Here is a 143805-nt window from a genome sequence, read left to right as displayed (position 1 = left end):
ATTACTCTTGTCTTTTGCCATCTATATAAGATACTCCTTTATTCATCACGCAACAGGGAAATTCACAGAGTTACAGCAGCAAACAAGGAGATGTACTGTATGCTGTACTTGTCAAAGCACTTCAACAAGTTGTCCATAGGTAGACCTTAGAAAGGGATGACTGAAGGACTGAATCAGACGCAAACAATCTAGAATTGCTAATATACAGTATATGACTACAGTTTCACTGCTGTTGATGTGCAGAGTGAACACCCTGGATGTTGAGATAAAGGGAGGAGAGATTCTTCAGACTCATAACTTCAACTCTGAACGGTTGGAACTCAGTTTCTTTCTTTTCAATTACAGTGTACTGTTTCATTTGAGGTAGGCCAAGCTATCAAGTTTACTAAGGCTTCTATTCTTTAAGCTCCTGTAGGTAACTTTCTGTTTGTGACCATTTTTGGCCCTCCCTGTGGACAACTTGATACCTCTTATCTCTCTGCTGATTTTGTCCTGTATATGTGAGTGTTTGTGACAAAAAATGTCTCTTGAACAATCAACTGAATCATTCATCATAAATATTTGCTGTGGAAAAGTAAAATAAAGTTGTTACAGTCTGATGTTAGTCCTCTGGTCTGACACCTTCCCCCTCACAGCAGTTTCAAGCATTAAAAATAACAATATAGAGGGGCGCTGGTGGCCTAGAGGTCTAAGCGCCCCACATACAGAGGCTATAGTCCTCGTCGCAGGGGTTGCTGGTTCGATTCCCGGCCGGTCAACCATTTCTTGCATGTCATCCCCCACTCTCTGCTCCCCACATTTCCTGTCTCTCTTCAGCTGTCCTCTCAAATAAAGGCAAAAGGCCAAAAATATAACTTAAAAAAAAAAAAATAATAACAATATAGAAATTGTCACTTGTATTGCTGTTGGCCTTATTCGCTTTTGTAGGTCATAAGAAGCCATCACTCAAAATGTCAGTCTTTTCCATGGGCGGCTAAAGACTCCTCAAGTGGGATTTAATGTTTGATGTTAGCAAAACTTTTAAAAATCATTCTCACATAGCTCTATGCGCTTCAACAACCTTTATTTAAGGTATAACTTGCAGAGAGTTAGGGGACTAAAACCCTCACAGTTATTTTTTGAAATTAGCTGATCAACTGTTCAGTTCACTGATGCTTGCTGATTTAAACCCAATAGCAAGACAATGAGACACTTGAAGTAATGCTAAGAGAGCGTATTGAAAGTCTAAAGTCAGAATCTGGGCCCTACTGTTCAAAAGGTTTAATCGGGTAAAGAATGATCTGGATTGGAAATTCCCTTTTCTGTTTTTCAAAGAAAAACTGGATTGGATCAACCAGATCCAGATAAAGACCTTTAAGGATTACCAAATCTGGATTACCAGTGCTCAAAACAGGGCTTCATACTGCATGCTTTGTTCACAGTGGGCACCGAAACCCACACAAACTGAAAGTTCCTTACCTATGTTTTAAAGTCATTTTTCTTAATTTGATAGCAATGTTTATTCCAAAGTTATTTTGTGAGGACAAAATTTTATATTTCTTATAACCCAACGTCTTCTTTATATTCTGTGTCACAGTAGCAAAACAGCATTCAAGTAAAAATGTATTGAATATCTAAATTATCAATGTCATTGAAGAAATGTTTTTAACTCAATTAAAAATTGAATCCATTTTGGATTTGGATTACCTTTTTTCATCCATAATCCTCTTTTTTATCTTTTCCTTTTTGAACCAGTCGATTTAAATATATGATCCTATCCAATAGCTCATATTGATTTTGAAGAATGAGTTTCTAGAGATCGTAGAAGTGGAAGAGTAGATATGCAGACGACCTGAATGGTGAATGAGATGCAGGTGAAGAGATGGAAACCAGTTGGGTGAAATCAGTTGATTGTAGAACATGGGAAAGTAGCAGGGTCTAAAACAAAAGGAAAGTGACTGATAATGCATTAAAACAAAGCCAGATAAAAATTAACAAAAGGGTGGTGGACTTCATGACATAAACTATAAATCAGTTAAGCTTAAAATACGGGCGATGCAGAGGGAAACCATCATGGATATTTGAGTTCTTCAGACTCTGCATCTCAGGTCCTCCGTGGATCAGTTATCTACATTTTGGAATTCAGAAAAATACAACTGAATGCATCATGCACAGAGCCGCTACATAGCACATCTCAATAGGAAGCACGATTGGATAGAACATGGGTGTGAACCTGAAAGAGGGATACGTAATAGGATGAAAATATCATCAAGACGCAGAGATTTTTTTAGATTATTTCTATCTTCAGATTGCTCTTCTTTCCAACATTTTAAAAACAAACTTTATTGCAATTGGCAACAACATGTTGGGGGTTGAGAGGGAAACAAAAATAAAGAGAATAATAAAGTAAGTTAAACATATATGACTAAAATTTTAAGATCTGTAGTTTTAATCTTGGACAACATTGCACTGCAACTACCGCAGCATCTATTTGAAGTCCTGTCCAGTATACCCCTACCTGCTCTTTTTTCTACAGCTAAAGAGTCAAGCCTGATTTATACTTCTTTATCAAATCTATGCTTTAGTATATGCTTACATGCTTAGCCATGTACCTGCACAGAAGAATACACATGTTTGTGTACCTCCTCAATAATGCATACGTCGAAACAACGGTGTAGCTACAGCGGCGAGTCAACTTACATTTGGTTTAAGTATAAAACAGGCTTCATTGTGTCTGACTAGCTCTGGTTTGTTGTGTGTTCATCATGGTAGGCTGACCTGCAAGAGTTGTTAACTTAGCCGCCAAAATAGTAAACCCCCGACCACTCATGCTGTCACTTTCTTGGTAAACTTCACTTCACATACAGTAGTTGTGGTTGTTTCTGGTGCATGCTCATTAAACAAACCATTAATGGCAAGGTAAATTTAGGTGATGATTCCGACAGAAACCAGAGGTGAGAAAACATCTGCATCAAAAGCGTTTCCAAAAATACTGTTTATGTTAGCTTATATCTTTATAAAAAGATGACAAGTTGAAATTTACAGACTGTTCTATACAAGTGTGGATAGGACTTTTTCCAATAGAAATAAAGGCTAGAAATCAAAGGAAAGCACAAACACACACACATGCACGCCTGAACACATACACATATGGGCACATACTCTCACATAAATGCACAGCATAATCCTGTATCTTTTTATTTTAATCAGCCCCTCTAATTGTGACCCCCTGCATCTCGCCTGGTGTATTTACAGATAGCGTAACAAGGCCATTGGAGCCAATTATACAAAGAACGGTCTGCAAACCCATCGTCCGGGCGGAGGAATCACAGAAATATTTATCCTGTTTCAAAGTTTAGGAAGGAGAGAAAGGGCCTTGGCACTAAACCCTTTAGTGAGGCAAGGCGAATGAAAACCTCCAGTGTAAAAGGACCTATTAGTCTCAGGACATGGGCATTAGCATGATAGTAGACTTATCCTTGGGGCTGAAGGAGAGGGACGCTGTCTCTGCGCTTTCAGCTAGCAAGAGAAGGGGGGGGGGTCCTATACATATACACACACACACAAGCTCTCTGATAGGCAGGGAAATGCAAAGTGGGGCCCTATACAGAGCATGAGGCACACCAGCGACCCAGTAAATAAGAAGGAGGAGGAGGCGGGGAGGAGAGAGGGCGGGTCGGGGAGTGAAGGAGGGTGATGAAGAGAAGAGAGAATTAAACTTGCTCACAACAGACCAAGAAGAGAAGAACCATTAAAAGATGTGAGGAGCAATTTGTAAAACTGCAAGAGATTACAATGGTTTGCAAGCATGAAAAAGGAGTGTGTACCTTCTTTTTAGTATCTAGCAGTCATTCTCTCACAGCTGCAAACGTCATACTGTGCTCCAGTCTATACTGACAAGTGAGAAGGTAAATTACCGCACATTTCTGTGTAAAAGTATTAAGTGTATTCCCACTTGCACATTAAAGAAGGATGCAGAAGGATGCCTAGGCAAAAGATGCACTGGGGAGGCTCCAAAGGAAGGGAGGTGAAGAACAAGCTGAACAACACTTCATGCCTAGTTTCGCAAAAAGACCCCGTACAGGAAGCACCACAATTCCAAACACACCCACAAACAAACACCAAGTGTATGTACAAACACAAATACAAGAACATCATGTGTTGTTTGTGTGTGTGTGGGTGTGTGCGTGGGTTGCAGATGAAGGGATGAAGGGAGCAGCCTCAGTCTGGGGTCAGAGAGGGCAGTAATGTACAAAGCGTGTGTTGATATAGTGTAAAGATGGAGGACACACAAGCAACTCATGCAGGGAGAGGGCAACAAGTGGAGAGAATGAAGCTCATTGTATGTCCGTTAGGGAGATGCCAGAGGGGTGGTGTTGGTAGTTCTGGGGGTATTGGTAAGCGAGGGAGTTGCGGGTGGGGTGTCTAGTGCCAAACAATGAAACTGAAAGTGCGCTGACAGAACAATCAGTAGGCAGAGGAAGGCAAGAGGGTAGGTTACATAGAGGAGACACCTCCAGTGTGCCCCTGGAAATATGATAAATGGGCTGTTTAATGTTAGCATTCATCGTTCTGAGACGAGGCAAGACGTTGAGGGATTAGGCGGAAAGAGTCAATATTAGTGTTGGTGGCATTAGGAAAGCCCTGTCTGGTTAAACAGAGCAGAGAATAAAGCGTTTCCAGCTGATGTCAATGTTTGAACAATGATTCTAATCATTTGCACAGAGATGAGGTCTGCTTTGGTTTATCTAATAGATCAGGAGCTGGTGCTGGGCTGATAGAAAGACCGGCATAGTAAATGGAGGCAGAACTGTTTTCTGAATGGATTGTTTGAGGGTGGACACCGTATTATATTGCTCATGCCTAACTGAAAATCTGCTAAAGGGTGTTGTATTTTAGTGGCTCTATAAATATTAGAAATGTTGATCCGAGAATTGAAGACAATAACATAAACGGCTGCTTTAATTTACTGATCTATTAAAAGACAAAGCCGGCCCTGCTCTGTGAAATAAAGCTCCAATCCCCTGACTGTCTTTGAATCACTCACAATGGTATGCTCTTGATTTACACAGATTTTTCTGTAGTTGCAGCCTGGAGCACATACAGATTTCCCTGGTCTGCACTATTAGTTGATACAGAGAAATCTATGGCGTAATAATAATAATAATAATAATAATAATAATAATAATAATAATAATAATAACACATTTTATTTGAAGGCGTCTTTCAAGTCACCCAAGGTCACCTTACAGGGAATAAAAAAAAAAGCATTCATCATTAAAACAAACAGTTTCACTATGCCTGCTGGTGATTTGTTATACCTGTTTTGCATAGCAAAGTTTCCCCACATTTTTGGGTGAGCTGCATGTGTGAACCATAGACTGTATGAAATATGGATGTAGTATCCGTGACGTCAGCCATCTCTTCCTGAAAGCTGTTTGGAAGCCAATCGACGGCAGCAGCCATATTGGAAATGTGGAACTCACCAAGGCAGAGTGTGATGTAAAGGGGTGGAGTTTGAGCCTCCGAGCAAACAGCTACAGTATGTGTTCCCGACCGGGAGTCAAGTCAGTCATGTCCTTATTTGGGCAAAAACTCGTAATCTTAATATCTTCTGGACCGTCGCGTTAGAAAAAAATTCACCCCCCATACAGTGTGTTCCGATATAAGAATTAGCTTCCTAGAGCCAAGCCATTTTTTGAACCAGGCTGTAAACATGTTTAATAATGCTGCAAGGATCGTCTTTTTCCCATTCATGTCTATGTGGTTTCCGGTGTTTCTGCAGCCAGCCTCAAGCGGATTCTTGATGTACTGCAGTTTATAACACTTCCGCATGGGCTTCATCGTTTGAGACCAGAGGTTGCCGCTTAGTGTGAACACAAGCAGCCCCATTTTTAACCACATCCATACCCAGACTTTTACCTGCAAGCCATCTAGAAACATTTTGCAAAATGTCAGAGTTAATGAGCAAACACAGAGGAACTATTGCAGATAATTCAACACAAACAAGCTGGCAGTTGTGATGACTTTTACATCCTACAGCTGCTGCGTAACTGGTTCAAGCTTTGTGCACATAACGAAGCAGCTTATTACTCTCATTCGCCAACATGTTCTTTTAAAGGCAATTGTTGATGCTATGAATGTCTAATTAAACAGCGTAGATGTAAAGGAAAAAAAATGTCATCATAGTGTTGGACTGTGTTGCTTCCTCTGCCATCTTGGATATGTTGTTAATAATGTCATGTCTTGAGTTTTGGTCAGGGATACACACCACAGTAGAAAAAATTACTGGCCAGGATATCCCCTTCACTCCCAGCTTGTTTATTTTGGGTGACCCCTCTGCTCTGGGTGGTTTGGCTCCACCACTTGCAGACTGGACCCAGACTGTCCTCATGTTAGGCAGAAAAACCCTAGTTAAAGAATGGAAGGCCTCCTCAGCACCAGTTTTATCTTCATGGTACACCTCTCTTGGTCAGCTTGCTGCCCTGGAAAGATTATCATGCAGACTTCTAGATAGGGTGAAGGAGTACAACTTGAAGCGGGGGCATTATCACTCATTTTTATTGTCTGACTGAAGACGTTTCCAACTCAGAAGACAGGAGAATGATTTCCGTTAAACTACTTTAATGATGTAAGAAATTGTGGGTATACTGTGGTAGAACTCAATGAGAAGCGCTGTTATTTTTTTAAGCTGTCTGTGCATCCCTTTTTTTTTTTTTTTTTTGAGTGTGTATGTATTGGTTGTTGTTATGATTATTATTTGTATATGTGTATGTAATTTTATTGTTTTGTTTTTTTAGTTCTAGGTGGCCCTTGCCGTTCAGGGTGCCCCTGCTTGTTTGTGCTTGTTTACTGTGAAAATAACAATAAACTATGAATCATAAAAAAAATAATGTCATGTCTTGTCTCTCGAGATCCCCACACCTCCCCTTTGTCTGGTGAATCTCCTGCTGTTAGGCACGTGTGAAAGAGCAACTCAGGGATAGGCTGTATTGTAGTTTTTGAAAAATGTTCAGGGACATGTGTGAAGAGGGCTTAAGTGTTTTTGTACTGTACATTTGTAGTCTCAATGAATCCAACAAATGGGCATGATAGTGTACACATTGGGTCAGCCTCTCCTCAAAGACATTTATGCTGCAAACAGGAGCCTTAAATTGAGCCATGAGATGTCCCAGATCAGTGCTGTCCCCCAATATGGCAACAGCACTGTAAGGGAGGACACCCCACCAAATCTATGGGGACCAACAGTTAGGTAAATTATTTGTTACCTAGTCAATAGTCAAAATAATTGAGATTTGGGTCTAGGCCAAGAAAATGAGTTTATTTATAAGTCATTAATATAATCAGTAAATATTCTTGAACACTAATGGTCCATCTGTAAAAGTTTAGACAGAAGCATTCTGTTGTGTACTGGACAATGTGAACTTGAAAATGGAGCTTAATCCCAGATCAGGTTTACATTCTAGGGCCATGAATGCAACTTGTTGTGATAAAATGATATGTCAAATATAGCGATGCACACTATGAATTATTTTGAGCCGATACTGATAATTTATTATTACCTGCTACTGATGGCCAATACAGATAAGACGACATTTTTTCCACACTGCTGTATTTTTTAAACAAGTTAATTATGTATAGTTTATGCACACTTAGAAAGGCTGAGATATAGTTAGCAAAACTGAGAATACATACATTTTAAACCTACCAACTGAGGTTGCTATTGTGAAGGCAGGCAGGGACAACAGACAGTTTTTACAGTTTTAATTTCTGCACTTAGTAAAGTGTGTTCCAAACAGCCAAGGCTTTTAACACCACACTCCTTGGTTTGCCCATATTGTGTGCACTGTCTCTCAGTGCAATGTGCATCCTCTCCTTTGCAATGCTCCACTGACTGAGCATGATTTCAAAAGCAACACAGGTCACTGTTGCTGTATAATAACTGGAGCACTCCTGTGCATGCAGTAATGATATTTTCATGTTAAAGCTTCATCTAGCCACTGGCCTTTACTATCAACATACTCACTTGACTAAAATCAGTGGGTCCATATGTCCATGGTGAAATTTATGCCACTTACGTTGTTGTCGATCAGAATGTGAATGTGTGTGGAAACCACATCTAACAGAGCTGACAGGGATACGTCTGAGAAGTCTTTGGGCTTTTACCACAGAGAAAGATTGATCATTAGGTGCAGTAAATTCAGTGATTTTTGTCTTGAATCTCTTTTGCATTTGGACTGTCTCTGGCAAACTGTCTGCATCTTGTACAGGCATGACAGCACTCATCTTTTCCTTGGTTCTAATGCTAGCTGCAGCTATTGCTGCTTTGTATTCCTGAACAACATCTTTGTGGGGATGACAAGTTTCAGGTGACTTTTATGATTCATTGTGTTAAAACCAGAACACATTTTTCCTCCTTTGAGAATCCTGCGCCATATATTTAGCAATTTTCAATTGATTTATCATCCTCAGAAGGAGTTAAAAACTTCCAAACCGGTGACGTCGTAATGACTTTCCTTCATCTTGATCGGCTCAGTTCTTCTACTGCTCTGTGATCAATGGCAGACTGCTTACTGCCACCTACAGTGTTGGAAGGTGCAGGCTTGTAAACAAGTAGACAACCTCAATTTTCATTGGCTGAATTTAATCAGATCATATTTAGTATTTAGCATCAGAATTTTTATTTTTTTTTCTTAACTATTCACATTATCGGCAGATAATTTTTCAGACAGAGATATTGTGCATCCAAAGTCAAATATATGATGTTTAAAATAGAGAAGCTGTTTGTTTGAAGGCATAATTTCAGACTTGATATGACAATCATTAGGATTATTATAATCATCACCATCATCATCATCATCATCATCCTCACTGTTCCTTTTATTTTAAGCCAAATCCAATCAGGAGATACCGTGGACAGAAAAAGGTATTCAGCAGATTCAATCTGTGACTGTGGGTATCTGTTACCCACGGTGACAGATTTTTCCTCCTGTAGAGATCAAATGTGGAACACCAACAGTTCTGGGCACCAGCATCTGATCATCGTTTGAAACCACAGCTGTCTCTTCAGCTCACCTGTGTCAGTCTGCTGGTCTGAACTTCCATAGTTGTACCACGCCTTGGTAATATCTAAATCTTTGGGTCCTGTTGCCTTAAAGTTGTGCTGATTTGAAGATCAGGGGTTTGATCCCATGTCTTTGGTGTGCTTGTGTGAATATCCTTTGGTTAATATTCAGAGCCCCTGAAGGCTCTTGAAGGTGTATAAATAAATGGTTGAATGAGTGTGACTGACTTAGTTTAAACCCTGATGGACAGGTGGGTATAATGAACAGCAACCTCCACTATCAGTGTGTGAATGTGTGCTTAAAATACTAACTTTCAGTGGAAACTACCCAAATAGTAGGATGCTACATAAGTACAGTCCATTTAGAATAGCCTTGATTTAGTGACCATGACACTTTAAACATTCATCCACCCTCCCTCATGAGCAAGTAAGTCTAGAATCCCTCTCCTGGGCATCATTTCCAGCTCCCTCAGGGGCATCCTGATGCATTCCCAGTTATGAATCAGAATCAGAATCAGAATCAGCTTTATTGGCCAGGTATGCTTGAACACACAAGGAATTTGACTTAGGTAAACTGTCCTCTCTTTGTACAAGGCATAAGAATAAGACTTACAAATAAAAATAAAATAAAAATAATAACAATAACATCAGCTATAAATACAAAATAACAACAAATAGGCATGACTAATACGTACAGGCTAAAATAATATGATAAAGTGCAGTTATGTAATCCCTGCAGCATTTTCTTGCGTACCAGGGTCTCCTGCAGGTTGGAGGAAGTCAGTAAACCTACAAATCTACCCCCAGGCTCTGCCAGGGTCATGTTGCTTACACCTGAGCTTTTCTGCTAAATGTCTGCAGTATTCATACTTTTTTATAATCTGTATTGAATATCTTTTTAAGACCATAATGACTTCCCTGGATAAAACAAAATTGGCACTACTTTTTTTTGTGAGAGCCTTGTGCTCACAAATAATTACTCTAATAGCTTTTCAGGTTAGCTCTGGATAGTTAGGCCAATGATTCCAGAGAGGAGGCTAATAACTGAAAGCAATTAGATTTCCTCAATAAATCTTAACTTTAAAAGATGTAGAATTTATTGTACTTGTTTTTTTAAACATGGACCTAACAGGTATCAATTTTAAACTGTGACATGAAGAGAAAGTAAATGCCTCCAGTAACAGTGAAATCAAACAATCCAAACATAGCTGCAACCCTCTTTGTGAACATGAAAAAAGGAACCGCCTTGTTTTTCTGAGGGGATTTCACATCTCATGTTTCAACACTATGTTTTGATCCAGATGATTTACAAGTCTTTTGAGTTCAAGTGAAGCTCAAGGTTGTAACCCAGGATTCATAACGATCAAACACTAACTGGCAGACCAGTTCCTGCTACAGTCAGGTAAATATAGATAAGACACAGATAAGAGAGAGAACATGCAAATAAAGGGGTGGTGAAGATTTCACTGATGATAATGCATTAGGATTTCATAGAGTTTACTCTTCTGATTTACATAAATATTACATCAAATAACTGCTCTACATGTGTTTACACACAGCATTTAAGCAGAGGCTGAGTAGAAGCATACGGTTAGAGGTGGGGTTGCCGTGTGAGTGTGTGTGTAGAGGTATCCCTATAAGACAGGGGGGATATGCTTGGCCCGCCTACAGCTGTGATGAATGGGTCTGAGGCTTTGTCCCACAATGCCCCTCACTTCATTACTGTCACATGGAACAGATGGTGCCTTTCACCGTAGCATCACATGTACACACACACACACACACATCACACACACACATATATATATACGCTCAAACACTCTCACTTTCTGGGGATGCCGTTGTTCTGTGATGCTCACACACACACACACACACACGCAGGGGACGAGGTGGCTTAATGAATTCTACACCACATGTGGCTCCGGCACTCAGCTGAGACATTAATTTACAGATCTGAAGAGCAACCAAACAAAAAATTAGATCATGAGTACGAAATGTTAAACAAACCAAAGAGGGGGTAATTGAATGAAGCAGGGAATAAACAAAGACCTGTGTGCTTTCTTCCAAATGGAAAATTGTTTTGGTGCTTGGGAATGCTGATTTGCCAGCGCAGCAGCAGAAAATCCCAAGATGTTTGAGGAAAAACAATAATGTGTTTATGCGTGTGTGCCTCTGTGTGTGTGCATTGGTGCCTTGGGGGCAGCAGGTTTTTTACTCTTCTTTTCTCAGTGTATGACAAACACACACACAACGTGCAAAGATTGAGCAAGCACTTTTCTTTATTATGCATGCAAACAAATTTGCCAAATCAAACATAAGATATGCCAACAGTCACATTCAATATTGCTCTTGTTTTCAGATGCACAAAGATCTGCTGAGAATCTAAATCTCGCTCTCCCCTTACCCGTTTGTCTCTCTCTTCTAGATTAAGGCCCCAAAGCCCTGACCCTGTGGGTGTGTGTCACATTTGTGAGGGCCCACTGCTTCAGCAGCTTCCTGCTCCCTCCGGCCTCAAACCAAACTTCCCTTTAAAATCTGGCCGTTATTCCTCTGTCTTCCACAAGGGTCACACATTAACAAGTTCAGACTCGCTCAGCCGCTGGGAGAATCCCTAGAGTGCTCAAGTGTGGAGAGTATATGGAGCAGGAGCCAAGTGGGCTTAGATGTGGGGTGAATAAGTTTGAAAAGGCAGGGTGGTGGGGGGGTTAGGTCATCCCTGGAAAGATTGTTGGTACAGAAATGAGAAACGTTTAAACTCTACCTCGCCCGTCCAGAAAACAAGAAAAGGAAAGAAAAAAACTTTTCAACAAACACACATGGAATTTTAGGAGCAAAGTTCATCCACTTCTTTTAAGTTACACCTGCCAATAAGTGAGTGCTGTAAATGTTATCTTTAACACACGTTTTGGCCTCACTATCTAACTGAAAATCAGATACAGAGGCTAGACCACACGCCACACAGCACCCAGTTCAAGCTCTATCTCTGGATGGATCAAGCCCAGACTACGTTGTCCCTGTTTTATCTTATTGGTTTAACATTAAGCAAACTGTGGCAGCACACCAGACCAGCAGTTATTGGTTCTTCTTTGCTTTATCAGGCTTTTATTTACTCTTCTTTCTTTCTGCTGTCTTGAAGGTAGCAATCAAAGATGGATCATTCTTGTTTACAGGTGAGTCAAGACACAGGGAATGTGTGTTTGTTTCTGTGTGTTTAGGTACTTTTACTTTTATGAGGTCAGGACGAATGGAAGAGAAGGAGAAAATCTGGGTAATGAAAGGAGAGTTGTGTTTTGTCATGTCTTTAGCTCTGTTATGCTCATAGAAATATAGTAAAACGTCTGAGTATAGAGGACAGAAACTCTCTTTATTTTTCAACAACAAGATGTACATCTGTGAAAACATCACTTTACATCAATATTCAAACAATGTCTGAATAAATTGACTTTTTTTGGACTATTAGAACACCAACTGGTCCCAGTGGGCAGCAGATGCAGGACAACCTCCCCACCATGCAACAATAGCTCTCTGTCCATGCTGTCCATCCATCTGTATTTGTCCAATACAGTAAAGAATCCCTGCAGGAAAACCAACTGGCATTCTTCTCTTATCCATTGTGATGAAACTATCACAGGAATGGATCACTTGGAAGACAATCCAACCTAATTCTCAGATCCCAAACCAAAACAAGACGCCAAGAAAGGATTTTGATTGATCTGGGAACAAATGGAGCAGATTCTCCCTGCCGCCTTTCTCTGCATGGACTAGCATCTGAATAGATAACTTAGTTAATTTCCACAGCCTGTGGCTTCATCCCTGTCACAGACTGATGGAGTGGCTGGTTTCAGTAGGGGTTCACATACACTACCGCTGCTGCTGTAGGTCCTTGCTGCTGTCTCTGAGGTGACTGAATGTGGACCCCCCAGTAGAGGTGAAAGCACACCATGAATTCCTGTGTTTACAAGTAGATTACTTATCACTGCAGCGACACTGTAAACACATGTTAGCATCAACCCCTGCAGTGGTACACCTCTGTTATCAAATGACCTGATGCATTGATTTCCAGGCATTGTTTACAGAAGATGCAAGCATCCTTAGCAATCAAAACACAGTTGTAGAACAGGTCAAAATGTAATGCTTTGAATCATTGTATATACCACGTGATGCTACCAGCAGTATCTATAGTTTCATGACTTAGAACCTGTCAAAGCATGAGAAACAGTCAATGTGCTTCTGGGCAACTCTGGGGCTTTAAACTCTCTTAAACTCTGAGTTCTCACTGTCTTCACAAGTTTTATGAGCCAACCAGCCTTAAGACTCAAATATTTGAATTACACTGTCCTTTAACATTTTTACAGGCATAGAGAGGCAGCAGCTTTGGGTGTCTTCTGAACCAATTTGTGTTTATGAGGGGTATAAAAAAGTTTTACTCCAGGTACTTGAGTATTTCCACAAATAATTACAGAGTCCCATATAACCCTTCATCATATGTTATGATAGGTGTCTTACTTGTTGCACTTTCATGTCCTTAAAAAGAACATAGAATATGCTATTGCATTTAGTTAGCTTAATCTACTCAGTGCCCCTTTTATCACCATGTTTTCTATGTAGCTTATACACTAGCTCTGTTGTTGTTTCTAAGTGCAGTACCATGCTATTAAGCCTAAAGGCAAATTAATCAAATTGTCAGTTTTGGTGACATTACAAAGGGTTGGATGTATCAGGTTCTATTGTTTCCATATATCAAAGGTTGAGTGTATTTTTGGGGTAAGATTGCTGACATCATGCATCTAGAGCTCATTGATGTTATACAGTTCTAATTCAAAAAAGTTGGGGCATTGTGTAAGATGTTGATAGAGTTTGATGGTTTGCAAATAATTCAAAGCATATATTTAATTGAAATAAAAGCAAAATTTGATGCCAGCATCACATTTAAAAAAGTTGGGACAGAGATGAAAAAAAAATGATAAAGGTGTAATGCTAAAAAAAAACAACACCTGTATACAGCTAATTTGCAACAGGTTAGTTACATGACTAGGTATCAAAAAGACATTCAAGAGAAGCTGAGTCTTTTATAAGTAAAGATGGGAAGAGTTTCCAATAAGGCAACAGAAGTATGTGTGAGAACAAAAGCTTGTCAAGCACCAACAATCGCAATACTACCTAAAGGAAAGATCTTTGACAAATAGTAAGTAACTTCCAGATCTGTGTGATTTTAATGAGTGGACATTATCAAGTGGCCAAATTGTCAGTCATTCCACCAAGCCAAAGACAAGCTCACAAGACAACTATGACACCTGGGTCATAATAGAGCAGGGTTCTGAATTTCAGCAGTATATATGAATTATTTGCAGTCCAAACTTGAGCTGAGGTCAGATATATGCAGACATGTCAACATGTTTAAAGGCCTGCAGCCATAGACGCCGATGACTGCTCTTTAGCAATTTTGATGCCGTCAGTATTCTGTGTTGCTCCACCATTGGAGTCTTGATTCTGACAACCAACCATGCACCAACCAAATATTTTAATGTTGGTTACAGCTTTATCCAGTGTCAAAAGCTTGCTAACTCATTTTGATGAATGGAGCAAAATGTAAGTTCTGTTGCTGTGATGGGAACACAGTTTTGATGATGTCAGCTATAAGAGGGTCAATAGAAGCTTTAAAGATTGGTTTCGAGCCAGACATCTTTAAACTTAAAAAACTTAGTAATACTCTTCAATTATAACATCAACACCTTTGCATTTTTTTTTCTGTGTTGTGATAGAGTCAAACTCACTCAACTCACAGGATTTAGTGCACATTATTGGCTGCATACCCAATATTAACTTGGTAAAGAACTTCAAATGGGACATTGATGGGGAATGGTATAATGCTTATACATTTTGGGTTGGTGGGTTTTATGTAAAGTTTGCTGATTTATGTGCTCTCTGCTTCCCTGCAGGTTGGTAAAGCATCAACTTGAACTCTGCCCAGAGTAAAAGAATGAGGGGTAGAAGGAGGGGTGAAAGGAGGAAGGGATTTATCCTTTATTGCCCATTAAGACCCAGCAGTAGAGTCCCTGTTGAGCAGTAAAAAGAGCGCTCGACACCTGCCAGGATGTTGACTCAAAATCTTTATCACCAATATCTAATCGCTCACCTTCTCCCCCTGATAAATGGGCTCATGTTGGAATTTTCCCCCTCTAACTAAAGACATATCCAAGCACAGGTGTTGGTGTGTGTTTGACAGATAGAGAGAATATGTGAAGACCTGTGTGTTCATTCACTTAAAGCTGACGTGGTTAATACTTAAGCAGGAGTAGGTGTGGGTATTGATGACTGTGTATTTACCTGTTGATCTTCTTCATCTGAGAAGGCCGTGAACCTGGCCGGCACATAAAGAGAGAATGAGGTTGTTATCTAACAAACTATGATTAATGGTGAACAGGCCAGACCTGCTGCCACACGCCATCAAAATGTACTGAAAACCCCAACACAAAAATTCAAAGAGAGATGGGCTGTTTTTGCTTATTATAAGGGGGATAATTGAATTGAATGAATGTGGTGAGTCACTTCTTTCTTTCTTTGTAAGTTCCCAAGAAATGCCTTGACATTCCTCTGAATGACTAAAGAGCAGCAAAGAAAGTTGTGATGTTCAAAGCAAAAAGCAGGCTGACGGTTTCTTTAGATCAATAACAATGATAGCTCCTTTCTTGTGCGTTGTGTGAAGTGAGATACTAGGATCTTACACACTTCAAAGAGTTAGGATTATATTCTTTGCCTCTGTTAATCCCAGGAGTCAGATGACAAGAGCTGCCAGTCCTGTTTGTATGGGGCGTCACAGGCCAAAAACTGTAACCGCTGGCAATGAAAAAACAAGGGAGGGGCGAAAGCAAAGTGCAACCTACCTGGTTCTAAATACTGACTCAGAGGTCTGTCACTGGGTCCAGTTTTTCTTTACCACTATTCAGACAAGTACAAGATAATTCAGGATGAAAGTGCAACACCTCAAGGGAACCTATCCAATGGAACAAACCAGAAACTTTTAATCTAAAAAGCTAAACCTCATTTTTCACCGATGTACAAATATATAAGACCAAGCATCAGGTAGAAACTCTTCATGAATGCAAAGGACTATGTGAAGGTACAGAGGATAAACTGGTCAGTTTTGAGGAGTGACAGTAGTAGTGATGTGTTATGTCGGTACCACAGGGGCCTGGCAGCACAATGTGGTTCAAGGACTGCAGAATAACCTGAAGGTTTAGTATGTCACTGCACTGTCAGTAGAGCTAAAGTCTCGCCACACCCAGAGGTGCATGTTATAACGGTCCAAATACAATGTGAACAGACTAGCATAAACTCACACACACTTAACGACACATGCACAAAAAAAAGAGATGCATGGAGTGACGAGTGCCTAAACTGCAGAATCCAAACATAGAATACAAATTTATGCTAACCTCTCTGTTTTATGCCGTTTTAAGGCATGTGTATTCAACGCTGATAACTCTGAAAAACATGTTAAACACAGCGGTTACTCTCTAAGTACCCACATACAGTTGAAACCATGGCTAATGCTGGCATGCTAACGCTATCACCCTGTCATTAATTAATGGAATGGAAGCAAATGTTTTGATGTCTTTCCTTAAATAAAACTGGAACCTTAATGTCAGACCATAAGCTAATTCGTAGGCTATTATACTTGCCCACTGAGGTGAGGTGAGGTGAGGTGAGACAGTTGTATTAAACTAAACACAACAACTCGCCAACAATGAACTTCTGTCTGTAACAGGATTCAAGGACAGATGGTGATAATAAACCTTCTTCATATATTTGTTGTTTCTGTCAGAGATACTGGCAGGGGATACTTTAATAACAAGCTGCAAGATTCTGATCTTTTGAGCTTTCTGTCATCTTCTTTCCGCTCACTTGACTGTTTTTATGTAAACACATGGGCGTCATATTGTTGTTGCCTTGAGATCTATTGATACCAGGAAGAAAAATAACAGTTTTAAAATTGTCCAATCAAAAATCTTTATTCATTCGTAATCAATTTTCCCTTCCCTTACTATCCAACATTTCACAACACTTCCACCAAGTCTGATTACACAAAGGCATTTGGTGTTTGCTGATAAAGAGTACAACAGCGTTTAAATTAGTATTTGATGAAAGAGTGTCCTCTTATTTATTTGCTGATCTTCTCCTGAACATGTATAAGATGTAAAATTTAAATATGTTTTATTTTCCTTCACTTTGCTGTCAATTACCTCAACTGACACCAACCCCCTCACAGTGGTCACAGGCAAAATAGACATTGTAAACATTTTTGTTAATAGTCTTGTTTGCTTCTGCTGAAAACTCACTCTGATGCTGTTATACTTAATATCAGCACAACTGTCATTATTTTTTGCACCCTGCCTGTGGCCTTTTGTAGATGACCAAATCACAGCTGTGCTGATATTCAGTAAAACAGCATTTCCTCTGAAATCACTTTAGCATAAAAAGAAGTTAATTAGCTACATCTCCACATTGGTCAAAGGTAGTGATAATAAATCCATCAGTAACAATGATTTCATAATATTTTGACGTTTTTAAAAAATAAGACTTTGAATACAGAAATTCTACTTGAGATATGGTATTTATACATTGTGGTTTTTGCAATTTCTCTGATCTAAATACTTCTTGTCTGACTGTATGATTAATTCACTATCTCATATATATTTGTTTACTTTTGCACATCTTTAAAATGACCACTGATACCACTCAACACTTGATTTTATCACAGGTGGGCCTTGTGGTGAAATCTCACTTTCTTGGCATCATGTGACCCCGTTACCTTTCTAACTACATCAGAATGTGTTTGCTATCTTATCTGAAGTAGCAAAGATGAAAGTAAAATGTAAAAGTCATGAGGGGGCCCTCCTACAATGCAGGTGAGCACACAGAGAGAGAGAGAGAGAGAGAGAGAGAGAGAGAGAGAGAGAGAGAGAGAGAGAGAGAGAGATGGACATTAAACTGGTCAGCAGATAGAAGCTGTCACTGAACAATAGGAGCAGCGCTGAGGCCCAGCCAGCACTTAGTCTGCAGGGAGACATACTGATAGTGAGTGACCTGATAAAAAGAGGGAGAGGAGGAAGACCTCCTACCAGTAAGGCCACACAAGATCTCTACTTTTTTACAAATTCATCTGACCTCCAGTCAGCTTCTGTTTGTTCATTTGTTTGTTTGAGGAGGGCTGTAATGCATCTAACTGCCAGGAGTAGCAGTGAACTCACACACAGCTTTCTGTTAGAACTCTCTCTGGATTCATTTATTTGACACACTGGGCATCACTGAATAAAGTCAAAAGGGATTACACACTGACTAGTCTACCACCATTTTTTGTCTGTTTTGAGTCCTCTGGCTGGACTTGGTCCTTCTCTCGGGTCTATAGAGCTGCACTGATGAGCCTGACTGCTCTTAGAGCCAGTAATAATCTCTCTTTAGGAGGCTGAGAGGGTGAAGTGAGCCATAAGAACCCTCTCTGTCAGCTTTAACTGGGCAGCAGAAAGAAAAAGTCATAATTATAGTGCTCTCTCTGGCTGGATTTAAATAACGCTTCCTGGCTAGGCCCCTATAGACACACACTTTCCTGCTCACACTCACACAGAGACACACACGCACTTCAATAAAGAGGCACTAATCAATCAGGGGTTCCCCTGCCACGGCTTCATTGGAGCCCCTGTTTGAAAGAGGGACTGACAGCCCTCAACCTCCCCGTATTGTCAGACGAGACTGATTAGGCTTCTGACCGGCTACCTCAGCCACCAGCTAGAAAAGCTTGGAGGTTAAAGGGTCTCCATTTGAAATCGACGAGCACTGAAAAGTTCTGGACACCTGCTTTTTAAAGTGATGCTTGTCTGTGTAGCTCGATCCTCCTTTTTTTGTTATTTGCAATTTGATGGCAGCACAGAGGAGAGGGAGAGAGATGTTTGAGAGAGTTAAAAAAAAAAAAAAAAGGGGGTGAGTGGGGCACTGTGTGCATTTGTGTGTTTGTGTGTGTGTTTGTGTGTGTGGCTTAAGTTTTGAAGGGGGAGCTTGGCTGTGGGCCCAAGGCTGGAACAAAGAGGGGACACTCTTTACATGCATAGCCAGACAGAGTAAACTGGCCAGCAGTGCTGCCAGCAAATACAAGACACAAAAACAGACTTAGAGGGAAGGAAAGAAGGGAATAAACAGGAGTATCAGACTAACGCACCCATCAGCTCGCTCCACCCTCACCCTTCATGTTTGGTGACAATAAGAAATGCATTGGGAGGCATAGTTATGAGGCGTTAAATAGCACAAGCTGCTTCGATTTTATTGTGTTTGCATTCAATATGGAGCTGTGTGGTCACAGGTAAACCAAAGCTATCCCTTTGTAAACACCCACAGGATGAACAAATACGGACAATTAGTGCAAGCAGCAACAGAGAGAGACAGGTGGAGGAGAGAAGAGACCAAAGGAGACGAGAAGAGTAAAAACCTGATGATACTAAAATATAAATGTCCTGAAATCTATTTACCAGTAGTTCTACGCATTTTGGCATTTCTCAACAGGTATTATGAGCGATGGGGGCAAAAATGCTGCAAAGACCAAAAGCATTCTTAATTGTAGAGATGATCCAAGTTCAAAAACACATTATCAAATACAAATACAACAACCGAAAAATGCTGCAATGAATATTATCCTGCCGAAAGCAAAAAACAAAATATAAAAGCTGCAAATCCAGTCATTTAAGAAGAAGTGGTCTAGACCTGTAGGGAGGCACTTGTTTCTGTTTACAAAAATCTTTTGGGCCTTGTTCAACTACCTTAACTATCAGTTGAGTGTAAGCCCTCCTCAACTTTATCTCCAACCTTTAAACCTCTGTCACCCTATAAAAACTGAAAAATTCCAAAGTTCCACAACACTCAAGGGGAATTATTTCAAAAGACCTGCTTTTTTTTCATCCGTTATTTTCGGGAAGAGGTACAGAGTATGTCCTGTGTTGTATTCTCTCTTTTTCGACTGAAATCAGCTTAAAACCATGCAGTGATTTTGCCCTTTAATAAAGAAAGCCACTCCATCAATGAGGGACAATAGTATATTCTGACAAAACGTCTTAGGGCGTTACGCCACCCTGCCGTCACCAGGTTCCACTTCCATACAGCCACTGCTGGTGACTGGTAAATGCCACTTTCAATCTTTCTCCTTTCTCTCCTCCTTCCTTTTCACTCCTCCTTTTCCTCGCCCCTCAATGGGTGTGTTAAGTATTGTGCGTTCTGGGGGCGGTGAGTCAGTCAGGATCATTAAAAGCAGGCCGAGCCTTTGGCCAGATCAAAATAATTAACTGGAGAGGTCACAAGCTAATGAAATGAAATGTGGGCTGAAAGGAGCCAGTAAATGGTGCTCACTAATCCCCCCTTTACCTTGTTTTTAGGGAGGGGGCAGGCCTTTATAAGCCAGGGCACCTCCGCTGATAATAGGTTGTGGGGTGCAGGGGGACCTGGGACTATGGATTTGGTTGTGCATGTGTGTGTCCATGTGTGTATATATGGGAGAGAGAGAGAGAGAGAGAGAGAGAGAGAGAGAGAGAGAGAGAGAGAGAGAGAGGGAGAGAGAGAGAGAGAGAGAGAGAGAGAGAGAGAGAGAGAGAGAGAGAGAGAAGGAAGGAAGAAGCTGCAAAAAAAATTATTACGATCTTTTCAAGCACAATCGTTTTCCAAAGTGTAGGAGTTCTATCTATCTATCTATCTATCTATCTATCTATCTATCTATCTGTACTACATTTTTTAGTTTAGCTGGTTATGAAACAGACTGAAATTAATGTAAAGGTGTCCACATGACCTACACAGCAAATATTCACACTGAGTGGTAAAATGGACTGATAAAGACAGCAGAATGGGTTTTCCCATCAGAAAACACTACCTACATATGAACAGGATGTAATCAGCAAGAAGATTACCTGGCAGCTTTGACCACAGGGCCGCTGAAGTAAGATGAAAGTTCCCCTAGGGCCTTTAGGGGAAGTACTTACTGTTACCATGGTCTGTAAAAGGTACTTTGTTCACATCGAAAATAAAGTTATGAGTCATTGAAAAGTTATTGGTCAGAACCATAGACTGTATAAAATATGGACGTAGTATCCGTGACGTCACCCATCTGTTCCTGAGCGCTGTTTTGAAGTCAATCGACGGCGGCAGCCATATTGGAAATGCGGAACTCAACCAGGCATACTGTGACGTAAAGAGGCAGAATTTGAGCCTCCTCGCCAACAGCTATGTGTTTCCGTCCGGGAGTCAAGTCAGTCATGTCCTTATTTCGGCAAAAACTCATAATCTTAATATCTTCTGAACCGTCGCGTAAGAAAAAAATTCACCTCCCTTATAGTGTGTGCCAATAGAGGAATTAGCTACGTAGAGCCAAGCTGTTTTTTGAACCAGGCTGTAAACATGTTTATTAATGCTGCAAAGATCGTCTTTTTTGAATTGGTGTCTATGTGGTTTCCGGTGTTTCTGCAGCCTGCCTCAAGCAGATTCTCGATGAATTGCAGTTTATAACACTTCTGCATGGGCTTCATAGTTTGAGACCGGAGGTTGCTGCTTGGTCAAAACCCCGTAACATTGGCAATTCATTCTTTTATAGAAGGGGACAACCATTCACCATAACAAATCAATACGCGTAAAAGGGTCTTGCACACTTCAACCCTGCTTGTTGACACTGTGGCAAAAAAGTTGTAGTTTTTGTTTGAATTATAAACTGGTAAACATTGTATGTTTATTTAATCTCGTCTTATCTTCAGGCTGCTCTTGAGAGTCAAAAATAGAAAGTTACCGGGCACAGATGTGAGAGCAGCCTGAGGAGCTACTGGACCCCAACCATCTCTGATAGGGAGAAGTGGAATAAGATCCTGTCCTGCAATCCAGGAAATGGCAGCAGAGCTGGTTAGAGCATCTTTAAGTTGCCAATCTCTAAATAAGTAACGTTAACCATAAGTGGTTGTACAAAAAAAATGTTTCCATGTTTTGTGAAAATATTTTTTTCATGTTCATAAAATGTCATGTCATTGACCTTCGAGGCCACCGTAGAACAAGGGAAGACCGTATTAAATTAAACAAGTTATAATAAACCTGAAGAAAGTCACATCAGTACAGCAGGACACAAGATGTTCAAAACAACAGAGACTTTATTGACAAACAGTTTTTGGGACCATTCATTTTACTCCAGGACGATGACGGCAAAGTTGAATTCATGGTTGAGAAACTTAAAAAGAAAGAATATTTTTTGATCTAATTCAGACTGAGTTGTGAATTTGCCTCATTTATTTCTAAAGGTGTATCAACTGCAAAGCCCAAAAGAAGAAGGAGAGATGAATAATGAGAGATGTTAACACAAATATTCAAACTTTATCTTCAATTAAAAAGTTCAGTTTTAAGTGAATTATAGAAAATAAGCAGGCCAGAGTGTTTTTTATCTGATTTTAGACAAATAGTGATGTTGTGATTAACATATTAACCCATACATTTTACTTCATCAAGATAATGGGTTAGATAGATATTGAAATAATGGCCTCTAAATGTGTATTTATCCTGTTTTGTAAGATCCAACTTTGTTGCACTGCTTTCTGCAAACTGGATGTAAACTTAAAATCAATAACGTGTTTTTGGGAATCAACGGAGGAAAACTAACCATAATGTTAGAATACTCTAGTTTATGATCATTTTGTAACTCCCCCTTATGAATTATATTACCAAGATCTGTGTGTGAGTCAATAATTTAAATGTGTCCAGGCAAATCAAACAACACCTAACTAACATAACTGATCCACCTTTACCTTTTTCTATTCTTCTATTCTAATCCTGCATGTGCTGTCTTGTTTCCATTCATGGCTCTCACACACAAAGCTTTCATAATCACAAGCAAGTGTACACTAAGCTTTGATTCCATGAAGAAAGCTCTTTTATTGTGACATGCAGAGATATTCACAAGACTTAAAAAAGAAAATAACCAAGTGTCCCACTGTCTGTCTGCATCAAACAGTAGAGGAGTGAAGCATGTGATCTGAAGCTGAGGGCGATGCATGTCAGAGGCTGGCGAGGCCGTGTGGTGGTGTGTCACTATATGAACAGGTTCTTCAGGGGCAGGCTGCAACCTGCTGAGGACCTAAGGACATGACTCAATGTGTGTGTGTAAGTGTGTGTAGAGGGAGGGACAGAGCTTGTTTGAGTTAAAATAAAAGAGAGAGTAGAAAAGTGTTTTTCAAAGTTAGAGGTGTGACCTCTCATATGCAAACAACAACAGAGAATTTGCACTCACGCACACACAACCTTTTGAGACAGAACAACGTATTGTTGAGTGAAGGAATGCACCTGATCCGAACAGAAGCGAGGATTAAAGTTATTTAACACACACACATACACACACAGACAAAGACAAAACACACACACACACACACACAGCAAGCCCACACATAACATGTTTTCAGAGAGACAGTTAAACGAGGTTACCGTCTTTTCTCTTTGATGGCTGCACAACTCATGCCATCACTCACGAGGGAGGGCAGTCCAGGACAGTGTGCGAAGGCTTTTAATGATGTGACTGGCGTAATAAAAGCATCCCAGAGAGAAAGACTAATCATGGCATATTTTATTGACAGCACAGTGGAGTTGTATACCGAAATATATATAATAGAGTATAAATGGCTTAACCCCTGATGGCTGAGGCAAATGTGAGTGTGTCCAAAGATGCAGTTCCCACAAAGGCCACAAGATGCTGCCTTGGATTATATCAGTAAAAGAAAATTCACAAACTTCTTTCTACAAAGAAACATTTTTCTTAGCATCAAGTTTTTGCTTTCAATTTGAACAAACTCTTCTGTGAGTCTGAACTGCTGTTTTTGTATTATTTAAGTACTATCAAGTCTTCATGTTGTGTTGATTCTGTGTTTTCCAGGATGAAGACTGTATTACTCATGAGCACCGTCACCCACTGTTATAAATGTGGCTCTTGCCAACAAGTGCATTGTTGTGGAAGTGAATAAACAAAATAACAATCTTCTTTTTAACAGAATGATGAGCTAATGTATTCACTTGTTCTTGAGTAAGACTTGTAACTGTTATGTAATAAAGACAAAACTTTGTGAACTCTGATTTTCTATCAGTTAGCTCACAAAAAGTGGCAAGAAGTACCAGTTTGATGTTAACCGTCACAGCCCTGGTGTCATGATGTGTGTTCAAGTGTCCCAGTCAATGCCTGAGTAACATAAACATGCACACAGTTGAACTCTTTTGTCCTTAAAGAGCATTGAAACATTCTCCTGCCAGCATAAAGATTAAATCCTACAGAAGTGGATAAGGGCCAATACAAAAGTTTTTGAGTTCTGATCTTTTTCTCAGTATTTTACATTTAAATCACATCACTATGGTTAAGTCATAGGCTGAGTGTTGGAGACCATCACTGCATTGTAATATTAAGTACATCAACACCCTTTCTCATACCATATTCCTCTAATTTCTGCATGCAGCCTACAGTTTCTTAATTAAAAGTGATGTAACAGCCGAATGTGAGTTTTTATTTATTGATCATTAAATTTGCTCCACAACTAGTTCTGCATCTTGACTGGAAATGGACTGTTGCCAAGCAACCCAAACAGTCCTCTGAACTCCTGCACACTTGGTGTATATTTCTGTTTATCGTGCAGTCAGTAAAATAAGAGTCTGTTGACAGTTGCTTTGGTTGCCAGTGTGCTTTCACACCACCAGTTTCATTAATCAGACATACACTGTTTGCTGTAATGATAATCATATATTCAGAATACCTGCAGTGGAGCTTTACACAAATGTAATGGTCCCAGTGCTGTTGTATTTGATATCAGCACTCATGGACTTATTTTGCCCAATTTTTAATCAGAACCAACTGTTTTATAATTGTCTTTGTCTTTGTCACTAGCTTGGATCTCATGACTCAAGAACATGTTGGCTCCATCTGCATGTATTTGCATCGCTGTAGGTCTGTCCTGCACTTAAAGGCATCATTCTGTGGCACTCTTTCATTAACATTTACAAAATGGTCCCATTATTGTGTCCAAAATCCTCTTCCCTATACCTAACCTTGGACATCAGCTTTAACTCAGCCCACACACAAAAAGTATGTCTCCCTCTCAAACCCTCGAACTGTGGACACACTGCCCACTCCAGTCTGCAGGCTGCAGTCTTTCTGAACCATCATTACAGTCATTAGGCGAGAATAAGCTCTGTATCACAGGAGTCCACCAGCGTCCAGTTTAACCCAGCACAATTAGCACATCCGTTGGAGTAGAATTACCCTGTAAAATGAGAATACTCTGCACAAAAGAGGCAGGAGAGTTGGAGTTGAAAAAAGAGGGTAAGTGTGAGGGAGAGGGGGAGAGAGGAGGAGAGGAGGAATAGGGGAGGACAGGGAGAGATTAAAATTGTTTGAATTGAGTCCACACTCGCCCCATTCATTTGGTATTCTGCTCAAATCAGGCCTTTTGTTCAGCCTGGCGTAAAGTAGTGTCAATCATCTCGACCCGGTTTTGTAGAATGGGGAAATTTATTATGAATTTGCTCCTGCAAATAATGAGGACTACCCCCTGCCTGCTCTCCCCTCTGCCTCCTCCTCCTCCTCTCCTCTTTCCCCTTTGCCTCCACCCCCATATCAATGCTGCAGAATAGGCAATAGAGAGTGAAGTTAGCAATCTCAGGGCCACTCGCACTCTGGACCCACATCAAAGTGACAGAGACGTCCAATCAGATTTGTCTTACAGGCATTACATGATGAATATGGTGCGGCCGCAGCACAAAAGCGCCTTTGTGTCTCCTCCGAGCAGAGACTATTCACAGCCCGCCACAGCCAGCCAGAGTGGAAGTAAATGGCCAAAAGGGCCCAGGCCAAAAAAAAGCACCCAAACTTGTGCAGCACAATGGGCCATGCAAATCACAGCCCCCGCCGCCTCCACCCTTACCACACATCCACACCTCCTCCATCTCTCCACCCTTCAGGCCTGAGCTGGGTTCCTCCTCTGCTGGGTCGTCTTAAGTTTAGGGGCTATTCACTGACGTACAGAGGTGTCAGTTAAAAGTGCTGAGCTTTACACATTCAAACGTTCATCTGAAAAGAGAGGGGTTTCTTTTTCAGAGAGATAGAGGAAAAAACAAGAGCCGAATGACTGACTTTTTATGTCACTAAATAAGAGTGACTTGAAGGTTGTGAGCAAGTCTGTGATTTATAAGACTTTTGAGTCAGGGTAGAGGGTTTCCAGCACACTAAAGCGGCCTAAGATATAAAGAAAGAAGTGAAAAAAGATATGGGCCTCTTTGGCTGGGAAAAAGACTAACTGATAACAATATAACTCGAATATTAACTCACAAGCTACTTATCCAACTCTTTGAATAGAGAATCCTCATATTCAGTCTGGATTTGATTCCTAGCAACTAAGCTAATAAAATTTTCTGCTGAGTGGTTTATCGCATTAAATAAGATTTAAGCATCTGCACTGACTCAAGTCTCAGCTTCTGGTGTGCTCACAGGCCTGATAAGTCTGCCTGTCAGGAAAATCCTGCACTTAAAACTCTATAAAGAAGACGCTCATGTGAGAAAAAGGTTATGCAGCATTGAAATATGAGAGGAGTTGAGACTACAGCTTTAAATCCAGAAGGCCTGTGTTATCATGTGTCAGAACCAGTGTAACCTACAGTGACTGACTAAGCAAAAAAGGAGCAGCAGCAGTCATCAGTGCAAAATACTAGTGTGTCCATAGTGCTTGTACTACATAGGACCTCACTTAATCAGTAGCTCAGGGGTCAACAGATTTGTCTCTGAACCAGCTGCACAGACAAGTGTGTGTTTGCGTATGTGTGTGTGTAAATGAGTCTGCTCCAAATCAGTTCAGCATGTTTTCTGTCAGTGTTAAATATAAACATGTCTGTGCCTCTGCTTAAACATTAACACCTCTGTCAGCATTGCTCAAGGCTGTACACCACCTCTTCATCCAGTTACATCACTGATCTGTCTCCACTCATCCCTTCTCTGTGTGAAATGTATTATTGTGTCTGCATCTGTATCTGAACTGTTGAATGAAAAAAGTCAAGTTTTCCTTTTAATTAAAGGATTTATGTTGAGGAGATTGTGACTTACAGGTAGATTGACTGTTTTAAACAGGGTATTACAAGATTATTTATTTGTTTGAAAAGTGAGACATAGATAGGTTTGATTATAGTTAGAAGTAATGCTAGTGCAAATGCTGACTTTTTCCCCTGTCTGCAGTTCCTGGTGCACCTGTTACTCTGCAGGTGGACGAGGCTCTGAGCTTTTATGCACCCACTGAGTCAGTATCATCCAAGCACCACATCTAAGACTACAGCAACATGTTCCTGCAGCCGTCTTGGTGAGATATTTTTGTTTTCTTTCATTTCGACAAATCAAAAAGTGCAATTTAATTGATAAACCACATTTTTGTCACTTTCCAGGTGAGTCCACTTGCAATTTGTTGCCATAATAATGAAAACTGTTTGAACTTACAGTATGATCAAGATTTCAGATCTCAGGACTTCAAAGAAGTTAATACATTTCACATTTCCTAAGCTTTAATCATCAAAGTTTAAAGAGCGACATGATGATGACTGCTGTTTTTTACAGTATTTCTCCGTTGCTAAAACACTAGACCCTATTGTCTGAACCAAATTCTTTAGCGGCCTGAACCCATGTATTGAATCAGTCACTCTTTTGGCAAAACCATAAGCACTTTTCACCTGTTAGACACAACTTGCAAACACATTCTCACTCACTAAAACACATGTTGCACTGTGATGCTCTTGTGTTGCATAGTGGTAAGCAGGTAGCAAAGGTTCAACACATTTGAAGCACAGGTGTCAAAGCTTAAACACAACAACTCAAAACCGATCACACTAGTGGTTGATGATGTGTGGAAACCAATATAAGCCAGTTCAGAGAGCACTGGTTGTTAAAGGTTGTACAATGGACAGAAAGAATCTGAGAGGCAGAGAAAGAGTGAGTAAGAGGTGGTCGAGGAGGAAGAGGAGGGAAGCGAAATCGAGAAAGACAAAGAACAGTAACTTCTGATGAAATCCGAGCTACTGTGATAGACCATGTTCTTTTCATTCATATTTGTTTTTACTTTATTTTTACTGTATAAAGGTGCTAAATTCAAAGAGGATTTTTTTTTTTTTTTTTGCAAAATTAATTTAGCCTACTGTGAAAAATAAACATTATTTCTACAGCTTCATGTCCTGAGCATTGTGTTTTCAGTTTGTTGATGTAGTTTGTAATGACTGCTCAGTATTTTTTTTAATTTTGATTGACTCTGGGTATGATCTGACAACATTGTTTGGTTTTGCAGGAAGAGTCAGAGTTTTGGCGAATATAGTTTGAAAATTGGATTTTGTGCTTATAGTGCTGAGAAAAGCGTGGTGGATGTCAAGAAATGTGTTTAAGCAATTGAGAAACACTGTATTATCAGGCAGTGTTAAATGCTTGATTCTGATTGATCAAAACCCCATAACAACTCAACAGCAGAATCACAGCTATGGACAATCTAATCTCACGTATCATATCAAATCAATCAGCATATAGGAGTCCAACACATTTCACCTCTGCTTGTTGACACTGTGGCAAAATGTTAGTTTTGGAGAATGACTTTCATAGTACCTTTCATATTACCTTGATGCACATGTAACTTTAGATTTGTGGTGAGTGGCTTACCGGTCACCTGCAAAGAAGAGAAGAGAGGAGAGGAGAGGAGAGGAGAGGAGAGGAGAGGAGAGGAGAGGAGAGGAGAGGAGAGGAGAGGAGAGGAGAGGAGAGGAGAGGAGAGGAGAGGAGAGGAGAGGAGAGGAGAGGAGAGAATCTAAAAGAAACAGCAGGGGAGGTTACACCGGATATTGGCTTGGACAGTGTTGAAGGAGTGATTGAAAGAAGTGAAATGTCACTAGTCTTGGAAAGTAAAGAAGCAAAAGTCTTTAATCATGTGCTGTGGTCACTATGCATCAGTTCAAAATGTCAGCTGAAGAAGGCAAATGGTGGACTTTGTGAATGACAATGCAAAGTTTAATGTCAAAGAAGACTGAAAAGATAATAATTCAATAAAAAGAATATCATTGCCATGGAAGCGCTACAAACCAGGCAATCGAGGAGCTGTTTTTTTTAACTTGAAACTTGAAAAAAAACATTTTTAAATCAAGAAAATCCTAAAGTCAATACTAATAGTCAAGTTGTTTATTTCCTTCATTGGTTACCAGGTAATAAGCTGGATAATGCATGCTTCAAGCTGCAGTCTTGCTCACCCTGTTGAGATTCTAATTCACATCGCCACCCACTCACTTTATATTATCCCACTTAATGCATGCTCAATAGGTCATGTTTATTGTTTAGAACAAAAAAGCAACGTTGATGTAGGAGGTCTACAGTGTAGACCTCCTACATCAAGGTTGCTTTTTAGACTCTACACAAGCTTGTATCTGCACAGACAAGCTGGAAATGTAACAAATCAGGTCAGGTTTCAATCAAATCAGATCAACAAATTAAACAACTTAGATTTTAACATTGAACTGTTCATTTCATATTTATTTTTATTTTTCTGATGCCATCATTTGTTATGCCTTATTCTCTAATTAAATCACACAAAACTGCATACTTTACTTTCAAAGTAAAAGTTAGGCGTTACATAGCTGTGTTCTCATGGTAGATTTTTGTGATGTAAATATTGTCTGCTTTTATGTTCTAAATTCATGTTCTAAATTTATGTTCTGGGGCATAAACTGAAAAAAGTTTTTTGCCTCAGGGATCAAAACATAACATTAGTAACAGAAAATAGTTTTGTACGCATACACTGAAGGAATGGCTGGCCACCTGTCCCTGCAATATGAGCACTCTGTTGCATACAGAGCAACAGATGACCTCTGTGCACCCCCATTTTCCAATTATTCCATATATTGTAGTCCTGGTTTGTGCATATTTGGTGGCCCATGATTCATGCATACATCATGGCTGTGCGCACGAAAACTCATGCATAAATGGGCTGCATGTGATTGATTATTCAGCATTGGATTACGCCGAAATTAACATGGGTCTTATATATTGTCAAAGTGAAAATGACCCAGGGACAAGATGACATGAATAAATCTACGTGTGCCCCTGCACCTCCCTGTTTGGCCGAGGAGAGAATTGCAAATCCATCTTAGAGGACAAGGGACCAGCACTTATTTTCACTCTGCCTGGCCTCTGCCTGACACTGAAGGGCATCATAAACACCATTTCAGCCTTATAATAATGGAGCAGCGGGGTGTTCAGCGCCCTACATTGACTTGTCTTCTTGAGCCCCGGTGACGTTGGAGGTTATAAAGCAGAACGTAATTAATGTCATTTATCACTTGTTTGATTTTGTCACTGCCTTCACAGACAGGACTCACAAACGCGAGCCACTGACCAATAGGAGGGCTGGAGCCTTTGTCACTGAGCACAGGCACGTGGCTTACACCTGCAGGCTGCACTGTGTGTATGCGTGTGTGTGTGTGAGAGAGAGAGAGGGGGGAAGAAAAGAAAGGAATAATATAAAGGAGAGATTGCATACGAGTGTGACACACTTTTGGTGCACGTAAACAAACCAACATATCTGTTTTCCAGTTACTCTTTGTTTAGCTCGGATGGTGAATTCCACAGATGGAAGTTGTGCCACTATTTGTGCTTATTCTTATTGAAGTTGGATTAATTTTAATTGGTATAATGGCCATGCTTTGAAATATTTTTTAAAAACTCTCAGACGAGCTCCAATCAACCTCTCTTGTTTGCAATTTTCCCCTCCCGCAGAGAGCACCAGGTGAAATTAAACTCGTTATTTCTCGTTCTGCCTCGCTGAATTTGGCATCAGTGTTCAATTACAATGGAAGATCTTCCATAATTGGCATAATGAGGCGCAAAGGCGCACACAATAGCGCGCACAATGTGGTGTTGTGCTCCCTATTTCGCAGGAGATGGGCTTTTTGATTGGGCTGTGTGCGCCATGAAAAACACAGTCGGGGATACAACTAGTCTACAACCCCAGGTTTTATTTAGATTGATCTCAATCGGGCAATAAGAATTTTGACCCGTCTCATTGTGTTGCTGACTTTCCCCAGGCAGTATTTCAAAGTGTCTATACCCGTTTAGAGGAGTGAATTGCACCCCTCCTGCCCCCTCCCTCTCTCCCCCTCTGGGCTAAAGGCAGAGTGTGCAAAAGAAACAATGCAATGCATGAAACGTAATATTAATCTCCCCGTCCTGAATGAAGACAAAGCGCTGTAGAAGGTGCACGTCTATAATGGTTATTGAGTGCTCACCCAGCTGCGCAATTTTCCCCCGTGTGCCCAACCAAGTCGGAGAAAGGTCATGCAGGGCTTTGAAAAGAAAAGAAGCTCCCTGGTTTGCTCAATTACCGCCGACACTGCTAACACACACACACACACACACACACACACACACACACACACACACACACACACACACACACACACAAACACACACAAACACACACACACACACACACACAAACACACACACACACACACACACACACACACACACACACACACACACCTGACATAAAACTTCTGAAGAACCAAAGCACAACAAGAGCGTTTTATATAAATAGATTCGTCTTTATTTATAAAAGCTGTTTTACACAAAATATATCTGTTAAAATCAAATATTTACATTTTAGGCTACAGGGAAGGGAGAACAAGTGCATACATTAATTAAGGTCTCCTTACCACCTATTTAAAAATAACAAAACAACTACAATCTGTCACAGGTAGTAGCCATGATATTGCTGTCCAGTCACACAACTTAAACATGCAGACTCACTGTCTCACTGACAGCTGGTTCTAAAAAACACTGTTAGGAAAAGTGGCAGTGACATTGTTTGACTCAGTGTACAAAAATATGTCTTCATGATAAAACAAGTGTTTGTATTATACAGTTTTGTAGTAAAAAGGGGAAACTTCTACAACAAAAAGTCTGTTGATGCATCATCTTTGTCAAGTCTTCCAGCAGACGTGACAGATGAGAAAGGCAGTCCTGCTGTGATAAACTCATCATAGCTCTGCAGAGTCTGCTGTGTCACGTATTAATTGCACTTATTCGACCACACCATCAACAGTTCTTTCCTTCCACGCCTCAACGTGACCAGTGAGTCCAGCTCCCTCCCTGCTTCATGCAACAAGAGGCTCCCTCCCGCTCACTCACACTCTTTCTTCCCTTTCTCACTATTGCTTTGCCATGCAGAAGCAGCCCGGGTGAGGGAGGGAGGCGACAGATCACTTCCAAGCACGAAGAGCAACACTGATCTGTCGCCTTCAGCAAGTCTCTGTCAGCATTGTTGAAAGACGTAGCCGCTTTTACACACAGGCGCTTCTGTGTAATTTGGACACTGTGTGCCTCAGTACCTGTCGAACCATGTTGTAAAGTCCAACAACTCCTGTTCCTCGGAGCTCAGAGGCTCGTATCCACCTTCATCTGATGAGTAGGTGGAGTGAGGCGACTCTGGGTCAGCGGAGTAGCTGTTGGAAAGTGTCGGGGATGGCAACCCGCACTGGAAAGCAGCCGACACTGCGTCATGCTCGTCCAAAAGTTGCTGTAAAGCTCTGATGTACTCCACCGCGGACCTCAGGGTCTCCACTTTGCTCATCTTCTTGTTAGCGGCGCCGTTTGGCACATGCTGACGCAGCGTCTGGAAGCCCATGTTGACTTGTTTGACCCGGTTCCGCTCTCTTTCGTTCCGCCGGGCCACGGCCACCGGCTGCTGCTGAGGGATGGAGTAACCGAGGCCGTTGAAGCTCAGGCGCCGCTTGCAGCGCAGGAGCTCTGGCGAGTTAGAGCGCTGTCTCTTCAGCACCTTGGTTTTGCTTTGGAAGTCTTCTGCGGTGGTCGTGTTTGGGTGCACGGAGGGGACGGTGCAGTCCTGAGCCGGTGCGTGCAGGCTGATGGTGGCGCGTCTTTCAGTAAGTCCAAAGGTGAATGCAGTCTGCGTTGTGGTGATGGTTGTAGTTTCCATCTCGATGACAGTTGTTCAGGAGTGATGGATGCAGAGGATGAGTACAGCCTCAAACAGTGGGAGGACGAGCAGGAAGCGTTGGCAGTATACAGCTCTCGTGTCCTTCGCGTGGGGACCGTGTGGCTAACTCTTGTCCAAGTCTCTCTTGACTGCTTACTCCACGAGCCGATCTGACCCAAACTTTGGCAGCACTCCTCTTTTTCAACACGCGCCCCAACACACACCCCACCCACCCCTTTTTTTGGGAGACGCACGCTTCGTCGCGAGGCCCCGCCCCCGCTGTGTGATTCTTCTGCACGCCGACTCCCCCGGGCCAGGCGCGTGGCTCCGGGAGCTCAATAAACAATCCCGAGCTTTCACTGCGCCGGGAGCACGCGCTGGGCTCATTTACATTCCAATGTCTCTAACTTGAAGGCCCATTGGTCGATTCAAACGGCCTGGAAACCGTGCGCAAAGAAAGAAAGAAAGAAAGGAGGAAAAAAAAGACAGCGAAAGAAGAAAAAAGAAGAGAGAATAAAAAAAGTGAATGGTTTGCCTCTTTGAAATGCCTTTTGAATTTGACAATGTACCCCTGGCAAGTCTTCAAATTATCAGTCTTCCCCCCTCGGCAATCGTTCTCCTGCTCTTTACAATCACAAATACCAAGGACGCTCTCTGCTGTATCCAGGCTACAGCTTTACAGAGCCAAATAAACCGCAAGCGTGTCTCTCCGCACAATAATTGGCAATTAGAAAGCTGGCGCGGGGACGCGATTACTTTAAAGGTAAACATCGTGTTTATAACTCGCATTTGTGAAGCGCTCTCTGCTGTTCCCTCTTGAGTCAGTGATACGGAGGTCGAGTTTTTGCAGTTACTTTGCAGGTCGACACTAGTGTTTTGAAGAATTTAACACACATCTTTTACTCTTCTTTAAGTGTTCATGCTTATTTACTATGTGCACTATTTTTCGCTTGAATGCTTTCTGTAGCCTGATTCCAAACTCAACTCAGCATGCTTGCACGGACTCAGCATTTCAGCACCACGTCCGACTGGACAGTTAAACACAGCGGAATCGGCAACCTCTAAAATGTTCTCTCTCCGACAAAGGACGCACTATGTATTTGTTTATTCTCCTATAATGTCATTGGTGTTTATAATAAGACATTGGTACTTTGGTTTCTGTGAAAGTCTCTTTATCAGAAACTTCTTGCAGTGAGACAGACAAGGAGGGTTGAAACGTGACGGTCATCCTCCGTCAATAGTGGGACACATGCGACCTCTGGCGACAAAAAAAGGTAACTACCTCTTGCAACTCACGTCTGTGTGTTTGTTTAGGTTTTTTTTTTCCAGACAGAAGGGGGATTCCCTGACAGTTACAGGATAAACATTTTCGTCGGGGCTGAGAAAGATCTTTAGACCTTTAATGTACAACATAAAATTCTTAAATCAAAGCAGAAATCATTGATTACAGGATTAATCAGAGTAATTAAATATTATACAGTCTTTAATTTCAGACGTGGCAAAATAAAAAAAAATGGGAATTGTGTGAACACTATATAAAATACCGTTTTGACTCTGGTCATCTGAGTATTTCAGGGTTTCGTCAAACAATGTCATGTTACATATAAACTTTAAGGAACACAGAAAATGAAGAAAACCAGTTCCCCACCATGCAACTTCCGAGGGTTGACTTTTTGATAAGCAAGATGATTCAGGACAAAAGTATGGTTTGATGTTTACATAGCCTAATATTCCCTTAATTTAGGCTTTGGTGAGATATTCAGGAGCTATAATTACAGTTAACATAACTAAATAAATACTTTGGTTATGTATTACTCAATACTTTAGAATTCACTACCAAGCACCCCCATCCATTGTTTTGTTTTGGTACAATTGATTGAACTTTATTTTAAGGTCCAGTGACCTAGCATTGCCCTGGCCCTCCGGGATTTCTCAAATGTATCTGAACTTGACGTTTGTGTAATCCCCACTTTCAATTTGGTGGATTTCCCCTTTCACTCTAACATCTGCCTGACCTTCCACTTTAAAACAGCAGGGGGCGCGCTGGGGGGAAATTGAAGTTAAAACCTGATGCAAGCATGTGTATTCAGCAAATTTTGGGTCTAAGTTATACACACTGTATGCTACTGTTTTGTCTGAGTGTGGCAGTCATAATGAAAAATCTGAAACACATGACTCATAAAAGAATTTTAAGACTGGATGAAGCTTTTACTTTCAGTTGAGTATTTTGGAGCTTACAGTATACTTGGGTTTTGTCTTAGCACCTCCTCAAAATGGAATTACTCATCGGTAATACTTTAGTTACTGTGTTCCTCACATTTCACCTTTAATTCTTTTATTTTTCTACCCTTGTAAAGCACTTTATAACCCTGTTTTGAAAAGTGCTATATAAATTCAGTTCATTATTATTACTGTTGTTTAGCTTGGTGCAGTATGAGGCACATAACCCAGAGTAGGAAACTCTAGCGGAATAACAATCCAAAGATCTCCAAAAGTTTTTGCAGAAGCTTTTTTTTTTGCTGTGTGAGCAGTCTGTCAAAGGGTCAGCAAATATGTGTATGCCTGTCTTATAATGCTGTTAAATTATAAATTGAATTATGGCCAAGCTGTCGTCTCTGATGGACATTTATTTTTTTGTACTGTATTGTTACTTACAGTAGAGTCCTGAATATTCACACCACGTTGTTGCTACTGTGCCTCTTCTTTGAATAAAGCAAAGTGGGAGTGCCATAGTGTTGTTATGCTGTAAGTGCTGCTGGCACATTTATTTCTTGTACTGTACACCTTCTTGTTTGCTTCTGTAACTCCACGAATTTCCCCATTGTGTGATGAATAAAGGAGAATCTTATCTTATCATATCTTATCTTATCTTATCTTATCTTAAATCAGACTAATTGTCACTACATATTGTGGATGGGATGTATAGCACATGTACATTGATAGATATCAGATCAAACTCATGAAAAAACAATAACACTGATTTTGTTTCCTCTAAGTCATGCCACTATACAGAGGTATTAACACTCTCACACATCACACACACATCACACACACACACGCACACACACACACACACCCAAAAAGCAGCTGCAGCCTGCCACGGTCTGATACATAGGTAAGGGTGAGGCTGTTTATGAGAACAGGTAAGATTCAAAGAAACTCAAACATCCCAACACCCATGAGTCAACAGAGAGTCTTACATGACACAGGTCAAGATCATTGAGATTGTGTTTCTTTCTGCAAGTAAGCCAAAGGCTAATAATCATGCACATGTTTTGCAGATAAGCTAAGGGCCTTTTATGTTACTTGTATATCTTTCTCTGGCCACTTTGGCATCACACCAGGATACAGGAATGTTTTTCTCTGGAGAAAAACTCTTTAATTATCTTGCTATAAATTCTTCCAGATGAAAGGCTTCAAAATCCAACCAGTACCACTGATACTGTGATGAATATGAGTGTGAAATAGGATATGCACCTTCCGTCTGTTTTTTTAAAAACCACACCACATCCAACCTCATAGATGGAGCCTGTTATTTCTGCAGGGGGGACTGAGACAGCCCTTCCAGTGAGCCGGAAAAGAGAAGTGCTCCGTTAAAGTGTGTGTTGCTTCCCTTTTCCGCACATATGTGAACTGGAGTGAAATATATCACTCAAGCAGTGACAGACTATTGCATTCAAGTTATGGCGACTCTGGCAAGTTCTTTGTTGACACACTCTGCTGTCAGAACATGGTCAGACTACACTCACTACACATTCTCCTCAGAGGCTACAGTAAAGACATGTTTTAGTAGTGAACTTCAGCATGCATGGAAGCATCTGAACTTTTGTACTGTGATTGTCAACAAAAGGTTGGATAAGAAGGGGGAAGGGGAAAATAACATGTTGCAGTTATGTTTTCCTGTGGAGAGAAGTTAGAGAGCAGTGATGGCAAGAAAAAAGGATGTGAGCCTCTAATGATAAAGCTGAGATTACCTTTTTGTAGATGTTGTTACAATGCATGTTAGAAGGCAAGGATATCCCCGCCACACTTTCACCCACAGGTTATAAATGCTCGGTCTCATTCAAACACATGACAATACCACACAGCTGCAGGATCCTGACTCTAAAAGTCCCCTGAAAACACTTAAAGTCACGACACATTTAGCATAATCTGCAGTACCTCTATTTTACTTGTGTCTTGATTCAAAGGAACTGTGTGGTTTCATGGGATGCTATTTTAGTGAGCAATACTTTAGCAAAAGTGCATCATGTGAGAGCAGGTGGAGCTCCTTATCAAGAGCTAAATGCCTCTGAGCTGACCCACCAGTTGATATTTGAACTGACCTTATAATTATAATTTAAAAAACGTAGTGTTTGACATAATTCAAAATATTATGCATTATGGTAAAATAGACGGTCCTTACTGAGTTTTACTGAGTCTTCCTTCCACTTAAGTCACTTTACAGCACATATCATTGTTCATTCTCAGCCATTATTGTCATTCAAGTAAACTAATTGCTCACACTCTCATATACTGAAGACACTACCTTTTTCAAGCAGTTTGGGGCTCAGTGTCTTGCCCAATACTTAATCCCATTTTAAGTTGAGATTCCAATGCAGGGTGGTAACAAAACTCTGCTGTGTCTCTGTCATTGTGTTTTTGCTGGAAACTGGTGATGGTGTAATATTAGTGCCCCAGAGTGTTACCTAAACAAAGCACTGAAATTGAAACATCTCGCCTCTGTTACTACCTCCAATGTCAGCTCATTAGGCCTCCAGTTTTACACATTTCTGACAGGGGGGCACAACAGTTTAGTCTTGCACATACAATGTCCTAAGGGCCTTCGTGTACAGATGTAGAGGTACTGGGGACGAACAGTGATCCCTCAATTAGAGGACAACCCATTCTCCCTCTGTGCCACAGCCGCCCCAGATCTACAGCTGAATGTTTACAAGTAAATTTTAATGTCCATAATGTCACTAGCTTCATATAACAGAGATTTATCCTAAATATGCTTGCTTCAGTATAAAATAGCATCTATTTACATCTACAGCTGGTAAAGAAGGCCCGCTCTGTGGTTGGCCTAGAACTGGACAGTCTGGAGTCAGTGGCTGAGAGGAGGTTGATGGACAAACTGCGAGCCATCCTGGACAACCCCTCTCACCCTCTCCATGATGAGCTGTGGCTGATGGGGAGCTCGTTCAGTCAGCGCATCATTCCACCACGGTGCAAGACTGAACGCTTCAGGCGCTCCTTTGTGCCTACCGCCATCAGACTGTTAAAAAGTAACGGAGGCCACAGACTGCACCAGGCTGACCACTGACCCCACCATGAACAGATCCATACCATCCCTGCTCTGCCTGTCACACTCCATCATCTCATCCCGAACTCTTGACTGCTGCTGGCATTATAATGCATAATATACTGTATTATGATTATCTTGCCATATTATTATTATATTATGTTATATTACATTATTATTCTAACTACAACTCATGGTCATATTACATACCCATATTATTTTTATTTATTGCTTAATTTGTCATTACCAACCATAATCACACCATGTCAACCTGTCACTACTGAAATTTTTTAATACTGCCTGTAATTACTTATATTTAATTTAAATTCCATTTGTAACATTGTATATATATAAATTGTATTCTAGCTTTACTTATCTAGTTTTATTTTTACTTATTTTTACTTTATTTTATTTTATTTAAATGTATCTTATTTTTATTTTTACTTATTGAAACTTCTTTCTTGATTGTACTTATGTCTGGGTTGCTGTAACAACTGAATTTCCCCCCCGGGGGATTAATAAAGTATTATCTTATCTTATCTTATTTTGTGTTTTATGTAGGTTTATGCACCATTATATTACAAAAGTTTAGTGCATCATTAATGCTGTATTTAAATTATTCCATGTCACGTGGTCATGGCTATTTAACATTTAATATGATCTAATGTTTGCCAGCACTGGTGGAACGAGCTCAGTGGGTATGTAATAGTTTTAAAAGGAAAAACGTTTGGGCAACAGTAGGCTACAGGCTCAGCATCACCAACCACAGAAGTCAGTAAAGTAAAGTCAGAAATCATGACGTGTACGAGAAAAGTAAAATTATCTCAAAATGTCAGTAAATTCCAACAAGAAGGGCTTCACTTTACAGTGAAAGGTTGACAACAACCGCAGTAATCTACTCGTCAGAGGGAGTGGATGACGAAATGACGAGGACAGGATGATGCAAGATAATGATGCAACAGTAGAGGCCAAGCCTGCTTTCACTTTAAATTTACCGGAGAGAAAAAATTCCACTTTGCCAAATAACCATGCCCCCGCCTGCTTACAGTCCACAGAGGGTGCATTCGATCTATTCACCGTGAGCAGCTCAAATTACTCCAATGCTGTGTGTGACGCGATGACGGTATGATTATCCGTGAGTAAAACTCGCCCACTCGTGCGTCGGAAATGCTCATAGACTGTATGAAATAGGAAATGCCACAAGGAGCTGCGCCCTCCCACCGAGGGGGAGGATACATTAAGAGCTCACATGATGTCACGGGTGTTGGATGTTAAAATGTAGCCTGACACTTCACAGGACTCAGATCAGAGAATAACACCTCTGCAGAAACATGCAAAGGTAAGCTTTCCCACATCCTCATCATTTTCTCGTCCTTCTTTGTGTAAGAATATCTCGCTGTGTCATTGTCTGGACAAGCGTGGGATACACTAAGATTTAGTTCTTTGTGAAACTCCATGTAGCCTATTTAATTCGAAATCCTTCTGTTTAAAGTACTGAATAAGTTTCATAAAGTGTGCATTTTGCAGCATAGTTCAATTGATAATACTGCTACATATGACTTGCTTTGTTATCTGAATTATAGGAGAGAAAAACCCTGACCTTTGTAATCTGTAACTTTAGTTATTGTATCTCTTGTGTATGTGCGTGTGTGCGGTTCAGGTGCTAGTCTCTGCTTCCTCTCTCTATATGTATTACACGAGTGAATAACACTGATTTCTCACGTTACCACCCAGCCTTCCCAAGCCCCAGTTTGCCAGCTGGCTCATCGAGCAGGTGGAGACCGGCCAGTACACAGGACTGTGCTATGTGGAGCCCAACAAGTTCAGAGTCCCATGGAAGCACAACTCCAGGAGGGACTGCAACGACGAGGACGGTAAAATTTTCCGGGTAAGTCCAATGTCCTGCATCAAACTTGTGTTATCTGATAGCATGTGACAGGAAATAAAAATGTAGCATGTGATCACAGAGTATTGATTGTATTGACAATAATAATGTATTCTGTTTTTTAAAGAATGAAGGTAATAAGATTAGTGCTCCACAAAGAACATTGAGTCTACAAAGATATTTACACTGACCTCATCAGGGATCATTACTGTCAGTGATGATGTGTGTGCAGGTGCTGCCAGCAGCACTTAGAGCATAACAACACTATGGCACTCCCACTTTGCTTTATTCAAAGAAGAGGCACAGTAGCAACAACGTGGTGTGAATATTCAGGACTCTACTATAAGTAACAATGCAGGAACAAATCCTGAAGAACACAATGAAAGTAAATTGAACAGTTTGATTAACACATATGATGTACTGTTATTTTCTAAGCCATTCAAATAATTTATTAAAGGTTTACTCGTCAATTGAAGAGTGATGAAGGATTCACTGTATCCCTTTTGTTTGCATTTGGATTGCAGACAGTCCTAAAGTAAATGTGGTGTTTTGTTGTTGTGGTTAAAGCACATGAAGGTTAATAATAAAACACTCCTGAAATCCTGATTAGATAGCACTGTTTATGGACATCCATTTCAACCGGGACTAAGCCTTGATTAAAAATAATCTTAAATGATAAGACCTAATTTGGAAATTAAGTCATTACTAAGAAAGGATAAATAGATGGCATTTAATTTTTTAATTGTCATAAAAACATCTAAATGATGAGATAAAAAAAGGCAAATTATGAGGTACTATCTCACAATTTCAACTTTTCATAGTTTCACCTTTTTATGATGACTTCCCCCTCGTACTTTGGACGTTTTATCTCAAAATTAGGAGTTTTTATCTCAATAATACAACTACCTTCTTATAATTTTAACTTTTTAATCAATCATTTCCACTTTTTAGTTCATGATTTCGGTTAATTTCATAAGTATGACTTACTAGTTCATAATTCTGACTTTTAATCTCATAAACACGACTTATCTCATAATTATGACTGCCTTTCACAAAAATTGAAATTTTAACCTCATAATATTGACTTTTTATCTTATTATTATGGTTTACTATCTCATGCTAATGACAACTTTTTAAGTTCTTACTTGTTTAATCTTTTACTGGCAAAAGTGTGGTTCAATAGCTATTAGAATATTGTAGTGGAGGTAAATGGAACAGCATTTCTGTCTAAAATGTAAGGATATATGCAATGTAAGTCTCACAAAAGTGTAAAGAGTCATTACATTTAATCTTATCCATATTATTGACAGGCCTGGGCGGTTGCAAGTGGAAAAATCAACGAGTTCCCAAATGACAAGGCCAGATGGAAAACAAACTTCCGGTGTGCTCTTAACCAGCTCACTGTGCGCTTCAAGATGATCAAGGATAACTCCAAGAATTCAGATGACCCGCATAAAATCTATGAGATTATCAACACTGAGTGTAAGACAATGGTTATCATAGCCTCTAACATTGGAACTATTCCAGTTTGAATGCAACTTAATGAGGATCTGTTTTCCTTTTTGGTAGATAACTACGCAAGCTTGCTGGCACAGGACTCCCAAGAGGATTTGGACATGCCTGTGGATATCCAAAGCTCTCCTATAAAGTACCTTCCCTCAGGAAATGAGGTGCAGAAAGGCTTCCTCTGTGATGTTTTCTGTCCTTCAAATTTGACCAAATGCCTAACTGCTGTTTCCCTTTCCTCCAAACAGCTTAATCTGCTGAATGGTTTTGTTGCCTTGGACCTTGGGAACTGCCCAGCAGGTACAGAGTTTCGCACATAAAGGATGCTGCAAGTTAATTATGTTCTCTCCTGTTTATGATGTTACATGGTTTATAATCAAGGTTAGATTTAGTCTGATCTATTTTTATTGTCTCTAACAGTGGAGCAGCAGTGGGCAGAGAACTATGGCCAGCCCAATCCAGCTGTGGTGGAAAGCTTTCATGTAGCAGCTGACAACCTACAACAGCCTTTACCAGATCAGCCATCTTACTACGAGGGTACGTTCAGCCAGAGAAGTCCAAAAACCCTTCAATGAAGTGAAACTCTCATCTAAAAACAAAGGTTCCCACTGATTTTATGTAAAGAAAAATATATGTTTGTTTTTGTTCCCTACAGTAAATCTTCCATCAGCCCTCAGTCCACATGTGCAGCCGACTATCTACGACCTGGAGATATCCATTCACTACAGGAAAAAAGAAATGCTAAAGGTTACATTCAACACTGCCCGTCTCCAGCTCCACTACCACATGGTCCCTGAGCTCAACGCCCAACATCTCTGCTTCCCTTCTACAGAGGGTCTGCTGGACCAAAAACAGGTACTTCAGATCAACAAGAAAACATTGACCATCAGCTTCAGATAAACTGTTAAACTGTTAAAAATAGAACCAGCTGATGGTTAATGTGACTTCTCTCAGCCATTTCTGTATTGTTAAATCGGTTTCTAGCAGTCTGCCTCCACTGGCCTTTGCAAGCATAGTATTGCTATTATTGCCGCATTTTCTGGTTTAGTGGAAATTTTATCAAACATGCTAAGAACAATCACGTTACAAATGAGCACATGATATTTTAAGTCATCACACACTTTGGCTTTAGAAGATTTAGAAGAAAAAAATGATCTTTCACAAAGAGCTTTGATTAGTGTGAATTCAGATTTTTGGTTTTCTGTTACAACACTGGAAAGTAGCTTTCAAAAAGAAAGCCACAGCAGGAAGATAACTTTCTACTGACTTTTAGGCACCGTTAATTCTCTTTATCCATCTCTCTTTACATTGGTGGTCTGTGGCTGTATATCCTAAATGTGACAAAGCTCTTTATTCAGAAGCTTTTAATCACTATCTTCTTTGTGCCAGGTTGAGTACACCAACCGCATCCTCAACAGCATCCAGAGAGGTCTTCTCCTGGAGGTACGGGAAACTGGTATCTATGCCTACAGGCAGGACAGGTGCCATGTGTTTGCTAGCACCAGTGACCCAAGTGTGGCTCATCCAGACCCCAAAAAGCTGCCCCAGAACACCATGGTGGAGCTCCTCAGCTTTGAAAAATATGTGAATGGTGAGGGAGTGACTTTTGTATATGAAAAAATACAACTTTTTATTTCTACTTTTGTTACCTGTGACTCAAAGTCAGCATGAAGTACGAAATAAGTGGTTGTACCCGTTTCAGAACTGAAGCAGTTTAAAGAGAACAACAGCAGCTCTCCAGAATACACCATCAACATGTGCTTTGGGGAGAAGTTCCCAGACGGAAAACCTTTGGAGAAGAAGCTCATCGTAGTCAAGGTCATTTTTCATGTTTTGTTTTTCATATGAAGGGAAACTGTCCATGTTGAGCTAAAGGGGCATTAGCAAAGCACCATAATGCAAACCTGGAACACATACGTGATCTGATGTTTCAGCTTTAATATCTTTAAAAAGATATTTATCCCTCTCTTTGCTCTTGTAGGTGGTCCCTCTGATCTGTCGATACTTTCACGAGATGGCCCAGATGGATGGCGCCTCGTCTCTTCACAGCGCCAATGTCAGCCTGCAGATCTCCTACAACAGCCTCTTTGATCTCATTCAAGGGGTCTTTGGTGTGCCGATATCTGAAGATCCTGCACATGCAGTCACGCCTTTTCTACCTACAATCTGAAATTGATCTACTTGCATATTAAGTGAACAATTTAAGCTACCTATGGGACCACATGATGCACCAGTCTGCTCTTATCCTAACTTTGCTGAAAAACAAACAAACAGGTGCCTTATTGGAGGTATCTAAGTGTAAAAAATAAGAACAAACATTTATATATATCATTATTGTACATCTGTCACTCCACCCTCCTGCTTTACACAATCTCCTCTTCACATAAGTTCTCAATGCCTATGATTGTAATTACAAAGTTGTCAACTTTATCACTACAGGAGCAGAAATGGACTCCTCGGCTGTTACATTATGTCACTTGAACTGTTTTTGCCTTGACTTAGACTAAACTTTAAATGATTATTGTAAACTTCAAATCATCTTCTTGTGTAATGTGTAGTTTTTAAAACTGATTACATGTTTATGAGCTTGTAAAGTGAAAATTGAAGGTAGATAATGAGTTGTCTATGTAGCATACACCCAGTGTCTATGGTGAATTCTTCTGCACTTCCATAACTGTTATCATATTTTCTAACCTGCTGGTCATTTTACACTTGAAAAGTGTAAAATGAAATGAAAAAAATGTTGAGCTTTCTTAAAGTTTTGAATAAACTAACATTGAATGAGGTCTCGGTTCTCGATTTGTAAATGGTGGAGGATTTTATACCATATCCATGACTACTCCGAAAAGAAATAAAGACAAGCATTTTATTAAAATGAAAATGCAGTCCCTGAAAATTAAATAGAGAGGTCTTTGATTCCCATCTTTGGCGATCCAGTCCAAAGATTAAGAAGTAAAAGGCGACTTTCAGTAGAAAAATATCTCCAGATGCTACAACTGTGATCCATAAAACCCTTAAACTGAGATATGAGAACAAGACAGAATATGAGCAAGTGGTGATTTATTATCATTTGTGTTCCCTCTTAGAAACACCTGGCTTGTTTCATCAATAAAATGCAAAAAAAAAAAAAAAGAAAAAAAGAAATGCATTCAGATAAACATGAAGCACCGGTTTCCTCTTAGACTCTCTCCGACTGGTTCTGGGCTATGAAGCCCAATATACAGGACAAAAAGTACAAAGCAAGTTCAACCACTTACCTTACTAATGCCCACAACAGGCAGACTGAAAGGTATAGACAACAGTAAGATGATGCAGAATTAGCATTCATGAGTACATCTGTTAAATAAAGTTATGCAGATCAGTGAATGATTTCTTTCAGAGCGGTACCCATGGTAACTAAAAAGATTCTGTTCCCATCTTAAAACACGTTTATTTTCATCAAACCTACCTTGGAAAAAAGCATCAGCTCTGAAAGGGTTTCATCTTTTTTTTCCTTTTTTGACTTTATCTTTCAAAACCATCAAATAATGCCAGCTATATGAGCTCAATACTGAACATGAAATATAAAAAGAAAAATGTTAAAACGGTTGTGGACATTTGAGCACCAGATGTGACAGTGACAAAATCTTGACATCAACAAAAGATCATGGGATTGTGCAAGAATCCTTTAAGACAGTCTGTAGCAACTAAAATCTAAACTACATTCTGTGCTGTAGTATTGTAGTCTTCTTTGTTTAAAACTGAATGCCACAGAAAACATTATTAGCTTGTTTGGCACAAAAACAAATTGTTGTCTTGTTCTCTGAAACCGGTGTTGGGAAAAAAAAAAAAAGTTTCTGCAAAACTTTAAAAAAGTACGTTTGAAGAGAGGAGACCGTTACAGAAAACAGACTCGATTTATTGGGAACTGCTGAGCCACAATTCACCTGTAGCATGTTAAGACTACATGTAGCTCATGGACATGGATATTAGAAATGTGGAAAACGGATGACTAAGGCTTTTCAATACAAAAAACAAATTATTCTACTTGAACTAGAACCAATTATATCAGTAATTTGAAACAGCCAACACAGACAAAAAGGAACATGAGTGGGTATATCAAATCTATTATTTACAAACAAAGTCTAAAATTGTGTTATTACTCTGACCGTTTTCTACAAAATTGCATAACAGTGTTTTTCCTTAATATGATGAGTTTCAAATATGCACTCCCTGCATACTTTTACTCCACTTCTCTAGGGAGTTCAACCACTGATAAATACCCACTTCCCTCCCTTCCCATCATAGAAAACCTCCTGAGCAGGAAGCTACCGGATTTGCCACTCCATGGAAAGGTGTCGGAGATTTGCTTCTTTGAGACAAAACTTCAAAGTCTCCTTTTGGGTTTCTGAGCTACACCACACAAAAACAGACTCTCAGCAGGGACTGTCCCCAGACAACACACCAACAGGTGTTCAAGGATCCAACAAAGAGGGTTTGTCCTCAAACTTTAGATGAGATAGAAAGTTTAACATTGTAGAAAATGTTCCATCTTGAAGCTGTGAGCAAATCTTTGTTACCTGTTCAGACTGGGTGTATCAGTAAAAACAAAAACTAAAATATTCAAATGAATGTTTTCATGCCACTGGCTGTCCTTGTCTGTGGTTCATATCCTCTCAGGGGCTGTCAGAGGTTTTCATTACCTCAGTCTGAGCCTCCTGTGTCCTATCCGAGTCCTCTTCTTTCTTGTGTTTCCTGGCATGTTTGTATTTGTCCACATAGGCCTTGACTAAATTGCCCACCTTCACTGGGTTGATCTCCCCGCTCTTGCTGTGGCATACCTGATAAACAGCAACACAAAACAATAATTAATTGAAGCCAAACCTCAGAGAAGATAAAAAAAAGCTACAAGTTGGGTGGTGGTGAACCTTAAGGATCCTGAACCCACCTTCTGGACGGCTTTGCGTAGAATCTCTTTGTATTCATCCTTGTTTATATCTCTTCTCTGGTAGAAAGGCTTGATAGCTAATTTGACTTCCTCTATAGCTCTCTCCTGCATGTGCAGTTTCTTCAGGTACTGCTGCTGGGTGTACAACATCACAAATGTCATTAGACTCACTGCAAACATTCTCAAACAGGAGGTAGTTTGAGTGTGCATTGAAAAAACAAGGACTACACATTTCAGCATTCAAAGCCACATTCACCTTGTCTTTGCCTGATGCATCCCCTTCCTCTGTTTCTCCAGTGCTTGGTAAACCCTCAGGATGTGCACCATCAGATCTAGAGGAGCCAGTGAGTGAACCACCTGCACCCCTTCTGGAGGGGTCACTGATATTTCCAGTGTTGTCCTATGTAAACCAGAGGACATTGTATGGATGTAATGGGAAGAAAATAACTACAATTTCATGATGAAAGGACAAAACATGAGACGGACCAAGTATTTAAGGGCTCTTCTACATCTTATGTAGCACTGCATATAACAGATCTATGAAAGATAAAATAACTTTGCTTCAATGCTCACATTAAATGTGAAGTCTACAGTTTCATTTCCTCAGCATGGCTTCTACTTTCATTTAGTCTGAAATGCTTCAGTATCAGTTTTAGTTTCAGCCACGTGATTTTTACCCAGACAACATACAAGTCTTTTAGGAGAACACTGTCACCATGTGGCCATTTTGTGAAATGACATCTTGAATGCATTTCTGAGAGAGACTGACTGAAGAAATTCATTTAAAAGAATAAGTTCTCTCCTACCTGACTGGTCGTCTGGGATGTTGAAGAGGGTCTGCGAAGCCCTTCCTGCTTCAGCCTCAATTTATAAAGAGCCAGTTCTGTGTGGGGAAAGATTCAAAAACATTATTCAAGATTAAATCCAACAGAAACATGTGCAGAGGAACTGAACAGCACACTCACTGCTTGCAGATTTCTCTGGTTGCGGCCCCTCAGGCTCCTGTATATTCCACGTAACCCTCTTCACTTGGGTTTTTGATTTTAATCCCACTACCACAGACACCTGCTCCCCTTCATTTTTCCCCTCCTGTACATCCTTGTCTTTAGTTACAGAGGAAACACTTTTCTCTTTAGGCTCAGACTTCACATAGTCCAGGTTGTCTAGCATCACATCCACATTGAAGTCATCGTCATCGTCTGAGGGTTGCTGAACTTCTTGCTTCACAGAGATCGTCGACCCAACAGTGTTAGCTTGCTCAGCAGCTGCCACTGGGTGAGTCTGAGAAACTTTATCCTGGAGGCTCTCTGCTGACACAGGTGTGGTAGATGAAGGAAACGAGGTGACCGGGGTTAAGTGGCAGGGCTCTGGGGAACTTGGCTCAGATTTAATCATCAGGATTTCACATGTCTCAGTCTTAATGTGTTCTTCTTTACTCTCCTCCTCATGTATCCCTTTGACTTTCACCAATGTATGGATGTCGGCTGCTTCTTCTTTAATTCGTTTATCACAAGGAGAATCTCCAAACATATCTAGAGATGGTTGTTTTTCTTTCTTAATTTCTTTCACAGCCTTTATCTCTTTGGGCATTTCTGCTGGTTTGGCCTGACTGTCCATCCTGAGGTCTTCTTTTTTCTCTTTAGAGGCCGTGATGCAGAGAGGAGCCTCCTCTTTTTTCACTGAGGCAACTTTCTTCTCTTTGATGGAGCTTCTGTCGATATCCTTCTCCTTTTTTATGTACTGCGGTTTTATGTACTGAAATCCCGAAGTTGTCTGTGAACCCTTGGATGATGAACCTTTATCTTTCCTTCTCTCTCTGGAGCTGGATCTAGATCTGTGTCTCCTCTTTTCTTTTGAGTGTGACTCTGCTTTGTCTCGCGATGAAAGATGCGCTTGTTGCAGTCGTGTGTTATCTTTTCTCCTGTCCCTAGATCTAGATCTGGACCTTGACTTTGATCGTGATTTTGAGCGAGACCGGCCACGTTTACGGTCCTTCGATCTGGATCTGGATCTGGAACGTGATTTTGACATAGATTTCGAGCAAGATCGACCATGTCTCTTGTCCTTTGAAGCTTGTCTTTTCTCTGAGGTTTTCTCTCGGTCATCATTCCTCTCCTTGCTTATTTGTTTATGCTTCTTCCTCCTTGAGCGCTCTCTGCTGCTGGAGCTGGAGCCTGACCTAAAATGAAGAATGATAGAAGGAACCCTTAGTCAAGTTAACATATGTTATCACAGAGATGACGAGAGGAAAATTGTAAAGAGTGACTCATTTACCTTGATCGCCTCCTGTCTTTTGATCGTGACCGGGACCGTTGTCTCTTTCTGTGAGTTCTATCAGGGGAGTTGGACTGAGAGCTTTCTGAGGATGAGTGTGCCTTCCTCCTCTCTCTGGACCGGGATCGCCTGGAATTTCTATCTTGCTTTTTCTCTTTCTCCTTCTGCTGGCCTGCCTGGCTCGAGGCATGTTGCTCTCCTTTCTTACCTCTCTCTGTCTCTGAACTGCTTGAGGGCTGTTCCTTTGACACTTGGGAGGTTTTCCTCTTAGAACCTAAATCTCTTGAGGGGGACTTGGAAGAGGATTTGGAATCAGGTTTGATTTCTGTCTTGTGTTTCTTTGTGGGGAGAGAAGAACTGGATGCAGAAGAATTGTTAGAGGGAGTGCTATTTGACGTGCCAACACTCCCTTCATTCACTTCTTCTCTCTCAGTCTTTACATGAACTAGGCTGCGATGAACAGGCGGTGTGGTTTCAGTTGGCTCAGCACTCAAAAATATAGCACTGTTTCCAAACCTTTCAGTCTCCTGTGGATCATCTAATCCTGGCTCCTTTTTGATTTCAGTCTTAAGTTTTTCTTTTTGTTTCTCAGTGTCCGATCTTGTTTCTTTTTCAGTCTTAACAAATACCTCTGAGCATCTGACCTGCTGTGATATGTTTTCAAGAGCACTAGATCCCCTTGGTTCTTCATGCGAGACTTCAATGTCCTGTCTTTCAGTTTTCACACGAACCAGGTCCTGCTTGTTTTGCACTTTCCTGTCTTTGTTTCCTAAAGAAGCAGCTTCCCCCTCACGTGGAGCATTTTGGGAGCTCTCAGCTTCACTGTCTGAGTCCGACAAAGTGGGATTAAAGGGATCATAGATACTAGTACTGTCTTGTTCTTTTTTGACTGGGGTATGTGATGCCAGGAGCATCTGTTTATCCCGGTGCATCTGTCTCTTTTTTACTTCATCTTCTTTTTTGCTCCAGCGTTCCTGCTTGCTGCTTTCACCTGCAGAGGATGACGGCATGCTAAGGCGCCTTGATTGCCAGGAGTTCCCGCTGGAGTTAATGCGGAAACTCACAGATGATGAAGCCGAGGAAGATGAAGAAAAACGTGACTGGCTTGAGGAGAAACCAGTGGAGGAGGAAGAAGAGGAGAAGGAGTTTGAGAAGGCAGATGATGAGCCTGCTCCGTCAGGCCTCTGCCTCTGGGACGGACCTTCAGCTCTTCCCTTCTGCTGGTCTACACTTTGCTGTCTGCCCTTGTTCCCAGCCAGGCTGTTAGTGCCTGTGTCTGGCATGCCATAAACATGACTTGTGGGGGTAGAGTTACTAAAATTTTCCCTATTACTAGTTCTATTGCTCACAATGCTAGCACCTTGACCAGTTGCATTATTTGTCCCATCACTGCTCTCCCTTTTTAGTTTTGGTATCTTAGGAAGAACAGACACGTCCACCCACATGGGCTTTATAGACGCCTTTTTGGACTGGTCGCTCTTAGAGCCAGAGTCTGGGGTGGGGTGGATGGAAGAGGGTTGGGTGAGGTCTATGACTCCATTTGTTGCCCGATGACCAGGTGGATGGTTGGGTCTGTTTGGTCGAACTGGCTGCATACTTGGATGTCCTCGGTGTGGCAAATCAGAGTGGGTAGAGGGCTGGATGCGGCTGGCTGAGGGGGGCATGTAAGGGGGTACACAAGGGGTGCTTTGGGAGAAAGATCTGCTCATGGAGCTGTGAGTGGATCCTGGTAGGTCTCCATTGTAGTGGACGGGCAGAGATGCTTCTCCTTGGTTAGGTGACATCACCGAGTTGATGTTGGGGCTGGAATCTCCTGAGATGCTGCTTTTGCTGCAACCTGGCTTTGACACAGAGGGTGCCACTGTAAAAAAAAAAAAAAAAAAAAAACGCACAAATGACAAAACCAAAGAGGAAAAATACGCTCCTTTGTTTTGCTTGAAAGTTTAAATAACTTTCATAATGTACACTGCTCAAAGTAGTTAATTGGAGAAACATTTAAAGTGTTGGAAAGAAACAGAACATGGGAATTGTGACAGAAACTTCACCAGTTACCATCAGCTGAGAAAGACTGAAGAATAACCAACTGTCCCTGTGGGTAGGGACTGGCAGCATTGCAGGCCTTCTGAGCTGCCAGATGGCAGATCTTTTAAAGTTAGGTATTCACAAGCTGGAAGTAATTTGTAAGAGCTTGGAGAATCTGAAGTTGTGTGATATGCGGCAGTTAAGACTTGTTATGCTGTAATTCAGCCACATCAAATCATTTTATGACATATGAGATTAGGTCTGGTCTGTGTTCTCAACAACCAGATATGATAAAATCCCTTACTTTACAGCTACAACACCTGCAATCAAACTACTTGTTCAAACAAAATTACCTGACTTTGCAGCTTTAAGCGAACCATCACGATTAATAACGACATCAGAGCTGTCCATCAGGAGCATGCTCTGTCCTGTGAGGATGCTGCCCAGCAGGTCTGGAACAGGAGCCGCCTCCGCAACACCCACTGAATGGGGGACATCAGCAGCCCTCCTGATAAAGCATTATTAAAAATAAATGTTTTGTTGACTTATTTTCTTTCCTCCCATGCACATGCATGCAGTTTAAAACTGTTTGTAACTTCTGCAAACCAGCATTACATGATTTAGGGTCACAGAAACTGAAGACATTGTTTATGACATTACTGAAACCATGCTGCCGTAAATCTTTTATCTATTACCTTATTGATTAACAGAATCAATGTTTGCATGTGATTAGTTAGGAAAAGAAGACATTTACCTGGAAAGGCCTCCTGTGATTGGTCGAGCTACAGGCTGGTGCGATCGAAGAGCAGATCGAGAGATCCCTCTTCTCTTGGCCTCCAATAGCGATGTAACACGGACCCGATTATCATCCTCCTCACTGGTCAAGGTCAGTAAAATATGATGCAATTCGCTCAAATTTGAACAGTGCATGCATGCAAAGATTTTACACTATCAAATAATACCAGGAAATATGGGTTCACTGCAGGGGTTAGGGCAACACTGTCCTACTACACTAGGATGTTAATTGCACTGGTAACCATATGTTTGTAATTCTTAAATGGTCTAAAATAACTTCAGAAACATCAATGAACATTCGTAGTAAGTAAAAGGGTCTACTCACCGTTCCGTAAATGGATCCAGGTCAAATGGATCTCCATAGATGGAGAGGGATGCAGCACCTATGTCAGCACGCATATTACTGAGTGTGTGCTCTGCAGGCCGATACACCGTAGGCAGCGAAGAGCTCTTCTTATCCTTTACTATGCCCAGATTATTTGCAATACGACTTCGAGTAGAAGCTGACTTCAAAACCTAACAGGAAAAAATAATGCATTACTCATTGTTATTTAGTGTGAGACACATTCCACAAAATCAAATCTTCTAAATTTCAAGACTGATACTGATGTCACCAATTATATACTTACCAGCTTTTTTCTGGATTTAGTCCTCCTCACCTTCCTCCTTCTCCTTCTCTTAACTCCTGTACTCGCTACTTTTCCGTTTTTACCCCTGGCAGAAGATGTTTTCTTGACCCTTCTGCGCCTTCCTGTTTGATCAATCATAGAAGTTATCCCATTGTCTTACAATGTCCACAAACCATTTTGGCTTCAAGGCCAAAATACAACTCCATTCTAAAGAAATTTGGACACCATGTAAAATGTTGAAAAACTGAGTTTAATGGTTTGCAAATGATTTAAACCACATTATTGAATTAATTGTAGGGGCAAGACAAAATATCAAATGTTGAAAATGAAAAAATGTTACTGTTTAATGAAAAATGCTCTCTCTCTCTCTCTCTCTCTCTCTCTCTTTTGAGTTATTTTTTATCAATTAGCAAAGGGTCATGGCCAGAAGTCAAACTACTGACCACTGCAACTAGTGACCGCCGCAACAAGGACCACAGCCTCTGTACAAGGGGCGTGCGTTTAAACCAATAGGCCAACCAGTGTCACGAAAAATATGTTCCTTTTAAATTTGATGCTATCAACAAATTACAAAAAAGTTGGAACGGGAACAATACACTAAAAAACTTTGCAACAAGTAACATGATTGAAAGGGGGGGGGGGGGGGGGGGGGGGGGGGGGGCATTGCAGAGAGGCTGGGTCCCTCAGAAGTACAGATGAGAAGAGGTTCACCAGTCTGTGAGAGACTGCTTGAGCCTCTTCAGGGTAATGTTCCTTAGCATAAAATGCAAAGAATTTGGGGAATTCATTACTACAGTGCATAATATAATTAAAAGATTCAGAGAATCTGGAGAAATCTCTGTACAAAGTGGACAGGGATAGAAACAGTTGCTGGTTGGCCATCAGGTGGCACTGCATCAAAAACAGACATGAATCTGTAGTAGGAATCACTGCATGGGCTCAAAATCACTTCCAAAATAACTGTCTGTGAACAGTTAGTTGCTGCATCCACAAATGCAGGTTAAAAAATTGTATCATGTAAAGGGGAAACCCTACATTAATGATATCCAGAAACGCTGACGGCCTCTTTGGACCCAAGCCCATTTAAGTAAGACTGAGGAAAACTGTGCTGTGAATCAAAATTTGAAAGTCTTTTTAGGAATCATGGACCTCGTGTCCTCATCTCAAAAGAAGAGAAGGAGCACCTGGCTTGTTATCAGCATACAGTTCAAAAGCCAGCATCTGTGATGGTATTAGGATGCATAAGTGCCCATATCATGGGTAGGTAACACATCTAGATAGGCAGCATTTATGCTGAACCATGCTTACATTTTTTGGAGTAACATGTGCTGCCATCTAGACAATGCATCTTTCAGGTAAGACCTTGCATTTTTCAGACAAGACAATAACAAAACACATTCTGCACAAATTACAAGAGCAAGGCTCTTTAGTGCAGTCCTGATTTGTGACCTGTTTAAAACATTTGGCACATCATGAAATAAAAAATACAACAAAGCAGACCCCAGTCTTTGGAGCAGCTGAAATTCCAAATTTAAACGAGCACACATTTTTCATAAAACAATAACATTTACAATTTCAGCACTTGATATGATGTCTTTGTACTACTTTAAATTATATATAGGCTTTAAAAGATTTGCAAACCATCAAAGATGTTGTATCAACAGTTTTCACAGTACCCCAATTTTTTATGTTTTTTGCACGTGTGCTTACTAACCTGTTTTGCGTCTGCGGCTGGATGGGATGCGGGGGGTGAGGTTGCGTATGTAAACCGACGTGTTGAGCCCAGCCACCACAGCGTTAATAGTTTCATCCAGCCAGGTGGACTGTATCAGATATGTGGGAGCCAGCTAGGACAAGAAAATGCACATTACTCCACAGGTTTACGTTTAAAAACACATTGTTGTCTACACACAACTCCCAAACACATGCATTTCCCCTGAACACAGGCATTTAAATTGGGAATCAAATACAAGAAGTTACAAAAACACATGCGATCATCAGTGCTGTCAGTCACTTCAACAAATACACACCTAATTAACTCATAAACGTCATTAATTAATCTTTACTGCACAACTCCTACAAATGATGGTGAGTCGGGCACATATGCTGTTAAAATGAGTTAAAGATAAGCCAAGTCAGAAGCATCACGCCTCATGCCAAACCTGGGATGAGCGTGCCTGTGTGATGCGATGTCGGTTGACGTTTGCCCGAACCCTCTCACTCTGCTGAGTGCGAGCAATAGCTCTGGTGGGACCCACAGCACGGGACTGGTGGCGACTAGTGGTAGGACCAGCAGTAGATGGTAGGCTCTCAGTATCACTGATTTCCTCAACTGAAACCCCTGAGTCAAGAAGATTTCAACAAGTGGCTTTAGTTCAAACAATTCTTTCACTTCTTAATGTTTTTCCTTTTTTAATATAAAGGAAAAAAAATGTAAAGGATTACTTGAGTGACGGTTGTTAGCTTCACACTCGGGGCAGAACCATTCCTCAACAGGAACTGAGTCAATCGGTGGCGTGAGACACTCCATGTGATACCTAATGAAGAAAATGGCTTCATAAATATCTCTGATAAAAAGAAATATAACAGGTTTTAACATTTACTTCAACTCTGATACAGGGCTATTTAGTTGAGATATATATATATAAATATACATATGTATATATATATTCATCTCACCCAGCATCACAGCCATCACAAAGCAAGAGGCGGTCCTCTCTGTCACTGCCCCCACACACCTCGCAGTTGGTCTGTTCGAAATCCACATTTATGATTTCCTCCTGACCCTCCTTCACAGGTTTTTGTACTGTGATCTGAAAATCCCACATAAGAAATAAGGTCATCCAACATAAACGTACATGGAGTATACTGACATGTTAAATGTACTAGAAGTTAAAATAATAATAATAACTGGTATTTGTATAGCTGCTTTCAAGAAACCCAAGGTTGCTTCACAGGGTCAGGTAGGGGGTCCGAGGGGTAGGGGGGGATAACACTATCTAACGGGGAAAGGCCTTGAGGAAAAGGTGCGTTTTGACTGCTTTCTTAAAAGTGTCCAGGTTTGAGGCTCTGCGGATGTCGGGAGGGAGAGAGTTCCAACGAGTGGGGGCTGCCACACTGAAGGCTCTGTCTCCAAAAGTCCGCAGCTTAGTCGGGGGAATGGAGAGGAGACCCAGGTCCGACGACCATAAGTTCGCGATGGAGTGTGTTGGTGGACGAGGTCAGCCAGGTATTGGGGGGCAAGGACATGCAGGGATTTGTAGGTGAGGAGGAGGAGTTTATAGGAGATACGGTACTTAACAGGGAGCCAGTGGAGGTGAATGAGAGTGGGGGTGATGTGCTGCCAGGGCTTAGTGTGCGTGAGAACCCTGGCAGCTGAGTTTTGCTAAGTTTATGTGACTGAAAAACTGAACACACTCACCACTTTCTTCACTTTGCCTCCAAAACATTTCCTCAGGTAGATGCTGTTAAAAGCAATCCGGTCTACGGGACACGAGTTTGCGTTCTGAAAAGGAGGAAAATAAATCACTGGAATCGATCTACTGATAAAGATGCCTTGTCAATATAGAGCATACATTGATAAGAAACAGTGTGTTTCCAACAAATAGCTTTCTGGACATTAAGTCAGACCCACCTTGGCCCATTCGAGGATGCAGTCGAGACAGAAGTAGTGCTCACAGTTCTCTGGTGTAGCAACAGGCTGGCTGTTGAAGGAGTTAAGGCAGATGGGACATTTGTCTGCGTCCTCATCTGAGCTCATCTCTGCAAGATCAGCAGAGGTTCCTTCAAAAGCTCCACCCTCAGCCTTAGCATCTTCTTCCTCTTCATTATCTGACAAAATGGGTAGAGATCTTTCTTTATCTTGGTTGGTATTGCAGTTTAACAAAGGATAAAATGAAATAGATATGTCACACAGTAAGCGTCAGTAACAGACACTTATTTTCCTGTTCAACTACAGGAAATCTACGTTTGGTGAGGTGCAAATTTTTTAATGTTGTGCAGTTTAAATAAGAGCTGCTTCACAACAGCACACAACGATAAAATAACAACATGTATGTGAAAACATAAATGCATATTTAGTCACTCCTACCATTCTCCTCTTCATTGCCTTCTTCTTCATCATCATCATCCTCTTCCTCGTCCTCCTCATCCTCCTCTCCATCTAGGGGACCCTCTCCTTCCTCCTCGCTGCTATCAGATTCTCCCTCATCAGATTCTGCTCCATTGTCGTCGGAGTCATCTGGGAGGAAAAAATAATATGAAATTACAAACTACATGCATTACTTTTGTAGAGTTGCATGTTGTGTTTGATATTACACTCAAAAAGAGGTGCACTCGTACCTGAGATTGCCCACAAAGCAGCCCTCTTTCCTTTATTGTGGGATGTGCTGCGGTTGATCTGCTCATCTTGACTGTCATCTTCATCCATGGCTGACCATCAGAACAACAGGTGGACAATTTCTCTGACAGCTTCTTTTCCTCACATGAACCTAAGATGAAAGATCTCAATAATACTTGGTAACACTAAATAATATCTGGACTTTTCAGAGAGCACATTTAAATTAGGGACACTAAGACGTAAACAAAATCGCATCATGAATTCACAGTGGTGAATGAAGTACACAGCTTCTTTACCTAAGTCAAAGTATAGATCCTCCATCTCAAATATGACACCAACACTAGAAACCATTACTTGAAATCTCTAAAAACTATAACATGGAATAAAAACAGAAACTGAGTTACTCCAAGCACAGACAACTTAGTTTGAAATGTTCATCTGGAATGAAACAAATGTTACGTAGCTCAACACGCTTTCTCAGGTTGGACAGTGAATGTTTGTATATTTGGGCAGAATGGGAAACAGGGAGAACATTTCAAACGATACATATCATTCTTCATTTCAAAAACTTCTAACATGTGCTGAAGATATGACCATGGGTGCTCAGGTGGAGACTTATAGACATCATTACCACCTCTAAATGAACTGCCTGATCTGAGTGATGCTCTGTGTTTGCTCCACGTTCAACCCTGGAGACGCACGATATACAGGTATGGCTAAACCACTGAAACAAACAGAACTACACAAACACGTTTTGCTGTCTTAGGGATCAGATTTCAGAAAAGAGAAGGAAATTCATGAACTGACTTCAAAGCAAAAGTAGTGAGTAACTAGAGCACTGATAGAAATATAGGGGAGTAAAAAAGTACAATAATTGTCTTCTGAATGTAGTGGAGTAAAAGTAATAAGTACCCCAAAAATAACACTCAAGTAAAGTACAGATACTCAAAATCTGTACTCAAGTAAATTTACTCTGTTACTGTCCACCACTGAGTTACTCACGGCTGAAAGGACAGAGGTGGAGTCAACTCTGGGAAATGATAAGTCCTTGAGAATAAAGCCTGGGATCTTGATCTGTTGGATAGAGTTGCAATTAACGGAATAAGTTCGGCATGATCTACCGAACACCAAAAAATTGCATCTACATCACAGACAGCTAAATAAAACTATAATTTCGTTGTATGTGACATGAACTGGTAACCAGCAGGCTGCAGACAATGCTAAAGCTACATTTGTAAACAAAGAGGAAAACTCGAGAGCAAAAAGAATGCTTCCTCCGTGTTTTATACAAAATATACTTGTAACATCAGTGAAGATAAACATGCACTGACAAGAGCCTAGAACAAGCCGGTCACACAGTTCTTACTGAACAAATGGCGCTAGCTAGTAACATTAGCTTCAGTAGAGCGTGTTAGCTAACCTCCAGAATAGCAACATTCAGGCTTCTCAATACTACTAACACTCCGCGTGGGGCAATTGACATACAAGTTACCTCTTAGCCCTCCAAAGTGGAAATCTACCATAAGAGAGCTGAGTTGCATATACACATTTTAAACCTACCCCATTAAGTAATGTAAGTGTGATTTGAAGTCTCCACAGTTGTTGAGTGACACCACCGGCTGGCCATCGACGGAAAAGGCCGAGTGCACTCAGACAATCGAGACTCTTAAAGAGACAGTACCTGTTTTTAACAGATAACCAACCTTACCTATCTACCTAGTGAAAAAGACAAAAGGAAATGACACAAGTGTGAGATGCGTGCATGCTTCTTTAAATAACTGATTAGCAGTGTAGTTCAAAGTTCTGGATGAGCAAAGAACACATGTTGGATAACTCTTTACCTATAGTCTTTACCAGTGGTGGACAAAGTACACAGCTTCATTACTTAAGTCAAAGTATAGATCCTCCAGGTCAAATATCACTCAAATACAAGTGAAAGTTGCTCTGTCAAATTATTACTTGAGTTAAAGTCCTGGAGTACTTGCTTTTAAAAATATGTCAGTAGTCAAAGTACTTTTAAAAATATCTTAAAAGATTGTATTTACACAAAGCATGATGGCAGTCAAGAATACATAGGAGTACATTCTGTTACATTCTGTTTAGTTAGAAACCATTACTTGAAATCTCTAAAAAACTATACCATGGAATAAAAACAGCAACTAAATTACTCCAAGCACAGACAACTTAGTTTGAAATGTTGATCTTGGATGAAATAAATTTTTACGTAGCTCATCACGCTTTCTCAGGTTGGACAGTGAATGTTTGTATGTTTAGGCAGAGTGGGAAACAGGCTGAAGATATAAACATGGGTGCTCAGGTGGAGAATTATAGCCATCATTACCACCTCTACATGAACTGCTCTGTTTGCTCCACGTGGAGACGCACGATATACAGGTATGGTTAAACCACTGAGACAACAGAACTACACAAACCCGTTTTACTGTCTTAAGGATCAGATTTCAGAAAAGAGAAGGAAATTCATGAGCTGACGTCAAAGCAAAAGTTGTGAGTAACTAGAGCATTGATAGAAATATAGGGGAGTAAAAAGTACAATATTTGTCTTCTAAATGTAGTGGAGTAAAAGAAAAAAATCCCCCCCCCCAAAAAAAAAAAAAAATTATACTCAAGTAAAGTACAGATACTCCAACATGTACTTAAGCACAGTACTCAAGTAAATGTACTTTGTTACTGTTCACCACTGGTCTTTACACAAGGGGCAGGCCCAGGCCTTTTTTGACTGGGTTGGCAAAGCAGGGGCACTTTCCTTTCCTTTATTCAGATCCCCATTAGCTGCCACTAACACAGCAGCTACTCTTTCTGGGGTCCACATAAAACAAACATAACATACAAAATAAACATGAAATACAAAAACAGATAATAATAATGATAATCCTTAGGGTTTCAAGGGGGCCTTCACCGACCTTGTCGGTGCTTGGGCCCTAAAAATACTACAAACATGAAATACAAGAACAAAAAAAAGCTGCAAACATGAACAAAAAAAATGCACAACAGGAAATACAACAACTGAAAGTGCTACAAACATAAAGAAAAACTGTAAATGCTATATAGAAATAAAATAGAGAAACAGGAAAAGCTACAAACATAAAATGAAGTAGAAAAACAGAAAAAAACACTACCAACATAACATCACATCAAATTAAGACTTATCCTAAGTGTTCACTAAAATTCATTAATGTTAGGGTTATTGTTAAGGTGTTCCTTTAAGAGTCTTTTAAGACTGGCTTTACTGGGTGCTTCAATTATAGTAACTGGTAAATTATTCCACATTGTGATGGCTCTATACACAACAGATCTGCTCACCGCATCAATTCTGGGTCTTCGCTTAACTAAATGACCCTGAACAGCCTGCCGGGTACTGTGACTGTGTATGGTTGAATTTTGACCTAATTTATGAAAAGATACTCAGGTATAGCCATAAAAAGCCCAGCTATGTTTCACAGAGCACAGTATTTACAAAATATTTTGACCCTCTTACAAGTTCATTTATTTGTCTCTAAAACATTCAAAATTTTAGCTCATTTCCCCCATAGTCTGATCTTCTTGGTGTAAACTGGGCAACCAGAAGTAACAGGTTTAAAATGTATTTATCTTACTTTTGGACTATCGAAAGATGCCAATAATTATATTTTAATTTTGAGCACATTTTTGTTTGTTTTCTCTATCTGGAAGTAAAATATAAAGTAAATATACTCTTATTAAACATGTTCTGAGGAAAAGTATTGTTTCTTTTAACACTTACGCTGTCAACACTGTAGAACAATCACAGGGAAACCCCTCATGAGCAATCTAAATAAAACATGGAATTTTAAATGAAAGGAACCAACAAACAGAGCACTCACCTATCGCTTCTATTTTAGTGTGCAGATGTAAGCTGATGATTTTTAAGTATCCTTTAAATTGCATGTGATAATGATAAACTATTTTATTGCTAAAGGGAAACTTAACCATTCCTTGAGGAGGAGCAGGCACACAGTTATTTGTCAGCAGTCTAGACTGGCTGTCACCCCCTAGTGGTAGCTTTCACTTTGTTAAAATCAACTGTTACATAATACAATGTAATCCAGATTTGCTACTTTATGTCATGGGGTTATGTGTATCCTGGCTGTGAATAATCCGACTGGGCTTCGACTGTCAAAAACTGGTCAAAGGAAATAAAGATTAGACCCACCTAACCCAAAAAGGTTCTGTGATAATATACCAGAGACAAAGAGGGAACATCGTGTTCCAAAGTGAAACGGGTTGAGATTTTTGTGTTTTTTAAGAAAATAATCCATAATTTGTCACAGTTTTACTTCATTAAGATATTTGGTGTTAACAACACTGTAATAACTATGATAGCCCTTTACTTAATTTTAGGATTAAATGTCTTTATGAATGATAGTCTGCTTTAACCTCTTTGAACTTTAGTATATCATGTTGAAATTTAAATTGTACACTAATTTAAGATTAAATTATTTCTTCTAATTGATATGATGTAAGGCCGTTACAAACGCTCATTCTTTAAATAATTGAGTGAAGATGATGATGGTGATCATCATCATCATCATCACCACCCTCCTCCACCTCCTCCTCCTCCTGCTCCTACTCGTCATCATCAGATCAGACTGTCATGCTGCATCCTTGGTACGTGCACAGCCACACTCCGCTCATGGCAACACTGTACACAAGTAAGCCGAGTTCAACCACTTCACACAGTAGGGGTAGGGGCGTCCTTTGTCAAACCGTCTTCAAACTCTACATCACACCTCCAGCAGCAGCTGTCGCATCACATGGTGTCTATTTCAGGACAAACAAACCTGCGTCGCATTCATGTTTGCATAAATAATCGTCCAGGACAGGAAACTGTTAACACGATAATGGTTCATTCCTAATGTACGACGTGCAAAACTGAACGCGCCGCACCCCAACTACAACTCTACAAGTCAGCTGAACCTGCTGCCCTTATTAAACCAACCTCCCACAGATTTTCATTTGTCGATTATCGATGATGGGTGGGTCTTTCAACTTCATCACGGGTTCCCATTGGCTGTGCGCGCTGCCAGTTTCTTTCTAATTTGCATAACCAGGTCGGGTTGCAGATGCAGGGGAGTGGGCAGGGTAGGGGTAGTGCAAGTGAACTGAACTTGTGCGTCGGTGTAGGCTACACTATGTTCTTAAAATGCACCTAACTTTAAACATGCACTGTGATTTCTTTCAAGGAAAAAGTAAGCTGGATATTTAATAAGACAGTAGTGAGGATCCTTTCTGCGACACTGACAGAGTCTTTCTTTTAAAATTGATCCAAAAGAAAACTTGGGACTGGTAAGTAGCTCCTTTCATCTACCACTATTCTTAATTCCGTCTAGCCTATATATTGTGGATGAATTGGCCACATCCGTTTGATAAAATTCTTCTATTTATTTATCAGGAGTCTTAGACTTAAAAGTAAGTTATTTTCAAACTTTCAAAACAGATGAAACAGAAAGTACATCAGTATATTTCAGTAGCATAATGCATACATCGAGGACAGGGGGCCAGCTGTAATTTATACTTCAGTTGTACATTTTGTAACGGTGTTAGAACAAAAGAGGCTGTCAGATATTTGTCGATTTATTTCAATTTTATATATTCTTATGTACATTATTTTAAATATTAATTGAGTGAAATAAATCTCTATTCTTCATGTGGACTGTGTGTGATTTATTATATTGTATAGCTCAGCCTTTGTCTGTGTTACTCCACAGATTGCCCGTGTTTGTCCGTCTGAGCTCTAAAAGCAGGTAAGCCACTGACTAACGCACATTGTGCCAGTTGTCAGTTCCACTGTGCGTGTGACAGCGGCTAACCTGGTTTTGGGAATACCTCTCGTTTTATATATTGGGCTCGTGCAAGACCTGCCACAGCCGGACCAGACAGACACCATACCTCAAGCTCTCCCTGAGCATGTCTCGTGCACATTTCTGGAACAGGCCTGCTCACCATGAGTGTTCAGCCAGTGGTCCCCATGTGTAGACCACTTCCTCACATGTTCACATACTGTCCTCTTATTTAGGTCAAGTAGCTATTGCGCTGCCTCCTATAGAGGGGATTCCTCTAATGCCGTCTACTGTGAAGACTATTGGTGAGTGTTTTATTTCTGTATCTGTCTCATCTGACATGATAATCATAATTTTCCTGGCTGGATACAAATTTGAGGTCAGAGGCCCTCCAGGGGTTCTCATGGCCCCTTCAGCAAAAAAAAAGGAGCATTGCTAAGAGAAATACAACATGATTTTAGAACAAATTTACTACCATATTTTTGGTCAGCTGTTTTGGAGTTATTTTGTAAATAATGAAGCAGAAAATTTTTAAAAATAAATTAAAAATAATTATTACCAAGTAAAATAAATCAACTGTGTCCACATACGTTGTACTATGTTTGTTTGTAAAAAAGTATTCCCTAGTCCAGAAAGTAAAATGCTACTCAAAACAACTGTGGGATCATGTATTTTTTACTTTCTGTTTTACTGCGTGATATAATTCTTGGTATCAGGGAGGACGTTTCATTCCCATCGGTGCATAATGACTCATTGTGACACAGAGGAATAGATAAGTGCAGTATGTCAGACTCATTAACTTGTGGCCCCATTCATCATCGTAATGTGGACGTGCAGATGCTCACTCACATGAAGGCAGTCGCTTCTCAGACACACTGCTCTCTACTGTGCGTACTGATCAGTTTTTACCAGAAGAGGTCAGACGTACAGCTTTTACATTGATCCAACACCTTTCAAAAGCAGATTTGGATGGGGTTCATGGGGAGTGTCATGTATGAGTAAACTCCCTCAGGGTGCTGTCATGAAACATTCTCATAATCTGTTATTGTCTGTGTATGAGAGTGCATTCATTTTGGTTCAGAAATGTAGTGCATATGTATGAATGTATAAAAATTGTAACCTAGCTTAAGAATAGGGAAAATGAAGAATAAACTAACAGCACTGGCATGGGGTCATCTAAAAATAAAACATTACATCAGAAGATTTCACAAGTAATACAATGAAATGTGAAAAAACTGATCACATGGCCTACAACTGAATGATCCATTAAGTTCCACCTTATTTTCAATGTGACAGTTTCAGTTAGGAAATACAAAATTAAATACTTTCTCTTTGATGTCAAGTGTTTGTGCAGCATCATCTATGTCCACAGGTTGGCGCCAGCACTGCATCACCCTGCAGCTTGACCAGACAGTGGGAACTAAACAGGGATTTGGCGATTATCTAACCCCAGCCAAGCCAGACAGCTCTAAATCTTCTCAGCAAAATCCAATTCTGCATAATTAATCATAATATCTGAATTGGCATTCTGGTGTGTTTTCCTTTAACTCTCAACACGGGGTCAAAAGTTCATAACATCCACAAAAAGGCTGCATATTTTTGATGCTTTGTGAAAGTTGTTGATATCAATTCATCTATGCATTGGAAAGATTTGTTTCTTGGGATTTTTCTTGTAACTTGTCTACAGATGGGATTTTATAGAATCAACATGGTTTCAGTCAAGGGAACAAGGAAAGATCAAGTCACTCAGTGTGACAGCCAGCATATTTACTCTCCAGGGTAAACAAACAGGAAAGGGGTGGAGAACAAAAGTGTTGTACGGGAGCCTGTGGTTGTGCAACAGTGTTTACAGCACCATGTCAGGGTGATTTTTATCGTTTTTGATAAATGTCACAATACAATGGTTCATTTTGTGGTCAGTGTTATAAAAAGTAGACTTAGAGGTTCACAAGTTTCTACAAGCAGACGTGCTCCTAGGGTAAGATTCATAAATTAATTACAGCATGAAAAAACAAGGAGCTTGAAAACTGTAGAGAAGATACATTTACACCCAAGTAGATCACTACTCATGCTTCTCAAATGTTCACACTTCTGCACTGCCCTCATGCCTTTGTCGGTCACATGTCTTGTAGATCTACTGTGTTACATCATCCATAACAGCAGAAGCAGCTGTGATGCCAGGATGTCTGCTACATTTCCTTTTGCTCCCAAGGATGCACTCTTTGAACTTTCAATCAGCCACCTGTGAATACCGGCTCTAAAACGCTCAGATATGAATGGGCATCATCACACTCTTTGTACCATGAGTGCAGAGGAGAGCATGCATATTTCAGAGCCTATAATATATTCATTATGCATTTCACATAGGAGCTTCATGGCACGGCCATTTTTAGGAAGTACAACGGTGTGTTAAAAATTTACCACAGGGTACTTCAAATGAGCTGAACCTCCTCTCTAGCAAGGGTTATAATGATAACATGTGAGTCCATAAACAAGGTATTGAAAAAAAAACAACCACTCAAAAGATCATCTAAAACACAATACACAATTTTATTATCTTTAAATACATTGTAATAATTCCTCTAGGTAAAATGTTCTAAATTATTTTACATTTCATACAGATATTGCAGTGTTTACAGTAGCAAAACTCAGTAAATATATTTGTTTTATGTATATACAGTATGTATATCTTGGTGGATTAAATAATGAGTTACAAAGAAAGGGGTTAAATAAAAGTTGACGGTGACAGAACAGTGAACAAGTTTTCCCCTTGGCCCTGTGGTCCATGTTTTATCTCCATGATGAGTCGCGGGAAGTCAGGACTGCAAGACACACAAAAATAAGGGGGGATGATGATCCCTTTGTCTGGACAACATTTTCTCAGCTGAGACAGGAGAAACCCAAGTCATTCAAGAAACTAACGCAAGCACAAACCAATACTAAACCAAGTTATCCTTTACCCCTAGAGGACTATGACCAAAGTTTAATTTAGTCAGAGTAGCATTTAGAGACAGCAGTGGTTTTAAGCATGTTTGTTTTTTTAAATGTCCGCAGTTTCCATGGCAAGAGGCGGTTATGTAATCCCATAAAGAAAACACTGCACTGTAGGAGAGAGTACGCATTCAAACACACTTCACTTTGACCTGTCAGCTTGATAACGAGACAAAAGATAAAATGCTAAGTGCTATGATAATGTTAATATTGGTTTAGATGGTTTGGATGGTTGCTTAAGAATAAAAGAAATGAAATGTCCAAAACACTGAAACCAGCAGCATCCCTCATCCGCCTGCTGTTGTTTTTAGGACTTAATGTGAGTAAGCTCATCTTACACCTACAGTATGCTGAGGCACATTGCAAGTTATGACAGGTCAAATGTTAGGTGTGATGACTGCAAAAGAAAAAAACAACACCTCCATCCCAACAGAGGAAAAAGAAAAACTTAACAGACCATGGCCCTGTTTGTTGCACTTCTTTCAAAATGTATCTCTTACTTGTAGCAATTTACTTGACAAAATCATACTTTAAAGAAGCTTACCCTCCAAAAATGATAGTTGCAATCAGCTCAAGATACATTTCTCTGTAGGCAAACAAGGGCCATGGTTTCACACAGGAGGAGAATGGGACAGTGCAACACATTTTGCAGAGCCCTCCATGAAGGCTCTTGCTCTTTGGAAGTCAAGTGTTACCAAAGTACAAGGCATTGTATAGATACCCAACCCCCTCTTCACATATAAATAGTATCCATACATAAAAGGCAAACTGAAATGACATTGGTCACATATATTTCCATGTCACAGTTTAAAGAAGCACTACAGAATTAGAATGTCTGCTACAGTCATTCCCAGTGCGATCGATGTGTTACATGGAGATACGGTGAGAAGCAGCTGTTGGTATACGATTGTTGACTTGAGGGTGGGAAGGCCTCTCTGTGTTACAGAGGGGCGGGATCAAAAGTAAGTTCCCAGATGCGTTAAAGTATAAAGATAGCAGATAGTGTTAGTCCAGAAAGCGAACAGTGAGAGAGGAGGAAGGCGGGGAGGAGAGACACAAGAGAAGGATTCAGAGAATTAAAACAAACAGGTATATGAGAGAAAACAGAAGAAGGAATGTTAAAGTTTGATTGAATTTTAAAATGTTAGCAACAGGACTCAGGCTTAGGCGCAGAGGGGAAGTTTTTCAGCTTCTAAAAGAAGATGACAGGACCCTCCACCAATCAAATGCTTCGGCTACCCAACACCAAAAATCGGCAGCTGCAGCCTCAAACCCAATAAAGCTGGAGTAGAAAGTTTAGGAGAAAAGGGCTCTGGGACGAAGGGAGGAGAGGAGCATAGCGGGGTGGACTTGAAGAAGCGGCAGGGTCTCACACATACACACCCTCAGGGTTGAGACTGGACACTAGAGGGTTTTGCAGGTTGCGTGGATGTCCCAGGAACTGTTTGGCAGTGGGGCGTGGCGGAGACTCCATTTGTAGACTGTGACCTTTCGGGGAGAAGAGAAATAAATAAGCCTGTGTTAAAATGTGGACTTCTGGTTTGTGTCAACAACAGGTACAAAGAATCTAGTAATTGACACTTTACTTTGAATTAAATTAATGGCAAACGCATCACAGCAGTATCTTACCTTGTACCTGAAGGACACAAGTTTTATTATTTAATATTGCTTTCATACCTCCATTACTGTATCCTTCCTGTAGAAGATGTGCCAGCTCTAGCTGCTCCAGTTGCTCCTGGAGCTCTGTGCGTGAGTGTGTGTGTGCCGGCAGGACACCTGTCTGCTGAATAAACTGCTGCAGGTTACACTGCCTCAGTTCCTTATTCAGCTCCTCCAGCTCCTCCTGTTTGGCCTGAGAGGGAAAAGAACATGGATCAAAGAAGAAAGGTTAGACAACTGAGACTTTACATCAGTCACTGAACACTGACAATTTGTTTGCCTTTAAAAAGTAGGTGCAACATATAAAATAGAGCGAGTTAAACATGCCGGTCAATCAGCTGTTATAATAACAAAACACAAACAGCAGAATTTATCCCATTCCTTAGGTAAGGCTACTGTAATATCCCTCTAGATCACATTTCTAAAACCAAAGTAATAGTCATGTATGTCTTCAGCAGTAGGGGGCAGCAGAGTCTACAAGTCTAGATGCAAGTTATTGATGGGGACTACAACCCATCAGCCATCATAAAACCATTCAGCTACCATGAATCCTCAAAGTCAGTCATTAATTTTAGGCTTCATCACATTTCAGTAGCCTCAGATGTATATACATTTTATACATAACAATGTCTCTGCTGCATTTAATAGTTGTCCTAATTAACAAATGCCAGGGGAAGACATAATTACTAGTTTAAATTATGTTAAGGCAAATGTGAAGTTCAGAGATCCTCCATTGAGGCGGCAGTGGCATCAATCCTATGCCCACAGATTAGACTGTGATGCACACAAACAGGCCAGTCAATCAGTCTTAATCGACTACCTATTTGTGCTTAATCAATTGTGTCTGCATACAGGAAGCAGCAGCACCCCAGCGCTGGTGTGTGTGTGTGTGTGTGTGTGTGTGTGTGTGTGTGTGTGTGTGTATCCTGTAATTGATGTTGGACTGAAGCAGCCTGCTGAGGCAGTTCACACCTGCAAGTCTGCCTCCATTAGCCTAATGACAGGAACGCTGCGCTCTTCACCACCAACACTCAAACACTCAGCAAGCAGCCGGGACTGTTGACTGACACAGCCAGACTTTCACACCTCTCCATTACTATACAGTGAGCTGCATTATACTGTATCATGTTACTAGTGCCAACATGTTGTTTACTAGAAATAAGAGCTTCTTATGTCTTCTAGGAGACACCTGCCTGGGTGGCAAAATTCCTTTGTGGTTATCTTTAAATTGCAAATTCTTGCAGTACTGTTGGCAACATGTTATGACATGGTGGTATGCATCGTACCACTATGCATGAAAAAACATGAGCGGTTACATCTTCTCTGCAGCAAGATACTCTTTGTATATTTCCAAATTGATCACGACACAGTTGCTCTCTGTTCCATCAATCTGGCTCTAAGTCTGTAGAGTTCACCCCCAGAGTCAGACACTTCCCTGCAGGGAAGACTGACTGATGACTCCAATGAGCTTATTGTTATTGTTAATTAGTTTTGCAGCAAGTTTGCAATTTATTACATAGAGCCCAGATCGGGAGAGAGACACAATAGCCTCTCAGTCTGGATGAGCTCCGCTAATGAAGATGTGGAAACACTCTAATTCTTCCTTACAAAACATCTTCTACCATCCTACAATAAAAGAGGAATTTAATTTTCTTCACTCTCTTGCCTGGAAACTGGTACCCACTTCAATGAGCTCATTCACACTGAGTCTTGGGTAATGAGGAAGCTTGAGTTTCACTTAAAACTGTGTAAGGATTTTATTGGTATAGCCACCTCTATGACAACCATCCAATGTAAACAAACAATAACAGCATAAACTATGATAGGTTTAGGCTGAGTAGATCCAATAAAAGGGGCTTTTGTTCTACAAATCAATCTTCTTTAATCCTTTTTTTTTTTACATACACGGGATACAAGAATATGAAGATACTGATAGAAACACCATTGGTAACCATGTGCTCAGAACATGCATACAAGTAGACAGCTGCCAAACAAGTTCAGCCAGAACGTAAATATAAGACAATAACACTTTTTAATGAAAGGCAGGATATGGGTATGTGGCATGATGTTGTAATGTCTGGGATAATCATTTTGAAATCAAAATGTCATCATGTTTTTAATAAGTAGTCTTTCCCTTTAATGAGTGTCTTTGCACTAGTGGTTGTCTGCTGCAGTATGCAGGTAGGAGAGGGATACAGTTTCACAGTTTAGCTCAAAGTTTCACAGCACATGAACACTCATGGGCTGTGGATGTTGATTTAAAGCCCCTTCTCCAGAACCGTGACCTCTCTCCTTACCTGCAGCAGAGACTCTGCCTTCCCCAGGGCCTTGTCAGTCTCAGATAGATGCTCCTCCAGCTCTGTCCCATGACGTTCCTGGCTCTGAAGCTCTACCTTCATCACATCGAGGGACTCCTCTGGTCTGCTAGGTTTCCCTTCAGCCTGGCTCTCCCTCTGGATTTCTTGCTCCAGCTGAGCAGAGCGGACAGAGAACTCGTGAAGCCGCCGCCCACAGTCATCAAGCTGTGCGTGAAGCTCCCCGAGCTTCCTTCTCATTCCTCGCTCCCTCTCCACCTCTGCCTCAAGCTCCTCTTCCCAGTACTGCTCGTGAGCGAGCTCGGCCTGGTTCCTCCGCAGCGCTACTTCCAGAGCATCCACCTCTTCTTGCAAGCGAGTGTCAGAAACAGGTGAAGGACATGGAGATGGGTAGGGATGGTCCCGGGAATGTGACTCCCTCTCTAGGGATTCTAGCTGGGCCTCAAAAGCCCTCAGTCTTTCCTGTTGCTGCAGAACCTTCCTAAAGACCTCCTCTTTGGATGGGCCTATAGGTGGGGAGGGAGAGGGTGATGGCACATGAGAAGAAACAGGACTTGGAGAAGGAGAAGGGGAGGCTCTTTGTTCTGGAGAGTCCAGAGGAGATCTCTTAAACTGTTTGGCTTTGGTTCTAGGAGAGGTGGATGGCCCCAGGTTAAAGGTGAGTGCTTTCTTCGGCTGACTGCGTTTTGAAAGCTCTGGCTCAGGGTGCTTGGGCAAAGGGAGGGGAGTTGCTCTGTCTGGTTTGGAGCTGGGACTGTCGCTGCTGCTTGGGCCAGTACGACGCAGGAAGAACTGAACCTCACTGCCATGTTGGCCCAGCTTGGCGAGAGACTCCAGAGGCTTTTCTGTGGCCAGCAGTTGCCTCTCTGTGTCTCTGAGACGCTGGATCAGGACATACCGACCTGTCTGACCTGTGGATGAAGGGAAACAGAGAATGAGTACAAAGAAAATAGGCACAACACACCAAAACAACAGCTAAACTTGCACAAAATACATAGATATCACATAAAAGAAGCGTTACAAACTTTAAAGACCCTCTTTAACCTTCACTGTAGTTCAAGCAGTTAGTTTGACTCCTCCTTCTGCTTCTACACAAGTTATACTGAGTGAACAAATGGCATCAGACGCAGTACGATGATGCTGATACCTCTAAATCTCTTCCTCTGAGGAGAGGAATAAAAGGCTGCTGTGTAAGACTCGCACGACATGTTAAAAAATGTTCAAATAAACTCAAGTTTCCACAAGGACCTTGAAATTAGGACAAACCCTCCCTAATGACTTGGCAGGCAGCTCACTCATGGAAGGAGGATAGCACTAATTTTGGGTTTATGTTGTTCAATGCTGCTGCAGTGTATGGCTTGAATATAGCTGGAGGTGATAGTAACAAAGACACAGTTTAAATCCAGACTGACCCCTCTGACAATCCAGCATAGTTCTCGATTTGGGTCAGTGTAGATGAAAGGTGAGTGCAGAGCTGGATTTCTGAAGCCATGGCAAGTACAAGCACTGTTTGTTTTGATTCTCTCTGCAGACAGGGCTGTTGTCTAATCACTGAAAGACCCATTAGATAAACTCTGAAGCAAACAAACACTGTGAAAAGTAGCAACAGCTATGGAACAAGCAACATAACACCATGGTGGAATAATGTTTAAGGGACTCACCAATGGCCTGAGCCAGAGCAATGACTACATCCTGGCAGGACGTCTCCTCAGACAGGCCGCACACCACCCGCACCACTCCGTCCACCCACACTTTGAGCTCCATCTGGACCACGTAGGATGGAATGAAGGGTAAGATGGTCTTCAAGTCAGATCACTTCAGCTTTGCTTCAGTCAACTCAACACTGCATGGCACTGGCTCTGAAAGACAAAGAGAGGAGAGACATGTTAAAGGTGTTGATATCACTGTTTTCTGTCCTGCACAATCACTTGTGAGCTCTTGGGACTAACTACAAAAGACACCATACGTCTTTCTCCAGCCTCCACTGTGTTGTAGATCATGATGTAATCCTATCCCAACCTATGACACAATTTGTTGCAGCCCAAAATAAAAAACACTGGAGGCAGTCGTACACGTAGTACCATAACTTGTTCGCCACTTTGTTGAAATACCTGTCCCTACACTAAACAAGACAGACGTCACTGCTGTTCTGTGCTGAGTGAGAACATCACTGAACTGTACATTTCCAGTACAGCAGCCAAGAGGTAGAAGAGTGTAACATTTTCAGGTTCCTAGTGGTTAGTTAAGAGTCCCGGCAGTATCTTGTGGACCTGGGAGCATAAATGCCAATCTGTAACCCAATTAAACGCTCTGCTGCCCTCCTTCAAAGCCGTTATGATAGCTTACTGCCGAGGGGAACGGACAGGGGAAAGTGGAGCAGCTCGAGTGTGTCTGTGTTTTGGGAGAGGGTGTTTGTGCGGGTAGAAATACACGGAAACACGGCAGGAGAGCTTGAACAAGCTAGTGCGTGTGTGCATGTGTGTGTGTGCGTGTGTGTGTGTGTGTGTGTGTGTGTGTGTGTGTGTGTGTGTGTGTGTGTGTGTGTGTGTGTGTGTGTGTGTGTGTGTGTGTGTGTGTGTGTGTGTGTGTGCGTCCCTCAGTTTGATCCTCCTCAGCAGGACCAGAACTGGGTCTCATCAGACTTCAGAGAGCAGATCAGCAGGTAGGCTAACACGCGTCTGGGCAGCAGGTTTAACCTAAATGAATATCGTTATCCAGGCCCCCTTCTGCCAGGCTGTACTTTTACAGCCCAGCTTCAAAACAAGGTAATAAAATACCGCAGTGCTCATAAAATGTGAAATGCCCCTGGGCAGAGGCAGAATTATCTATAGAAGTTGGCACACTAAGTGAAACTTTGTAGCCTAGGTGGGTAAAAGACAACTCTTCACCCACAGTCAGACAGATGGTGTTCCCTTTCTCTCCGTCTCTCCGGTTCTCAATGGGAGGTGTTTAAAGCTGAGCCCCACCATTATCTTGCCCCTCATTCAGCTCCTGGCTCTGCTCCACTGGCTGCCTATAGGGAGCTGCTTTGGAGGAATGCACCGACTTCATCTGCTGGCCGGAAGAATTCCTGCTTTTCTTAACAAAGCCCTCACACCCCCCCTCCCTCCAACTCTACCCCCCTCTCTGCTGCTGACCTGGCTGCCCCGCGCCACCATTACTTCTCCGCTGTTTGGACGCCAAACACCGCCTCTGCTGGGGTGCAACAGCCTATCTGATGTGGCAACAACATCACACAGAACGGCTCGACATGACAGCGCAAACAGAGCTTGAACGAGATCACACGAAACAAGCGGGAGACAGAGGCAGATGATCACATGTGGTAGACATTCTTTTGAGCCGTGCGAGCGAGGTGATATCGTTTTTTGATATGAAAAGAGAGCGCTGTCAACATCAAACCCTGTAAAGTTTCAACACACCGGAGATGTCAATATTTCTCTTTGAGAGGGTACAGAGTGTGCTGTGTTGCAATACATAATTAAGCCTAACTGGTTGAGTCACAGAGTAAGTAGATAATCATTTACTTTAGCTCTGTTCCTCTAGGCTTTTTTTGAAACACGCAAAGAGGAACAGGAAGAAACATTTTGAAAACTTGAAACCTTGCGCAGTGGAATGCTAACTCACAGGCCTTAAAAACTTTCTCTGATGGAAATATCACACAGCTCAAAATGGTTTCACTTTTTAATTTTGTTTGAATGTACAGGTAAACTAGACCCTAGACCTGACAGGGGATTGCATATTTCACATGAGAACAAACCTGCAGACGGTACAACAGAGAAAGTCTTTTACATACATGTATTTCCAAGGTTTCTATGTACTGTAACAATCTCATTAAACACAAACATCTCCCAGCTAAGAATGTCACTCTCCCATGATGCTCAGTTCTCGTCCCTCCTGGCTGCTGAAATGTGATAATCTGCACTAACAGGAAACAAACAGGCCTGTGCGTCTCAGGTTGCTGTCTATTCTCTTTGTCACAGGCACAACAACACTGAGAAACAGACATCCGCCTGACCCCGCTCCTTTTCAGTGCACAGCTCCAGAGTCCTGTGTCACTCCTCGCCTGAAAAACAGGTGCAGGAGAGACACCTGTGAGTAGTCTCAGAATCATGAAACAGCAGCACAACAAAAGCTCCAAACAACGGGAAGTTCAGGCTGAAATATTGTAAGAAATATTCCAAAAGCCAAACAGGGCAGTCAATCAACACATTTGCTATCCAAAAAGGAGGGTGACTCTGAGTCAATATGCAAATACGGTCGACAAACACAGGCTGCAGAGAGATCTGCATGTGTTTGGAGTCGATGCACGCACACGCACACACACACACACACACACACACACACACACACACACACACACACACACACACACTCACTCATATCCAAGCTGCTGTAGTTATCCACAACTCATTTTATCCACACGACACACATCTTAAAACTTTACCTTTTAACCTCAAGTTGACCCCCACCTGTTCAAAAACAAGAACACATACAACTCTCTCTTTCACCTTCTTTACCCCCTCCCAGCCAAACAAACAACACAGTTTCAGTTGAAACTCTGAGCTCAGGTCTGTTATGGTTTCTCAGAGGAAAAAAATCAAGATAATGTAAAACCACTTCAGAGGTTATCAGCGAAGCAAGGCACTAAAACACTCCCACTCAAGGCTCTGACACAAAAACATCCATAAAAAAAGATATTTAATGATGTTAACTTTTATACAGAAAACAGACTAGTCAAACTGTATGATGAAAGGCAGAGAAAGAGAGACAGCAAGAGAGACAGACAGAGCAAATGAGAGAGAGAGAGAGAGAGAGAGAGAGAGAGAGAGAGAGAGAGAGAAAGACAGAGAGAGAGAGAGGGGATAAATGTGGGAAGAGACGTCTGACAGATAAAGAGTGGTAGAGAAAAGAGCAATGATTGGAGCCATGTGCCCTTCCCTCCCTGCTCTCTCATCATCACTCACCCGTCCAGCTAACCCGCTCTGCGTCTTTCATCAGCTTGTCTGTGCCTCTGTCTGTCTCTCCTCAATAACAGCCCGCGTTGAGTTAGGCTGGAGGCAGAAGTGGTTAGCAGCACAGCCCGGCAGACTCAGAGCATGAGTCGGCTCGTCTGTGTGACACGCTGCGTGAGCAACAGTGTCGGGCTGTCGATCGACGGGCCTTTTTTGGTCAAACTACAGCGGTCCATAAATTACACCACAGAAAGGGTGAGAATGGATATTTTCTCTTGTATCGGATTCCCACTTTAGATATGACTACACCGCTGAACAATTTAAAAAACACATCTAACATCTGCCTCTGATAGGACTCTTGTGGGAGACACCCACTCTCCACACAGGAGGATCAAAAAATCCAATACATGCACAAACAATTACACACACACACACACATGAGCACAAACGTACTGCAGAAGTATTCGTGCATTGCAACACCCTTACTCGAGATTTTCCTTTCAATATTTCAGATGATACATTTCTAAGCTGTAAGCAGCGTTAGGTAACATTTGGAGGAATAAAACTTAGTAGTGAAATTCCAATGCAGGCAATAAATGAACAGTAGTGTCTCAACACATAAACCCTGAGGCTACATGAAGAGTATGCTTGCTGGGTGTGTATCGCACAAGTATGTGTGTGTGCAAGAGAAGAAATGAAGTGGTCAAAGGTTGCTTTGCATGCGTTCATGTACAAGCTTGTATCAGTCAGTGTGTTTGCAGGCAGACATGCCATTCAGGCCTATCTTTATGAGAGGTTGGTTCAGCTCAGAGTGATAACTGTGCTATCTCCGCAGTGACAGGAGTCCAAGGAACAATGGCGGGAGTAAAGGACAGAGAGGACATGACATATTGCCTCTGACCTGAACCACTGACAAGTACACAAACACAGAAATACAACAAGTGTAGACAAATTGTTTTCTTGCTAACAAGAGAAAATAAGACCCCAGTCCAGGCTGGATCAAGTTTACATAATATGTGAGACACTGCTGTTGGAGGACAATGAACAGTGCTCTGAGAAGCTGTGTCCTCTGTGCCACTCTGGTCCAGGTTGGCAGACACACAAAAACCCTCAAAGAGCCTGTAACATGCTGGCACTGAGCAGCATGGTCTCATCTGTACTGCAGAGACACTATTGTTCTTCTGGTTCCACACTCAGCGGACAGTGTTGCCTCTTTTGTGGCCCCTGGCATCGCCGGGTCGCCTCGCCAGCTTTTTTAGTGCCGTTCTGCTGTATCCACATGTTACCACTGATAAAGCTAATAAAAGGGGGGGGGGAAAGGCGCTTTCTCTTGCCCTCCCTCGCCTTATGTTTTGCATTGTTAGTCCTCCTCCCCCGTCATTCAGCGTCTGCACAGTTTATGTGCATAAAGACCGATGAGACCATAAGCAAACACAAGTCTTTAACGGGCCTGTAGTTAAGAACAGCACAATAATTAATCATAATGGTAGAAAATTACAATTTTCCCCCGTGGAAGTAGAGCTGCTGGAAATCTTTTGATGAATCTCCAGAGTACTCTCAGTCACTTCTTCGCTCCACAGCAAGTGAAATGTCTTACTTACAGCTGCTTGTACACATGCTATAAAAGTGTGGTCCTTCAAAACCAACACACACACAAAGACTGGAATCACACTGTTAATTGAAGACAAAAACTAGCTGAAATATTTTCAATACACATGCAAATACTTATCCAGCTCCCTGGTTCACTCCTTATCTGTTTCACTATTTAAATGCTGGACAGAATTACCCAAGTGGTGCTGGAAGCAACCAGCTGGGTGTGGGAAAAACATCATTATCAATATTCATAATGAGCTAGGTGTTGCACTCACAGCCCCGGGCCTTTTAAAAAAACCCTACAAAGCTTTTTAATGAACGAGGATTCTTACAATTATCACTCTGTTACCTTTATAATTCCTTAAGCTTTTCTTCCACAGGCACTGAACCTTTTTTTTAATATCCTCAACTTTGAACACCTGCTTTTAAAATATCACAACCTCTTCCAGGAGTTGAAGCTGCTTCAATGATTGAACCGTGTTACATTAAACATCTGCACAAGTCAGCCTCAACTTAGTCCTCAGGCATAAAGATATTTTATTATCTGCTTTTGATTGTATCACTCACTGATCTTCATCCAGATCTGTCATAGAGTAAGTTATGCTTTCTAAATTCTACAAGAGCCAGCAGCGGCTCCAAAATCACCATAACTTCCATGTAGAAGCTATTATCAGCAGGGCTCCCGGGACTGTGGTCAGAGAGCAGGGAGTGGTCCACTTGGCACATGAGGAAGCAAGAATCAAGATCCGAGAGCTTCCATTGGATGACATTTAAACATTAGAACTTTTCAATGTAAACTCAGGCAGAAGAGCTTCTGCTTTTATAGTATGTGACAAGGCGGTAAAATGTAGGGCGATAATAGAGCTGCTGCTGGATGGTTTAGAGTGTCTGGGAGGTGTTAACAAAACATCAAACAGCAGCCTATTCACTTTGTAGTGCGTGGAAAACTTCTGAAGCTCTACTTTTACAAAGAAAACTGGGTTATGTGTGTTTTTGTTTGCACTGCCAAGATAAAATGGAGTTTGTTATGCGGGCATTAGTGCATACATATGTCATAAACTGTTTATTTTACTCTTGACAGTGACTGTGCTGCTCCTTCTTCCTCAAAGCAGAAGGCCAGGCCGCTGCAGGCTTTTCAGACTCACTGCTTGTTAATTAGACTGAACGGTTGCCTGGTTCCCCGCTAACGCTGCTTCACTGAAGCTTCAGCACACCTGATGAATAATGCATTTTTCACAGCACATTAATTTGGCAATTTTTTTTTCTCAGAACAAAATCCAAATGCTTGTGACCGTCCAGCTCTTTGAAAATGTCCCCCGTCCGCCTGTGTCTCTTCTCTATTGACATGCTAATGACTCAGCGCAGAGGAATCAGAAACAGCACTAATAAGCTTTAGTCGTCATACTGGCATACAGGGATCTGACGCTGCAGCCCTTCTCAGTTATAATGATTGGCTCGTCCAAGTGTGAAATACCAATAAGAGGGGATCAGAGGTTCATTAATACAGGGGACACCTTTGCCTCTGAGTCAAGGGCGAATATGAGCAGTGATACCTCATATGTAGAGGTGCAGACATGCTATTAAAAGATTGCCAATGTAATCCACATCAGCTGGACAAATGGGCTCATTTACACCAACCATTTCATGTCCATTCACTAAACATACGAGCTGTGTAATCGCTGTGCATGTAATAGATGACTAAAGGGGGTTCAAAGGTTCACGTGGATTACGACAGTAGATCTGAAAAAGATCTTGACATGGTCATTCACAGTCTGCCCATCACCTGTGGCTGTCACTACCACTACAGTCCCACTGTGTAAAACAGCACTAAGTGTGAAATCCCAGTCATCATGAATCATTGGCAGCACCCTACTCACAGATGGTAACCTTTGCCTGAACCACTAGAGAGAAGGCAAGCGGAGAAGGTGTGAAAGATGTAACATTTGTTTCATTTCAATACGAAAAAATGCTTCGAAAGTAGGTTATGTTTGTGTTATTCAACTTTGGAATTTGGAGAACCCTGACACACTTTTGAATGCCTTTGAAAGTAATGACACTCCCGTGAGCACAATAGTTTACACAGCCTCAATAAAACAACACTACATTATTCATCTCACTGGTTGACTTACTCATACCTGGTTTGTCATTAACTTGTTCACTCCAGCCCCGGAAACCGAGCGAAGGCGAGTACATTAGAGACCAGGAATTTGTTCGCTGACTCATGGGTCCGCCCACAGAGCCGTCAGCCAGTGGCCAGAATGATAATGCAGGATTGCACATAGTCACTGTAAAGCCGGACAGAGCTGGTCGTCGCTGAGAGCTCAGCTCAGCTCAGGATGAGTGGTTTGGCTGCAGGCTGAGCCCAGCAAGCACAGGAGTTTATATTGTTGGGTGAGCCAAGGAAGAAGGGTCTAAGACTGCTGATAGGCACCCACGTGTAATTATATACTGCCTGGCCTGACTCAGCAATGCTCGCCAGGGAAGAAGGACATCACTCTGTTCCCAGCCAGACTCACACACAACATAAAACATACATGGATGTATAGATTGTGCAATAAGTACAAAAACACTATCAGTTATCTCATTGTCAAATCATATAGTATGTCTACCAGAATAACAGACGGCAGACAGGCTGTCTCAAACTTAATGATGATGCTTTATTTAAGTGAAAGCAACATGCAAAGTGAACCCGCTCATTTAAAGGATGCAATTCACATGGTTCTAAAGTGGAAATTAGTGGCTTTAAATTTTCCAGCACGTGCTATTTTAAGTTGCAGGTGCATGTGAGGGTGCTCGGCTCTTGCTTCCTGCTTGCGTGCATGCATGTGTCATTGAGGAGTCAGCAGTGCCACGGCCTCCAGTGTCACACGAATGAAGCAGAACTCATTAGTAATTTAAAGGGCGCTTCCATGTCTGCTCATATCAATTATTCACCCAGAGTTTTTTTTAGGTTCTTTGACTTCTTATATTCTCGAAGCACAATCAAAAGTAAGGCCTCAAATCGTGGCAAGAAAGCATCAAGAAAAGCACTTCAATCCAAGCAACTTCATGTAATTTAATTCATAGTTAAAACTCCTCTGAACTGTAGAGGCTACTTTCTCAGTGACTGGAATGGTGTTGCTGTTTCATCACATTTTAATCCCATGCGATAATTGATGCAACACACACTTGCAGTCCTTATCTAAGGCTTAAGGGAATATTGCCCCTAGCATGCCCAAGGAAACATATACCAAATTTTTTGCTGCAAAGAAAGAGGCAAACAAGGAAGTCCGGGGACAAAGATTACTCAATTTCTCACAGGTAGCTTAGTCTTGGGTGAGGCAGCTATCAATCCATGTCTGACCAGGTGCACATTCTTGTGCAGCGTTGTAGAGATGATATTACAACGAAAACATATCACTCCAACATAAAGAAAGTTGGCTTTACCAGCTGTATGCATGTTTTCCTAGATGAAAGTGAAGAGTTCCACCCAGTTTCCTGTGAAAACATCAATCTGAGGTCACAGACATTTCACGGGCGGTTCAAGAAGTACAAGTGTGGCTAATAGAGTCCATTCACTCCTGGTTTCTATTAGATTCACCTTTGAAACTGAAACTGAGTTCCTGGCTGTGACATTCCTTGAAAGACTGTGAGGAATTTTTGAGAGAAAGCCACAGGTTGTTCAGATTAGCGTGTTACTCTTCTGCTAAGGTCGCTCTAAAACATCCCTACTCACACCCACCTAGTATTTACAAAGGGAGTTCCAACATACAAGGTGATTCAGCTGTGCATGTGAGTGTGTGTTTGTAGACCTTCAGGTAACCTATTGCAGCAACATGATAAAAAAAAAATCCAGCAACAGGCAGATGAGATGTTGTCTTTTCGTATCCATGGAAGAGATTCATCCCACAAAAATGCTGTTGTGTACTCTGCGATAAGATCCACACTGAGGGGGTTCAAACAGACAAGCACTATGGAATGTACGGTACGTCATCAAACTAGGAACAATGTTTTGACTCTAGTTAATAATAAAGCCTTTGTACTGCAAACACACTTCCCTTTCAAATCACTCTGCTTGCCTCTGGGTGAAGTTTTATAGTCATATTCTGAATAAACAACTTCTTAAAACATGTGGGACATTATTAGAACAGAGACTGGAGCTGGACTTACAGGCTGGTTGTTGCAAAAATAGAAAAACACTTGGATGCGAGGAAGACAAAGAAAAGTAAAAAGATATCATAAGTGAACATGTATAAAGAGGAACAAAGGGAGTACTCACAAAGGTGGTCAGGCAGAGTGCAGCTTGTCCCCACAGGCATCACTGAGATATTTTAGAGTATGTTTTTTTTATAAAAGCACAAAGGTGTGGGGGTTTCAGCGCCAAGAACTGAAACTTCTTCACTATTAGGGTGTGTTTGATGAGCTGTGAAGGGGACACAGTCGTGAGGAATGGTCTTTAACTCTATGAACAGATTTTGCATATAAATACAAGATCTCTGAGTATGTGACAATCTGGTATCTGCTCGTGATCTGTGTAGTTTTGCCCACTTATGCTGCTATATAACAATCCATGCAGAGACAAAAGGGATGCAAAACACTATAATGCAATCCTCGCTCTCATTGTTGACCATCTGACAAAGATTCAGTTTTAAATTGATCTCTAAAGACACACATCTGCACATGTAACAAACAACCCACTCTGAGACAGTGGCTATCAACTCCAACACCATCTGCACTTCTCTCTAATATCTATGGCTGGATGTTTATTTTCCACACTTATACCAGTAACAAATCCAAACAGAATTTGACTTTTAGTGATGTTCAGGGTGGAATAAAATATCCCTGCTGATTTTAATCATGATAGACAAGGAAAATTGTAGTTAGTGTGCTAGCCTTGGTAAGGAATATGTAACATTAAGCTACTTGTTATATTGTTAAAGCTTCGTTAAGATATCGTTATGTTGGATTTGACTATCTGAGTTTTCTATAAGCATCGTACGATGGAGTATCAGGGTGATCTTCTAGAGAAAAAAATTCAGATTTCGAGATAAGAGTCGTCCATTTTATTCTATGTTTAACCTTTAAGTTATTTTAAAGGCACATACCATAACAGCAGCATGCAGCCACCTGAACTAAAATAGGGAAAATGTAGCATCTTGTGAAATTATACTTTAGTATAGGTTTGATAAATAACTCAATACCCAAAGCACATAAGCACTCCAGGATCAGGATTCTGAATCAACTGTGCAAGATACTGTCTGTTTTGAAGTGGGGCAGGCTATTAGGCAGCCTGTGCACGCTTCTGCAACTGCTGTTTGTCCTCAGCTGTTGAGTACTTCACAAGATCCACATTCTTCATTTTAATGCAGACAGCCTGCTGCTGTTTTAATATCAACCTAAATGCTGCTTAAGCCCACAGATCGATTAACAAGGCATGTCATTCCAAATTAATTCTCAAAACTACAACATTATTGTCCCAAGATTACAACTTTATTCTCATAAATTCTATAATTTTTATCGTATATTTCCAACTTAATTCTTGAAACCTTAAAAAAATGTCGTACTTAATCAGGCTCTTATTCTCTGTCATAGTATCAAGATTAAACAATGGTTTTTATAGTGCTTTTGGCCACAGAAACGTGAGGGGTAGAAATCTGAAATTGTGACAGCCCTACTGTTATTTATCAATGATCACAGAATCTCTGTATCGTGATATTGTCATTGTGGACAAGGTATTGGGTATTGTATCATATGGTTGCATGAGTTGCATTACAATTCTTACCCCGAGAGATAAATAAAGGACTATTTTAGGTGTCTTCCTTCTGATAATAAACATGACATTTTGTACTCTTCTCACCAGCTTTTTAGAAACAATAAGTCAAAGAGTGATTAGCCGCTAATTAAAAATTTCATCCAAATAAAACTTAAATCATGTTCAGAGGCAGAAAAAAACTACCAAGTACAAAACTGCCAAGACATATGACACTGGCCTTAACAGCTACAGTTGGTACCTATAAAGCGTTTAAGGTTGATACTCAGCCTTTAATGCACCCATTAGAAACACACAAAAAGGGTGGCAACAGTTTGTTTGTGTTGCATGTGGATCACAAAGCTTAGGGTGGGCCTCTCAATACGCCTGATTTATAGTTTGACGGGGAGGTGTCACACACAACTCTTTCTCCCTGTCATTACTCTGAGGAGGAGCAGAGATCACTCCCAACGGAGCAGCAGGGAAGGATGTGTTGACAGTCAAGATGAGTAAGGAAAAAGGTAGGAGGGCAGGGTCCAGATTTATGGCTGATTCCCAGTATCCCAGTACCACCTTTGGGAGTTAGACGGTACATCTAACCAAGCTGCCCCTTCCTTTCCACAAAGCTGCCTTTCACCCCTCTGACTTCAGATCACCGGGGTGATATTTGGCATGGATACACATGCATAAACACACAGCTTACAACTGACAAGGCCTCTGAGTTTACACATAAGAGATAAGTCGGCTACCCCTCAGGAGGAACAAAGAGAACGGAGAGAGGGGAGTGATGAAGGGGAGGCTGGAGGAGACAACACAAAAACGAGTGTTTGTTGAAGAGGGATATTCAGACAGCAGGCAGACGGACATGAAACAACATGTCTGTGATCTGTCAGAGTAAATGTGATGATTAGTCGGTTTTGTCGATATTAAAGGAGAGATCTGCTCCTGAGACTAAGTTTACCACATTATCTTGATAACTTTGCCCCCATTTAACCTGGAGCAGTCAGCGCTCCACATCCGAATAGGATGCAGGTTTTTACTCTGCCAAGACACACAAGCAACCCAGTAAGTTTGCATCTTGGCACAATTCCAGGGTCTGAGTCAAACTTTGCTCCTTAAACTGTAGACAGGAGGGTAACCTGAGTCTGAGACTATGGCTTATCTATTCATCTCTATGCATGAGAAAAGAGTCCGCTTTGGTCTCTTTGCATCACCTTTTGTGGTGAAACATGGTGGTCTAAAACAAACAGTAAAACGTGCACAGTAAGACGGACGGACACACACACAAACACACACCTGTGCAACCTGTGCAACCTGTGCCGTATGTGCCTTGTTACTAACAGAGAACTTGGGAGTCAGGCTCACTGAATTTTGCCAATCTTGAGTTATGAAGAGCTTTCCTGGGGAGCTTTTCTTACCTTTTAAAGAAGTATATTCTAATAATGGAACTATATTGTCCAAAGAACACAATAATTCATTCAATTTAAATGTTTCCCTGCTTTATATGTGCGTCTCTGCTCCATAAAGTTCATGTTCCAGTTGCTGCCTTCAACTCATGAGCTACATTTGCTTGTTTTGCTCCCAACCTGCTTGATCAAACACATCTACATCCCATGACAGCTCCAACGTCAAATCTCTCAGCGTGAGGGACGAGTCTGTCACATCCACCTGCCTCTCCCCTCTCCTCGCTGTTGATTTACTATCTCCACGGCCTGAGACAGACATTTTCTCTTTCTTGCTGGCGTCTTGACCCCCCTCCTGGCCCTGTCCGGGGCCCTCGGCTGAGGCACCACGTTATTTACTGCCCAGGGAGCTCTGTGTGCAGAGAGTCAACACTGCATGGCTGGTTGAGCAAGGGAGCAACCTGCTGCTCACCCTCTCTCTCTCTCAAACACACAAACACACACGAATGTAGAGATGCACACGAAAAACACACTCACAAAGTCACATGACAGTCCCAGGGGGCTGGCAGAGATGTTTACCGCGGCACAATCATCTACACAGTAAAACTGAGAGACAAACAGACAGAGACATCCATAACTCCAGCAACTATAACCTGCCAGTAGTTTCAAACTGCTACAACAGAACAGTAAATGTGAAGCTTTAAGTTTGATGATGTGACAAAGCAAACAGCCATGAAGGCTGCAGGAAGTTTAGTCTGACAGGACATGACAGCTTTCACCCAGGTGATCTTCACAGTCAGCTGGACTCAGTTGGGAATACGTCCTTAGGTGGACTTAGCCCTGTTAGACATTCTGGAAGTGGATGGCTTAAGCTTGCGTCTGACCTGCGCATGTTGGATGAAATAAGAGAGATTGAGACAAAGGAATTGAATGACCGAAAACCTTCGAAACATTCCCTTTAAAGGTTAACTAAAGACAAAAACAAGGTCTTCAGTTGTCATAAATTATTCCTCATGTATTTCTTAAAACTCCACTTGAGATCAAAAGACTTCGGGTAAGCTGTCAAACACAAAAATATGCATTCAGGTCTTCCTGAAATGTTTTAAGATCCAAAAGCAGAACTGCAGTGAAATTCTTCTCCACATCCCTTCCTTCCTCTCAGTAATTATAGCATCCCAGCTGACAAACTACAGGTCCTGTTGTGTTTATCTTTGCCTCCTTGGATACAACAGGTGACACACAGGCCTGGATACACTGGGCGACACGCCAGTCTCTTACTGGTTCTGCTGGCCAAGTACATGTTGGCCTTCCTGCTAGAAGAAAAACACCTGGGGAGTGAAGGAGCAACAGACCTAGATTTTAAAGAAGGTAGTGTCCAGGTACTTTGCAACGAGGAAGAGAGATATTCTCATTGCATCAGTGAGAACTTGTTCTCTTGTACAACAGGCTGAGTAAAACATCCTGCACAAGAAAAAACAGAACATTCCTCCTGGTGAAATCTTAAGGGAAAAGTTTGCCATCGTAAACTTGGTGAGGATGATTTATTTAGACGAGCACAGACGGTTTAATAAATTGAAAAGTGGGTTGACTTTGGATTGGAAATAAGAGTGTGTGAGGGAGGATAAGGAAGCTGGTGTGTGTGTGTCTGTGTGTGTGTGAGAGAGGGATGTGAATGTGTTGCAAGGAAGGACTGGATCAATCTTTTATCACTGCAGTGTGCTTTCATCCCTAATGGATCCGACATGAGCAGAGCGCAGCACTACCTTCCGTCACATTGCACAGGCGAGGGAGGAAGGACGCACGGAAAGAACAAGAGCGAGCAGGAGAGGTAGACAGAGCAACACATGGAAAAGAAAAAGAGAGAGACAGAGAGAGAGAGGGACACAAAAAAAAACACCTTCCCAAAAATAATCACTACCTGAAACATGCAAACATTTGACTCCGCCAACATATTTTCAGAGCGTTTCCAATTACTTCTGGCCCTGAGTGCATCTGCAGGAGTTTGGAAATAGACCTGATAAGGATGGTGGGAAATTAAGTCACTTCACAGCGTGAGGAGGGACTTTGAATATTTCCATCAAGACTCCCAGGAGATGTTCGGGTGTGCAGGGATGGACTTGGTTTCCCTGCCATGCCAGCTGAGTGACAGACTGACAAGAGACAGAGATAGACTGACGGATAATTCCAGAGGAAGAGGGGAGTCCATCTGTGTATTCAAGCAGTGAAAGAGCAGTAAAAATAACATCTCAGAGAACAAGGCAGGATGACTCTCAGAGGAGGCTCAGCTCTCTCTGTGCTGAACAGACTCATTCATGTGATAGAAAAGAGGAACTATCAAGACAGCCAGAGAGATGCAAAGAGAAGGCGGGAGAGGAGAGGAGCTAACTCAACAATGTTCAGAAGAAAGTTTAAAAGTTTGTAATGTCATGTGTTCAGACTGCTAGTTACCACATCAGTATATTTTGGAGCTTCAACAAGAGAAGACATTTAGCAGCACAATAAATGATCATCTCTATACTTCAAGTACCTTAAACAAACATCATCAACATTTCACTTGGTGCTGTTTCCAGGTAAGAAATTAATTACTGAGGATCCCACAGAGATTGTAGTTTGCAGAGTTAGGATCAGCACCTCCTGAGAGGAGCTCAACACAAACTTTTAGAAGTGGTTGCCAAGCTGACCACAGGCATCAGGTCTAAGCTGTCAGAAACAAAAATGTGGTTGTCACTTTTACTCAGCTTGAAATGACTTTGAAAGATTATTTTCAGAGCCTACAAAGATTTTTCTCTTAATTGAATCTTAGCCTGTTCAACTTTTGTCCGATTCCTTTTTAACAACATGAAGATATTCTGGTGTTCCTGGATTAACCGCAAATTAATCAAAAATAAAAAAGAGCAACTTGTTGGTTACTTATTTACGAGTGTTCACTTCCATTCAACTAAAACCAAACATTTTAAATATATATATATATATATATATATATATATATATATATATATATATATATATATATATATATATATATATATATATTTATTGTCGTTGTTTTTTTTTGAGGGGGGGGGGGGTTGTGTTCTTATGCTATGTCTTATTGTTTAAAAAGTTGCCATCAGTCGAGGCACTGGTGGCCTAGCGGTCCAAGCGCCCCACAAACAGAGGCTATAGTCCTCGTTGCAGGGGTCGCCGGTTCAACTCCCGGCCGCAACCATCTCCTGCATGTCTTCCCCCACTCTCTACTGCCACATTTCCTGTCTCTCTTCAGCTGTCCCATCAAATAAAGGCAAAAAGGCCCAAAAACATAACTTAAAAAAAAAATAAAAATAAAAGTTGCCATTGGTTGTCAATTTCTTAAATGGTTGCCCATGGCAGCATCATAATTGTTACTATCAAGCACTGAACAGTCAGATGGCAAAAGTTAACAGGGGCTAAGATGCTTGAAGCAGCATTATCTAGTGCAGGTAAATATTACTTTCAAAAGGTAACATTACATTGACTAACAGGAGCTAAAAGATATAAATAAATGAATGACAGTCATGTTAATGACTATGATGTACGTTTGAGTCATAATTATCAAATTTGTTCTTCCACCTCCAACCATCTGTTACATTATCTCTGTGAAACCCAGTTCACACTGTGGAACACGTAAACACAGATAACACATGAGGTATTACAGTGCAACTCCCACAGTCAGTCAGGAAAAAAATAATCAGCTCCCAAGGGTGACGGGTTGGAGGGGTTCCCAATCGATGGACCTGATGGGATAACAAAGTCAGCCTGCTAATGAGCTTCAAGTCCCACTATCTAACACAATCCATGCTGGGAAATGTTAAATAAGATGCTAGCCGTGCATAGTGATGAGTCAATGTTTAAATAGGCTTAAGAGTGGTTTTGCTGCATTAGACTTGCACAGTGTTGGGATTTGAGACGTGCACGTTAACGGTTAAATGTTGTAGAAACATGCAGAGAGTGAGCTGAACTCTGTTCATGATTTCCATGAAGTAACCTTTAATCCTACAGCAGTGTGTGACAGATCTGCACTTTTGTCATAGTTCACCTTAGGTGCTAAAAACATCCACAAAAAAGAAAAGTCTGTTGATTATAAAGCTAGGAGGTACTACACTCACGCTTTTAAAAAACGCACACAAAAAGTGAAAAGAAAAAAAAACGGAGTGAAGTTTCACCCAAACAGGTTTGGGTCCTTTTGTTTCATACAGGAGAATACTCGGGTGGCGGGTCTTGTGTCAACAGGTACATGTGAAGACACAGCTCAGCTCCCCAAAGACACAACACGAGATTGCTTCTCTGCCCCTCACAAAAATATACACACACAAGCTCACACTTATTAATAAAAGGCTAATAGATGTCTTCATGTGCAAGCTGAAACACAGCAAAGCCACAGCCAGATAGACACACTTCAGAGAAACTTCCCCACTCTGTCATTCAAACCGGCAAGGACACATTCAAACGATCTCTGAAAGACACTCTTCCACTCACCCAGAGAGAGGATTTATCCTTTTCTTCAGTGGTTTTAATTCTCTCCGTCTCCTCTCTACACTCAGGGGGGAAATCCTTCACTTTTGTCAGAGTAGCAGAGCCGGTTGTGCGGCCGGTGTGCCTGTTAGGCAGTGAATGAGAAAGTGAGAGAGAGTGTGTGAGGAACGTGCGGGTCCAGCAGAGGTCAGAGGCAGTCGGACGTGGTCAGCAGAGAAAATTAAAAGGATGTCGTGACGTCTCCGCTCTATTTCGCTGTCCTCTCCTCGCTTGCTGCCTCAGGAATGCACTTCTTCTGGGTGTCCTCTCCACAGCTAAGATCTGAAAGACTGCTGAAGTCCTCTCTCTCTGCCTGTCTCAATCCCTCCTCCTTCTCTCTCTGTCTCTCACCCACACAGAAACACACCCTCCCAGTCACTCCTCTCTCTCTCTCTCTCTCTCTCTCTCTCTCTCTCTCTCTCTCTCTCTCTCTCTCTCTCTCTCTCTCTCTCTCTCTCTCTCTCTCTCTCTCTCTCTCTCTCTCTCTCTCTCTCTCTCTCTCTCTCTCTCTCTCTCTCTCTCCTCTCTCTCTCTCTCTCTCTCTCTCTCCTCTCTCTCTCTTCTCTCTCTTCTCTCTCTCTCTCTCTCTCTCTCTCTCTCCCCACCCTGCCTTGCTGTGCTGACAGATCAGGTACCTCCCCCTTTTCAGGTAGTTGAAAGCGTGTTTTTTTCAGCTTTGTCACTCTCTCTCTGAATCAATTTCCTCTGTTATTATCTCTGTATCCTACGATCACCGAAGGCACAAAGGACCATCTGTAATAAAACTCAGAGATAAGAAGAGATAAACTTGAAACTCTTTGCATGCACGTGTATTTACATACGAGGCTCTTCTGTTTGTACGAGCTATAACCTGAGGCATTAGACATCCACCCTCTGGCCTCCGGTCACATGAACAGCTGATTACACAAATAAGTCTGTCAGGTGATTTTCTCTTCCTTTTTCCTGGAATGAGGTCATAGTCCTGCCGACCAGGTGCGATCGGAGAGACTGCGCTCGTGTGTCTGTGTTTGAGTTGGACAACGCCCTGTGGGAAAATGACAGAACCAAGCTATCCAAATCTGACCACTCTGTTCCAGAGAGAAACACATGTACAAAACAAAAGCCTGATCAAGCAGTAGAAGTGCTCCACATTCATTAAAGGAGCAATGTCACGGTTCTGAAATGTGCTTCTTTCTCCACAGCCCCCCACACACAAACACAGAGCTAAGACATGCGTGACCAATGGGTCAGGCATTACATGTGGGAGCCCCTCATGTGTGAGACAAGCCCCTTCTTTTCACACCTCTCTTTTCTCTGTCATGTTATCCATATAAAAACTCTCATCTGAATCACTAGCAGCCCATTTCACTTTTCTTTTCCCTTTAACTTGTCCCAAAACTGAAACCAAAGACAGAAACTTTACCAACTAGAAAACTTCTTGATATATTAAATTCTGTATTAGCCTGCTGTCCATTTAGATAGATGATTGATAAAACTGCACCAATAAGCAAACTCTTAAAGGTACAGTGGGTAGTTTGTAGTGGCATTTAGCAGAACAGACTTGGTAGATATGGAATATGAGTCAGTATATTTTGTAAAGTTACATCTTTTGGGGTATCTGGAGAGGATAGGAGAGTGGATAGAGCAGTAAACCAGGAGAGAGAAAGGGGGAAAACAGGCTAAATTCGCACCCAATATATGTCAGTATATTTTTAATCCGTGTATAATCACCTGAATACAGAAATAACTTTGTTTTTGTTAAATTACAACAAGTCTTTAAAAAACCTACATTAGGGGACGGTCCCCTTCCGCCATCTTAAACCACCATGTTCCTACTGTAGCACAGAACAGACAAACAATGAATGGCTGCTTGCATTTTTTGTTATTAGTGAGTGACTGCCGAAAATGCACCAGTTGAAAGACAAAGAGGAAGAAGAAGAGAGTCATTCTTGCTGTGTGCACAATCGTTTGGACAGTAAAAACTTGAGAAATGGAGGATCAAACTTGAAGCGGCCCAGATTGAAAGGTGCCGCAGAGACTAAATGGGGCCGTGCTTGTGACGCGTCTTGCCATAAATCAAAATCAATGTTCAAAGTAAGTTTTCTATTTATTAACAAAACACTCAAAATAAATCAATACCAAAAGAGATCAAAATAGACGATGACATTGGCGGTCAACAAAAAATACTCAACCCCACTCACCCTCTATGTATACCTCCCGCCCCCAACTGAACAGGTACTTAAAAGGTTAACCACACCCATGAACCCAAAACCAGAAATGAAGCAATAAAAAAGGAAATAATCATGATTAACGAATAGGACAGAAAATCAACATTATGGCCCCATACAAAACTAATCATGCATCAGAGGAGCTTTTTGTCCTGAAAGGCCACCGTCATTTCCGGAATTACACCACTGAGGGGGCTGAGCAAGAGCATTTCAACTTAGAACCTGACTGCTATATCGCTAAATACTTCATTTCTACACACTGTGCCTTTAAGTGAATGCCTGTTGGCAGCTATAACTGAATATGTTGCGTCCCCCAGGCGGTGGGAGAGTAAATTAAAGCACCTGCGTGTATATTGTTCACTAAAACCCAACCAATACTTCAATGCTCAAGGCAATAAGTCAGCATTTCAGACTTTCAATATCTGATGACAGTGTATTCTTGGATCTTTATTTTCTTACATAATGTCTAACATTAGACAGGTTTTGGAAAAGGTTGCCCTATTTTATAAAGAAACTGGTGACCCAGATATGTTCTGAGCATAACGTTTTTACAGCAAAAAAATAAGTGGTAATAGGTGCAGACAGTGATATCATGTCTCAGCTCTATCCCTGATATCCCTGTATTGCTTTTTCTTGTTACTTCTCAGCTGACATTTGTGCCCATGCTGATACATCTGTGACAAGATGACAGCAGCTATTAGATCAGTGGGGTCAGCTGGGTGCCTATCTTAACCTGGGTTCTACACATCTATCTGATCTATGTACTATATTTGAACATCTAAATGTAGCTTTCACTTTCTTGCTTAAACCTTGTTTACCAAAGATATGAAATACGAAACACAGAGACGAATTGTGTTGTATTTTTAAATATTTAAAAAACAGTCCGAAGAAAGTGGGAGTAAAACTTGATGTCATTTAAACGAACATTTAACAGCAACCACGATAAATATTTAATTAAAAAGGGACTTTGTACTTCCCACTGCACAAAGCCATTGTAGTTACAGAACAGTTTCTGTTTCATCTGCATCAGACCATCATCAATACCTTCTTCATCCCTGTGTTTACTTTTCCGTTATTGTCTAAACAGACTAATGAGGACAAGCAGTCACAGGGCCTAATAACCAGCGTGCACATTGTATAAAGCAGATGCTCCAAAAATAAATGTCTTGCGTTAATTGCGTTAATTTGATGAATTGAATCATGCAAACAAAAGACCACAGTGAAGAATGCCGTAGCTTTTAGCCAGGCTGAGTCACAGAGGCCCGCAGAGAGTCACGGCACATCTCTGTGAGCTGCCTCACTGTTCTGTCCATGAAGCAAAGCTTTTGGCACATCTAAAAGCTGTGTTTGTCTGACAAATCACTTAAAACACGCTCAGTGGGGAGGGAGCCTCCGGAGGCAGTGCTTAGGTACTAAAGGCCACAGTGAGAAAAGGCTGAGGTGCTGAGGAGGAGTGACATTTTAAAAGCACCAGTGAAGTAAGTACACTCTATGGCTTCTGACAGGCTAATACCCTTCAGTGGATCATGTGCTTGTCCATCGTCAGACCTAAACCAGGTTCATTTAAGGGCTATTTCTTGCAGACATGACGAAGGAATGGTTGACATGAGGTGAGCCCTACTTATTGGTCTGAGGGTCTGAGGATAGAAAGAGAACAGAGCTGAAATCAGAGTGGTGGGTGGGGGTATTGTGATGTGCTGTGGAGGATTATCAGTCCAAAGCCTTCCAGACTTCTCTGACACCTTCCAGGCATTCCTCAGGGCACCTCCCATTGCTGCGCCGCCCTGATCCCACCCTCCCCTGTCAAACCCCACATATCATCCCTCTTTTTCTGCGTGACTCAAGCATTCTTGTCCCCCCCTCCTCCTCCTCCTCCTCCTACAACACTCCCTCTGCTTTCAGCAAAGGAGCTAAAGAAGACAAAGACACGCCTAAAACCTGTGCTTAAAGTGGAAATCCTTCAAGGTTTTGTACTCCTTTTTCCATTTATCCCTATTGCAAATAGGCTGAAAATGCACTCAACTCAACTCTGCACACTATGTCGCGATCTTACTACTTTCAGTCAACACCGAGCAGAGTTAATACCTCAACAAGTGATAGTAGGTGTAAATTTGTCCAAAGAGCAGAGAGTCAGCCATAACTCAGCTCAGAGGAGACAGGAAGATGGCTCTAAGGCGGAGAAATGGACTGGTGAGGTCTGGCAGCAGCTCAATAGGTTCTGTGGAGGGGAGAAGAGTGAGGGGAATACATGCTGATAGTGTCTTTGTTGGCCATTATTCACACAGAATGAATAGCATTAAGTTGCTGCTACGGCTCACCCCTTCCCGTCTTCTCTCTGGAAAACCCCCACCCCTTCGTCTCTCAGTATTTATTCAGCCTTTCACTAAACCCAGCCTTCAACAGGTGGACAACAGGTCAGACAAGACTGAATCAAGCAAATGAAATGACATCAGACTATTTTCACAAACAAGTTACAAAACCCTAAACTTTTGTTGACATCAGTTTCCAGACTCATGGCAAGATAGTAATGCCGTTTGTGCCAAACACGCCTAAGTATAGCCCTGCTGTCTCATTATGGTCAGGCCAGTGCTGTTGCTCCAGAAGTGCAGCTACATCTTGTGTATCATTATGACAGTGGAGATGGCTTTCCCCAGTGAAGGTAATTGCACTGTTGAGATGTAAACACAGAACATCCAGTACCAAAGCAGACAAGGGCTTTTGTTTTCTTCCCAGAAAACTGGCTCACATCATGATTCATGTTTTGGAAGCAAATGAAAGACCCTATATCATCAATATTCAAATAACAACAGTTGTATTGAAACTATAACAACAAGGTGAACCTGAGGACAAGGAGATAACAGGGGAGTGCAAAGTGAAAACGAGAGGTAGAGAGATAAACACAGTTGGTACACAAACAAAGAAACAAACTTTGCGTTCTTCCAAACACAGGATAGAAAAGAAGATGTTTAAAAAATAAAGAAAAGGAAAGACATGCAGCCTGTCTTTCCCACTATCTTCTCCTATTCAGCGCATACGAGCATCTCTGTTGGCTTTTAGCAGCTTCCAAGTTGTCAGAAGTTTGGCTGCACTTTGGCACCCTCTTCCCCATCGTCTCTTTTTCTCTCTTGTTATTCAGTAGCAGCCCAGACTGGCTCAGGAACTAAACTGAAAAAAAAGCTTCTACCTCCCACATGGCATCACATTGCCTTTTTAAAGGACAATAAAAGCTATTTTTAGAGGTGAAACAAATCTTGAGGAAAATTATAAGTTGAAGCATTATTCTTCAGTGTTTTAGCTACGTGTCTAGAGCCTTGACCTTTTTCATCCTTTTCGTTCAGTCCCTTCATCTTAGCCAACTTGATTTCATGCTACTTTAGATACTTCTAGATAGGCAGCCCCTGTCCCTTCAGATAAAGTGGTATCATTGGAGTCACACTGTGCTGCTCCTATTGGTAGATAGGCTACAGTCAGCTCAGCTCTGTTGGTAATGGAGGAAAGTTAAAATGGTTACAATGTCTTGAACCCTTAACTTAAACACAGAGTGGGATGGGATGTTGAAATAGGGCCTTGAAACCACCATCCCTTTTTCCTTTTCTTCAAACTTTACCCATACCTTACTAGATATGTGACAGCACCTTATGACACAATTGAAAATCAGTGTCAAGTAAAATCAAATCACTTTTTTGGAAGTGCGATTTGATGTTTAAATACTTCCATAATTTTGCGATTTATCAGAAGTACCCATCTTCTAATATAAAAGCATAGTTCTTATCAAAACAGGAAATAAAGTGACCTCTGCATAAGGCAGTAAAAAGGCACAATAAAATCATAAATAATAGTTTTATGAGGCATTATCTTCTCAAACGCTTAAGCATAAACTGGGTTACATGAACCACCAGAACAATCATGAACCAAGCATTGCAAATGATATATCATGAATTGAATGTATTGTCTCATCCCTACCCTCTATACATGTCACAGGTCTTAGCTTGGATTTCATAAGGAGCAAGCAATGTGTGTAAGATCAGGAAACTAAAATCAAAAGTAGGCAAAGAGAGAAGTTGACCTGTGTAGAGGTTTGAATTGCTCATTTCATGATAATCTCTATATTAACAGGAGAATTTGGAGGGGGGGGGAACTTGATGCAGGGGATATGGGAGTCAGGTGGGAGCAGGTCAGGGGTCAGAGGTGAACAAAAGCAAAGTAAGCCCCACACAGAGCGAGGCAAAGGCCCCCCCGGATGCACTCACTGACGCCCAGCCTGTCTGTCTACACCTTTTCCTCATGCCTTCGCCTGTAATTTGCTTGTCAGACAATGTTTTCTTACATCTATTTGTCTAGTCTAAATGCTTTTTCCCCATTCTTAGTGTCTAAGATGTCATCCTCACTTTTCTGTCCATTTATTCAAAACACTGTTTACAATACTAATCTATTCCACAGAGTGTGTGTGTGTGTATGTGTGTATGTGTGTGTGAGTGTGTGTGGGAAAGGACTATCCAAACACCTGCGGGAACAACAGCTCTTAAAAGCTTTCACTGCACCGGGCCTGTCATCTCCCTTCTTTTGTGGCTTTACTGGATCAAAGGAAAGCTACGGCTGTGTCACGGCATGAAAGTCTTTTGTTGCTGCAATCATGCACTTTACTCTGACAAATGTATTCCTGCATGCACACACACATAAAGATAGGATAACACCTGAACATTATAGAGTTCTATTCATACCAATCTAATGGGAGACATTTAAGATTAAAGCAGAGCCTATATGCAAAAATGATTCCCCTGAACTTCCAAGTGCAGACACTTAAAGACCTTTTGAATTTTAACGAGGCCGGTGAGACTGCCATCACCATCTTCATCAGGCTGGAGGATGGTCTGAGTGTGTGTGGAGTGGGCATGTGCGTGGAGCTGAATTAATGATGTGTGTGTTGGTGGATATGCCGGATTACTAATCAGCGCTAAGACAAAGGCCATATGTGTGTGAGTCTGTACATCCCGCCCACGTATCTCCCACATACTCCCCTCAACGTCTGCTTAAAATCCTATCAGCAGGAATGTTAGGATTGTCGGGTCAGCAGTGGTGACATCATGGCAGCCCGTCAGAAGCAACAACAAGGCTCGGGCGCCAGTTTCCTCCTGGTTGCATCAGCAGTGCTGTACCAGGCTGTGGCTCCATGACACCCACTCCAGCCCTGCCTCCTGAGTCCCCAAATATTCAGTACAGACGAGAAATCGAACTCACTTGAAAAGTTTGACACCATCTCATCATGCAGTTTGAATCAAATCTTTTCGCATGCTGGATTGAGTGGTCAAGGTTTTGGCCTCAAGTCTCAAGTCAGTTTGATCATTTTAACTAGCCCTATAGAATGACTGTACACAAAACACTCACTTTAATGAGGCTGCAGACTCTTCACCTGCTTCAGGTGGTCTGAGGTCAACAATGGAGATGAACGGCTTTGGTGTTTACAAAGAGAGACAAGCATAGCCTGAGGGGGAACGATGCTTTAAAAAGTTTGCATTGGCAACTCGCGTCTTTATTTTCTTTCTGCAGCAAATAACATGAAGTTCAAACAGCCTAGCCGCAGTATATTAAGTAAAATTAGCCACTTCTGCTGCTAGCAAACTCTTCTATCATGTGTCTGTTGTGCATGTGTGGGGTCAAGTGTCAGCAAACAGATGCTAGTGTGTGTTTGTGTTTGTGAGCTTGAGCAAAGGATCCTTCAGGTCATCAGATAAAGTGCACCTGAGGGAGGGGCAGGGGGCCTGTTTTCAATGTTTCCAAGGTAACCGAACACAGACGTGACCACCTGGTTGTCAGAGTCCAACAAGGAGGGGACTGGAGCAGAGAGGGCACCACTTCAGGACGGTAACCATGCCAGAAAATCCTCGCTAAGTGGGCCGGTTCCCAAACACAACCCTGTATTGTGTTTGTGCCATGATGAGAAGAGGGGCACAGAAAGCGCACACAGCTGTTCAATCTTTCATGGAGCATAAGAAGAAAGTATGGCACTGTACACTCCTCATTACAGTCGAGAAATAACTCCACTGTCGATACATGATATGCAAAAAAAGCCATGCCAAGAGAGCCAGGAGTGTCAAGCTGTAACAAATGTACCGAAGGGGTCCCAGACACCCAAACATCTACTAAACACAAATATTGTTCAGGTTTGAAACACACAAAGACACACTGATTCTGAAAAACAGCCCTGAATTATTCATTATCAGTTAATATCTTTAATTATAAAACATGCTGCTGCAGTGTTGAGCAAGCGTTTTCCTCAGCATGTCAAATAATGTTACAGTAAAGAGTAACACAGCTGATAAAAGCATCTCTCAAATGAACAAAGACTTACTTACTAGAAACTTAAAAACCAAAAGTGGGTGTTTATCAGTGACTAATTGTTCGACTTGAGTTTTTGATGGTTTTTGAAGCACTAAAGATACGTTTGGAAACTAGACAAGACACAAAAAGTCCAAAACTCAGCAGATAAAAACACTTCAACACAACAAACAAGAGCATTTGTTTTACTCACCTCCTGCAGTCTAATGGTCTCTGGGACTGCCTGCCTGTTGAAAAAGGAGAGGAGTGAGAGGAGGAAGAGCTACACAACCCTGTCACTGTCTCTGTGTGTGTGTGTGTCGGCTACCTGATCTAGCACTGCCCGTGGAAGAGACAGAGCGATAGAGAGCAATGCAGAGGGGAGGGGGGGAGAGGCGGGCAGCTGCAGAGAAAAGTGAAGTGGTGCCGCCATTCCCCGTCACCCAGGAAACCAACGCTCTTTCAAAGAAAATTGGCCAATGGCAAACACCGGCAATTGTGTCCAGACAAAAAGTCACATGACTGCCAAAACACCACTCCCTCTGCACCGAGTGAGAGGGGAAGAAAAAAAAAGAAAAAGAAGTTGAAGGTCCGTGGCTGATAAAGTGGGGAAAAATAAAGAGGAAAAGTGAAGAGGGAGTAAAGTAAAGCAGAAAGTGGTAATGAATTTGAGTTCAGATGCAGGAACAGGTCGCAAGGCCAGAGTCTGAATAAGCTCCACAGTCCTCTCCTCAGAGCAGCTTTCTCTGCAGCTTCACTCTGTTTGCTGAGAGGAACAGGGCTGAGCAGCTCAGAATGAAACTGATGGTAGAGCTCTACATCCAGCTGGCTGACTCATATACCACTAAACTTATCTACTTCAATATTAGACCACCTATAAACACAGTGTCCAAAAATCCTTCAAAAAATAAACATGCGTATGTTATTCATAAACATATAAGCTTGATCCCTCTAGTGCTTTTACAGCACTGTAGGATCTATGGTGATCCTGTGATGTGACACCAAAATCAATTAATTTTCTTCCAAATGACACCTGTTTTGAGATCAATTCTCATTTGACACTAACAACAAATTGATGCTAACTGAGAATGTGATATTCATCAAAGCTAGCAATATATTGGAGATCTAATGACGTGCAAATGTTTGTTTTACGCTGTTGTCATATGGGTGTGGTAAAGGCCAATAAAAGACATCTGAATTTGTATCACTGAGAAAAAAAGGGTATCTGAATGTCTCAACTAAATGATCACAGAAACCACAAAACTAGTCAGACCTCTATGTTTGTGACAGGTTCTTCACATTATACCAACAGATTTATCAAATTCATACTGAGACATTTTCCCAATCAACCCCAAATAAAGTTGAGACCATTTTGTTTAATCTGCAAAAAGTAGATGTATTAACAAATTCAAGGGAAACTTAAGAAATCTCTTTTAACACTTTTTACATTTAAGAATTGCTTAATTGTTTTCAGACTTTTCCTCTGTCAATACTGGATCATGTGGTCTAACCATAGACTGTATAAATAATGGACGTAGTATCCTTGATGTCACCCATCTGTTCCTGAGCGCTGTTTTGAAGCCAATTGACAGTGGTAGCCATATTGGAAATGCAGAACTCAACCAGTCAAAGTGTGACGTAAAGGGGCGGAGTTTGAGCCTCCTCGCCAACAGCTATGTGTTACTGTCCGGGAGTCAAGTCAGTCATGTCCTTATTTGGGCAAAAAACTTGCAATCTTAATCTCTTAACCAGGCTGTAAACATGTTTATTTGGGCAAAAACCGTCGCGTTAGAAAAAAATTCCCCCTCTGTACAGTGTGTGCCATTAGAGAGATTAGCTTCGTAGCGCCAAGCCGTTTTTTTAACCAGGCTGTAAACATATTTATTAATGCTGCAAAGATCGCCTTTTTCCCATTCACGTCTATGTGGTGTCCTGTGTTTCTGCAGCCTGCCTTAAGCGGATTCTCGATGAACTGCAGTCTATAACACTTCTGCATGGGCTTCATCGTTTGAGACCGGAGGTTGCCGCTTGGGTCTAACGAGTTTCCAGCTGTGGCGGCCAGCCTGGAAGTAATTTCAATGGGGATGCTCCTGTCAAAAACAGATGGTACACATTACACATACTTATCAGAACATCATGTAGACACGGATGAGGTAGAAGATCAATGACAAATTGAGCTTTCCCTGCTTGATTCCATTACATTCTTGCATGTCATCTCAGTTTTCAGATTGCAAATGAAAGACCAAGACTGACATTAGTTTAAGAATGGAGCTACCCTTGTCTGATTTGTCAATGTCCGCTATTATCACCATTCTCTTCCCACTCTCATGTTACCAAAGTCCCTGTTGCCTTTCTGGACATAAAGGATATTCTTCAACAGCAAGTAGTGAAATAGTTAAACAGATTGTGCTTGTGTTGTATGAGTGTACAAAACTGTTATATGGATAAGGAGGTTACGTGTGATAAGGACTAGCTGTTGAATTGAGACATTTTGTGTCCAATAACACAACTTTACCTCACTGTTTATAACCTATACAGCATCCATCACTCTCAATCCCTAAACATTGATTTCGTCTGCATCAATGAAAATCACACACCCATCCATCTTTCGAATTGAACACTACATCTTACCCCCACCCACAGGATCCCAGGATACTTGATCTGTAGCACCTTCCTCATTATACAATGAGTACAACCCATGTCTTTCCAAAACCAGCGCCACACTGACGCATCTTAAACACCTGCTTTCAGAGCACAGCAGAGGTCAGAATCCAGTGAAGCAAGCAGAGCTAAATCATTGGCAAAAAGCAGCGATGCAGAAATCCTTTTCAGGTTGATTAATCTGATTCAATATCAGCACACGGCTGAGGAGAGAGCAGAAAATGCAGCCGCAGAGTAAAAGTTAGTTTCTCATCTTATCCCCTATTGATCGTCTTATGAGTCAAGGCCTGATCCTACTCATTTTAAGAACCACCAGCTTGCAGGTTGTTTTATCTAACAGAATAAGTGGCCGATGTGCTTTTTATCCACCATGTACTCGCTTGTTATAACCTGAATCCTGAAACAGAAGACAACTGAAGGGCTTATTTTTGCTGTTTCCATGTCTAGACGACTCTTATTTTCCCCCAGGTCTCAACGCGACTTATTTCAGTTTACTGTGCTGTTAACACTTACTCTGCTGCACTGAACACAGCCTTCAAAATGAAAATCCCTCTGAATTTGCAGTGAATCCTGTTTTTACAATGTACCCTGGCACGTCGCCACAGCAGTAAACTAAATCATAGTGACGCTTTCCAGCATCCACTCCCAGAAGCCTGTAGAGACAATACAGTCTACCAATGTTAGGCAGCAGCTTTATTACTCTGACTGAAATCACACATCTATTACTTTCTCTGCCATGTGCTGTACACTTGAACACAATCGTCTGCCTTGTAAAACATCACTTCGGCACCGGTAAATTACTGTACTTCAGCTGTGGCAGGCAGGTCTCCCACTCAGGAAAAGCATTTACCGAGTGAAAAAGAGCCCCAATTACATCTCTACAGTGTGAATTTGACGGGATAGCTGATGAGCCTCGGTAAAGAGAAGGTGACACAGTATCTGCGGCATGGACAGCAGTGACAAGTCTAAGCCTCCACCATTGATTTTTTTTAACAGGTAATTGGAGGGGACTACCCGAGGATTAACAGTCCTGTATGAGCATGTCAATAGATAATAGGCACATTCTGGCTCTGGGCTTTAGCTGCAGCTTCTTGGGATATTCCTGCGGTGAAAGGGGCAACCTGGAGATTAGACCTCATCAGAAATTAGCAAAATGCCGCTCAGCAAACCGCCAACGTCAGTCCAATCTGCAAAAAACTGAAGAGGAAGATTAAAACCAAGTGGCTACCTCCGGTCTCAAAATATGAAGCCCATGTGGAAGTGTTATAAACTGCAGTTCATTGAGAATCCGCTTGAGGCTGTCTGCAGAAACACCGGAAACCATATAGACACCTATTCAAAAAAGACAATCTTTGCAGAATTAATAAACATGTTTACAGCCTGGTTCAAAAAACGGCTTGGCTCTACATAGCTAATTCCTCTAATGGCACACACTGTACGGGGGGTGAATTTTTTTCTTACGCAACGGTTCAGAAGATACTAAGATTGCGAGTTTTTGCCCAAATAAGGACATGACTGACGTGACTCCCGGACGGGAACACATAGCTGTTGGCAGGAAGGCTCAGACTCCGCCTCTTTACGTCACACTATGGCTGTTTCCGAAACGGCCTGCTACATACTACTTACTAATGTAGTAGGCAGTAGGTATTGCCTACTACATACTGCGTTTGAATTTAGTATGTAGTATGACTGTTCTGTCCGATCTGTCATGCAGAATGCTGAGCCAGACTTCGCTGGATTTCCGGTTTCGGAAAGCGGAAGTAAACAACGGCGAAGCCGATAAATAAAATGCTTATTTAGCATCCATTTCTGATTTAAAAAGTTAGGAAGTGGTTTATATGTTATTTGATAACTTTCACAGCACCCAAAAACGGATTTCCTCCCGTCAAAAAATGAGGAAAAAGAAAAAGCAGAACGAGCGCTGTGCATTATGGGAAACAGTACGCGAGGAAGACTGGTCCGATGCACACTGAGATATTTTCCCGAATCAGTAGACATCCGGGGAGTTTTGGCATACTGCAGATTTTGCTCTTGTTCACATACTACTTACTACATACTGAATTTTGGACATATACGTACTGCTAGTATAGTAGGCGATTTCGGAAACAGCCTATGCCTGTTTGAGTTCCGCATTTCCAATATGGCTGCCGCCATTGATGGGCTTCAAAGCAGCGCTCAGGAACAGATGGGTGAAGTCACGGATACTACGTCCATATTTTATACAGTCTATGATAAAAAACAAAGTGTGGGGCTATATTTATGCTTTCATGATGCTGCATCAATATGTGATTCAATACTTGAAAACGTGTTACAAAACAATTCATTTCCCCCTGCTAGTGTTCACATCAGACAATGATGAATAAATTCATAGCTGGAAGCCGTCATGAATTTTAAAGGCAGATCAGATGTCTTCATTGGCGGCACATTGTAAGTATCGCATTTAAGCTAGTCTGATCTAAAGTGGATCTTAAATATCTCACTGTTCTTTAATGTTAATACATTAGCATAGAGGGGTGAGAAGAGAGTGGTGTTGCAATGATTCAGTGTGTGTGTGTGTGTGTGTGTGTGTGTGTGTGTGTGTGTGTGTGTGTGTGTGTGTGTGTGTGTGTGTGTGTGTGTGTGTGTGTGTGTGTGTGACTGTCAGCTGGTAGACAGGCTTTTTTGTTCTCCAGTGTGGAGCAGCTGGACAGATGAGTCACCATGGAGGGGTTTTATAGTGCAGAGGAGACAAAGAGGTCAGGCAACTGAAAACTGGACTGTCAACTTTTTGTTTGACTGTTCATTTAATTCCAGCATTATTTATGTCCAAATTAAGCTGCGACTTTATTATGGGGGAAACACTAAAGGACAATTCCACAGTACTGAGCCTACATCCATCAATAGGATCAGAATTATATTGCTGTCTCTGTAGAATTTCTAATAGAGGAGGGGTTTTGTAACAATAATCAACGACTTAAAGCTCCAGTATGAAACTTTTGTGTTGATGTTGTGGACATTGCTAGACTTCTTATCTCTATGCTTTTCTTGTAAGGGTAAGAATTGTATCACTACAAGTGTTTGCTGTGGAAAATGTAAACAAAGGTTGTTGTGGTAGCATGCTGTAACTCAGTTTTCTGACACCTACCCCTGGCAGTAGTGCTACAAGCTGCATTGAAACAACCAGGCTCATCCCTGGTGGTCTTGTTTGCTATAAGGGCATACAGAGGCACCAGTATTAATTCTAGTATATTTTATTACCACATAAAAACTCCTCACATGGGCTTTAAGATGAGCACAACAACAAGTTCTTGAGGATCACTCACATATGACTGCTTTCAAAGGTACAAATGGAATATAAAATGCCCATAGAGGCCACAATATCTACAAAGTTAAGTTATTTACTTGAGGTGAATCTGTGCTGTGGGAAAAATGAAGAAAAAGGAAGATAGCATCATTATGTAAAAAAAAACAAGGAAGCTAGAGCGAAGAAGTACAAACAACAGACGAGAAGTAGATAAAGTTTGTTCAACCAAAAACAATAGACAAAGGAAGGAGGAACAAGAAAAGGATGAGTCAAATACGTGTACTGTGATGAACTGATTTAAGAGAGTTCTAGATATAATAATCAAATTCTTGTGCTAAGACTTCTTGCATGTGTATTCTGAACTTGTGCTAATTGGTTTTGCTGCACCCCCCAGAGGAGCTGCTCACTGAAAAGAATCAATAATAATAAGTAGATCTACAGAAATAAAAGAGTTCATCTTGGCCTCAATTAATATGACAAGTTGAGAACAAGACAAATAGCCAGATAGACGATCGAGATTTATCATGATGTCACACCAGTCAGTGATGTTCCTCAATGTATGATTACATCGATAATTCATCTAGCACAGGGGTGTCTAACATGCGGCCCATGGGCCAAAACCGTCCCGCCAGAGGTTCCAACCCGGCCCGAAGAGTGACTTTGTAAAGTGAAAAAATGACAAAGAAGACATTAACTGCAAATTTTCAATAAAAGTAACTTCTATTTTAAATTTGTCCTCTTGGGGTCACATAAAATAATAATGCTGACTGAGCGCACTTGAACGGCACTTTTTTTCTGGACTTTTTTCTCAAAGTGAAAAAATAGATTACTTGCTGTTTGCATAATCAGGTTGAGATTCATAAAGACCTGTTAAAGCAGATGATCCACTAACTACTAACACTAGCACTACAACCCTGCATACAACACTGTCCAGCAAGCAAACGTTCACGCTGGAGCTGGGGGTCCAAAATAATCAACTTTAACTTCTTCATTATTATAATCGATCTGTTCTTTTGCAGTAAACATTAAACTGTGTGTCAGGTGAATGGTTAACCTGTGTGCTTGGTGTGTTCGCAACAGGTTTCAGGGCTTGCAGAGTAAAATATTCTGCCCCACTATTAAGACTAATCATGGCAAAAATTACAACAGCTGTTTTTGTAAGAAATACAGTTCATTAAATGTGAACATTTTCAGAATGTACTTGTACATTTTTGAGCTAAAACAAAGGAAAACATTTGGAGTTTTCATTATTTAAAGGTTCATGTTATGATTTTACTGGTCCGGCCAACTTCAGATTAACTTGGACTGTATGTGGCCCCTGAACTGAAATGAGTTTGACGCCCCTGATCTAGCACAACACAATGTTTTTTCTCAATAGTCAATCAACTAGTTTTGGAGTAACAAATGCACACTGATCCTAAAATATAACAAAATACATGTCCCTTAGTGTAACTACCAGCAGTTTGGGTGTGCAGCATAGATTATGCAGGTGATTTTGGTGATACAAATGAAAAACACTTGTCATACGATTAATATCATGTTTTGTTGTTGTTGTTGTTTTTTTGTTGGGATGATACAATTAGTATAATCTTTTAAGTTAACCTAACTTTATGATGGTATCAACGTGTCTTAAAATGTAACCTCACGAAACTCCTGGTTAGCAATTTAACTGACATCATGTAAGCAAATGACGCAAGCTCAACCTCAAACTGAATTTCAACATTGTGTTTAATTATTAAGCTAAATAAGTCAACTTACTTTTAAACAGTATCTACATACAACTAACATAAAAATGAATTAAATTAAACATACAAACGCAAGTGTACCTTTCATATTCGGTGGAATTAAGCTTTTTCGCCTAAAGGGTCGGTAAAAACTTTTAAAGAGTTTTGTTCTCATTTTATCGTGAGCCTATCTTCAGCCTGCAGGTGCAGCTCTACTCGCCAGCACTTGTTGCATCCTCCAATAAAGTCCCAAAACATTTATATTACCATTACTCTGTCGTGAATTATAAAGACGACACCAAAAAAACAACGTACCAATGATTTAGTAGCTTCACTTGCATCGAAGAACAACAGTTTGGGTCATCCTTAGGTCCTCGTTGTCAACAGCCCGGTGATGTCAAGCCTCCCGGAAATAGAAATTAAATGACTTCCGGTCGTAACTTTCAAATTAAAAGCTTTTCTGATTAAGTTATTGTTATACAGTGAGTGAGTGAGTGAGTGAGTGAGTGAGTGAGTGAGTGAGTGAGTGAGTGAGTGAGTGAGTGAGCATATATAACATATATTTATGTGCATACCACATCAAGTGAGGACATTGAGATATGCTGATGTATATAATATGTAATGTATATAATATGTAATGAACATTATGAAGAGTTAATTTGCAAAAACAGATATCTCAGATATATAATTTCCAAAAATATATATGTATCTGTAATATAGATTTTTAATAAAGTTACATATTTAAGATACCTCTTATTGGTAATGTCATTTTGACTTAGTCAAAGCCACCCAACTTCAATCGATTGATAATACCTAAAGCTAGTAATAGAAAAAAATGTGTTTCCTGAAACATTTCTTTAATTTTTTTAAATTGAGTTATCTGTTTTTTCAAATGAACTCTTCATGTATGTAATGTAAATGTATGAATCTTGTGTGCTTTGGCAACAACATATCTTTGTTCTTGCCAATAAAGCAAATTGAATTTAAAAAATTGAATTGAGTGAGTGAGTGAGTGAGTGAGTGAGTGAGTGAGTGAGTGAGTGAGTGAGTGAGTGAGTGAGTGAGTGAGTGAGTGAGTGAGTGATTGAGGTACTTTGTAGATTTCATATATGGGAAACAACAGAAACATAACGCATTCCTGGATTGTCTGTTGGATACCTAATTAATTACCAGAGATTAGATTCAATGTGTTTGCACTTTATAGAGTAAATCTGACATGATCTGTGATCAGGGTTGTTCACATCAATTTTAGAGACCACATGTTGTACACATCAGCATACAGTATTTCAAAGGTTGCCACAATATGAGACATGATACAGCATGTCACAGCAAGTTCTGTTATGAGAAGAGAAACGTGTCTGAAGGGGAAGGCTGTAATTGCTTCTGTGATAACCTTTTCAACACACACAATTGTATTTAATGAGGTTTCTTTTTCCTCACAGAGGAAAAAGGAACATCAGATGTTTTATGACTAACTCAAAGAAGAATGTCAAACGACTTGTAAGATACTGGAAAATGATTAAAACCTTCAGTCAAAGATATGTTTACTAAAACATGTAAAATGCAAGAATTCACATGTTAAGCTAATTGAAAAGACAAAGTGGATGGTGCCTCAAATGTTTTAGTTTGATTTTTCAGTGCCATTGAGTTGTGATTCTGTCTAGGCATGTGGCTTGATTTGCTAATGTAAGCACAAATAGAATAAACTTTGTTCATCCAGCATCAGTGTTCAAAAACAAAACTTTCAATTACATATGTATATATATATATGTATGTATATATTGCAAAAGAATGGAAAAACATACAACCACAAGAGGTGTTTTTGAATTTCGTCTGGTATTTGTGAAAGCTGTTTTTTACATTTTTCTAAAAGCAAGCCAAGAATCTATGATATTAAATTTATGAATGCAATACTATTAGGGCCAGAATGCAGATTTCTATCCTGTTCCTACAGCATTTCTTGTGCAACATCTGCTTTAACCTCTCCATACTGTGTAAAATACCTTTTATTTAACAATCTAAATGAACTCTGATTAGTTTATCTTGGGGTAAAAAAAAAGCTCATTCAGTTTGGTGGGTGCAGTTAAAAATTAATACTCTGATCTGGTTTTGGGACTTACAGTAACAGTACCAAAACCTAAATATATTTAATTTTAAGACAATACAATGACTTAACGTGAGTTCATTTTAAGTGCTCATGAAGCATACAGACTTGCCTCTTCCTCATCACTGTCATATCATGTGCTAATCCAAAAGCAGTAAATGTGAAGAATCAAATGTGGTTGACTTTATAACATTCATATACCATTATGAACTGTTTGTCTGTGTTTGGTTGTAAAGTTGTCAACTGAAATGACTTATGTAACTTAAATATCTTCCAGTGATAGGAATGCGCCTTAAGGCGGGCTCCTGTGGTAAAACGTGTGCTGCACAAACAGCTTCTCCTGGGCCTGTCTCAACTCATACCGCAGGCATTTCTAGGTACCGCACATGTTAGGAAAAGTGACCTTTGTGTCAAGTCAAAACAAGAAATGCTTCCTTCAATTATTATGTAAAAATTTAATTCCCTTTCAATTACGTTGAGTGTGTTTTTTTCCCTGTTATTTGCTCACACCCTTGCTTGTTGGCTGCAGTTCCAGCATGAAGGTGCGGCAGAAAGGCTTTCAGATAGATGATTGTATTAAGCTTCTGTAAGTGGTAGCTTTCTTGGAATTTTTGGGGAAATATAACAACATACTAGACATGATCCTTAGTTAAATCCTATCACATCTGCATAATTCAGTATGTTTTAGTAGCATTAACAGAGTGTGTTGACGCAGTTTTATCCAGTTCTTTCAGCCATAAATGTAGCAGATAGCTTTCCTTGTTTGTATTTGTGTGTATTTGTGAAAGAAAGTAACTTATTTTTCTTTTATATACTGTCATCACTTCATATGCCTTAATAACATTATCCTCCTCCTGTTTTTTGTTTTTTTTACAATAATCTCTGGGGAAAAGGGATCACACAACAAAATTATGATGCGGTGGCACTGCTGTGCTGTAATTATCTTTTCAATTCGATTTATGGCTGAAAAAGACCTTGGGTTTTGACCCTGGCTTTTCAAACACATTTATATTTCTATTAGATCAGAGAGTTAGAGACATCTTTACTTGTTTGAAAACAGTACATGCTGAAAATGTTTCAAAGAATCTTGATTTCTTTCTGAATATCATTACTGAACCCACATTTCTGTTTCACTTCAAGAATATTAAATATAATAGTACTCCTTTACTGGTTTTCCTCAAAGTATGTACCATCTGAGTAAAATACAGTCCCTGGTGTGTCACATCATCTGGTAATGACTGGCCAGAGGAAGAAAGCTTCCACAGGCCAGATTAGGCCCCCACTCCAGACCAGCTGTGAGAATGATCCCTTTCACAGAAATTACAAGACTATTCAGTGTGAGTAGGTGGACTCTATCCCACTCTCCCAACATAAAAGGCCTCTCCTTTTCGTTCTATTCTCCTACATCTGTGACTTGAGGCGTAATAGCACCGGTGAGATGGGAGTGTGGCTGAGAAAAAAAAGGACACCTGACAGGGAGTGATGGGAGCCAAGCAATCCCATAAATGAAGCAGCCGTGTGAGAAGATGATCCAAGGTGATGGACAGAGTTGCAAGAAGATAAAAAGAAGTGCACAGACATGTTACATAAGAGCTGTCCTGTGGTTGAGTGGATATGAACCCTAACATGTGTATTCACATCTTACATTCCTAAGTCCAATGTGTACAAGTCTTAATCCAGCACTGAGGGGTATTAGCGGTGCTATCAGGGTTTGATGACTGTCTGCTCTTTGTTATGTATTATTCACATCCTGTTTCTACGGAGAAAACTGAAGCACTGATGACATAATACGTGTGCCTTGAAGTGTGTGCTTAAGTCAAGCGCTTGTGCAAAATAAGACTGGGCAAGTTGGTAAATGTCAGTTATAGTTATAGTTGTTTGCCTGAAAAGGAATGCCGTATGTAGGCCTCCAGAACACCTAAAACACATGCCTCAATTTTATCTGCTCTACAAAGTGAGCTACAGCATGAACTACAAAGAGTTAGATGTGTCTGCCTCTCTGGTCCTTATTCACACAAAAAATGTCAAAATGTTGTTTCCAATCACAATATTAAGTATGTCACATAAAGAAAATATAAGCTCGTGAGTTTGTTCTGCTCTATTGCTTGTTCTGCATCATCGTGAAAAATTCCTCTTGCATTAGAACACTCAAGGATCAACACTTTGATGTTTGTTGGCAAATTGCAACTCAGAGTCTTTGCTGTAAGGCAACAAAAGGAGTGATTCTTGGGTTACAAGACAAGGTTTGTTTGCTCAAGGTTGTCAAATCAAGTATTTGAGTTTTAGGTTTGATGTTTTCAATTGGTGCCCTCTAGTGGCCAAATATGACTATTACACTATGAATATCACAAATCACAGTCTGTTGACCAATGAGCTGTTTTCTGAACATTTTTCAATCCAACAGCTCTGTATAAGCTAAAGACAATAAAAATTGATCAAAAATATTTTTAAATTGTGTAAAACACAATGTGTGTTTAGGCTAAAATAAAATGTATCATTCTAATGTGAATGTCGCCTTGAATATTTAACAGCCATCACAAAACCAGTTACTCAGTGGGACTATCTTAGCTTAGAAAGAGTCCAACTAAACATTTACTCAAGTTCAAGCATTATTAGTTATGGATGTGTGCATGGGAATGCTACAATAACTTTATTTTGATCAAACAAAAAGACAAAAACAAGAGCTAATCAAAACACTTTCAATACATGTTGTAACTAATGTTCAGATAAGGTCCATCCCAAGGTCCTCCATGCTGCCACAGATTTATCTTACTAAAGTGGCAAGGCAGCCAAACATCTACCCAGCGTGATGTCAATCAGGGTGTGAGCTCCCTCTGCAGGGCTTGAGCAAGTGGTGCTGCTGATGTTTCTGTAGAGCTGCTCTGGCTGTGTGTCGGCGGGTTATTGCTAGTCTTTCCAGGACTTTGGGTTTTGTCGAAGTTTGGAGATGCTTGTTGCCAGACTGTGCACTGGGTGAAATGAAAAAGAAAATATGTTTAGTACCAAACAGTAAGCACAAGTAGTTTAATTCAAATGGTTATACAGCATTAAAACTGATTGGTACATTTATAAAAAATTAGCATTTTATTGCCCTACCATAAATCAGTGACCCCTCTATCGAGAGAAGTTGTTGGAGGTGGGCGAGGTTTGTGTGCAGGTTGAGGCAACACTGTCACATCTGTCCTGGCCAGCCTCTGAAAGGCCTCAGGTGACAGATTTGTATCTGAGGAGGCCCCTACTCTACTGAAATTATGCAAAGGCTCTGAACTGGTCTGGTTGAGTCGTAACCTCCGTGCACGGATCCCTGGTGGATTCTGATTGCAGGTAGCTGCTGTGGCACTGAGAGGGGGAGAAGGGAACAGGGAGGGGGACAGGGACAACCAAGCTACTTCAGGGGACAAGGCACCTCTGTGATGCAGGCCTGAAAACCAAACACAAGTAACAGAATTAGTTTAGTAACAAACAATGTCTGTAATCTTCAGAAAAAATATTTTTTTCTGCCTATAGTTTTAAATTACTTATACTTTTGGCAAGATCATCTTTTCTTGAACAGATTTTCAACTATGTTTTAAACGCTGTTTTAAAAAACAGAAGTATTGTGATTCAGAAAGTACTCACCTGGGGAAACAGACTGGAAGGAGGAACCTGAAGAGATAGTATCTAGGCTGTCGCCACATGTCTCCTCACTAGATTCTTCATCACTACTGTCGCTCCTTCTACAACCAGAGCTTTCCTCTTCATCATCATATCCCCTCTCTTCTTCATCACTGTACTGAATAGCTAGAACCTGTGGTCGTTTTTCTGTCTCTATGGACTGGAGACGCCTGAAAACAACACAGAAAGAGATTTAGTTTCTTCCGCTTCAGTCTTTAGGGGAAGGGCTTTAGTCAGGAACAAATTGTAAGGCTGTGAAGACACTGCTTCTAGCATTTAAAGGCCCTCTGTTTTAGATTTATTCAGTATTTGTTACCACAATTGTCCCAAAAGGCAACCTAATTGGCAATACTTTACTGTGATCCATCAAGTCAAAAACAGCTAAAAATGCCCATGCCAAATTTGAGCATCATCCCATCTAAATGAAACCCTTAAAACATTTCTTAATTGTGTTTGCAGCTTAGGAAAAAAGAGGTTATGGTGTTTAAGTAGTCCATACCTGCTGTGCTGCTCCCTCCAAGCTCTCAGCTCAGCAAACACATCAACATGTCCTCCCACATCTGACTCCTCAAAGTCATACGTGTGTTCTGGTACGTGCATGGGCAGGTTATGAGGGGTGAGGGCAGACTTGGTAGGTGCTGTCTATGAGACAGAAGAGACAGAGAATGAATGTAAGAGGTAGGAGAAGAAACTGGAAAATTTAACAGATTAATGGCCTGAGAGCTGAGGGCATAAATTATAGATTAACTCAAGAGTCGTAGAGAGGGAGGAACAGGAGGGTAAAGTAAGAGGAACATAGAGTGACTCAAAGTATTCTGTTGATGCTGACATGAAATCTAAGACATGAGCTGGTGGTTTTGTACAGCTTTAATGGCCTCTTAAAGACCATGCTACCATGCAAAAACAGGAGAGGGAAATAACTGCTTGGTGTAGATTTATATTACAGAGGTACACAGGTATCTTTTTCTTTTCAAAATTTCAATTTTTCTCACCTAACTGAAGAAATCTAGTTCAGTTTTCTTTCAACACCTACCCTTATTTTTTCTCGCCTGGCCCGAATAGCTTGGACCGGGTTTCCACAAAACAAGATTTTGCCAGCTCCTTAAAAAATCAAAAGATAAAGAGAGACTTCATTGACACAAACTGCTTTCTGACACATCAAAAGGTCCTCTTGGTGGCACTGTTGAGTAAATGTGGCTGTTTTTACCCTTACAGGTGACGCTTTTAAGAAGGGAACTAAAAGTATGAGTAAATCAAATGTAATGAAGGTGACAGATGTCACATATAAGTGCCTGACCATGCGTTAGGGTGCTGGTTTCTGCATCCACTGCTGATAGATCAGAGTCAGCAGAGCCTGGTCTAGATCCAGAAGGAGAAAGAACTCCAAGCCTGTTCGCTGACATGGGTCTGGAGCTAGAGAGGGGCCTGGAGCTCATTGACGACAGGGGACGGACACAGGAGAGGCTGGAAGCTGGGCGTCTGGCTGAGTTGGGTCTGCTGTAAGCACCTGCACTGTCCACTGTTTCCTCTACAGAAAAAAAAGAGGAGTGGCCCTTTAAATATGTAGCTGCAATTAACTGTTAAGTATTAAATGACTCAAAACATCACCTATGCAAACACACCGTCTTCAGGAGCAGCCAGGGAGGAATTTAAGTTTCTGATGGAGTCTCGGAGAACAGCCCTCTCCTGTCCCATGGTGCTGGTGTAGCTATGCCCCTCCTCCTCCACCCGTGAATTGTCTAGGTAACGCAGCTGAGGGATCAACTCCCTCACTGCAATTCGATAACTATAGTCTGCCGTCTGGGAAGAAGGGAGGAAACAGAAAAGAGAGGCAAAAGTTAATCCTAAATATGAATACTGTTGCACCTTATTATTGCACCTTTTGTGATACATCAGAGATTAGGATTAGTTTAAGCATTTCAATCATCACCAAGAAGTTCAGGGGTTAGACTAAACAAAATCAGTGTTACAATAGCAGTCCAAGTGTAAAGCAGTTCTAAATGTGTCATAAATACTACCATCACTTACAATGAAGCACATTAGTCAATCTTAATTTATCCATGTGCGCTTGGTCATGACTATAACGGTGCTTTAGTGTAGAACACTTCCAAAAGAAAAGAATGTAAAGCTATGCAGGTACAGAACTAGCACTGCTGAGGCCTACAAAGGACATTTTGCACTGCAGCCGGGACTTCTATCAGTTCAGGGTGACAGAGAGTGCAGAGAGAGTGCAGAGAGAATCCAGAGAATCGCTGATCTACTTAGCAATCAAATTTGAGCCTGGCACTCCAGCCCCTTCAACAAACCACACAGATGCAATGAATGAAAAAGGCAGTGAAGGGCTGGCAGGGAGGGAAGGAAAGAGAAAAGAGGAGGAGAATGAGGCCTGGGTGAGAGGAAGTGATCGGATGTGTGTGTGTGCCAATGTGTGTGTATGTGTGTGTGTGTGTGTGTGTGATGGAAAGCAAGGGAGCAGGAGGAGGGATAGTTTGGCATCAGAGCAAACTCAAGCAGTCCTCAGTCACTACAAAGCGCAGGCCTAATGCATATTCAGCTCAGCATCTCCCCTCATTGCCCCAGTTTCCTAATTAATGCTCTGCTGGTGGGTGTAAATAAACACATTCACAGTGGCCCCAAAACTCACAGAACATTGTGTTCTGAATCAGCAAAAGGTGGAAATGCAGAAAATACAGCTACAATAAGTGTCACTGAATTAAACTTTTGTGAGCTGCCTTGTTACCCAGTTTTCAAAAATGACTGTGGTGCAATTAAAAAACATCATGTCTGTCTTATGACGCCTGCACATAAGCGTGTGTCAGTCATGTGGGCTAACTGGGGTGTTCAAGACTGGTAAAGAGCTGAGAGTACACAGCTACTTTTCTGTCTCAGTTCATGCAAATTACATTACAACCAATATCTGACAAAGCAATGCAGTCTGACAGCCTGTGTGCACAGGCAGAGATGACAGACTGAATGACACCTACATAAGGAAGAAGATAACGCAGTGAAAAGATGAACTGAAAACAACACTTTACCAAGCAGTTCTTTTTCCTCTTTCACCAGACTGTTCTGTGTTGTGACCCTCACTTTTGCTACAGGTGGCAATGATCCACAATTGTAAGATTGCTGTTGTGCCTTGATTGTGGTAGTCTGGTTAAGAGTAAAATCTTAAAGTTTTTTCAGTAAGCATGTAACACTCACATCCCAAAAGTCTTTTTTTTTTGTCATCTTCAGTGCGTCAATGTGCTTGGATGCTGGAACAACTGCTGATCAGTAATAACTGTCAGTCTTAAGTACAGCAGAGCCAGATACATGACTTTCAAAGCTAATTTTGGCTCTTCCTGGTGTCTCCAATTGCACTACCCCCCCTTCAGAAAATGCTTATTTGTCAAATATCTGTGTCTGCACAATCACAGAGGACTAACACTTAGTCTGACAAGGACAGGCAAACAAGCCAAGTGTAAAAAAAAATAGTGAGCACTTGCCACCTCTTTTTTCAGTTGCTGACATATGTATAAATTGAGTTTCTGGTGAAAACAGCGTTACTCTACCTGGGTGGTAGTGTGGTGGGGGCGCTCACACAAAGGGTTTAACTCTAAGGTAAGTGTCTGGAGTCTGGCACACAATCCCAGATACTGAATCTGGACTAGATCATCCACATTGTTCCCTTCCAGATCCAACAACTCCAGGTTCTCCAGCATCCCAAGTGGACTCAGGTCTGAAATGTTGTTAAAGTCCACGTACAACTCCTGAAAGAGGGAGTGGGTGTACAAGAAGCACAGATGAGTTTGTAGCAGAGGGGACAAGAAGTGAGATTAGACAAACAGAAAGACTTACAGATGGAAAATTTAACACTGAAAGAATCAATAAGAGAAAAACTGTGGATGAGAAAAGAAACATGTTAGACACTAAAGGCAGAAATATTCTTGTAATCTCAGAGACTGGGATTGGAAAAAGTAAGAAGAACTCTGGTGTCAAAAAGAACACATGAACTGGAATATATATGGAATATGGAAACAACCTAAAGTACTGTTAAGCCTGTGTGAAAATTTGCAGTACAACATGACAAACAGAAATTGAGATTTTGTATCTTTCCCTTTAAAAGCCATCTTCATACTTAAACTCAACCTTTAGGGTGGATAAAATAGAAATGCCATCCAAATCTTGCAGGGAGCAGGATGACATATGCAGAACTTGCAGGTGGGAGAGGGTGGTTCCCAGGTCTCTAAGGAAACAAAATATCACAAACTTAATTTAGAGACAGTTACACAACCAGTCCCTTGACTACTGGAGCTAGAAGCTCTTTCCTATGCAGGCCTCTCTTCTGCCGCCCACTTGTCTCCTCTGCTCTAACCCTTCTGGTAGAGTCTCAGCCAGTGTATCTACAACCCCGTAACACCCTCTTCACTTGAGCTCCCACAGCCCTGCGCAGGAAATGCTATCAGAGGCAGCGCACGTCCGGCTGGCTCTGCTCTGCTACTCCCAGGGTGGAGTAGACAGCATCCTATCTGTCTATTTGTACTACTCTATCCCTCTGCAGTAACTCGGGTGACAATTATTTTTATGAGTACAATTTACAATGTGTGTGTGTGTGTGTGTGTGTGTGTGTGTGTGTGTGTGTGTGTGTGTCTTATCCTGAAGGTTGTATTGCTTTCTTCCTTGGGATTTTGATGACGAAGATATGGCTGCGATCATGTTTGTAGGACATTCAAAAAAACAGCTCAGTTGTCCTGTCTTTTTCCTATGATATTCACAGTGTAAAAAAACAGACTATAAACCCTGTAGTGAAAGCTGTTATCGACCAATCCATCTGTATCCTACTATGAGATTGTGGGATGAACCTGTTTTCCATGTGTTTCTATCTCTTAGACTGTACCGTAGACTTCATCTGTTGGTTTACAAGCAGCAATGTGCAGCTTCCTCGCAGAGACACTCTCTTAAAAGTCCCTGTTGGAAAACCTTGACCACAGCACGGCAGAAAGCTACACCTGCACTGTAACAGCACAACACTTTCGTTTGGTGCAACATGCCCATGACCTTTGACCTGGTATTCTGCTTCAAAGCGCTGTCTTTTTTATGACTCCCAGGGACTCTTGATTTGAATGTGTATTCTAGCACAAGTGATTGTGTGAGGCATGACAGAAATCCCCATGAGTTCATCGCTGCTCAAAAGCTCGAGTTACAGCTCTCTTTATGGGAAGACCGGCTTGCTGTGTTTATAAACATAAGCTAAATATACAACGGGTGAGTGACAACAGGCATAAACTAGCAGCACATATTCAGTTATGTTTAACATTGTATTTTATTGCTGTTGTCTTAGTCTATAGAGAATAGGAACTTCTTACGAATTTGAAGTTTTCCCTGAGGTTATATGAACGTGATATGAGTGTGAGTGTGTTCTTCTGGGGACAGGTTTAAACCTGGAAGAAAACAAGGAAATGGTAATGGTGTTATGCAACTTCATGCTCACCTTACTGACGTAAGCACGCTGTTGTTCATTTTCAGTTGCACCAGCTTGGGCAAGTAGGCACCTACAAGAGGATCAGATAAGCAAAGCCATGTCTATTACTGTCATATGTCAGGGAGGTGACTTTGAATGGATTTAAACAATCATCATTGATCAGTTTCAAATTCAAAAACTCAGGTTTCTGAAATGTTTAACCTCAGTTAGCAGAAAAGAAGAGCACCTTCAGTGGCTTGGCATGAGTCAAACATTTATAGACACCGCTCTGTCATGCCTGTACTTGTTGTGCAATTGAGATTTATCTGAGGACAAAGGTGGGTATAATGAATATGTTCCTCCACAATTATCAACTCTGTCATCTTGCACTAAGGTTGGCACACCTGACAGGAAATTAAGTAGTGATATACTTTGTGTGTCATAGTAATCTCTTTGTTCTCTCTGTAACATTCAATTCTTAATTATGATTGTTGATGTAGTCATTATGAGCATCTGCTATGAGTCATTATTTAATGCAGAGTAGAAATCTTAGTCACTCCATCAGTTATATGAATTTGGATTTGAGAGTTATAAGATTGACTGATTGAATCAGAAATACTAAATATGAACAATTAAAACCTATAACAAAGTCATACAGCTAACTGTTATACGGTTACATACTGTTACCACCAAATTGTGCACCTGTGCTCTGTGGTCTGAAATATTGAGCCATGATTTACTGTAACTCTTACCAAAGTTACACATAGTGTTTTCCCGTGTGTCGACCCAGATCTCCAGCGAGGTCACGTGAGATAGGTCCTGAGTTCCACACAACCACTCCTATAAAGAACAGAAAATGACAACAAACCAGAAACACTGTAGATTAATACCAAAGACATCAAAACTATGAAAGAACATATATGGAATTATTTAATTACCAAAAAACTGTTAAACAAACCAGAATATGTCTTATATTTCAGATTCTGTAAAGTAGCCCCCTTTTTCCTTCATGAGCTTTGCACACTCTTGGTATTCTCTCAGTCTGCTTCATGAAGTGGTCTCCTGGAATGGTTTCTAATTAACATGAGCCTTTTCAAGGGTTAATTTGTAGAATAACTTGCCTTCTTAATGTGTTTGAGACCATCAGTTGTGTTGTTCGGAGGTTGGGTTAGTACACAATGGATAGCCCTATTTGACAACTGTTGTAATCCATATTATGGTAAAATCAGATTATTTCATAGTTTTGATGTCTTCAGTATTAATCTACAATGGTGAAAATAATTAACATAAATAAAAACCATTAATTGAGAAGGTGTGTCCAAACTTTTGACTGGTAGTTTTCAATATTTACCTCAGACATACACCTCTGACTTTGATGTAACAAATTATCTGAAGCCTATCATGGGAAATAATTATGTCTGTACACTTCATCCTGAAATAATAATCTATTCAGTGTGTGTGGCCTGCTCCACATTTACCACTCATGTAGTAGTTCATCAGGTAAGGAGAGGGCATCAAAAAAAGCCTATTGTTTTCTGCAGATATATGTAGGATACACAAAGAAAAATATTACCCCTCAACCTCCACAGACATCTATATAATAGTTTAACAACAAAGCAAGCCTTTCATGCATATAGAATCAAGACAAAGACAGGGAGAACAGGGTGTACAAGCGTTTGTACAAGGCCTACCAGCTTTTCTGGAGAGATATAAACATCCACTGCTGTATCAGAATCCTCACATGGTTTTGGAGTTGGGTTGATTTTACCTGATTCTCCCAGCTCTGTCATTTGGACTCGTGCTCTACCAGGTCGGACCTCCTGGGGCACAGAGCCAAGACAGCAACTCATCTTTTACGGTTACCTGGAATTAACAGCATAAGCATAAAGAAACTTAGCTGAAACTTTCGTTTACTATGTGGAAAAACCCGAAGTATTAACCCATCTCTTTCCAGCTTATCTAGCGGTACCTCGCGTTCTATTAGCAGCAAACTAGCGTTAATTGCTGTTTAATGTTGACACAGGCTAAGACTGGAAGCAATATACTTATTGTACCACTCTAAGTAAATCCCTATGATTGGTATTTCCACATTGATATAAAATTGAATTTTTACTTACAAAATATATGTCCTGTTACTGGAAACTGTCGACAGAAACAAAGTCTGAGCATTTTACACACAGAGCAGTTTTCTTTCATGCAAAAGTTTGCTTGGCAACCACAGACGACTTCCTGGATACGACACTGAGTGCACCGTGGCTCTCTGGGATATGTAGTTCACGTGAACCCGTCAGCCCTTCTGACTGTTTTAACACTGTTTTAGCACTCTCGGTAGTAACACCAAGCTCGTCTTATTTCAATACGGTTATATCAAAGATGAATTTGTAAAGCTCTGCTTCTACAACTGTAACCTTCACTCGCCTCCACTGAACTAGTGCTAGATTCAAATGCTCGTCGTAAATGTGTCTTTGCCAATGTAAACTTTCACATTATTTTGGTTGGTATTGTAATTATTTTAGCAAACCTGCTTGTTCCAAAAAAAAAAACACAATTCCTTTATGGAAATGTATCTTTATTTCACACCTTCTTGCACATTGCTAATTTTGATGATGGAAATAAAGAGACTGAATGAAGGCACAATCTATGTTTTCTTTGAAAAGATACCTTGTGTAATTAAGAAGACCAGTAAGCACATACTGGTGTCCTTAGCGTAAAACATGAAATGTTCAAACAAAAGCATACATAGAAATTATTTGGTGGTTAATATTCTATAAGCATAATGGTAAGTAAGCAGAGGTAGCAAAAGTTCAACAGATTTGAAGCACAGGTGTCACAGCTTAAGCACAACCACTCAGAACTGATCACACTTGTGGCTAATGATGTGAGGAAACCAATATAAGCCAGTTTAGAGAGCACTGGTTGTTGAAGGTTGTACAATGGACAAATAATCTGAGAGGCAAAGGAAGAGTGTGAGTAAGAAGTGGTCGAGGAGGAAGAGGATGGGAGCGAAATCTAGAAAGACAAATGACAGTAACTTCTGGTGAAATCCAAGCTATAGATAGATAGACCATGTTCTTCTCATTTATATTTGTGTTTACTTTATTTTTACTGTATACAGGTGCTACATTCATTTAGCCTACTGTGATCAATAAACATTCATGTCATGAGCATTGTGTTTTCAATTTTTGTATTTAGTGTGAAATGACTGCTCAGTATTGTTTTTAATTGCGTTGGCTTGGGGTATTATTAGGGGTGAGTATTGCCAAGAACCTCACAATACAATACACATCACGATACTTGGGTCACGATACGATAGTAACACGATATATCACGATATCACAATATTGTGATATATTGCGATATTCTACACAGTAAACTAAGAAAAAATAGGGATGTGTATATGTAAATCACTCAAAATTGAAAGGACAATTTAAGTCAAAACTATTTGATTGAAAACAACTTTTCCACTTAATTGTTTTTGAAATACTGAAGTTGTATTTTAGTTCCAACTTGGCAAAAATGTAGTTTTTATTATTACAAAAATATCAATATTAAAGCTACTTTGAGGAACTTTTGGTTTGTATTGATTCTAACGCCCCTTTGTGGACAAAGTGATACCTCTTGTCTCTTGTTCTGTACATGCAAAATGAGTGTCTTTAGATAACAACCTCACCCTACTGTCTTTCAACATTTTGATTTATCACACAATGTGATTATTTGCCAAGAAAACAGCCAAGAAGAGTGTTTCTAAAGCCAGACGTCAATCATCTGTTCTGACACCTACCCCCTCAGAGTGGTTTCAGGCATTAAAAATGACAACAGAGAAGGTATCAGTGTTGTTGTGGATGTTTTGTTTTGTTTTTGAGGGTCATAAAGAGGCATCAATATCAGTTTTAGTCTGTTTCCCAGCCATTAAAAAAATCCTCACAGTGCCTTTAAGAGTTGAAATATCGATATCATAATGGAGGTCAAAGTATCGCGATATATGCTGTATCAATATTTTTTCACACCTCTAGGTATTATCTGACAACATTGTTTGGTTTTGCAGGAAGAGTCAGAGGTTTGGTGAATGTAGTTTGAAAATTGGGTTTTGTGGTTATAGTAGTGATAAAAGCGTGGTGGATGTCAAGAAATGTGTTTTAGCAATTGAGAAAGACTGTAAGCTCAGCTGTGACTACTAGGGGTGATCTGCCTTTCATAGCGAAGTTTCCATATTTCCGATTGGACTTGAATGCAGCAGTAACATGCATGGTAACCGGGGCGGATCTATGTTTGATAGAGCTGGGCGTGGGCTCTACACTCCTCATCTCCTCTGCTCTCTGTGGAAGCACATTGTTCAACGCGGGCTCCCTTCACCCAGAACCAATGAATGCTTTGGTGGCTATTAGCTTCTGAAAACCAAACACTTTCCCGGAGATAACAAGGTGCAGATATCTGTCGGCGGCGGGAAGCAGACCAAGAACATTTTGTTTCGTCTTCATTTTCCCAGCTGAGAGGCAACAGAGTTTAAGATTTTTTTTTCTCTTCTCCTGTGGACGAAACGTCGCTGTTGTCGCTAATTAGACCCCTGCTTGTTGTAAGTATGCAGTGCACATTCCAGTGTCCGAAATATGTCGGTAGTGACTGTGTTTTATCTATTTATACTCCTGAAAAAATGCTTTCATTTATTTAGAAGCACCGCTGGAGAGTGCAGCTGAAACATGTTAGCTAGCTATTATTACGTTTTAATTCACGCTTTATCTATCGAGCTCAACTACTCATGCTATCATTGCAGACATGGTGACATGTATGGGAGAAAGAAAGGTTTGGATTGTGTCTGAATGTCTGTAAAATACACACTTCTTTCTAATAACAGTCTATTTTTTGAGTTCGGGTATTAGAACTTGGAATAAAACGAAACCGCGTTGAATTCCCCCTCACCTCACTAAAAGAAACTGAATGTATGTAAGTGAAAACAGCTATAGCGGGGAAGTCACTCCCTGTAGTTTAGTGAAATGTGAAGACAATCTTGAGTGTGCTTGCTGCTGCTGCTGCTGCTGCTGCTGCCTGTAGTGGCCACACAGGCAAGTAGGGTGACGCCCCGTCACAGAGTAAAAACTGAATGTATCACTGCGGAAGTTAGATTCCATTACAGTGCATTTACAGAGCTGATTTAGGATCCCCCCCCCCCCCGAAAGCTGCTGTCAACACCATTTTGCAAGCTCTAATGGCTTAAAGATGGCCATGACAGTACTAGATTCAATATCACTGAAATATGACTGCACGAAAGGATAACCGTTCACCGACCAGAGGTGTCGTAAACATCACCAGAATTAATTGTGCAAATTTGCAGGTGTGGGAAAAAACATCAATACCGAGATAAATGGTGGTCCTGACGCGTGCCATACTATTAACCCTCCTGTTATGTTCCGGGTCAAATTGACCCCTTTTAAAGCTACTCTGAGGAGTTTTTAAGTGGTCATGAAATGGACTAAAATTAACAGTGATGGCTTTTTGGGACCTAGAAAAGCAAACAAGATTTTTAGAAAAGGAATCGATCATTTCTGTTTTGTTATTTTTAAGCCTGAAATCGCTGTGAGGGGGTAGGTTTCAGATGAGGTGATTGACAGTGCATCAAAGAAAACCCCTTTTTCTGCAGTAAATATTCTTAATGAGTGAAATAGTTGACTGTTAGTTGAAAGCGGGAGGAGATAACATAATTTACACATGTACAGGACAAAATAAGCAAAACACTTAGTCAGGCGGGCGCCAAAGTCAACACAAACAGAAAGTTCCTCACAGGAGCTTTAAAGTCAATTTTATAATAATGATAATAATAATTTTACTTGTAGAGCACTTTTTAAAAAACAGGTTACAAAGTGCTTCACATGAGCAGCAAAATAAAACAGGCAGATCATAAAAACACACAAGTCAAGATAAAGAAATAAAACACATTTTAAAAGACATACAATACCCCTAGAAGAACTTTTAAGGAATACAATTCTTTCAAAATATATTTCTTAAGACGGCTAAAATAAAATAAAGTCAAATAAAATTCAGATAAAATCCAGGAAGGCTCTGCGATAAAAGTATGTTTTAAGAAGGCAATATGAGCCTTCCAAAGCAGCTTAATACAGCATATAAATCTGGGCAGCATGTGACAGAAGAGGTCTTGTGTTAATTTATCAACTTACCTTCATAAAAAGAAAAAAAAATCAAAATGTAAAATAATATAAACAAAAATCTGTCATGTAAAACTATTTTATTTATATTTAGGTCTTTTAAATGTACATTAAAACAAGGTTTAACATTCATTTTCATGAAAAAAATGAGTGAGTTATCCTCATTGAACTATCATCTGTGAGAATTAAAGAACACCATTGCACTAAATATTGATTTAAATAGTTAGTAATAGAGTTAAAAATGAGATTTTTTTTTAAATATTGGGATTTTTGGGGTTTCTGACACTTTTGAATGACCCATGGACAATATTGCTGTTACTGAGAAACAAACATAACATGAGGGTGAAAAGACCACTGGCGCCATAAATTAAAAATATTTATATATTTAATTTAAAAACAATACAGCTCTCTGAACAAGTTTTCCTTAGACTTACCCTCATGACTCCTTGACTCCTTGACTCCTTGACTCCTTGGCCCTAATGAAATTAACCCTGCACTTTACTTTCCAGGGGCATTTTGTATTCTTTAGAATTGCTGCAGCATGAAGTTATTGTGGGCATTTTAGGTATTGTGTGGTATCACAATGTATCAGAAGTTACTTTGTGAGCCCATCCTTGGTTAAACTCACTAAAAGAAGGTTATATAGGCTGTTTGATGAGAGGATACATTCACCTACCATAGCTGTTGTAAGTGTTAATAAAAAAAAGACATCAAAGTCACTTCAGGATGAGCTTAACATTCAGTTCCCTATACGAAAAAGAAGGTGTTCATGCTGTTCACATTATCTTACTTCTGTTCATATCTCATCTTTTTATCCACCACAGCATCATTGCTGCTGCTGCTGACGACATCATCAACATAAGTCATATGTACAATAGTTTATAGTTTTTCCGTGATCATACAAGCTAGTATGAGTAAGTTTGACTTTCACTGACTGAGTTTGACATTACCATCTGTAGCGTTCCGAGTGACAGAGAGATTTCAGGCAGCTGTAAAACAGCTGGAGTTAGTCCAGCCAGTGATAGAGGTGCACTGTGAATCTCTTGTCCCTTTCTATGAACAGCTGTAGCCTGGGAGGTGCCCAGCTGCAGGCCAAAATGAGAGTGACTGTTTTGGATGCCAAGATATTACAAGCGATAACCTTTTATGCTGCATTTTTGTGAACATGTTGAAGCATTCTGTGGATGCCTGAAATGGCCCAGATTGTGATCTTGTATAGACAGATTTTAGGAGTGTTTTTAAACAGTCTTGATCAACTGACTCAATGCTATTGTTTCTGAATCCAATTACACTCTTAATTAAATTGAAGTTTGATATATAAAATGTTTGTTCTTTTACATTTTGAAATAGTCAGACTTGTACAGATTAAGTCATTAGAGGGTGTTTTCATTGTAAAGCACTGTCTTACTGCTGACCTGATATAGTTATCCATAATTCCTATAGTGATAACTCAAATTGAGGATTGTTTATGTTATATATGTTTTAATGACTCTTAAGGGCATCACCTCCACTTTATACTTTCATACCAAGTTCATTCACGTGCCCTCACACACTCAAACAGCTGGCCAACATGCTCTGATTCCACTTATTGCTGATGAGTTTCGGGCGCTCGGGTGTCCAATGATAACCCTTATGGCTCCTCTAACTGCAGTTCTTTGTGTGTGGAGGTCAGCTGGCCTTTTCATCTCTGTTGCTGCTGCTGCTGCCTCAACTGTCTCACCCTGCCCAACAAGCTGAAAGGATGACCCAGTGGGGAAAAGGTCACTGGTCCTCCGGTGCCTTTAAGAGCTGCTTGTTTAAGCATGCACACGATCATACACACAGATGCACAGAGAACGTCTTTATCTAAATGTTTGTGAAAGAGAGCGTGTTGGGGGAGAGAACTTTTTCATTTGTAGATTTTCATTGAGAAAATGTAAGATGTCATTCATATTTTGAGTCTATTTTTGGACTTTTTACACTTAAGGAGGAATTAAATAAGCCTTTTACGTGAGTACATCTCCCAAGATGTGCCTTGAGAACCCAGTCACATGTGTTTTATCGGCCTCAGAGAGCTGAATAGTGGGTTTTAGCTGTCGGTCATCACTAATGTTCAGATGTTGTTTAGGAGGATGATGTCATTGGAGAGTGGTGGGAGGGTGTGGTGGGCTATCAAGGCTCCAGGATGGGTCTTGGAGTCTCAGTATTCGACCGTGATACCTCCCTAGAGAGGGTCTCCTTACCATCATCTCTCCATTAAAAATCTATTATCTCTGCAGTGGGCTTGTGGCTCTGCCAGTATGGATCCTTTAACCAATTAGGAGTTTTAATGGAGAGCAGGATGCATGTTGAGGAAGGTGACCATTCATATGCCCACTTTATTATATCATGTGTTTTTTGAAGTAGGCTACAGAGAATCAAGAGTGAATAATACATATTTGTTGTTATGTATAAAATGATAGAGAATGAGCATATTCATTATTTAGTTCTTTATCCATCTTTCAGTGTCCAGGTCGACCCCTCCCTCTGTCCTGTGGTTTCTCTGCCCTTGGCACATAGTCAGAGTAGCCCTCTCTCTGCCTCGCCCTCTACTCTCCCATCAGCCCTCTCGCTGCTCTCCACTCACACCCTCCATAAGCTGTCATGTAAGATTATCCTCCTTGTCCAGGCAGGCTCTAGGGTTTCAAAACGAACTGTTAATTTCCCAGGCTGGAGGTGAAGAGCTATAAATAGACCTAAACATCAACGTTTTGTATGGCACTGCTTTTTTTTAACACAAAGGGAGCTGTTTTGGGGGACTTTGGAAGGAATAGGTCACTGATCTGTAGATGACAGAAGAGCTGTGAGGCCTGTCTTAGTTTGTGCCCAGTTTTTGAGTGCTAGGGCCAAGGAAGTGTCCTGCACGTGAGTACAGTACAGAGCACTCCCACAAGTCAAACAAACTGGACTTTAGGTATGAAACCTGCTTCAGCGTTACGGATTATATCGCCCCAAGAGTTGTTCTGATACCATTTTTTTGTGCTTACATTGATTCTGATACTTTGACCTGACCTTTTAGTGGCTGATACTTGTGGCACACTCACTACAGGACAAGTTGCCTCTTACTGTGCTAAAGCATGATTGTCCCCCCTCCTCAGTCCCCTTGTTGACCTGCACTCACATTACTCCCCCTGAACTCTGAGCATGGCTACCTCATGTACACATGTCATCATCACGTAATACGACACATGCATGGCTTTAGGTCATCATGTAGCATCCTAAACTTAGCATATCAGCTAACAGCCCCTGATGTCATCATGTGCACACCAAAGAGCTTTTAAAGTTACAGGACTTTGATTTTCAAACTGAAACTACCTTCTGTTATTCCTTACTTAAAATCTAAACAGCCTAATATTGTCTGATAGGAAAACACAGACTGCTGACTTTTATCTGGCTTTGATTGAAGTTACAATCTTCGCTTTCACAGCATTGTACCTGAAATTAGCTTCGCTAGCTACTGTGAGCTAGAATAGTAGTTCTATAAGACTAATACTGTTCAGTTGTCCTGTTGCAGTAAATCCACAGTCTTCACTCTATGACCTGCATCCGCGGAGATTATGAGCCTGCTCCTCACGTTGATATTCAGTGTGTTTACATTTTGAACACCTCAATACGATCTGTAGCTGTTTAATACCCTCATTAATATAAATTGTGTCGTGATGGAAAATTTGATTTCGGGGAAAAAACATATTCTACCTTATTTTTTACATGGAAAATGTTCAAGTTTTTTAAATGATTAAACGATAATTGATCGTTAACATTTCCAAAGATCGATCACGGAAAATACTTGAAATGTACATCCCTAATTTAAAGAGTTTTAACTCATTTGTTTTAATATTTAATACTTTCACTTGGGAATTGTTCATTTTCCATCTCATAATTGTTCTGAAATTTACCAACAAGGTATTTTTGTGTGGCCATTTTTAGTTTTTTTGTAAGGTACTGAAAAAAGTGTGCAGTGGTTTTATTTGAGTTACAACACCTTAAAAATAAAAAAGGATTACTTTGTTTACAAATGAATATAAGAGAAAAAATATATATTGCAACTGTCCATATCTGAGAATTGAAATAAAATAATGGTTATTTAAATTTTGAGTTCAATCCAGTTTTCTTGAAAATCGTAGAGAATCGGAAATCGTGGGATGAGTGTATTGTTACATCCCTAACTGATGGGGTACATGTATGTAGAGTTAATAGGTTTTAGTATGGGATTATAGGGCCCTATGAAATCCATTTTATTTTTTTCCAAATTCAGTTTTTTCCTTTTTAGAATTCTGTTTTTACCCTTTACACTTATTTCACCATCATATAGTGTGCCTTTTTCTGTCAGTGAATAAAATGTTGGTTAATGAAATGCAAAAATCCTTTATTGATGCAACACATCAGCTGTTCAGCTCTGTATTTTGGAGTAAGAGATGAGTTTCGTAGTTTTTTGCAGACTTGGCTGGTGTTTCTGGTGGCCGCTTTGACATGTTGTTTATTTCAAGAGGAGGCGGGTGAGTGTTTGTGAGGAGATGCACGGGTGATGCCACGAATGAGCGGTCCCCGGAAACATTTCCCCAGACAAACGTTCCTTCTACTCCTGATGACAGCATTTCAGTCATATTATGTCAATTTCCACGATATTCCGCGTTTAACAGTAGATTCCGTTTTTATTGGCCAATTCTGCAATTCTGTCTGCGATTTCGTGAACGTGGAAATCATAGGGCCCTAGGATTAGTTCGTTGATCATGGTGCTTGATTTTTCAATGCGAGTATCAAACTGGAATGAATCCAGTTTCAGTGTCATGTGGTGAAGTTGGTGAACGTGGTCATTTGAAGCAGGGAGCTTTGGACACTCACCTTTGATGAGCTCATATTTAAAAAAAAAACATGGAATTATACAAGCCTAATACAGTTGGATGTATGTTTTAAAATCTGGCCTCATGTTGCATATTCTGTGAGTGCTCCTGCAGTGTTGCACAATACATAGGACGGATACTTCTGTAGATAAGGAAATGTAAAACTATTGATACACGCTCTGATAACTGTGATCTCCAGCGGCTGTGTCCTCATCCCCTCTCTCTCTGTCTGCCCCCCTTCACAACAAGTGGTTGTGAGAAAGCGACAGCATCTCTATCAATGATTAATTTGGCCACTCATCTCCATATGTATGTGTGGATTATTAATCAGCTGCTGTCATGGCCTAGTTCGAGAGGGGAGATGGCACGGCCGTCTATTTTCCTGCCTCTGGTCTCCTGGTAGCAGGCACGGGTCCTTTGAATTTGCTATTTAGGCTGTAAATGTTAATTGTTTGGCTGGTGCACACTTGAGATGTGGTTATGCAGAAGAAGTGCAGCAACCAACCGTGTCTGAATCTGGAGAGCTGAGGGGGTGTGAGGGAGCCAATCTTTTATTTTTGTATGCTGTTATCCAAGTGTGGCCTACATTCTCCACCTTTACTTCTTATCAGTTAATTTCAGCGCTCTTTTGTGGCATGGATTTTCATACACAATATCCCTCAATGGAAAGTACCTCTCTTTGTCCCGTTAACTTAATCAGTAAAACTCAACAAGAAATGGATCTCAGAGGAAGAGTAACAGGTGAACTCTGATGAGATTTTTGCCCAGACATGATCCTGAAGCCACCGGCAGCCATAAGTGTTACAGTGTGTGTCTGCCGCCCTGTACAGGTCTCTGCTCTCCTCACAGCTGCTGTTTATTTGGTTAAAGGAGGTTGTGAGGAGCAAAGCTAGCACTGCAGCTCTGCCACAGGCTGTGAGCTCCAGCTAGGCCGGCCTGCACAGCCTACCAGGTTGATTTATATAAAGTGAGGGAAGAGGAAGCTTAATGTTTGAGGGGTCGGGATAATTCTCTTCCTGTTGTGCTTGAGAATTAAAGCAGGGAGGCTGTTTTTACAAGGATGCCATTGTTGATATTGGTAATGGTGTTCAGGGCTACCTGTTCCATTACGGCCAGATATGACTAAACGGATCAAGGACGTGTAGCAGGAACGTGTGTTTAAATGTGTAACTGAATAAGAGCCACTAAATGGCTGTGTCGTCAGGTAGCAAGTCTGCTTTTCTGTTACTCATTAACTTCAGTGAGCCAGTCTTAGTGCTGGCTGATCTGAGCCTGTCCCCACATCAGCACACTTCCACATCAGACACAAGAGTTCTTAAAGAGGTGCATGCAGATTCTATTTTTACCTCACTACACCCAGAGATAAAAATAGGTGCATGTCGGTTACTTTTGACTCCCTGAGAATGAATTAGTTTCGTAAGGTTTGTTTTCTTTTCTACTTTGCATGTTAAACTGTACAGACACCAGCTTCCTGTCACCTGTTACTACTCTTTCTACAAGATGAGTTTCAGATTCACTCCAGCTGTGTGTGTCTGTGTCTGTCTGTGTGTGTGTGCATGCTCCTTTGGGATATAGAGCACTAGAGAGAGGGCGCTTGTGTATATTCTGCTCCAGCTGGCCAATATTTAATGCTCTGTAGTGAGTAAGGAGTTTGGAAATAAAGCTGCATGTTGTGTAATTTTATGTTATGGGTGACAGTTGAAGTTCTGGAGAAGGTTAAATGACATATGACAGGGGTTCCCAAACTTTTCGGCCTGTGACCCAAAAAATATAGGTGTCAAAGACTCTCAACCCCGCTGCCCCTTGAAGTGATTTAATGTGGCTTCATTTAGCTGGTCTGGATAAAATTAGCTTACCGATATGAGCATGTGGCTGTGTTTCCTGTGCTGTTATGAATTAACCTACCGCTACTGATGCTTTTGATAATTAACTGTTCACTAACCCTAAACTGAGGAGTCATCTGATTAAAAGAAAGGCAGAAACTCATTACCTTTTCTATTTTCAAGGTTTTATTTCAAGTTTAGCCACTATTTTTGTCGATATTTTTGACTATAATGGGTCAAATTTACTATTTTTAGATAACTTAAACTTTCTTTTTGCATTTTTTCAGTATTTCTTTGTTCACCACAAGTTAACAAATTATATTCAAGTAATACAAAACCAACAAAGAGAAGAAAAGACAAATAAATGCAAAAAATACAAACATAATAATGATAATAAAAGAATAATCATAATTAAAAAAGGAAGATAAACATAAGAAAGCAAGGTAAATAAAGTAAAATAAATAATAATACATATTTTTAGATAACTAAAAAAATAAATAAAAACATTCTGGAAGACATCTCACAACCCCCCCATTTGTGTCTTGCGAGCTCCCAGGGGGTCCCGACCCACACTTTTGGGAACCCCTGACATATGAGACCCGTGGAGCAGATTGACAGCATACTCCAACATTAGGTGCAGGTCAGTGACTCTCACCTTCAGCTCACTTAAGGAGCATTTAGCAAAGTGAGACCGTCAATGATGTGACCAGGATGTTAAATCCCATGTAGGGATGTACATTTTAAGTATTTTCCGTGATCGATTTTTGGAAATGTTAACGATCAATTATCGATTAATTGATAAAAAAAACCCCATTATTATTCTTACGTCAAAAACTATGCCAAATAGGTTGTTTTCCCCCTAGATTGTATTTTCTACAGCAACAAAATGCTGACTGGATTGAATACGGGCACACGTTTGACACGCAGAATATCAACGATCAGGCTCATTAAAATATTCTCCGCGGACATAATCTTATAAAGTGAAGACTCATAATACTAACAGAAAAGTACTTCAGTCTCACAGTGTCCAGTTTTCGTCTACTCGTTCTTATTGAGAAAAATAAACATGTGTATTCGGTCAGGTGTCAGCCAGGAGCGCAACCGGGTCATAATCAGTCCCGCTGGAGAAAAGCCCAGACGGCTCTGATGATGCTGGTCTGTAAACGTAGCGTACCAGAATTTCCCACCTGTCTGTTGCCTTCGTATCCAAAGGTGGGAAATATCCTGTTTAAAGCTGTCAACCTTTGTGTCCGTGTTGTTGTTAGCAGCAGTTTTGTATTGATCCTCTTTTAAAAAGCGCACGTGGAGACCTGACGCACAGCCGCAGCCGCCAGCTGAGCGTCTCTGCTGTGCGCAACACCTTTACCAGCTGGTTCACATCGAAACATGCTTTAAACTTAAAACACCTCCCTGATAGATGAGTGTAATATGAGACCACATGATGTTTGTTCCACGTGACGGAAAATTGATAACAAAAATGTGTGTTTCGAGTAATTTCTTAACAATCAATTAATCGATAATCGATTAATTGTGGTCATCCTTAATCCCATGTGATCTTATTTTACTCTGACCTGTTTCATTTTTTACACTTGAGTTTTATTCTTAAACTGTCAAACAGAAAGTAAAACTTGAAAACGTGAAGTTAAAGAAATCCAGTGCCAGTGATTTTCCTCTGAGCACTGACTTCAGAGATGACATCACCGTGATGACATAACCGTACTCATTGTTGTCTGCATGATGTCAAAACTGGAGTCGTCACCACGGGAGGCTCCTGCGGTTGCTAAGGGCCTCCAGCACACTGTACTTGTGGTTAGCCATAGGCTGGGTCATACTAGCTGTAGCTTGTAATTGAATTTATCCTCCCAAACCTCCACCATAGCAGCATGTCTTCTTCTCTGACTCATCACGTCTGCTGGAGGGATCAGGTCATCTTCAGGTCATAAATTTGGTAATTTGGTGAATTTGCAATTTAAGCTGAGTCACACCTTGTAAGCATATAATGGAAACACCCATATGACTACTTTCTCTGCCTGGTGGTGACTCAACACAGCTGGAATTTCACTGACCAGCAGTGTTATGAGGATGGAGGCGGGGATGTCAGGGGATGTGTGCGTCTTTGTATTACGTTGTGTTGTCTATGCATTGATGTATTATGTGTCTTGTTCCAGCTGAGTCAATGCTTATCACTGTGAAATCACAACGTGCATATTTGGTAATTTTCCCAGATGAATGGAACAATCCTGACCCACCTGTTAAAATGTTCCTCTGCTTTGTGAAGCATCTGTACTACTGTTGTTGAGGTGTTTCTACCCAACCAGGTAACGACATCTCAATCTGAGCAACATATTTTTAAGTGAGCTAAATTTCCAACTATTTGTTTATAACCCAGTGGAACTTTGCGTGTCTTTTTAAGTCCGATTTGTTGTCCAGATTTGACCTCTCAATGTTAGTTTTGCTATCGTTTTTTTCGTTTATGGACCCTCTTGGTCCATAAACCGTTATACAGCTTCACCTGTGTTGTGTAAATTTCATTTTATAGAAATGGATATCACTTATGTTTTCTCAAGGGACTGACATGTTCCCTTCATAACATGCCTTGAGTTATCATCAGTGTAGCCCTGATGCATCGACAAGACCTATTGAGTGGGTTCAGATGGTCCATTGGGGACGACTTCAGACACACCTGAAGTCATAAAATACAGTTTGAGGCCTCTTGTGCTGCTTCTATGGCCTGACCCCTAAAGCGGTAGCAAGAAAAGCTAACATAAAATGCTTCATAACATGAGCCTATTTTGTTAGCATTAGTAAATTAGCTTTTTGATGAGCAGGGAAAACAAAATCATCATTTCCCTTTCACTATGTATAATATGATTTTTCAATGACTCTGTTGGGATGGATTTATTTGATTTGGGTTATTTTGGCTGTGGCGTTTGGGTTCAAAGATAGGCATTAGAAATGTGAAATCTGAGTGATGAGGGTCAGTCTGCCGGTGTCATGCCCCTTCACTGTCTCCCCCGCTTTTCTTCCTCTCATACACACTCTCTGCTGCTCACACAGTTTGAGAGGATTGGAACATCGAGTACCTTCGGCACATTTTTCACATTCCCCTTTGAGGGTCTCAACCTCAGCCACACACACACACACACACACACACACACACACACACACACACACACACACACACACACACACACACACACACACACACACACACACACACACACACCTCTAATGTTTCTGTAATGCTATTAATTGTTTTGCTTTGTCTGAACCACTAGCTATTGAACACATACATCATAGCATTCAAGTGGCACAGAATAGCTCAACAAAGCTCTGTTGCTCAGTTTATACCTGATGGTGATGATGTTGTAGTTGTGTAATGTCAGAGTGCTAACCTGTACCTTTTTCTCTTCTTCCTCTCTCCCCAGCAGTGCTCTGTGTGTGTGCGCGTGGTGAGCAGCAGCAGCAAGGATGACGGAGTATAAGCTGGTGGTGGTGGGAGCAGGAGGCGTGGGCAAGAGTGCACTCACCATCCAGCTCATCCAGAACCACTTTGTGGACGAGTACGACCCCACTATAGAGGTATGACTCTTTCTATATGTTCTACATGTTGATCACAGAAATGTCTCTAAATTGTTGTGTGGGTGTACACTCATTTTACACTCATGGTGGGTATGTATCCAAATGTTTTATATAAATCCATCCCCCCCAGTCACTGCTCAGCAAGATTTTCTTGATTCAATGGAAAGGCAGCTCAGTACTACTCAAGTTAATTTAATTTACCTAATCAAACACTTTGGCTCCTCTCCAAATGGTCAGACTGTTTTTTTATGAAGAAATATATTTATTTTGCCTCTCCATAATCATTATATTACCCTCAAAATAAAACATTAACCAACATTGCAGACACGGCAGAGGGAAGCCACTGAGAATGTTTTCTCCTCTCTTTTCTCTCTTTTTCTCTCCCTCTCTGTCTCCACTCTTTCCCTCTCTTTCTCACCACGCCTGCCTCTGGCCAGACAATGTCCTTTTTGTGTGTTTGCATTCCTGGCCCCTATGCTCTAACAAACAAAGGGACGGCACTCCATGTTTTTGTGGCTGCGTGCTGGAAGGCTAAACATTGGCTCTGATGCCCTGCTCCTCTGATCTCTTGATGTTCATTTGACTTGGGGATGGATGGGGAATTGAATTACAGATACCTGTTAATACACAGTACACATGTTTGCAGCATAGCACTGAGTGACTGAGCATGGGAGAACTTGAGTAGCTTGAAATCCCACCTGAAGTATTCCCCATGTGCCTATGTTTTGTTAAGGACTACAAGTGGACCACTGGACTGCTCTTTTACCACCTGTCTAAACGTTGGAGTTTGTCCTTTTTTTTTTCTGCAGGACTCGTACAGGAAGCAGGTTGTGATTGACGGGGAGACCTGCCTGCTGGACATCCTGGACACTGCAGGTCAGGAGGAGTACAGCGCCATGAGGGATCAGTACATGAGGACAGGGGAGGGCTTCCTCTGTGTCTTCGCTATAAACAACACTAAGTCTTTTGAGGACATTCATCAATACAGGTGTGTGTAATAGTAAGGCAACGACTGTTGCTCCAATGCTGTAACTGTATTGGATGCAGGGGGGATGAAAGATCAGCCTAGGTGGACATATATTTTCTCTCTGTCCTCCCCTAATGGTCGGTGTGTGTATTTGTTTATGCAGTGTGTGTTGCAGGGACTCCCATGGGGTCTGGGTGCAGAGGGGTGTGTATATGTACGTGTGCCAGCTCCCTGCAGCAGTTGGGTGATGTCATGCTGTAGCGTTTAACACAGCTAAAGAAAGCTTAGCCCCCAACTGGAGGATTACAGCATGATGCCAATGAAATCGATCCTGACTCAATTAGAGGAGCGGGGGAGAGGTAGCACTTTCAAGGACGGGGAAGGAGAAAGGGAGGTGTATGGTGTGTGTATGGGGGGGATGTTCAGCTGTAGATGACAGCATTCTTTTCTCTCTCTCTTTCTCACATTATTGGTCTCATCATATTAGATACTCTCTTGACAGTCTTGTACATGGGGAGTAAAAGAGACAGCATATTAAGTTTGCTACCTACTTGAGAAATCTGCAGGTTTTAAGTTTATTAAACACTGTTTTGTCTGGCTTGTTGCCATTGCAGCTCAGCCTTTTTTGGGCCTGGATTAAACTGCTGGTGTCAATGTTAAAGTATTGTGCAGCTCACAAAAGCATTAGTGAATCTTCCAGGGAAAAACACACGCAGAGACATTTTTTCACGTTTTTTGGGGGCCCTTTCATGCCTTTTATTGAAATAGCACAATGGATGGAGTGACAAACAGGGAATAGAGAATGGGGATGGCATGTGGCAAAGAGCCACAATAGCGGGAGTTGAAGCTGGGGCTGCAGCCCCATCAATCTACTTTGCTTACATATGCACCGGTTAAATAAGATCATATCAGCTTTTAATATTTGCCAGGATTTTAGATAGTTCTATTTGTTTTAGAATACCTGCCTCATCTGTTATCATAAACACCATTAGCAGTGTTCCCTGCAGATGGGCCAGGCAGACGGGAGAGGCTGCATCCTGCTGCACTGTGGCTCAAAAGAGAAGAAGGGCTGAGCAGATAGATTGATCTGACCCACTCCTCTCACTCTGGCTGCCTGGCGTTTGGCGCTGGCTGCTGTAGTGATGAGGTAATGCTGTTCACTGCCTGCCTGTTGTCTGTCCCTCCCCCTCCCTGCCTTCCTCCCTCAACTCCCTCCTTCGGCAGTGCAGCACAGCCCAGCACCGGCAGGGCCCTTGGTCTTCCTCAGGGTCCTAGAGCTCCCTAGGTGGTTTGCTCTCCAGCGGTGGAGCTGCTGTTGTTTATGAAGCAGAGAGGATCCCAGACTAGGCATATGTCATTGGGACAGAATGAAGTGCTCATGAAGGAAATTGCTAATTAAATGACAACTATTGCATTGTGTTTGTTTTCAAATTCACAGGGAACAGATTAAACGTGTAAAAGACTCAGACGATGTGCCAATGGTGCTTGTGGGAAACAAATGTGACCTCCCTGCACGCACGGTGGACACAAGGCAAGCCCAGGAACTTGCCCGATCCTACGGCATTCCTTACATTGAGACCTCTGCCAAGACACGACAGGTACGGCATCAAGACCCACTCATCAACACAACTTCATTAGGTCTGCACTTTCCATTTGACCATAAATGTGGACATTCTCTATAAAATATTACAAATGACTGCCACAAACACACCAGTAAAAGAAAAATGACATTGTATATGTGAATATGTGTTGGGACAGAAACATTTGAGAATTCAGACAAAACACTAGCAAAGAACACAAGCCATGCATTCACACTATTTGGCCAATCAGAGATGAACCCAGCTGGCAAAATTTGAATTAAATCTTGATGGGCACTTCAAACAGGAAGTGTGTTGGTCACATGATGGCTCCATAACAGCTTGATTTTCATTTCAGCTTTCATATAAACAGATCACACTGTCCATATCGCTGACGTTCACATCCATCTAGCAGAATAGAAGGCTTGCATATTTTTTCTGCAACCCACACACAGATCTCTGCCAAAATTGACAGAAACTGAAGAGTTGAGATCTCTTTTGGCTTTGTATCAGTGAGGTTTACATCACAAGCATTAAAAATATAGTATGTAGCACTTCTGGAATAGTTTCCAAAGCAGAAGCCTGATCTGCTCTTCCTTTGGAGTGACTCATTTCGTTTTCACACTATGTTTTTGTTCGGAAGTTGTGCCCAGCACAATTTTTTGATAACGTCACTTGCAAAGCTCTTTATCAGAGTCTCTGCTGAACTTTTATTGTGAAACAAAGCTGTCATATCATGTTGGCTGCAGGCAAGCCATGTTACGGGAAATATTTCCTCCTATCTCCCTCAATCTCCCTCTCCACCTAGATCTATCTCCCTGCCCCTCTCTCTGCTCAGCTGGTGTCTGTGTGTAAAATGAGCACCTGTTTGTCATGTGAACAAGAACCTTTCCTGATAAGGCCAACCCTTGACACCTGTACAGAACCCAAAGGCCTGCTTCTATATGGACAACAAATCAATCAATCAATCAATCAATCAATCAATTAGACTTTATTTATAAAGCGCTTTTCATACAATGGCATATTAACACAAAGTGCTTTACATAAAAACAACCTAAAATAGAATCAATTAAGAAAAAGATCCTGCCCAACCCCAAACCCACCCCACAATCCTAAGGTCAAGAACACAATATATGCAACAATAGTAATAAAAACAATAAAAAATAAAAAATAAATAAAAAATAAGTTGCTGAATGAACTGAGGAAATGCTCTTATGATATCTCAATGAGGAAACACTGGAGGTAAAATAAGATGTTAAAACTCAACACAGGAAATTAAAATCACCAAAATATAAATAAATGTAATTGATAACAAAACACTAAAATATTAAACCATTAAAAGACAATAAGCTGCTATACTTAAAATAAATAAATAAGTATATGAATAAATAAAGTATAATAAAAGTGAATACAATTTGAACTAGATAATAAATAAATAAATAAATAAAACTGTTAAGAATAAAACTCAGTTAAAAGAGAGACTAAAAAGGTAGGTCTTGAGTTTGCTTTTAAAAATATTTATGCTATATGCAGCCCTCAGATCTTCAGATAGGGTGTTCCACAGGCGTGGGCCTTAATAATAAAAAGCTGCCTCACCGTGGGTCTTTGCCCCAAACAGTCATAATTCATAGGTACATAGTTTTACAGATCAAATAACATAAGGTTACATCTCTACCCTCTTCTCTGTCACTGTGTGTGTGTGTGTGTGTGTGTGTGTGTGTGTGTGTGTGTGTGTGTGTGTGTGTGTGTGTGTGTGTGTGTGTGTGTGTGTGTGTGTGTGTGTGTGTGTGTGTGTGTGTGTGTGTGTGTGTGTGTGTGTGTGTGTGTGTGTGTGTGTCTATGCACACAGCTACAGTATTCTATATATAAATTAAGGAACACTTTTTAATGCATATGAAATTATTTTTTAAGAGCTTAACCCCGAAACCACTACTGTATAGGTATGGCAAACATTCTAATAATAGATAGTATATGATAATAGAACTGTCTTATTTTGGGTAAAACTTGTGCCAGAGTCAAGGCTGACTGCAGCATCTCATGCAGCACACACGCAGCCTGTGTAAATGCCATGATGGCAAGAGCCAGAGTCCTCCGGCAGCTAACACTCCTATGTGAAGCGGACGTAATTTTGCCTCCCATCTTTGTAGAGTTAAGCTCAACCATGCTGCATCACAAAGTGAGCAACAGGTCATCTCAGTATCCTTAACTGGCTGTGTTTTTAAACATTTTGCACATGTATTCATGCACATGCAGAACAGTGAACTGCCCACAGTATGAAGTGATTTTTGTTGCTGGGAACATTTTGTTATACCGCAGGCAGTGACTCATAGGTAGGATATATTGGCTTGAGAACAGAGTTACAGTATTTTTTGAAGGCCTCCATGAGGAGAGGTCGCTGTGCTGCTCAAACTGTGTCTGACTCACTGTTACACATTGTGCAGGTACATTCATCGCTGAACACGCAGAAAGCCTGTCATTCAGACCAAGAGTGTGCACAAAGCTTAGCAATAAATTAGTCATTATGAGTTTTTGATTAACAGTATCTGAAATGATCAGGGTTACTATGCTGATGTTTCCATGCCGCTCAACAGTGAGTACACCTGAGAGGTTTAATGTTGATGAGTGTACTCCTCTTATGACTGACTGTTTTGGGTGTTTAAATTTGATCCATAACCTGTCTGTGTGTTTTCAGGGAGTAGAGGACGCCTTCTATACACTGGTTAGAGAGATCAGACATCATAAGCTGAGGAAGCTAAACCCACCTGATGAGAGCGGTCAGGACTGTATGAGCTGTCGCTGTGTGGTATCGTGATGCAGGTGAGACAATGGGGAAATGTTTTGTTTGTCTTTGACAGATAAAAGTTAAGCAGAGGGAGTTATGGTATCACACTTGTTACGTGAACGCTAGTTCCAGCAGAAGATACCCTTACTGTTGTACTTTTGCCTATGTCTTAGTTTCCCCAGAAACCAAATAGTTGCACTAACACCTGTCCCTCTCTTGTCTTTTTTTCTCCCTAGCTGACTGTTGCACATTTAGAAAAAATGCTACAGTGCGTAGCGGCAGCATGGACTTACAGAAAGAACGATGAAACAACTCAATGATGAAATATAAACTTTTTCAAAAAGAGGATGATCGAAGCAAAGGCCCTAAAGGACACCACCAGAGCTGACTGTACCATGGACCTTTATGGACAGGAGGATTTGGACTGTTGCCTTAATGGCTACCTGAACTCGCCTGGTCTGGCCCTATTTTAGTTTTTGGTTCGCACGTCGACCTGAGAGCAACACCACTAATGACTCTTTGTCGACTCCAGTGTGGTCTCGCTGGGTGGCTCCACAAGATCCCTGCTAACTTATTGTTTTCAGTCTCAACACTGGTCTTGAAAGGGGTGTCTCCGACCTCTTCCCACCTTGAAAATCTAACCCCCCCCCCCCCCCCGCCTGCCCACTGGAAGGACTGACTGACTTAAATGGAAAAGACTGGAATGGACATTTAGTTACCCTAACACCTCTTGCATAGATATTCTCCTTATCCCACTCTACATGCCTTTGGTTTTTCTCAGAAGTCTGTGTTGTCCCTTTATTGTACTGGAAACAGAGGGTGGAGGCTGACATGGGAAAGTCTATGATTTGTTGTTGTTGCTTTTTAACAGTTTAAAAAAAAAAAGAAATCTCAGATTTTGTTTTTGATACTGAACTTTTTTGTGATCACAGAATTTAAAAGTCACGGAGCAATATGTAAGAAAGGTTGTTCATCTTATGGAACCTGGTTTAACACTCTTCATTAACCTGCCTGATACAATTTGGATCCTCTTTTTTTAGAATAGAAAAGTTCAATTGAGAATTTAAAGCAAGATAAATGTCCAGTATGCAGTTCTCTACTTGTCTCTGCTAAGAGGTATCGTTGTGGAATAATAATAGTAATGGCTAGTGTACGTAGGTTCAGGTGCAATAGGATTCTTCTCGGTTACCCAGAACATTGGGATCAAACCACCTCTCACGGCTACTAATTTTCCTGTGTTCATCTGATTTAGAAAGGAGAGGTACCATGCAGGAAAATTAAGTTGTCATCTTTCTTTGTAAAACTTGGAGAGGCCTGTCGAAAGGAGGAAAACACAATGACTAGTTGCTTTTTCCTACATTTCGTCCAACTTTTATCCAACACATGGTGATAACATCTTCTTCTTTTTATTGCAAGAAACACTCCATGTGGTTAATAAGGCTCAGGAATCAGGGTCCAGGATGTCTCACCTAGCAGTCCTGTAAACCAGGGTTAAGGATGTCACTGGTTAGCTTTCAGAGTGAAACACATCTCTGCCTCAGAGTTGAACTTGAGTTTTTTTTTCTCCCCCACACACACACACACACCATACTACCCTCAAACTGCTCTTCTCTCTCTTTATCACCTCAGCTCTTAGATGGAACAATAACAGGTCGGGTGCTAATCATGTCAGAACCAGACTTACCGTGTATGTAAGAGTGCATAGTATCAACTAGCTTGTGCTCTCCACATCTGCGTTATTTTGCTGCCTTAGTGGAAAAAGACAGCTCTGTATTGACTTTGCCTTATCTGTTTGCTAGTTTGTACCTCATGTATGCAGCGAGTTCTACCTGAGACGACTGTGTGTTTTGTTTGCTGCATTGTTTTGTCTGTTTGTTTGTGTGCAACTAAGAAAATGTCAGAGGTGTTTGAGTTCAAACATGCGCTGTATAAAATTTGAATGAGTCCCTAAAAACACTACACAGATTATGAAAAAAGGGTTATCTACAGTTGCTATGCGTCTGAACGTGATCTTATTTAACATGACTGAAAAACGTACTAGAATTGTTTAGACGGAGCCCATTAAAAGCCAATTGTCTTGCTACTATTTTCGTATATTTAGATTGGTACATGTGATGGTGATCGATTGCTATAAAATGTTACTTTTAATTCAGATTTTTCTTAAACAGTGTAGACGATTTATCATGTTCAATAATATGTGAAGTTTTAGAAACTGGCAGATTTCGGCCCCCTGCTTCTTATGCAAACCACAAAAACATGGGACCTCTTCCATCAGAGAAAATCAAATGTTCTTTTGCCATTGCTTTTCTTTAAGGGAAAATGATTTTGTACAGCTAAAGTGACTTTTTCATTCATGAAATGGCTTAAAGAATCATGATCAGTCTTAGTAACTGTGTGGATGGTAGTGGTCAAGTTGTTTTTATCAGTTAACTGTTCATTTCTCTGCTTTGAGCAGGAATGCGATCTGTGAATGTGTTTGAGTCTTTAGATCTTTTTTAAAAAGAAGCGTTGTGTTTCAAATTTACAACATTTGAGATAATGCAGAAGTTGGCTTTTTTCATACTTTGTACTCAAACCTTTAAAACCGAAAGATTGTGGTGTTTGTAACCTGTAATGACAGTCCTGATAGTGTTTGCTTGTCCTCTCCCTCTTTAAACAGTACATCCATGATAAAACCACAAAATTCCACAAATCTATGTTTCTGAAATACCATTGCTTTAGAATACCCCCATCATGTCATCACAGGAAACTCCAGCCAGCACACCACAAGTATACATGTCAGAAAACCTGGCGAGCATGACAAAGACTGTATGGACCATTTGGGAGTTTTTCACAAGGACATAGTGGGCTCAAGGGCTTGTTTCTCCCTTGCAAACTGTGGATCTGGGGTGTTGAAGAAGAATTTGTGAAAAAATGTCAACTGTTTAGCTATTTAAGATGTATTTACTCTTTGAACATGTGGCAAATGTATTGCAGGACAGGAATAAAGATGTCAAGATTAAAACGTGTGTGCTTCTCCTCACCCTCTAACTTTAATATCATGCGTTTCTTAAATCTGAGATTTGCTGCCATCTACAGGCTGCTTTGAGCACTGCTGTACAAACTGAGACTGGAGCAGATATGCTTACAGGAGTACTTAATAAGTAATACTGTAGCATAAACACAGCTGACCTTAATCAATGTTCTTATCCTGTTTGTTGTCCCTGTTTGTATGGCAGAATTATTATGTCTGAGATTGTGATGTTTGCACAATGTGGACAAGTCCAAAGGACGGCCATAAACCGTGAGTTCACACAGTTTCACAGAGCGATTTACACGTTTTTGATTCCATGAGTAAACATGGCACATCTTCTCTGATAAACAACCTTTTCAATGCCCAAAGATATAAGGTGTGTTGGTGTGAATGTTGGTATAATACACACTATTTGCTTCACTATACAAACATTGTTTGCATACTAAAAGAAAACAGCAGTACCTGTGGTAGAGGTGCACAGAAAATAGGTCAGGTGTATTTGTTTGGTTGCTCTACAGCCACTGAGGAGGAAAGAGGAAGTATCAAGGAAACAATGTATGGTTGAGCAATGACAGGGCTATTCCTACCCTCACACATTTTCTTACAATATACAAATAAGTTGAATGTTTTAAACTCAAATCAGACCCAGACTAAGTTAGCTTTGAAGAAACGAGTACAGCCAATCAAAGACTAAATATATTTTTTTTATCAAGGGATAACTAGAGTTCTTAACAAGAAGAATAAGTCTAGAACTTGAGAAAACAATCAGAAGTGACTCATTATCTCCAAAATGGAGTAAATAAAATGAATGGATGCATGCATGTCCCATTTGGGCTTCTGTAGTTTTATGGCTTCGGCTTGAATATAGGTCAGTTTAAAGATCATTGATGAAAGCTTTTTAATCATATAACTAGTGAATAAATAGAAAAGAGAGTTGGAAAAGTCTGAACCAAAGATATAGAAGACAGTTTCATCATCCACTCACGAAAGCATGGTTTCTCCACTGGTCATTTTGTCATCAATAGTTCTAAAAGACTGTTTCTAAGTATGTTTTTTGGGTCACTGATGTTTTCCTGTCTTGTTTTTTAAAGCAGTCTAGCCTAGTTTTTCTCTTTTTAGGGCAGATGATTTGCATAAACATGAGGCTGCTTTCTTACTGGCTCTCAAGGGTCATAAACCGCAGGAGGTTATCCATAAACCCGGTGCAGACGGGACAATAAGGGTTTGCTAGGGCAGGTGATCAGAAAGACACTCAGAGAACGTTTCTCCTTTAGATAAGCTGTAATCATGTCATACTATGAGGAAAAAATCAAGAAAATGCTGCCTAAGGTAAGAATAACTATCAATATTTATAAGAAGAGCACCATTTATTACCAGTTGTATGTTAAGTGTTCTTTTAATCATTTGTTTTTATTCCTCTAATATGAAGGCATATCTGCGCAAGCATGTGGCTCATGAGATAAGTGTTGCTGTGACTCACTTCAAACACCTTGTGCCAGTGATGGACAAATACTGTAAGAACAAAATGTGTATTCCAGAACTTATTCAACATACAAAATATGTTTGCTACAGCAGTCTAAAGATACAGTGATTGTTTAATGTTTTACAGTTTACAACGATGGAACCACAAAAGACTTGATGAGTCTAACTGGAACCATTCCAGTCAAGTTTGAAGGTAACACTACACCTCTGTCCTACTTTATTGTAACCATATAAAAAGATGAAATTTAACCTGAAGCTGACAGTGACTGAGATTGTGATCTATTCAAATCTCAAATAGGCAAACAAGTTTTTTATTTTATTGCATTCTGTGTTATCCAACTACCTCTCCTGTCTGTTCTAACACAAGATGAGACCTTTAACATCCCTGTGTGTCTGTGGCTTGAGGAAAGCTACCCTCAAACTGCTCCCATGTGCTACGTCAATCCCACACGGGAGATGAAGGTGCTCAAAGGAAAGTTTATGTCCAGCAACGGTGAAGTGATGCTGCCGTACCTTAATGAATGGAAAAATGTAAGATTTTAAATTGTATGTCTTATTTGACATGAATGTGCTCAAAACAAGACGAATAACGATTCTTACTGCCGTATTTCATCAGTGTTTTGTTCCTCTTCACAGGGTCAATGTGATCTTGTGAGCCTCCTCCAGGTGATGTGTGTCATGTTTGGAGAACACCCTCCTTTATGCAGCCTCTTACATCAACCCGATCCAGAGCCAGAACAGGCCTCCTGTAAGTAACACACACACACACACACACACACACACACACACACACACACACACACACACACACACACACACACACACACACTTATTAGGCCTGGAGATTAAACCTCTTGCAAAGTGTGAGCGAGCAGCGCCTTAGCACTTACATACATAGCCCTTAACACACACACACACACACACACACACACACACACACACACACACACACACACACACACACACACACACACAGGTAGAAAGCTAGTTTCAAAATAAAGCTCTGGAGCTAACTCTTTATGAGAGTAAAATCAAGGCCACGTGATCAAATGTGAATCTAGGTCTTACCCTCATAAATGTAGGGCTGAAGATAACTTGCCTTCGTCAATCTGTTTTGATTGTTGTGGCCTTTCCTCTTTTCTTTCTTTTAGGTTGGCTGCAGTTCCACAGACAAGCACAGGTGTTTTCCAAATCAGATGGAAGTATGTATCTGAGTTTATCCGAGGAGGATGGTCAGCATTTTCAGCAGGAACATGAAACAAACTGCTAGTCTCTGGTGAAAGTTTCACGACCATTTTTGTTAGGACTCTGTTTTCTGACTGTGATTTTGTGTTTCTTTTCCTTTATCAATGGTATCCATTCATATGTTTGTGTCATTAATTAATTCTGCTTGTCCAGTAAATATCAAGCCTGATAGATACAAAATTTTTGATTATGTTTGGTGAAGATTTAGTGCACTTTTCAACATGCTTTTGAGTGTTTTTTCATCTGAACATATCCAGCTGCTTAGGCATATGCCTGACTTTATTGCCCCGGATCATTTTATAACCTTGTTTGACTGCACATAGAGAATTCATTTTATTCTGCCTTATCTAGAAATGTTTTGGACTACTGACCCGTGAATAGATCTATGGGTAGTTTCAGGAACACACACCCTGCCATATGCAGCCCAATAAAGGATGATTTGTCTCTCACACTGTGGAAATAATTTAAGTTTGAGGGGAGTAAAAAGTTGAAGATTTCAACATTTCTCCTTATTTTATAACCTAAAATATATTGTCTACTGTAGGCCAACTTTGTTTTGCACATTGATAAAAATTGTTGCACGTGTTTAAAATTGTTGAGTTCATTAAAAAAATTCAACTGATTTATAAAACATATCTATTAATCTCAAAGTTTGACACAAAGTCTAAACTACAAAACCACAGAGAAAAACTGGACTCTTGAGAAAAGTGACATAATTATTATATTAAATACAATAAAATGTCATGTCCAACAAGTGTGTGTTTTCTTTGTGGAAACTACTTCAAGGATAAATGGCAAATCAAAGTGTTTTATACAATTTTGAAGACAATTTCTGCATTGTGGTGTGTGACAGAAATACCCTATTTCATTTTTTTTTCAAAATAAAATGATTTCACATAATTCACATCTTCCTGGTACTACTCGATAAATTCTGATATTCTTTGAGAGAATTCAATACATTGCTTTTTCAACAGTTAACAGGAGTTTAGACTATAAGTGATGTGACTGGTCTGAATCATAGACTGTAAATACAATCTTTTTACAGTCTATGGTCTTAATGCATGTTGAAGTCCACCCAATTACTGACAGCTGGTTGTAAAAACTACTTTTCACTAGTTGGAAAGTTTTAATACAGCATTAAAGCTTCAAAAGTATAATATAGATTAAGCATTTTTTCTTAAGAGTAACTTAAAGATA

General features: G+C 40.8%; 7 protein-coding genes and 1 long non-coding RNA gene across 20 annotated transcripts; 4 read left to right on the top strand and 4 right to left on the bottom strand.

The window, feature by feature from the left end:
- Window positions 1-31698: 31698 nt before the first annotated feature.
- Window positions 31699-35939, bottom strand: ascl1b (achaete-scute family bHLH transcription factor 1b). The gene has a single exon (XM_034686626.1). It carries the CDS (start codon window positions 33082-33084, stop codon window positions 32470-32472), a length of 615 nt encoding a protein of 204 aa, XP_034542517.1. The 5' UTR covers window positions 33085-35939; the 3' UTR covers window positions 31699-32469.
- Window positions 35940-39540: 3601 nt separating this feature from the next.
- On the top strand, window positions 39541-44545 carry irf7 (interferon regulatory factor 7). The gene is made up of 10 exons (XM_034686625.1): window positions 39541-39707; window positions 40103-40256; window positions 41564-41735; window positions 41823-41923; window positions 42008-42059; window positions 42180-42296; window positions 42415-42614; window positions 43149-43350; window positions 43462-43577; window positions 43741-44545. The coding sequence occupies exons 1-10, from the start codon at window positions 39700-39702 to the stop codon at window positions 43927-43929; spliced, it is 1311 nt and encodes a 436-aa protein (XP_034542516.1). The 5' UTR covers window positions 39541-39699; the 3' UTR covers window positions 43930-44545.
- Window positions 44546-45618: 1073 nt separating this feature from the next.
- Window positions 45619-58411, bottom strand: phrf1 (PHD and ring finger domains 1). 5 transcript variants are annotated; one of them, XM_034686620.1, is made up of 20 exons: window positions 58306-58411; window positions 57748-57819; window positions 56748-56896; window positions 56497-56646; window positions 56041-56237; window positions 55828-55911; window positions 55086-55219; window positions 54852-54943; window positions 54569-54747; window positions 54121-54253; window positions 52407-52528; window positions 52103-52293; window positions 51737-51859; window positions 51336-51490; window positions 48961-50821; window positions 47652-48865; window positions 47493-47569; window positions 46943-47086; window positions 46687-46821; window positions 45619-46579 (listed from the first exon to the last, which is right to left on the bottom strand). In XM_034686620.1, the coding sequence occupies exons 3-20, from the start codon at window positions 56833-56835 to the stop codon at window positions 46415-46417; spliced, it is 5244 nt and encodes a 1747-aa protein (XP_034542511.1). In that variant the 5' UTR covers window positions 56836-56896; window positions 57748-57819; window positions 58306-58411; the 3' UTR covers window positions 45619-46414. The 5 variants fall into 5 exon arrangements, with proteins under 5 accessions (XP_034542511.1, XP_034542513.1, XP_034542515.1 ...); XM_034686622.1 differs by having other exon boundaries at window positions 46687-46818; XM_034686624.1 differs by having other exon boundaries at window positions 46687-46818; window positions 56748-57819; window positions 58306-58400.
- A 3484-nt stretch (window positions 58412-61895) lies between these two features.
- Window positions 61896-63217, top strand: LOC117814631. Its single transcript, XR_004631605.1, has 2 exons — window positions 61896-62067; window positions 62490-63217. It is a non-coding gene; the product is annotated as an uncharacterized LOC117814631 (long non-coding RNA).
- Window positions 63218-65087: 1870 nt separating this feature from the next.
- rassf7a (Ras association domain family member 7a) lies at window positions 65088-104349 on the bottom strand. Of its 8 annotated transcripts, none has more exons than XM_034685859.1 (9): window positions 104238-104335; window positions 96583-96796; window positions 96469-96502; window positions 87697-87817; window positions 71188-71385; window positions 69509-70437; window positions 67230-67404; window positions 66936-67040; window positions 65088-65383 (listed from the first exon to the last, which is right to left on the bottom strand). In XM_034685859.1, exons 5-9 carry the CDS (start codon window positions 71288-71290, stop codon window positions 65352-65354), a joined length of 1344 nt encoding a protein of 447 aa, XP_034541750.1. In that variant the 5' UTR covers window positions 71291-71385; window positions 87697-87817; window positions 96469-96502; window positions 96583-96796; window positions 104238-104335; the 3' UTR covers window positions 65088-65351. The 8 variants fall into 8 exon arrangements, with proteins under 8 accessions (XP_034541750.1, XP_034541749.1, XP_034541746.1 ...); XM_034685858.1 differs by lacking the exon at window positions 96583-96796 and adding an exon at window positions 102040-102102 and having other exon boundaries at window positions 104238-104334; XM_034685855.1 differs by lacking the exon at window positions 96583-96796 and having other exon boundaries at window positions 104238-104349.
- Window positions 104350-108642: 4293 nt separating this feature from the next.
- lrrc56 (leucine rich repeat containing 56) lies at window positions 108643-117371 on the bottom strand. The gene is made up of 13 exons (XM_034686642.1): window positions 117238-117371; window positions 116812-116983; window positions 115873-115960; window positions 115151-115211; window positions 113809-113905; window positions 113232-113429; window positions 111303-111480; window positions 110978-111208; window positions 110714-110781; window positions 110180-110322; window positions 109645-109850; window positions 109123-109447; window positions 108643-108995 (listed from the first exon to the last, which is right to left on the bottom strand). The coding sequence occupies exons 2-13, from the start codon at window positions 116968-116970 to the stop codon at window positions 108839-108841; spliced, it is 1911 nt and encodes a 636-aa protein (XP_034542533.1). The 5' UTR covers window positions 116971-116983; window positions 117238-117371; the 3' UTR covers window positions 108643-108838.
- Window positions 117372-119400: 2029 nt separating this feature from the next.
- LOC117814195 (GTPase HRas) lies at window positions 119401-139872 on the top strand. 2 transcript variants are annotated; one of them, XM_034685378.1, is made up of 6 exons: window positions 119401-119693; window positions 131392-131542; window positions 132352-132530; window positions 133948-134107; window positions 136779-136903; window positions 137105-139872. In XM_034685378.1, exons 2-5 carry the CDS (start codon window positions 131432-131434, stop codon window positions 136896-136898), a joined length of 570 nt encoding a protein of 189 aa, XP_034541269.1. In that variant the 5' UTR covers window positions 119401-119693; window positions 131392-131431; the 3' UTR covers window positions 136899-136903; window positions 137105-139872. The 2 variants fall into 2 exon arrangements, with proteins under 2 accessions (XP_034541269.1, XP_034541268.1); XM_034685377.1 differs by having other exon boundaries at window positions 131389-131542.
- Window positions 139873-141113: 1241 nt separating this feature from the next.
- On the top strand, window positions 141114-143459 carry zgc:123278 (uncharacterized protein LOC641569 homolog). Its single transcript, XM_034685376.1, has 6 exons — window positions 141114-141210; window positions 141311-141395; window positions 141491-141556; window positions 141731-141894; window positions 142000-142111; window positions 142515-143459. The coding sequence occupies exons 1-6, from the start codon at window positions 141169-141171 to the stop codon at window positions 142631-142633; spliced, it is 588 nt and encodes a 195-aa protein (XP_034541267.1). The 5' UTR covers window positions 141114-141168; the 3' UTR covers window positions 142634-143459.
- Window positions 143460-143805: the final 346 nt, after the last annotated feature.

Source organism: Notolabrus celidotus, chromosome 6 (assembly GCF_009762535.1).
Source record: "Notolabrus celidotus isolate fNotCel1 chromosome 6, fNotCel1.pri, whole genome shotgun sequence".
NCBI lineage: Eukaryota > Metazoa > Chordata > Actinopteri > Labriformes > Labridae > Notolabrus > Notolabrus celidotus.
Note: the sequence above shows the minus strand (reverse complement) of the source record. Positions and strands in the feature narration are given on the sequence as shown.

Bases quoted from the DNA above. Each gene is read 5' to 3' on its own strand.
- ascl1b (XM_034686626.1), bottom strand. From the start codon at position 33,084: ATGGAAACTACAACCATCACCACAACGCAGACTGCATTCACCTTTGGA.
- irf7 (XM_034686625.1), top strand. The intron at 41,924-42,007 runs GTGCAGAAAGGC...TCCTCCAAACAG, and splicing joins ACCTTCCCTCAGGAAATGAG to CTTAATCTGCTGAATGGTTT. The intron at 42,060-42,179 runs GTACAGAGTTTC...TGTCTCTAACAG, and splicing joins CCTTGGGAACTGCCCAGCAG to TGGAGCAGCAGTGGGCAGAG.
- phrf1 (XM_034686620.1), bottom strand. From the start codon at position 56,835: ATGGATGAAGATGACAGTCAAGATGAGCAGATCAACCGCAGCACATCC. The intron at 54,944-55,085 runs GTGAGATGAATA...TTTCTTCATTAG, and splicing joins TGTGATGGCTGTGATGCTGG to GTATCACATGGAGTGTCTCA. The intron at 47,570-47,651 runs GTGAGTGTGCTG...TTCCCCACACAG, and splicing joins ACCAGAGAAATCTGCAAGCA to AACTGGCTCTTTATAAATTG.
- rassf7a (XM_034685855.1), bottom strand. From the start codon at position 71,290: ATGGAGCTCAAAGTGTGGGTGGACGGAGTGGTGCGGGTGGTGTGCGGC. The intron at 67,041-67,229 runs GTATGAAAGCAA...TCTCCCCGAAAG, and splicing joins GGAAGGATACAGTAATGGAG to GTCACAGTCTACAAATGGAG. The intron at 65,384-66,935 runs GTGTGTATGTGT...TGTGTCTTGCAG, and splicing joins GTCCAGTCTCAACCCTGAGG to TCCTGACTTCCCGCGACTCA.
- lrrc56 (XM_034686642.1), bottom strand. From the start codon at position 116,970: ATGAGTTGCTGTCTTGGCTCTGTGCCCCAGGAGGTCCGACCTGGTAGA. The intron at 113,906-115,150 runs GTGAGCATGAAG...TTGTTTCCTTAG, and splicing joins AGCGTGCTTACGTCAGTAAG to AGACCTGGGAACCACCCTCT. The intron at 111,209-111,302 runs GTGTGTTTGCAT...TTTTTTCTGTAG, and splicing joins CCTGGCTGCTCCTGAAGACG to AGGAAACAGTGGACAGTGCA.
- LOC117814195 (XM_034685378.1), top strand. From the start codon at position 131,432: ATGACGGAGTATAAGCTGGTGGTGGTGGGAGCAGGAGGCGTGGGCAAG. The intron at 131,543-132,351 runs GTATGACTCTTT...TTTTTTCTGCAG, and splicing joins AGTACGACCCCACTATAGAG to GACTCGTACAGGAAGCAGGT. The intron at 134,108-136,778 runs GTACGGCATCAA...GTGTGTTTTCAG, and splicing joins CCTCTGCCAAGACACGACAG to GGAGTAGAGGACGCCTTCTA.
- zgc:123278 (XM_034685376.1), top strand. From the start codon at position 141,169: ATGTCATACTATGAGGAAAAAATCAAGAAAATGCTGCCTAAG. The intron at 141,211-141,310 runs GTAAGAATAACT...TCTAATATGAAG, and splicing joins TCAAGAAAATGCTGCCTAAG to GCATATCTGCGCAAGCATGT. The intron at 141,396-141,490 runs GTAAGAACAAAA...AATGTTTTACAG, and splicing joins GCCAGTGATGGACAAATACT to TTTACAACGATGGAACCACA.